A 119,567-nucleotide genomic window follows, 5' to 3' on the forward strand; every position below is an offset into this window, starting at 1 on the left:
CAATATAAGGAGATGTGTATGTTATATTTTCTGAATCCTGAGAGAATGGAAAAAACAGGTGGGTGTTTATGGTAGTAGTGTAAGCTGGCATAGGTCTGGGATGCTGTTGTTGATAACTTATAGGACAGCTTGACCCTGGTTAATTGGGGAGGCTATCCCAGGTTGTGTGAAGTTGAAAAAAGGATCTCCCTTAGGTGATTGGCCTGGTTCACTTTCTCAGCAATGACCGACAGACCCATAGTTTTAGAAACTATGGACAACTGAACTTGAGCAGTGTCGTCATCTCTGATTGTTGAGTCATCCCAGGAGCCATGTTCAGTAGCTTGGGACTGCCAGTGAGGTCTCATTGAGCAGGGGTTTCTGATTGGTACTTTCCAGATCACTGTATGCTTGAACCCCTTCCTTTGCTTGAGAGCAGGACTAAAGTTGATGATAATCATTGAGAACTAGGAAGCAGTCTCTAGTTCAAATGTCCTTTGAGGACTAAACCTCTATAAACATGTTTACTAAGCAGTTGTCGCATATGTATTTGGACATTTCTGGTGGTGGTGCAAACACTAGCTCCCAAACTAACATGTCCTCCTTTTGAAGAATTCCCAATCTGGTAACCCTTTAACTATTACTCTTGTGAATCCCTTTCCCCTATGTGTTGACTTCTTTAGGTATATTCCTATTTATTGCTATCTTTCTTAAAATTTGGTGGCAAAAGCAATTAATACAAGGTATGGAACTCCTTTTTCCTTAATTCTGAACACTGTACTTGTATTAATCTGTGTGTTCACACCAAAATGATGAAGAGATGAATATATATGTGTGGAATTTGCAATAAATAAGACACAGTCACACTGTGAGGGAGGGATATGTGAAAATATACATCACCAGAATATTAATTTATAAGCAAACCTAGGGCATTGGGTAAAAATTAATGATAGCTGTATGGAAAACCAAATCTCATCAATGTAACCTAATTTTTTCAAGAACATAGTAAGGATCTGGAGGAAACAGGGCACATATGTCTTGACTTTCTCATGCTGTTGATTTAATTATGAATAACATAATCAGCAACAACCCAGGGAAACATAGTTTAGCTTATATGGTACCACAGTCAGATGGTAGGAAGGTCAGAGACATCAAGGATATGGTGCTGGTGCAGGATAGCGCTCACCAGTTAACCCTTCAGAGGTCAGTCTGGGACCCAGTCCCATTAAATAAACTTTATGACTACTGATGTATTGTGTATATATTTGTGTGCCAGAATACTGGAGACAGAAGTCAAAATAACCTGGATAAATTAGGTACTTAACAAACTGGACAATGTCAAATGAAGGCTAATTTTGTAAGCAGGAAGTTCAGATTGGAGAATGATTGGCTTTGTGCCTAGTCTGGCAGAACAAGCCCCTGGGCTGTGATGAATCACAAGGTAGTTGAGCCATCAATGACTATAATACGAGTATGTGCACAGTACCGCATCTCGTAAGTCAGTGCTCTGGCTAAGGATACTTTTAGGAGGCTGAGAAGTAGGCAAAAGATACAGTGAAGGCTTACAGTGGATAAAAATTTTGAAATAGAAGCAGGAACATAAATGCAGCAAGATGGGAGGGATATGAAAAAGAAGCAATTAGAAGTATTTTGTATTAAGTAGGATAGGCTAAAATGCTGTAAAAATAGGTAAAAAATACAGTGGCTCAAATTCAGTACAAGTTTATTGCTCTCATATAACAGTCCTGGGTGGATATTTCAGGTCATTGGGGACCCGGCTGATGGTAGCCCAGCTGCCTTCACCATGTGTCCTGCAGAGTTGCTCTGGTTGCCCGTAGGAAGGCGGAATGAGCTTTGCCCAGAAAGGGCTACTATCATGTCTGCTCACATCCCATTGGCTAGAAGTCAGTCATGTGACCATACCTCACTGCAAGGGAGACTGGGAAATATAGGTCCCCTGTGGGCTTCAGGAAGAGAAGAGAGCACAGGTTTTGAAAACCACTAACCGTTTCTGCCATACCTCTAAGAAACAGCAGTTGACAACAGATTTCTCATTAACAATAACATTTAGAATACAAGAGTACATACCTTCAACTTAGAATTTAATACTAGTTAAACCATCATTCAAGAATGGTTAGCAGTCCCTATGGAGGAGAATTTGGCAATATATGGCTATGTAAAGATGGAGGCAGAGATAGGTGTTACGCTGTCACAAGCCAAGGAATGCCAGGAGCCTCCAGAAGCTGGAAAAAGCAAGGAAGGATGCTCCTCTAGAGCCTTCAAAGGGAGCATGGCTCTGTTGAGACCTTGATTTCAGATTTCTGGGCTCCAGAACTGTGAGAAAATTAATCTTTTCTTTTGACTGCCCGGTGGTAATTTGTTATGGCAGCCCTAGGGAACTAATACATCTACCTAGGACCACAACGATTTTCTCCTGTTTTCCTCTAAAAATTTGTTTCACTTTTACATTTAGCCTTATGATCCATTTTGAGTTTAGTTTGTGTATGATGTGAGGTAAGGGTTAAGGTTAATTTTTCCCATATGGATATATGGTTTCCAGCACCATTTTTAGAAAAGACTATCCTTTCGCCCATTAATTACCTTGTACTTTTGTTGAGAATCAATTGACCATAAATATGTGGGTCTACTTCTGGATTCTCTTCTGTTTGATTGATTTATAGGACTATCCTTATGCTAATACCCCCTCTTTATTTCTATACCTTTATAGCAAGTCTTAAAATCAGGTAGTGTAAGTTCACCAACTTTGTTGTTCTTAAAAATTATTTTGGCTCTGCTGGGTTCTTTACATTTCCATATAAATTGTACAATCAGCTTGCCAATTTCAACAAAAAAACTGGCTGAGTCTTAACAATCCATCATATATGTCTCCATGGATTTAGATCTTCTTAAATTTCTGTTTTATTAAATATTTTATTTATTTATTTGTAAGTGTAAAGGATTTTTTTTAATTGTATAAAACAGGCAAAATTATTTAGGTCAATACATTCTGAAGGAATTTCACATGTTCTGATTCCTTCCACTGCCAGTCACTTAGTTCCTCCAAGGTTTGAGTCATAATCTTCAAGATAAGATAGCCCTTTCAAAAAGAACTTTTGCTCAGTCCACAGTTGTCATGTCAGTCAGTCCACAGTTCTTCTAGGTCACCTTCTTTGATCTCCCATAGAATATGGACACACTTTAAAAATTCCCCATCTGTAATCTTTGGGGTCCAATTTCCTCAAGCAATTTACTTTAGGACCATGTTTAGGGTCAGAAGAGACGGCTCTGACTGGTTCTGAATTTTAGACACCCTCTAAACATGCATTAAGTTGAAATCAGATTACTCCTAAGCTATCACACCCTAGAACAGTACATATCATTGGGCTATGCCAGTACCTTTTTTTTTTTTTTAACATCTTTATTGGAGTATAATTGCTTTACAATGGTGTGTTAGTTTCTGCTGTATAACAAAGTGAATCAGCTATACATATACGTATATCCCCATTTCTCTTGCCTCTCCCTCCCACCCTCCCTATCCCACCCCTCTAGGTGGACACAAAGCACCGAGCTGATCTCCCTGTGCCATGCGGCTGCTTCCCACTAGCTATCTTACATTTAGTAGTGTATATATGTCCATGCCACTCTCACTTTGTCCCAGCTTACCCTTCCGCCTCTCCGTGTCCTCAAGTCCATTCTCTACATCTGTGTGTTTATTCCTGTCCTGCCCCTAGTTCTTCAGAACCTTTTTTTTTTTCTTTTTAGATTCCATATATATGTGTTAACATATGGTATTTGTTTTTCTCTTTCTGACTTACTTCACTCTGTATGACAGACTCTGGGTCCATCTACCTCACTACAAATAACTCAGTTTTGTTTCTCTTTATGGCTGAGTAATATTCCATTGTATATATGTGCCACATCTTCCTTATCCATTCATCTGTTGATGGACACTTAGGTTGCTTCCATGTCCTGGTTATTGTAAATAGTGCTGCAATGAACATTGTGGTACATGACTCTTTCTGAATTATGGTTTCTCAGGGTATATGCCTGGTAGTGGGATTGCTGGGTTGTATGGTAGTTCTATTTTTAGTTTTTAAGGAACCTCCATACTGTTCTCCATAGTGGCTGTGTCAATTTACATTCCCACCAACAGTGTAGGAGGGTTCCCTTTTCTCCACACCCCTTCCAGCATTTGTTGTTTGTAGATTTTCTGATGATGCCATTCTACCTGGTGTGAGGTGATACCTCATTGTAGTTTTGATTTGTGTTTCTCTAACAATTAGTGATGTTGAGCAGCTTTTCATGTGCTTCTTGGCCATCTGTATGTCTTCTTTGGAGAAATGTCTATTTAGGTCTTCTGCCCATTTTTGGATTGGGTTGTTTGCTTTTTTTTTTTTTTGTGGTACGCGGGCCTCTCACTGCTGTGGCCTCTCCCGTTGCGGAGCACAGGCTCCGGACGCGCAGGCTCAGCGGCCACGGCTCACGGGCCCAGCCGCTCCGCGGCATGTGGGATCTTCCTGGACCGGGGCACGAACCCGTGTCCCCTGCATCGGCAGGCGGACTCTCAACCACTGCGCCACCAGGGAAGCCCTTTTTTTTTTTTTTTTTTGTTTGCTTTTTTGATATTGAGCTGCATGAGCTGCTTGTATATTTTGGAGATTAATCCTTTCTCAGTTGCTTCGTTTGCAAATACTTTCTCCCATTCTGAGGGTTGTCTTTTCATCTTGTTTATGGTTTCCTTTGCTGTGCAAAAGCTTTTAAGTTTCATTAGGTCCCATTTGTTTATTTTTGTTTTTATTTCCATTACTCTAGGAGGTGGGTCAAAAAGGATCTTGCTGTGATTTATGTCATAGAGTGTTCTGCCTGTTTTCCTCTAAGTTTTATAGTGTATGGCCTTACATTTAGGTCTTTAATCCATTTTGAGTTTATTTTTGTGTATGGTGTTAGGGAGTTTTCCAATTTCATTCTTTTACATGTAGTTGTCCAGTTTTCCCAGCACCACTTATTGAAGAGGCTATCTTTTCTCCATTGTATATTCTTGCCTCCTTTATCAAAGATAAGGTGACCATAGGTGCGTGGGTTTAATCTCTGGGCTTTCTATCCTGTTCCATTGATCTATATTTCTGTTTTTGTGCCAGTACCATACTGTCTTGATTACTGTAGCTTTGTAGTATAGTCTGAAGTCAGGGAGCCTGATTCCTCCAGGTTTGTTTTTCTTTCTTAAGATTGCTTTGGCTATTCAGGGTCTTTTGTGTTTCCATACAAATTGTGAAATTTTTTGTTCTAGTTCTGGGAAAAATGCCATCGGTAGTTTGATAGGGATTGCATTGAATCTGTAGATTCCTCTGGGTAGTATAGTCGTTTTCACAATGTTGATTCTTCCAATCCAAGAACATGGTATATCTCTCTATCTGTTTGTATCATCTTTAATTTCTTTCATCAGTGTCTTATAGTTTTCTACATACAGGTCTTTTGTCTCCTTAGGTAGGTTTATTCCTAGGTATTTTATTCTTTTTGTTGCAATGGTAAATGGGAGTGTTTCCGTTATGCCAGTACCTTTTTAAAGTCCAGACACTGTTTTCTCAAGATACAAGCCTTAAAAAAGAAGCCTTCTTTGTTTCATGTCAACATTAAAATTAGAGTACTAAATCAGTATAGCTGATAATTTCCCTCATATCTTATGCTTTTAAATTATCAATTTTATAGTCCTGGAAGCAACCTTTATGTTTGTAAATACCCCCATCACTTGAACCTGTTTTAAGTATCATGTTCCTTCTTCTGTATCAAAACTCATACTGAAGAATGAGCTCTGGGTTACAAAGGAGGATTTATTTTTGCATCTGTCTGTAAGTCTTTGTCCACGAATTACACAAAAGCAAACACAAGTGCCATTTCTGCAGTGTTTAAAATATTCAGAATACTGTGCTTGCCTGTGCTTTGGCAGATTTATCCCTAAATGTTCCATAGTTTTGATGCTATGGCAAATGTTATTTCGTTTTCCAATTATTTATCACTGGTATATAGAAATACAATTTTAAAAAAATTAACCCGCAACCTTGCTAAATTCACTTGTTACCTTTTGTAGCTCTTGTTTCAGACTTTCTAAGTACATGATCATGTCACCCATGATTAAAGACAGCTTTACTTCTTTCTTTACAGTCTACATGCCTTTTATTTCTTGTTAATGACTTACCGCACTGGCTAGGACCTCTAATAAAATGTTGAGGAGGGTTGTAGGGTGGACATCCTTGCATTGTTCCTGATTTTAGGAGGAAAAAGCCCACTCTTTCAGCATTTGAGCTTAGATGTGGGTTTTTCATAGATGCTTTTTATCTGGTTGGGAAGTTCCCTTCTATTATTTGTTTTCATGAGAGTTTTTATCATGTTGGATTTTGTTAAATGCTTTTTCTACATCTGTTCAGATGATCATATAGTTTTTCTCCTTTATTCTGTTAACACGATGAAGTACATCGATTTTCTAATGTTAAACCAAGATTGCATAAACTGTGGTGTATTAGATTATATTATTTTTTTCATATATTAATGAATTTAATTTTTTCGTTAAGGATTTTTGCCTCTATATTCTTGAGGGATGATGCTTTGTAATTTAGTTTTCTTGAAATGTCTTTGGTTTTGTTATAAGGGTAATTCTGGTCTTGTAAAATGAGTTGGAATGTGTTTCTCTCTTCTGTTCTCTTTAAGCTTGGTATTTCTTCCTTAAATGTTTGGCAGAATACATCAGTGAAGACATCTGAGCCTAGAATTTTCTTTGTGGGAAGGTTTTTAAGTACAAAATCAATTTCTTTAATAGGGATTTTTAGGGATCTTTTTGAGTTTTGGTAGTCCATGTCTTTCCAGAAATTTGTGTGTCATCACAGTTGTCTCATCTATTGGAATAAAATTCTTCTTTTTAAAAAATATTTATTTTTGGCTGCATTGGGTCTTTGTTGCTGCGGGCGGTCTTTCTCTAGTTGGAGCGAGCGGGGGCTACTCTTCATTGCAGTGCATGGGCTTCTCATTGCAGTGGCTTCTCTTGTTAAAGAGCACGGGCTGTAACAGGTGCACGGGCTTCAGTAGTTGTGGCATGGGGGCTCAGTAGTTGTGGCTCGCGGGCTCTAGAGCGCAGGCTCAGTAGTTGTGGTGCACGGGCTTAGTTGCTCCACGGCATGTGGGATCTTCCCAGACCAGGGCTCGAACCCATGTCCCCTGCATTGGCAGGCAGATTCTTAACCACTGCACCACCAGGGAAGTCCCGGAATAAAATTATTCTTAATACTCCCCTATTATCTTTTTAATGTTTATAGGATCTGTGCTGAGGTCCTCTCTCTCCTAATTTTGGTAAGTTCTTTCTCAGTTTGGTTGGAGGTTTACAATTTTATCGGTTTTTAGAAAGAAGCAGCTTTTGGTTCATTGTTTTTTTTTGTTATTTTTTAAAATTTCATTGTTTTCTGTTCTTTAGCTTACTTCCTTTAGCTTACTTTAGGGTTTAATTTACTCTTCTTTTTCTTTTTCATTTTCATTTTGGCCGCACCACGCAGCTTGTGGGATCTTAGTTCCCTGACAGGTATTGAACCCGGGCCCTCAACAGTGAAAGCGTGGAGTCATAACCACTGGACTATGAGGGAATTCCCTTACTCTTCTTTTTCTTAAGGCGGAAATTCAGGTCACTGAATCAAGACCTTATTTTCCAATACAGGCAAATATAAGAATCTCAGAACGATACAGTCAAGAGCAATTAATGTAGTGGAAATTAAAACTGAATTTTGATATTGCTGGTTTTCTTATATTTGCTTTGCTGCTTTTCAAAGTTCTTTTTTCTACTGTAGATTTATAAATTCTGATAATATAAATAATACATGCTAATTCTTAAAGAAATGTTAAGGGTACAGAGAATTATAAGGAATTTTATGCATCAGGATAGGCCATAACATATAATCACAAAACCCTTCCAGCTTGATACAACAAACTTTATTTCTTGCTTACGCTGTACATCCATTCTGAATCACCTGGGGCTTTGCTCCACTGCCCCACACAGTCACTTGAGGACCCAGACTGACAGAGGTCCCACTGTCTTGAGCTGTACTACCTGGAACACATCCTGTTTATTCCGTGTGGCAGGGGAAGAGAACACTGAAGGGGCTCTCGTGGGATCCTTTGGGTGCCAGTAATCTACACAGTCACTCTTATTTGGAAAGGTCTTTCACATACATAAATTGGATCCCTTTCTACATTTCCAGTTGTGAGTTGAGCCATAATTGTGTCTTACTGAAGAGCTTTGAAATGAAACCTGAGGTTGAACTTCAAGCTTCAACACTTAGCAGTCACACATCCTAGGGAACGAGCTTGTTAACCCCCGAGCATTTCCTCATGCAAAAAAAATATCTACCCTTCATGATTGTTGTAAGCATTAGATAAAAGGTACGTAAAATCCCTGGACAAGGGAAATGAGCTTGTTAACCCCCGAGCATTTCCTCATGCAAAAAAGATAATATCTACCCTTCATGATTGTTGTAAGCATTAGATAAAAGGTACGTAAAATCCCTGGACAAGGCTCAATACATTATTTCTCCCAGAGGCTTTCTTCACTTGTGAGGCTCAGCAAATCCAGCTACAGTGCTAATCCCATTTTCTGTATAATAGTACACCAGAACGTTAACTGTGCTCATGTCCCCATCCTGTTGTTTAATGCAGATGGTTTTGTTAGGAAACTTTTCTATGCTTGCATAACACAACTATTTGATTGTAATTATGCTATGAAGTTATATACCTCGTTTTTACTCTCAAACTCTCATGAATGTACAGTGGATTTTCCAAAAGCTACATGTGTGATATCACTGCTGATTTTATAGATGAGAATCCAGCTGTCTGTCCAGCCAGATACTAAAGTAATTTGCGAAATGTGAAACAGTGCCACTCTGCTCACTCAATTTTTTTGTTTGGGAAAACACAGTAATTTTTCACTTAAAAAATGTTACTCACGTTAACATGCAACAAGTGTCAAAAGGTCCTGAAATGAAAGTTTGAGAGCTGCTAGTTTAGACTCTGAACCTGTGGGTGAAAACTGCAATGTAGGCAGCATTTCTATAAACAGATACCATGTTATCTGCACCCATATCTCAGGGTCTTTGGTGACTTTTAATCTAAGTATCCCTTTCCTTCCTTTTGCTGGAAAAAAGAAGTTACTTGCCATAATCCTACAAATAGTTACAGTTTCTCTAAGCAGAGATCTGGAGGCAGTTACAGTGAATTCCAGTTATTTAGATGGCTATTAATGACGGTTATTTTATTTTCTATCTTCCCCACAGAGCTTATTCACATGGCATTTTGGTATGCCAGGAACCAGAAGTGAGATACTTAAAGGCAGTAAAACTGAAGTAAAATAGGAAGATCAGCTAAGAAAGACCTACTGGAGAAAGCAAAGTAAGTGTGGTGTGTTGTTAAGAATTAATTGGGTTATAAGTGGAAAAGCAGACTGGGTCAGTGAAAAGAAGTTGTGGTTTGTTTCCCTCAGGTCCTACTAATACTTCTAAACTGGCCAGATCACATAGCAAGCCCAAAGATGCCCTGAAAAGGACCTGCACATTAACTTCTTGAATTGTATATGAAGTGTGACGTGATTCATAAGTAGTTTAAAACATCATGCAGGAAAAGGATCATATCTTCATAAATCTTTGCATCCCAGTAGCTAATGTGAACATTTTTCAAGGGAAAATTGGGGGACAGGTAGCCCATCGAAGGCTTTTTGTCTTCGACAGGGAGGTTTTTTGTAAGAACAAAATAATGGAATTTTGAATACTTTCAGTGGTTTATGGAGTAAGTAGGGTTTAACATTTTCATCTAAGAAAGTTTTCATTGGTTTCCATGATTATGGTGTTCAGGAACCACTGTAAAACGACCAAAACCTCATTTTCCAACATACATTTTTCCATACAGTCCCTTTGACTGCTTTTTATTGCCTCAAGTTGCATATCTTCCCTAGGCCTTATCTTTCTTGTCTCTAAATTTTCTTACAGCTTTATGTTTCTCTTACATATTCCATTTCAGATTTGTTGTCTTCTTTCTCCCCATCTTCTTCCGAAGAGGTTCTTGGTTAGTGCCTCGGTGGCTGTGGCTGACCCCCTGCCCCCGACCCGCTTCCTTGGCCCCTGGGAGACACTCAGGGTTGCTTCCCTCCTGCAAGGACAGGCCGGCTGTCCTGGCCTTCCAATCAGCTCCCCTGGGAGAGTCAGTGGTGAAATGGAAACTGAGGAAACATCCCTTGGATGTCGCCTACTTAAGTACGATTCCTTAGCTTTAATTTTGGATAGGACTGTAAAGGATACAGTCATTTTATACTGATAATTCTTTCTTTTATCCTAAACATGCTTTTTTTTTTTTTTCCGGTACGCGGGCCTCTCACTGCTGTGGCTCTGCCGTTGCGGAGCGCAGGCTCCGGACGCGCAGGCTCAGCGGCCATGGCTCACAGACCCAGCCGCTCCGGGCATGTGGGATCTTCCCGGACCGGGGCACGAACCCGTGTCCCCTGCATCGGCAGGCGGACTCTCAACCACTGCGCCACCAAGGAAGCCCTAAACATGCTTTTTTAATAAGTGGGTCTTTACAAATATGAACCCCACATCGTTTCCCTTCCCCACCCCCATTCTGAACCAACATTTGCTATTTAAAACTAAGCCTGTTTTTTTTCTTGGCACAAGGATTTCATATGGTCTTACCATTCCACCCAGGTTTCCTTATCCAAGGCCAGTAGTGTTTGTCAAGGTGGCAGCCATGATTCTGTGCCCCTGTATATCAAATCTGGAATGGAACTTTTTCTGAGAGGGAAAAGTTAAACCATATAGTATATTTGAGTATAGGAAAAAAATTGAGCGTACAAAAGAACTTGTTTCATTTGTTCTTTTATAACCTATAGTTATGAAAATAGGTATTGGATGATTTTTTATAACTGTCTTTACATATACATGTGTGTGTAAATAGATACATTATTTGTGTGTCTTAATAACTTAGCTAATGACAAGGTACATTGATGGCCATGAGAATATGTTAAAGAAAAAATTATTTATGATCCTTGTTAAAGAACAATGAGGCAGACTTTATTCAAGATGACTGCAATAGGTGTGGGGACCACAATAATGGGATTTTGCAGTTGGGGTTGGGGGGGTATAAAGACTGGACTCAACTCCAAGTACAACAAGGAAAAGGGGGAATTTATACCCAAGGAGGAAGGTGGGGGTCAGGTCAGTGAATGGACTGTTACCAAGGAAACATCAGGGGTTAAGAGGGCATTCTGGTGAAACTGACCTACCAGAATTCTTGCTGAAGGCAGGTCAACGTGATTAGACATCACCTAAACTAAAGGATGAGGAACCTGGTCAGATATTAAGAGAGATCAGATATTGAGAGTGAGAGATCCTGCCTAAACCGACTTAGCAATATTCTTGCTAAAACTGGACAATGAAAAGACAAATACAGAAGCTCAAAAGTTGGCCTAGTTGAAGAGAGTTGAATTCTCAACTAGGAGAGACTCTTTGTCAACTTAGGGTTCATTCTGTCAACAGAACTGGTGGCCCTCTCCCTCTCTTTTCTTTACCCTCAGACAGTATCCTCACTACTTCCTTGAAATTAATCATCAGTTATCTGTAGGCAAATTGTTTTTTTTACTTTTCAGACTTGATACTCCCTTACTTTTTTTCTGTAAAGTTTGAGAAAATCAGAAAAACCTCTAATACTACCTGATATGTATCTTTTCAGTCTCTTTCTATACATGTATTATATCTGTAAAAAATTAGATGACATGTTGCTGCATAATTTTTTATCCTGCATTTCACTTAAGTAAGCATACTGTGGAAATTTATCATGGTATTTTTTTTTTAACATGTAACAAAATCACAAGGCATAACAACATTTAACAAGTATAGAAAAGGTAGAGTGAAAACTAAGTCTTCCTATCCCGAGAAACTTTTTTTTTTTTTAAATTATTTATTTTTGGCTGTGTTGGGTCTTCGTTTCTGTGCGAGGGCTTTCTCTAGTTGTGGCAAGCGGGGGCCACTCTTCATCGCGGTGCACAGGCCTCTCACTGTTGCGGCCTCTCTTGTTGCGGAGCACAGGCTCCAGACGCGCAGGCTCAGTAGTTGTGGCTCATGGGCCCAGTTGCTCCGCGGCATGTGGGATCCTCCCAGACCAGGGCTCGAACCCGTATTCCCTGCATTGGCAGGCAGATTCTCAACCACTGTGCCACCAGGGAAGCCCCCGAGAAACATTTTTAATGGCTGCATAATAGTACATCGTAAGGATGTATCACTTTATTTTTAATTTTTAAAATTTTTGGCTGTGTTGGGTCTTTGTTGTTGTGTGCGGGCTCCTCACTGTGGTGGCTTCTCGTTGCGGAGCATCAGCTTCAGTAGTTGTGGCACATGGGCTCAGTAGTTGTGGCTCACGGGCTCTAGAGCACAGGCTCAGTAGCTGTGGCCCATGGGCTTAGTTGCTCTGCGGCATGTGGGATCTTCCCGGACCGGGGCAAGAACCCGTGTCCCCTGCATCAGCAGGCGGACTCTCAACCACTGCACCACCAGGGAAGCCCAGGATGTATCACTTTTAATGCATCCCTAATTGTTGACATTCATGGGTAGGTTTTTTGTTATTGTTTGGGTTTTGTTTTGCTGTTATAAACACTGGTTGAACAGTCTTGCAGAAACAACTTTGGGTCAACTGTGTTTTGTTTTGTTTTTTAAGGCTAAATTTGTGTGGGTTTTTCTTTTTTTTTAGGTTAAATTTCTTGAATTTCCTTCCTTTTCTTCCATCCTTTCCTGATTTCTTCCTCTTTGAACTTTCCCTTTCATTATCTTTTTCCTGCTTTGAATGCATTTATCACTCAAGCTCAGCTCCTGTTCCTTTGCCCTAACCTAGCAATTCTTAACGTTCTCAGGTATCCCTACTCCTTCCCTGTATTCTTTCATCTCTCCAGGTGCCACACCTGATGAATCTTTTTCCTTAACCAATATTTTCATGATTTTCAGCTGAACCGTCTGTTTTATATCTTTGAGCTTCAGAGATTTCTTTGAATGATGATCCTGCAGCTAAAAAGCTTTGAAACCAGCTATACTAAAGGGGCCTCATAAGCATTATCTAAATTTCACGGACAGAAAGACAAAAACGGGTCATGTTGTCTGGTGTCAGAGTGGGACTGAGTCAACAGCTATCAGTGGATTGTTCTGAGTATTCCTATCAGGCTGCTATTTGAAGCCTATGTGTGTGTATATATATATATATATATATATATATATATATATATGTATATATATTATAGATATATTATAGATATTATCTATAATATATATTATATATATTATCTATTAATATACTATCTATATATATATTTTTGTATTTTCTTGGAATGTATTTTATTTTTAGAAGTCAAACTTGCTAAATGTTTTTTTTCCAAAGGAGAAAATTCAAAGCATCAATGTGATATCTTATTCACAACATAGTTAATAGTAGAATGATCTCATGATTATGTCATGACTTAATGCAGGAACCTTCCAGTTTTTTGGAAAGAAGGATCTGTTTTTATTTCCAAGGAACTATTCTCTTTCTAGGAGAGTAAGGGAGTGAAAATTAGGTATCCTAGATCCTCTTTCTAGAGCTACACAGAGTTTCTATGCCTTTTTTCTGAATTATTCCCAGTTCTTCAGTTATAAAATTGGATGACATAAAACATGGCTTGTTTTTATAGTAGATGTATTTCTAAGAGTGTTTCAGTCATTTTTTTAAATTAATTTTTATTGGAGTATAGTTGCTTTATAATGTTGTGTTAGTTTCTGCTGTACAGCAAAGTGAATCAGCTATATGAAGCCTATATTTTGGCTCTGGTAGATAAAAGTGTTTTTCTACCTTTTTTCAACAAGTTATTAAAACCTGTGCTTCTGTAGAAGTTAGTAATTTATATAAAACAGTTTGGTTATAGGTCTGAGAGCTCTGGACCATCTGGGTCTCAAAGAATGACGAGAGTATACACATTAATTCTTCTTGATCATATTCTGTATTCTATAAGTATAAGAAATATGTTTATTTGGGGAAATGATTGGATTAAAATAGATTTTTGAGATGAGGTGCTTGCTTTGTAAAGTTTTAAAACAGTGATAGCATCAAGATAACATCAAGGTTTTCTTTTCACTTTTCTTTGCAGGGATGGTAAATAAAGTGAAGCACTGCTTTATTGTAGCAGCAGGCCTTTGAAATTGAACTGGAAAAAAAATGACTGCTCTTACTTCAGAGAACTGCTCTTTTCAGTACCAGCTACATCAAACAAATCAGCCCCTAGATGGTAACTGTCTGTTATTCTTGATTACACTTGGGAAAATATTATTAAATATCCTCACACTAGGAATGAGAAGAAAAAACACCCATCAAAATTTTATGGAATATTTTTGCATTTCACTAGCATTTACTGATCTTCTACTTTTGGTGAATACTTCCATTATATCCTATTTCAGGGATTTTGTACTTTTAGGCATTAGGTTTACTAAATACCACATCTGCCTATTTACTCAAATTATTTCTTTTACTTACGGCTTTTTGCATTATCCAGTTTTTCTGATAGCTTGTATAGATTATTACCTGAATTTCTGTAAAGCCACCAAGCTTCCATTTAAGTATCAAAAAGTACTTTATTTCTTTGCAGTTATTTTAATTTGGATTTCAGTCCTTACTTATGTTTTGGGAGATCCAGCTATCTACCAAAGCCTGAAGGTACAGAATGTTTATTCTTATCATCAGTGTCCTTTCTACATCAGCATTCAGAGTTACTGGCTGTCATTTTCCATGGTGATGATTTTATTTATGGCTTTTATAACCTCTTGGTCAGAAGTTATTACCTTGGTACAGGCTGTTAGGATAACTTCCTATATGAATGAGACTGTCCTATATTTTCCCTTTTCATCCCACTGTAGTTATACTGTGAGCTCTAAAAAAACACTCTTGCCCAAGTTGATTATCTGTTTTCTTGGTACCTGGTTACCATTTGTACTACTTCAAATAATTATCCTTTTACTTAAAGTACAGATTCCAGCGTACATCGAGATGAACATTCCGTGGTTGTACTTTGTCAATAGTTTTCTCATTGCTACAGTTTTTTGGTTTAATTGTCACAAACTTAATTTTAGAAACATGGCATTACCTGTGGATCCATTTGTCAACTGGAAATGCTGCTTCATTCCACTCACAATTCATAATCTTGAGCAGATTGAAAAGCCTATATCAGTAATAATTTGTTGACATGTTGCCATGTTCTAAAACTAACAGCTACAAGAATTATAATTTTACAAATGGGAAAGAATGATGACTTGGGACATATAAAGAATGAACTGAACTGAAAGCTCTCCCCCCGCATCCCAAATTTTCATACCTTTTCAGAATATGTCTTTTTGGGATTGTGATATTATTAGGTTTTTTTTTTTAACAGAATACTTCCAATAAGAAATATTTATACCTGTTGACCATACTGATATTTGTGTTACCCAGAAAACTACTGGATACAAACTGTTAGGTAAATCTGCGATTCACTGCCAACTTTTCAGATTTAAATAAACATTTTTATTACACTTAGAGCAAGAAAATCAAGATTGTTTTCTTTAAATAATTTGGTGTAAATATTCTTTAACATAAGGGGAAAGATTAGTGCAATTTAAATTTAGCTAATTTTAGGACTTCCCTGGTGGCACAGTGGTTAAGAATCCGCCTGCCAATGCAGGGGACACGGGTTCTGAGCCCTGGTCCGGCAAGATCCCACATGCTGCGGAGCAACTAAGCCAGTGCGCCACAACTCTACCGAGCCTGCGCTCAAGAGCCCGCGAGCCACAACTACCGAAGCCTGCGCACCCTAGAGCCTGTGGGCTGCAACTACTGCAGCCTGTGCACTCCAGGGCCCGCGTGCCTCAACTACTGAGCCCATGTGAGGCAGCTACTTAAGCCCGCGCGCCTAGAGCCCGTGCTCCGCAGCAAGAGAAGCCACCGCAATGAGAAGCCCGCGCACCGCAACGAAGAGTAGCCCCCCGCTTGCCGCAGCTAGAGAGAAAGCCCGCGTGCGGCAATGAAGACCCAACGCAGCCAATAAATAAATAAATTCGTTTTTAAAAATAAAGTGGTTAAAATGGTAAATGAAAAAAAAATAAATCCAGCTAATTAAAAAAAATATATCTCTGTTCTTAGTGCAAATATTCCTAAAAGAAAAGTTTTGGTTGCTCACCTTACAGAACTGGGAGTGGTGACTAGGTCTCTTCCCTAACAGATCCACCTTCAGTTGTAACTTATCATCTGTCATATATTTGCATGACAACCCGTAATCACATGGGCGACGTACCACGGTGTGAAGGTAGGGTTTCTCACCCTCAGCACTGCTGACGTTTTCTGTTGGATAACCCTTCGTTGGGGGAGCTGTGCTGTGTGCTGCAGCATGGTTGGCAGCATCTCTGCCTTCTATCCACTAGGTGCCAGTAGAACCTCCTTTCCCAGTCACTACAATCACAACGTCTCCGGAGACTGCCATACTCCCTTCAGTGGGCAAAACTGTTCCCGGTTGAGAACTACTGGAGTGAAGCAATCTAAACGGCAGAAAAATCTGAAATCACTCTGTGAGTTAAGCTACACAGATACGGTCTAATTTGTCAATGTACAAACCTACTCTACTTCTCTGTGTTACTTTCCTTTTGAATGTAGTGGCTTTCTAACTGGCCATATGTGGAACTGAGATACTTAAGAATGTATTTTACTTAATAAGTAAAGACTTACCCTCTCTGCAGATTTTAAACCTGGATAATGTATAACTACTTCAAGCCCCACTAAGCTGTTTGTTTACTTAGAAGATGCCCCGTGCCTCACAAGCTTAAAGGAAAAAAAGAAAGTATTCAGTTGACCAGCCAAATGGAAGAGGCTTTTATTTGTAAAGAAATGAACTTACAACTGGTCTACAATATATTATTGTAATATAAACAATATAAATAAATGATCCTGTAGGCCCACTAACCTTCCATCCAGACCCACATGAAGCAATGTTACAACGATATTCTATGTGAAAATGTGCAGGTAACAAAGGTGCAATTACAAGCAAGTTTAAGCAGCAGAGTATAAGGTGCTTTAATTTAACAGTTAATGTTGCCATCAACAAACATTTGAAATGTTCAATTTTACTTCACTGAATACAGACACAACAAATATGAAAATCTAAAATTCATACACATGCTACTGTTAATATGAAAGTGCTTTCTCTTTTTTAAAAAAATACACCAAATGGACAATCTTTTTACATAGATCATGGTGTGCTCTCATAATGCAAAATTAACTTCATTGTCAGGTTATACATTTTAAAACTGTAGCTATAGACACCAATCTAGGACCGCTAATGCTAAGAGTGCTAAAACTATTTCATTCCCTGCAAGGAGGACTCTAGTACAATATCCAACATAAAGAATACATCTATATATAATCTTAACATTTGTTTTTTGTAAAGATAAAAAAATGTTTTCTTTCCCCTTGGTGATTCTTTGTTCATCCTGGTTGGGTCAGTGTTTGAGGTTTTAATAATATGAAAGTCCTATTTAATTAGAACAATTGGAGGGAAGCAAAAGGAGGAATTAAAAAATCAGTTAACATGTGCATAAGGCATCAAAAACAAAAAGTTTATCACAATTTGCCTTTGTTAAGTCAACAGCAAAAAATGTTTTCAACAAGCAAGCAGACAAAAAGCACTAATTCAACAGAGAGCCTTGAAATGCCTGACACCAGTGTCGGTATCCATCCTGCACACTGCTGTCTACAACTCCAACCTACACCACAAGCTCACCCCTTGCTCTGAGGAGTTTTCTGGAGCTTACTTTGACTTTTTTTTTTTCTATGGAAAAAACAGAAAGACCAAGCTTTTGAATGAGGTGATTGGGAATCTAGTTAAATGTCTTAGAAATTAGATGTCCAAAATTATACCATCTTTGCACACTCCCACTGATTTTTTAAAAATTTAGAATACACATACAAAAAGTATTTATGTAATAGATATTTTAACAGCAAAAATATTTGAAAAATTACGTAAGTTAAAATATTTTAAAAGTTTTAACCAGTACCATGGAAAAATTTTTTTAAACCCAGACTATCTGGTCACTTGGATGTTAGTGTTCCTGTTTACAAACACTTTATTATAGATTCTAGTCTAACACGTATTTGGACATTTTCCTGCTTTAAAAAGCTGTGACTATGATACATAAAAGATCTTTTCAATATATTTTCATTTTGTATCTTTATGGAGAAGGTTAGTATCAAGTGATATTAATATGTAAAGTTGTGTCAATAGGAAATCACAATGTAATTCACAGAATCCTTGGGTGGTAAGGGAACTTCTTCCCAGTTAATCACTTCTCCCATTCTATATTTACTCCCCAAATACTTGTAAATTCAAGCTCCAAGCACAAAACTGTTTTACTGCTTACCGGTTCTGCATTTTAAAGGAAACCCTTTTACTATGCAATATATGAGCGCTTTCTAAAAAGTAGATATTTGTGATAACAGTAAAATTTTATGTAATCTTTCTTGCTTTAAAAAGAGAAAAACAAAATAAAAACCAAACCTGTTCAGCAAGCTCTTCTGAGATTTTTCAGTTTTCAAAAGTTACTGCACTGTCAATACTGGGTGTAGTTCAAAATGTATAGTAAATCAGCACCAGCTTCTTTGTATTGTTCTGTCACACACCCTGCGTATAGCAACACCTCTGGAATAGATTCAAGTGTCAAAATAATTCTGAGAAATATGGGCTGTCACAACAGTTTCAAAATATAAATCCTAATATTAGGTACCTTTAATTTTGTAACCTAATCAGATATATGGATTAGTATGCAAAATGTGTTACAGGAATTATGATGTGATTCACTCAGATAGATCCCTTAGATATCACCTAGCCTAATCCTTTACCCAATGCATAAAAATTCCCTCTCAGTTCCAACTTAACATTCAGTACATTAAGTAATAATAATTACATCCATGTTTGTTCAAGCCACAATCAAAAATGGGGGGAAGAGAGGATTTTGTTTACTTATTACTAGTTCCTTAAGTATACCACACACTGCACAGTAAATGTTCAAACGGTTTGCTAAATGAATGGATAAATGAATGAATGACAATGTTCTGATGTATTCATATGTTCAGTGGTTTAGCAAGAGGTGTTTAGAAAAACGTCCTCATTTGCTCATCTGTGTGAATTTTCTACCTTAATCCTTAGGAGAACAAAGACTGTGGGTGACCCAGGAAACAGATGCTTAATAAATAATTATCTTTTAGCAAAGGCTCTTAAGTGTGAAATGAACCATTAAGAAAGGAAATTAAGAGAATTAAGATAAAAGAGAATTAAGTAGGAGCAACTTTAAAAAATACCCCATTATGTGGCCTAGAATCGTAGTTTTATATAGCTTAAAGATGATTTTAAACAAAATCAACATTTTGAGTAGTACAGGCTCCATGCTGTATACTCAGAAGAGGAAACAGGTTAAAAGCTAAGTAATGGCCTAAGGTGTCACACAGCTAATTCACCAACTAGAAGTAAAACCCCAGTCTCCCAGCCAGTGTTTTATCTTCATTTACCCTTAATTTAATGATTATGTGCATCTCTTATTTACTATTGAAGTAATTATTTAGTACTACCTAAAACAAAATTATGGCTTTAACATAAGCATTCTAAAAGATTTTAAGCAATGGATACATCTGGTTTGCTTGAGGCAAGGCTAAAAAAGTTCCTTTTCCTAAAATATGTTGATGTTCATTTCACTACCATTCCCCACCGCTCTTATAAACCCCCAATTTTTCACCTCCATCAATTAAAGCTCCACAAAATCAAGGATTTAACACTGATAACAGTCCCTAAAGTGTAACTTTCAAGTCAATAAGACGGCTACTATCCATCCTTAAGATTACTGGAGTGAATTTAAATAGGTGGTCTAAAAGGACTTCCTTTTTTTACTCTTACATTTAAAACTATACCATGTTAGCATTATAGTGTTTTAAATTTATATAGATTTTTTTCCAAATTAAAATTCACTTATTACTTCTTTTAAACAATACATTTCAAGACCTTTACACACAGGTTTTCTTTTTCTATGGATTCATACTGACGCCACCAAAATCACTGAGAGCAGCTGTACTTTTCAAAGGCAGTAGAAAAACATACTTTTTAAATGTACCTCTTCTCTAATGTCGGAGGCTGAAATTGTCACCTTTAAGTAAAATTAAATGTTCACAAGCTATACAAAGGGAAAAAAATGAAACATTTGTGGAAAACATTTCCCAAAGCTCTCATGAACATGGCACTTCAGAGGTGTGTGTTCATGTGGTAGAGCAGAATGGGAGAGTTTTCATTAGAGAAGCTGAGCTTCGGATCTGAGAAGGAGGGCGGGTCTCCCTTCTCATGTACGTGTACTAAAGTGAAAGTTCAGGAAAAGCCAGACGTTTTGCTCTGGAATATGATGGTAAAAATTATATTTGTGTTAGTGCTTTACAACTTCCAAAAAAACACCTTTACCATAGTATTATTTTAAAGTAGATTAAATAAGCTCTGAAAAATAATATGTAAAACTTTATAATTTTTAAAAATTTAGGAAACTTTTTCCAAAGAAGATAATATAATTTTCAACATTTTTTTATTGAAGAAATGGCTTATATTAGTGCTATGAGGGAAACTATATAATGATACATTTTATGAACTTCTAACAAAAGAGGAATATCTTCCCAAAGAACTTTTTTAAGATGTACAGCTTATAATAGGTTGAAATTAAATTTTAATAAGATTGCATATTTACTTTCCCTAATATTGTATTTGTGCTTATTTAATTGAATCACAATTGTTAAGATGAAATCAAATGCTCTAAACAGATTCAGAAAATACCAATATTGATGAATGTAGATTAAACAGTTCATTTCATGATCCACACTATTGTGCATCAAAGAAACAGAGGTAGGCTTGTGTTTACTGAAATCCACGCTAATAAACAGAACCCTACAGCGCTTAGTCATCCAACTCTTAGACTGAGACACAACCTAACAAAACACTATCTTAAAAATCTTAAAAATGCCTTTGTAACAATCCACAAGGTTGATTCAACTGTAGTATCTGACAATGGATACTCTCTCCTCTATATAATTCTGATAACTCAATTATAACAATTAACCTTTGAATTCTTGACAAATATTCTCCAACTATAATAATTGTCACCCTTTTCATAAGTCAAAAATCACCAATTTATGTATCATTGGAACTATTAATATGCTCCTAAGGGCAGAATCTCTTGATAAAGAGAGTTAAAGAATGAGTGTGATTACAGGTAAATCTTGACATAAAAAAAACTATACTGTTTATTGCTATAACTGGGACCCAACCATTACAATTTATTATTCTGAACTACTGATGGCCATATCTATACTACACAACCTCACTCAGTTAACCATATTATCCTCTTGGGTCTGGAATGCTTTTCCCCCTGTTTGTCTCCTCCTCCACTTCCCTGTCCTTTCCCCTAGAAAACCTTCCCCAAGGCCCCGTTACAGTTACATGTCCTGCAAAGGAAACAGACTGAGCAAACATTGTACATAAATGGCCAGTTTCCACTGCCCAGAGGGTTTACGAAGACATGACTGTTAGGTATTAGAAATTCCTGCCCCAGTTACCTCCCTAAAATTAACCCTACTACAAAGTCCTCTGTAGGGATTTTCAGGCAAAGGTCTCTCTAAGAAGAAAGTTTTCACACTGTTTCCTTGGGGCTTGAGGAGGTAAGGGGAGTGAGGCTCTTTCATCTTATTAGGCAGTAATGCTCAATGCCCATTGCCCAGAGGCAGCATGAGTTCCTGCCATTCACTAAGGGTGAGGATCTTCAAACCACAAAATATAACCAGGCTGTTCTGGTGGAAAATATATCTTTGAAATGTTTTAACAGTGTGTCCAGCCAGGGATTTCTTCCACTCCATATGGCTATGAGGATAGCATCATTCCCATATATGTGCAATAGTTTATTCTTTCCAAGACTGTTTACACACATGCAAACATAGCCTAAGACTATACTCAATCTGTATATTGCCTCCTTACCATACTTGTGCCATGGTGGTACCAAAACCCTGCAAATGCAAATAATGGGACTTCATAACATTTAATTGAACAAGCCAGTGATATGGGGCGCTCGGACAGATTTCAATCCAAGACTGGTATTTGAATAAATGTCTGACTATAATATTACACTGGATATGGGAAGATAAACTATGTCAAAAATTAAAATAAAGTCGGCTACCTACAAAAAATAATTTCTATTTGGAACTAGGTAAAACATGACTATTAACTTCAAAAGTGCAGAAGTTTGTTCAGCGCTGAAGTGGGATAAACAAAGTGCCAGGTCTCTTGTCTGCCTCTCCACCATTCTCAAGCTCCTTCACTAATATTTCCTTCCTTCTATTCCACATTCTCTATTCTGAGGGGACGGCCCTTAAACTGGGACTTTAACAAATGTCTGTTTAGAGGATGTGCCAGCAAATTAAAAGTATCATCATGGAAAAATTACCAGCCACTTAAAAAGTGACAGCTTGTGGGACAGCACTCTTATACTGATTATATATCAAAGCTGCACAGCTGTGTCAGACACATGCCTACACAAGGCTTGATGAAAATGCACATCATGTAAGAAACAACTTTTATAAACCAGCTCTCTGTATACTTTCTTAGGAACACATGGCTTAAAGCAAATAAAATTTCAAACTTGTAGGGATTTTCTTCCTCGATGGGAAAAGTGCATCAGTATAAAGAAGTCAGAAAATGCAAACTTAGGTAGCAAAAGTAGGAAGAACTTCCCATGTACCCTTTCTGCTTGTCATTCCTTCTCCTCAATCAAAATCCTAAAACAACTAGTAATATGAAGGAAAACGAAAATGACAGCACTCTCCCCACCTATTTCATACTAAAACTGTGCTTTAAGCTCAGGAGAGAAGTGGACACCCAGTGTTATCGTCTATATCCATTATACGTAACTGAAATTTTGAAATTCAGATAGTTAAATCACCCAGAAAGAAACAGCTGCATCAATGGGAAAACTGCTAATTAAAAGCCAACGAGCCATTTCTAAATAAAATAACTTGAAAAAAGCAAGTATGTTTTCTGGGTATGTTTTGAGTAGGGACGACAGAAGATCTGGTCTGTTCTTAAGATTATTATAAGATTTAGGATTATAAGGTGCTCTCCAATGGAAACCCCTCTTGTAAGCTTTCTCGGATACTTAACACAGTGCTACGCACAGGGGCTTTCAGTAAGTACATAATGACTGATATCAGAAGAGGGACCACAGTTCCAAGTTAATACCTTAAAGGCTATATATAGATAATATAGTTATGGGAGTTAATCATTATCGCCAGGGGAGTCTATCCCCAAAGAATCAATTCTGTATGAATTGTTTGTGGATTATCTGTGACAAAGTTTTAATTCCAGGGGAGACTTCCCATTGTGCCCTTCAGCCCTCATACAGTGGACCATCTCCTACTAATGCTTAACCTATACTTGTGTTCTGAAATTACAAGATGAGGGGAAAAGTCAAAGCATTATGACAACTCTGTCATAATGATTAACTGCTAATAGATGAAAATTAACTGTAGAGTACCTACCTGTCCTTGAAACTGTAATCCAATAATTAAAAATGTGATATACAGAAATATGTGACATAGACTACAAGCTATTGTAGGTCTGGAACATGAGCCTTACACTATATTACATATTCTAATCCTACACATAACTATCAGTAAATGTCTTTTCTTTAAAACATTACTACACAAAAGAATCCCACAAAGCATACATTCAAACAAGAGGCATCTAAAGGTTAAAAAAATTACCCGCTGTATTTTTGTATAAAAATAATCAACATTCTCTAATGTACACAAAGCCAAAAGATAAATATCTGTGATGTCTTTAATGACATCTTTAGTCTTCTACTAGCGTAACACAATCTTTTTTAAAAGATCAGTGACAATGACTGAAACCCATGGACTCTTCCTCACTTACTGAACTTCTGCCAAATATCTGTGTATGTTCCTTCAATTATTAAAACATTTCCATTGTATGGTAAAGATAAGATAAAAAAAAGATTAAAACATTTTTGATGTCCAGGACTATAAAGTTCACAGGCCTGCCACAATTTTTAGTGCCATAATTCTAACAGAACACTAACTGTTCAATGAAAGGTTTTGCTTTAAAATCTTTTTTCCCTAAAACGTGTACATACAAAATTAGATCCAATTATCCAAGAGAGATCAGTTGGATAAGTGCTTTGCAGGAAGCATACAAGGATTTAGTCAAGGAAAAAGGAATGTGCATTCTAGCTAGATCCAGCTTGTTCAACACTAGAAAAATCCGAAGACCAACCACATAGCCACTACAAAGTATCGCCCTGCCAGCAAAGGCTGTGCACTGGTTCATAAGGCATAATCATATTATGCCTTCATCAGTGCAGAGAGATATGAAAGAGAATTGTTATTATGACTCAATACTGAGAGGCAAAATTCTAAGTGTGCTAGTTCTCATTTTACAGGCAGATTTCCCCCCTTTTTCTAGAATGCATAAAACTGGGAAAAATACTCTAGCAGAACATTGATGCTATCTGAAATACTTCCGTTGTACAATGTATTCCTTATTATATCCCTTTTTAAATTTTTTTTCTCAAAATATCCCTCTGGGTGAAAAAGAGCAACATTTATCCCTCCTATGTTACGGTTTCTCAACCTTGGCACTACCGACATTTTGGACCAGATAACTCTTTGTTGTAGAGGGCTGTCCTGTGCATTGTAGGATATTTAGCGACATCCCTGTCCATGCTTTAGATACCAACAGCAACCCCCCGTCCAACCCCTAAGCTATGACAACCAAAATGTCCCTTGACATTTTCAAATGTCCCCTGGGGAACAAAACTGACCTCTGTTGAGAACCACTGCTCTGAAAGAACAAAAACTAAGAGGAAAACTAACTTCCTCAGTCACACCAAATTCTTGGTCAAGTTTGGAAAAGAAACCAAATCTTCTAACTTCCAGATCAGTATTATTCATGCTAGAATGCAATCCTTTTTATAGACAAAGCAATTGTCTAAAAGACATGTTTTTTAAAACATACAGTGATATCTCACTGCATACAATTCCAGTCACTGGACTCCAAAATTATTCCTAAATCACTCCTAAATTATATCTCTCACGACAACCCATAGAAAAATTATAGGGTAGAAAAATGTGTAAGAAAACCGAATCAAAAGAGGAGAAATGTAAATCATTAAATTACTTTCAAAAGGATTTTTTATATTAATGATAAACATCACCTTTAAAAAAATTATCTAGTAAAACACTTTGAAAAATATCATGGCCCTCTATAACAAGTCTTTCAATGTTGTGTGTAACCTGTAAAATTAATTCACCAATGTTAGCTAATTATGAAAATGTATCAATATAATGAATTATTTTATCTGTAGAAGAAATGTCAGCCTTAATGCAGAGATCCCAATGTGCTTGGCTATCCATCACAGTAAGTGATAATATTGTAGGCCAATTTGAGCCTTTACCTTACAAGTTTGTTTAAGAATAAAACTGCTGTTATCTCAAAGCCTCATGATCCCATTAAGATTCCTTCAGAGAGTTGATGCGTGCACAGATCTTTAGGGCCGGGCCTAGCTTGATATTCATTGCACTCATAAGATGGTCTTCTTTTAGCAAGAGAAGAGCCTGTCCATCAATCTCCTGTGCTCTGAACTCATCTGCAATATCCTGGCAGCCTAGAATTTGATCAGAGGAAGGATGTTAGAATTAATACACAACAATCAGAGGTTACTCCTAACAGTCACAATTATGCTCTCAATGGGTCTGAGTATCTGAAATACAGGCTGAGAAACAAATGAAACTTATTGATGGTCGTCTTGGGTTCACTCTTGAAGAAGAGAGTATTTCCTGACATTCTAAAAAGTAAGAATTCGAAATCCAGGTAAAGCAATGTATTTGGAATTCTTGTTCTAAAAATAATATTGCAGAAAGAATTGTAAGTCAGGTAAAATGTACAGATTGTTCAGTCCAGATATAACATACCTTCATGAAAAGGGCAATGCTGTCACCTGAAAGCATGCCACACATACAGCAAGTTTGGATTAACCAGTCATTATACCTCAAGAACTTTACTTTGTATAACATATCCTTCACATACAGGTACAAAAGAATAAAATATAATGTTCTGCCATTTAAATAATAATTTAGAAATATTTTCTCAAGTACCACTTTCATTATCATTTGTATCTTTATTCTGATTTACAACCTTCAATGTGCCAGGCATATCCAAAACATTTTTCTTATTCACTCAGGACAGAACCAATCCATCAAAATCACAGTATCAATCTATTGCTGAAATGTATTACAATGATCAACTTGTAATTTCAACTTCAAATCTTAATATCACTGGACTAATCTCTACTTCTGATAAGAAAACATAAATTCTTATTGAAATTTTGAGCTTGCTGGCTAATCTCTTGACAAATAACCAATATTTTACCTCTCTGTATAAACCAAGTGCTTCAAAGCAAGTAACAACGTGAGCACTCTACTTGAACCTCAAACGTTTCTATTATCTACCAAATTTTGCACAGCCAGGCTAATAAACTTCCCCACTAAGGGTAAAGAAACCAGCAGGGAAGGTAATGAATTAACGAACCATGAGAGGAGACAATGCAAAAATGTGGAAGCTTCCTTATAAAAGACAAAATTATAAAAGTGAATTTAAGATTAAAAACTAACAGCTTAAAGTCTTTCTTTTCTATTCAAATCAGCATTCTAAGGGAGAACACAAAGAAAAAGATAATGGAAATGGTTACATTATACCTTTGGATACAACTTTGCTGGAATGATTATTCTTTCTACCGCAAATGTATCATCCTCTTGTTTATGTAAGAGGATGTCATCCTCTTATATAATGTCATCCCTATAACCCCAGCACCAAGCACAAAACATTGTAGGTGTTAAATACATATATTTTTGGATAAGGGAAGGACTAACTGAATGAATAATGAACAAAAACAGAATCTTCTAAAAAGGAGCCATCTGTAAGAGTAACACAAACTTTTTTTTCTGTATTCAGCTGTGTGGCCAGCATTTCTCTTGGCTATTTCTCTTCCATCTTCTCTGTTGGTTGTATCCTTCCTGTTTCCTATATAGCAATCAGCTTTTCAATTTCTCTATTTTAATAATTTCTCAAATTTTTAAAAACTGACATTTCAAAAGTACCCTATGCAAAATTTTTATGCTTTTGGCCACTTACCATATAAAAGAAACTATATAGTTAAAATGGGATTACTCACCATAGAAAAGCCCCTTTTCTTTTCCCAGAGGTAGCTCTCAAAACTGGGCAGACAAAACTGACTAATCTTGCATCTAGTTGTGACTTCATCCTTCTTTTTACGAAAGAACTAAATGTTCTTCTCTCTTCAGTCTTACTTACAAGAACACAGGAAAGAAAAGAAGAGAGAGAAAGATAGCGTAGGACTTACTTAGATTCAGAAAACAGAAGCAATGAGAAGTAATGAGGACCATAAGAGCTACATTTGGGAATAGAAACAAGGAGTTCTCCATGAAGAAATTCATAGCATGTGCTTGTTCCTCGGTATTATCAGAGCGCTCTTCAAATGTCTTCTTGTAGACAGACGGTAAATGTATTAGCAAAATAATACAGAACAAAAAGCTGGGAAACAGCATGATCAAACAGGAATGAATTATCTTCAGAATTTTAGATCACAACTTTCTTAAGCAAACCACAAAAAGGGTATTTATACCATACATTAGTATAGAAATGAAAAAATAAAGTGACTTAGAAAAGAAAAATGGAAAAGAAAGGCAGAAGCAAATATGCTTTCCTGAAACATATTAGAGAAAGATGAATTTTTTAAAAAAACCTAGATGCTCAAGGTATACTGAGCTATAGTTCTATGAATTTCTGACATATTTAGAATCTACTTCTGTAAAACAGCTGGAGCCCCAGGAACATTACAGAACATATCCCAACTGCAGCAACCAGTCAGCTCAGCTGGCTTTACATCACCACAAGCAGACATCAGAATGGGCATGGGTCTCAAATGAACCTTACAAATGTCCAGTCACTTTTCCAGCTAAACCTAAAACAAAACACCCCACCCCAAAACTAACATCAGTAAGGATGATGAAAAGATATTACCTGCATTCAATACTACAGAATTAATAAGTCCCAATATCAGTATTATGAAAACCAGTAAACCGTCCTATGTTTTTAGACAATACCTACTTTATATGCCTACAGGGAAACCAAATCTACTGCAGATTCACAGATCAACAAATACAGACTAAAGTGATCTTTGCAAAAGGCAGTTCACTGTATCAAGGAAGAGTTAAGGAAGATAACTGCAGTAAACTGAGAGTAAAAAGAACCGTTCCTATAGAGAACTTTTTAATGTACAAAAATTTTGAAGAAAATAATTTTTCACTCTGGTAACAGTTCTGAGACTGGTCTGCATACCAGCTCTAACATGGTCCCACCAAGATGGTTCACAAGATGACATTACACAATGAGAAGAGAAAACTTTAGGAATAAATATAGGTGCCCTGATGAAAGAGGGAAACCTAGCCTCAACTGGAAAGAAACAAAATACAAGAGATTACAAAATTTACAAGTTTGTTCACTCCATGAGAAAAGCTCAGGGAAAAAAAAAAAAATCCAGCCCTGAATGAGCTGAAAGCGGCTCAAAAGGAAGTTTACAAAGGCCAGAGGAACATAGAGAAATAAAGATAACGGCTTTCTGGCTGAGATTTACCTTAAGCTACAGGCATTATTCAGAGAAAAACTTTGAGAAAGAAAATGTTAACTGATCACACAAATAAGCTTGTTATTTAGCCTGTCAAAGCAGTTTAGAAATACTCCCATTTAATCAGGTAAAAGAAAAGCAGAGTTATATTCAGCAAACTCTTAAACAGTATCAAGCAATCCTAAATTATAAAGCAGTCTGCTTTATATGTAATGTTCTCTGAACAATTAGCAACAAAATTAAGTGTCTTGATGAACTCAATAAGACAAGCATCTCAAGTTATAAGAAATAATTTTTTTCAATTCAAATGAAGCAAGAGTAAGACAAAGGAGTTAGCCTTTGTTCTAATAAAGCAGCCAAGAGTAGTCTCATGGCAAATGGATGCTGGGGAAAATTAGAAAACTAGTCCTAAGAAAAAAAAAAAGCATATGAAGTCATAGAAGAATCAGCAGTATCTATTATTTGTTAATTATTTGGCCAACTACTTTCCTCCTCCCCAAAGGAAAAGAAATATTTTCCCCCTAATGAGAAATCAGGCTGACAGTTCATGTACTCCATTTGGAAGACTATGTCTGAAGATGACAGAATCAAAGTCCAGCCTCAGGAATTAGTGTCAATTCCAACGTTAATTCTCAAGATATCTAGACTGGTATAAAACTTAAAATTTTTTGCACTAAGTATTAAAACCACACCCAGTGAAGACTCACCATTCTCTAATATGTCAGCTTTTTAAAGCAGATTCTAAACCCACATGGTCAGCACTTAAATCACACCTAAGTTTTCTTAGATGCATGCTTAAAACTCTTTCCATGAAAAATGTATCCCTTCTTTAAACAATTTCATCTTTCTTTAAAAGTGACCATACCTTGTTTAAAAAAAAAAGAAAAACTTATTTAACATTTCTAAAACAAGCTATTGAAACAATAATTTAATAAAATTTCAGAGTTCTGTACATATATCTTCCTCAACTTACATCCTGACAAACCCATCGTAAGTTGAAAACATCAAGTCGAAAATGCATTTAATGCACCTAACCTTCTGAACATCATAGTTTAGCCTAGCCTACCTTAAACGTCCTCAGAACACTTACATTAGCCTACTGTAAGTTGGGCAAAATTTTCTAACACAAAGCCTATTTTATAATAAAGTGTTAAATGTCTCAAGTAATTTATTGACTACTGTGCTGAAAGTGAAAACCAGAGTTGCGTGGGTACAGAATGGTTCTATCAGCTATTTACCCTCGTGACAGCATGGCTGACTGGGAGCTGCCCTACCCAACCTGAGGAGACAGTACTGTGCTTCATATCACCAGCAAAAGATCAAAATTCAAAACTAAAGCACAGTTTCTATTGAATGTGTATCGTTTTTGTACCACCATAAAATCGAAAGTTCATTAAGTCAACCCATCACAAGCCAGGAATTTTTTAAAAAGCAGAGTACTTCTGAATATACTTTCTTCACTCATACAACACTTTATTTAATTAATTTAATTTTTATTATTATTATTTTTTGTATTTTGGCCGCACCACACGGCATGTGGGATGATTCCCCAACCAGGGATTGAACCTGGGCCACTGCAGTGAAAGCGATGAATCCTAACGTCAAGGTCACCAGGGAACTCCCAACACTTTAGCTGTAAGTTTGCTTCTGAGACAGTGGTCACCTTCATAGAAAGATTAATTAGCAAAAATAGCTGGATTAATTTTAATAAGTCTGTAGACAAGTTCAAAGGGGATGTATTTTTCTGGAAAGCTTGTGTCAAGAGATATGACAGATTCACTGAAAAACCAAAATGGAACAAATATTTTTAAAACCTTATTTTCTATATTCATAAGGTCAAAGTGAATGATAAAGGTTTGCTGATTAAAAAAATATATATTGTCTTAACATATATAGCAGTGTGGGTCTCATGATGAGAAAGGTGCAGCTGTCTTCAGTAGCCAGCCCCTTAGAGAAAGTGGAAATAAAAGATTATTGTTGTAGTAAAGAAAAAAGATAAAGAACATAATGACTTAAGCTGATGGAAAGAGTACCAAATGAGAGAGCAGAAAACATAAATAAGAAAGTAACCCTCAATACTGGAATGGAATATCATAACTGAATTTCAGTTGTCTACTTAATTTCAGAAGTATTCTTGATGTCTATTTACTGCAAAGAATCAAAGAATGCAGCCTCCTTTAAAAGAAACAGCTTGGTTTTTTTTTAAAAGAAGCCAAACTTTTATATTCTAAAAGGTGCTGATTAGCTTTCAAAAAAGTAAAAAAAAAAATTATAGTCTCTCTTACTTCATTTAAAAAAGGTTAAATTAGGAAATAAGGAGGAAATAGAATAGAAAACTGGAAGAGCAGAAGGGAAGAAGTGTCTGACTCAATCTCTCTACTGACCTCTCGAGAGAAATCAGACTGAAGAGAAGAGAGCACCTTTAATCTCTTCACCGGCTGAGGTGTCACAGCAGAAGCAGGACTAGTCAGTTTTTATCGACTTGGGGGGTATGAGAAAATACCCAGTTGTGCTGAGGGAATAAGCAAGAGGAGACAGATCACATTTCAATACCAAATGCCATTTAATGAGTACATATACATAGAACTTCTCTAACCCTTTTGTGCAATAGGTGTGGATGGATCTAACGTCATTCCTCTGTGTGTGCCCAAGACAAATATTAAGGCCAAAGTGGTGAATCACATACCAGGCAAAGAATGGATGAAGGCCCAGACGTCATCAACTGTCCATACAGATGGCTCCGTTTGTGCAACTGGTAGCAAGTCACTGTTCTCAGGCATTTTCCGCATCCTCACATCCCGAAGCTCACGCTCTCTTTCCCGCTCACTCTGCCTGCGCAGGCGTGTTGTCATAGCAGATGGCACAGAATCTTCATGAGAAGCCAAGTCTTCTTCTGCAGATGGATAAGTAATTGGAAGCTGGAAAATGTAGTACAGGTAAAATACAGCATTGCACTTTCCTTGTATTTCTGAAAAGGGTATTGTACATTGAATCAAAGTTTCTACAGACCTGCCTAAGGATATGTTCTCTTGCTGCCCCATCAGGGCCACTTGGACGACGGCCACGATGCCCGAGACTTTGATTATCAGGCTTACGATTCCAACGACTAAGTGCAAATTTTTTAGAACAGCTAACATTGTACCTAAGAAATTCAAGTAAGAAAAAAATTAAATGATGTATGGGACACTCCATTAAGTAACTAATTATGACCTTAAAGTGCAGTTGTGAATCAGTAAGTGCCATTTATTTCATTATGGTCTGTAATACCTCAGAAAGTAAACCATAATGTTCAATAGATTTACTTATGCTAACAGTAAAAAAAAAAAAAGTGGCCTCATTTTACATCATAATATAGCTCTCAATATAATACTAGACACCTATAACAAGGTATTGATATTTTCTCCTAATAACAGCATGATAGAAACTCTCTGCAAAATACAGAGGATAACTCATTTTTCTAGCTGCAAAATAATTCAAGGTTCCAGGAGAAAATAAATTATGATTTAATTATTTAAACGTTCAAATTGTTATTTTTCTAGGTAATCATTTCTGAAGAGATTAATAAAAAGAGGTTAATATAGTAGAGAGGGGGAAATCTCAAATGGCTAGTAAAATATTTTTCAAATATAACTAAAATCAAGGAATGAAAAGGTAAAGTTGAGATTTCAAAGTTCCACAAGGAATTCATGGGTCTCAGGAATTCAGGAAATTCAAATATATATAATTCTTTAAAATTGGCTGAAAGATTATTTTTATTTTATCAAAATAGACTGTCTAATATTTTTAAATATACATTTTTAACATATATATATTTAAAATATGGAACACTTTATGTATTTGCCTATCATCTTTGTGCAGGGGCCATGCTAATCTTCTCTGTAGCATTCCAATTTTAGAATATGTGCTATCGAAGTGAGCACTCTAAAATTTTTTAATGTAGACCTTTATAAGGCATGATGACAGCTTAAAAGAGTCCTATGCCATTTACTTAGTTCCAACACCCTAGAACAGGTGCTGGCAAACTTCTTCTATAAAGGGCCAGATATTAAATATTTTAGGCTTTGTAAGCCACACAAGTTTCTGGCACAACTACTCAACTCTGCAACTGTAACATGAAAGCAGCCAAAGACAATAATGAATGAGCATGGGGACTTCCCTGGTGGCGCAGTGGTTGAGAATCCGCCTGCCAATGCAGGGGACACAGGTTCAAGCCCTGGTCTGGGAAGATCCCACATGCCACAGAGCAACTAGGCCTATGCGCCACAACTGCTGAACCTGCACTCTAGAGCCCGCGAGCCACAATTACTGAGCCTGCACGCCACAACTACTGAAACCTGCATGCCTAGAGTCTGTGCTCTGCAACAAAGAGAAGCCACCGCAATGAGAAGCCCACGCACCGCAATGAAAAGCAGCCCCCGCTCTTGCAACTAGAGGAAGCCTGTGAGCAGCAACAAAGACCCAACGCAGCCAAAAATAAATAAATAAATATATTTTAAAATATAATGAATGAGCATGGATGTGTTCCAATAAAACTTTATTTAATAACATTTAAATTTGAATTTTATGTAATTTTCAGGTGTCACAAAATGTTATTCTTTTTCAACCACCTAAAAATTTAAATACTATCCTTAGTTCAGGGACCATATAAAAATAGGCTCCAGAAAGGACTCAGCCTGGGCAGTTTGCCAACCCCTTCCCTAGAAAGAAGAGTGAAAAGAGATGATCTAAGATACAAATTTCTGAAAAGCTACACAAAGGCTAAGAAAAATATACACAGTTCCTCTTTTTTTACACATAAAACTGCCATTGTAATTTCTTATTTTCAAAACTCTTTTGCTCTAAGATGATTTTTCAGGGAAATGACAAGAATTTCCTCACCTATGTTTTATGAAAATATCAGGAGGTAGAAGTAAGGAGTTCTATGAGAGTGAATAGGCTATTTTTCCACTAAAAATATAAAGAAGAAAAGTGTCCTGATGGTCACTTCATTCTACCCTAAAACAATTCAACAAGCTCCTCCTGTGTTCATTATGCTCATCTGTGGACTCAGCTCTAAAGGTTTCTGATTTCCATTCACATAACTGACAAAACTTCTTTCCTAGCTGACTACAGAACAGAGAAGAGAGACTAACTTTACACTTGCTATTTAGTCCCTAAATATTTAGATATCTTAGACAGATAGCTAGGCAGACATGTAAACTGCAGTTCTCAGGTGAGACCTAATTTATCCTCTCCTCCTTGCTCTTCTCTCGTCTGCATTTTCCTACGTTAGGACCCCTAAACCTCTAAAGAGCTTTGCCTAAAGGTATCATAACAGGACAACTAAGCAATCACCTCTGGGAGAAGAGTGATCGTAGTGTGTTAAGTGTCCTGAAATATTTCTAAATAGTCAAGAAGTTTAAAATATTCTGAAAGGCAATCCTTCTCCCTCAGTTTTTTTTTTTTTTTTTTTTTTTTGCGGTAAACGGGCCTCTCACTGTTGTGGCCTCTCCCGTTGTGGAGCACAGGCTCCAGACGCGCAGGCTCAGCGGCCATGGCTCACGGGCCCAGCCGCTCCGTGGCATGTGGGATCTTCCCGGACCGGGGCACGAACCCGTGTCCCCCGTATCAGCAGGCGGACTCTCAACCACTGCGCCACCAGGGAAGCCCTCCCTCAGTTTTTAATCCCTTAGAATCAGAGAGCCACTATTCTTTCTTGTAGTACATGCAAACTGGGAAAACTCCTAAGTTAAAATAGGAGTTACATAATTTGATTAGGACTATCAATAACATGAAAGAATATCTGAATAACAGATTGACAATTGAAAAACCAATAACTCATTTTTAGAGGAAAATACTTCTACTAGTTATTTAACTTAAGTTTTACTAAGTATATTTTTGGGGCACCATACTAAATAATGTATTCAAGCAAGAAATTCCCTTGATGAATCTTTAAGTTCTTAAATTCTTTGAGAGAATAATAACTTTTGGAATAGAAAACAAATTTCAAAATAATCAACCTGTGCATACACTTCACCTTTGGTGGGAAATACCTATAATTAGGATTTATAATCAGAATTAGAGGGGTGTTCTTTAATGTAAACTAAACTTGCGACTAGATCAATGAAGATACTAAAAATTTTGATAGTAATACTATTCACCTATAACATTACTATTGAAAATACAGGTTTAGAAGACAGGCCATTTTGTTGTCAGATAATATAACAATGTGGAGAACTTATGCTATAGCTGTCCCACTTAGAAACCTAAAATAAATAGGATATGGTTAAAAAAAATGAAACATTTAAAAATATAACAAAGTAAATCCAGGTATTTCAATATTGATAAAACAAATATTGTTTTGACACCTTAAGGACTAGTAGTCTCTTCACAGGAGGGGTTCTCCTAAGCATATTCTTGCCACCAGAAGATTGCCACTTCAATATTAGATTATGCTGTATGTGTTATGAATATGCAGTTTTCACGGAGCAAAAGTTAACAACTAAATAGCAAAGTTGCTCCAAATAATGCCTATTTGATATCATTCCTCTATAATATCTAGTTTTGACTAATGGTAAACTCTGCAAGTTTTTTGGTTTTGTTATAGCAGTTGTTGGCTTGTGCTCTAGGAAATTCAAGAGAACAGAAATACCTTTTGGCACACGACATAGTGCAGAATCGTTTTGACCGCAGAAATTCATTAGCATACCCCATCTTTCCACAGAATTCACACTTGAGCAACTCACTGTCCATTTCTTCTAATGCCTCTAAAAAGAAGAAAACAAAGAAAAAACTTCCAAAACTTTAATTGTGGCAAATTTTCTTTTAGCTTCTACATTGGTTGGATGCTGCTAGAGTTCAGACCCTCCAGGAAACTTACAAGGAATGGTCTTTTAACTTTTCAATCCATAGCCACTTTGGCAAGGCAAAGCCCCCCAAAACAACCACTTCCACCAATTCCCTCTTGCTCCTGCATAAAAATATTTTATGGAGTTTTCTCTATATAAATAAGCAATACATTTTTAAAGGTTCATTTTGCTAAGAATCCAACCTACCTAAAATGTGCAAAATAAAACAAAGTCACTACCTTTCAAAAAGCATCATGTAGTATATGAATTTTGATACACTGTGCTATGTACAATATATATAGCAAAGAACACACTTCTAACTGGAGAAAATGAGGATGAATCCAAAAAGAAGGTAAAATTTTGATGTCTGATTTCAGAGGAGCATTTAAAACAGTTAACACTCTCAAAGATCTGCAATGTACAACAGAATATATAAAGATGTATTTATCTAATTATAAAACAGTCCCTTTTAGTTTTATCATATTAAAACAAAGTAATTTACATTTACCTTCAAAATCACCATTGGTTTTGTAACTTCTAACCTCTGCTCCTTTTTGTCAGGGTGCTTCTCTGTTAAATGAGAATGTCCTTCCCTCCACCTCTATATCCATAACTTTCAAGTCATACCACAGGACCCAAAGAAACTTCCCACCTAAATCCTCAAGTATTCAGCAGCAGCAGTCACCTGTAAGTAAGCAACTTAATCTTCAGGACCCACAGTTTTCTCATCTGTAAAATGGAGTTTAAAATACCCTTCCCGAAGAATTGCAGTGAAGATTACATGAATGCCCAATAGGTAGCAGGCATAAAAAAGTGACAGTTCCATTTCCTATTTTCCACATAAGAACTAAGAGTACTAAGACCTGTAATAAGTGCTTAAGAAATACTTCAATGAAAACTGTTAAATTCTTAAATCCACCATATTTTGCCATTTTCATGCATCATCCTAATTCCTATGCCAAGTCGCATAAAATATACAAAAAAAGAACTCCACTAACTAAAGCTTTTAGCTATGAGCTCCATATGTGCTCTTCTATGTTATTCATTTAAGCAAGACTTGTTAAGATGAAGAAAGGGACTCTGAACTGTAGACATGGATGACATGTACTCAGCACATTCAAGCACCACATTATCCCAGTGTTACTGGAGAAGCAAACAGCAAAGTGCTAAATTAAGTGAAGGCAGCAAGAACTAAAAAACACACTGTGAAATATGTGAAGTTCCAAGGGACATCCAAATACACTGTCATGACCAATCAAATCATAAACTAGCAAGTGATCATCTCAAGGAAATTCTCAAGACTGTCTTCATAAACAAAACTCATCTATTTAGTAGCAATGAGGAACAAGAGACTCTCAAAGCAAGTAAAGTAAAAATTGCTCCTTCCAATGACCTAGAGATGGCTTTCACACAGTTGTGCCCCTCAACATATCCCTGGGACCTAGTGTCATACTTCCAGGAGTATTGCTTTTACACTGTCATGCTTGTAACCAGATCTGACCTTGATAAGCCTGTACCGGCGACAGAATCTCTCATTTGACCACCACTGCCACCAATCCAGCCCCAAAGAGCCCATTTGTCAACTAGTTCCGTTTTGACTATACTGAAAGCTTTATTTCAAAAGTTTGTATTAATTAACATAATAATATGCAACACTTGATTAACAGGTTAGAATACCTTATGAAGGAGAAGGAAATGTTTTTGCTGGTGAGAGAGGGGAGATCCCAAACAGGTATGGTCTAAGGGTTAACAACCTGACAAAAATAGAACATCAGTTTTATTTCTCATAAAGAAGAGAGGAATATCAACAGATTCAAAAAAGTCCAGTTCTAATATTTGGTCAAAATTTCAACAAATCTGGTAATGTTACCAAGGCTACTTTTTCACATTTGTAAATAAAAAATTACAGAGCCAAATAAGTTTAAAGAACTATTGCTTTGGCTAATAAAGATGGGATTCTATGGCAGAGACAGCTGGCACTTCCCTAATATCCATTCTTCACTTTTCTCCCACAGTAACAAAATCCTAATATTTAGCTAGGAATATGGCCACTGAGAATAAAAAGTACAGTTTCTGCCCCCTGTGTGGCCAGTTTCTGCCCAAATTCCAGGTAGTGCCCTTTCTCCCATCTTACAATTAGAATGTGATCATGAAGATTAGCTATCTTGGAAATGTGAGCAACGTTCTAGGGATGGCAGAGCCACTGACAGCTTAGCTGCCCAACACAATGGAGCCCTGCCCTGCTTACCTGTAGACTATGTCAGAGAAAATTAAACTTTATTTCATCAGGTATTATTCTGGGTCTCTAATGGAGTGGCCAAACACATATCCTACCTAGCAGAGATCCCCAATTTTTCTGTGCAAGGAGGAGTTACTTTTCAATTTTCCTGAAGACTTGAGATCATGTGATGATCAGCAGCAGAGAGAGAAACCATGATCAGTGTAACGATTTACCAGGGAAGACATCAGATATTTTGGTAAATCACATTTTGGTTGGAGATTCTGGTTATAGAACCAGTCCAAATAGAGACATAGTTTATCCTTTAAAAAAAGAATAATCCTTACATTGTTTTTCATACTGAATTAAACTGTATATACTACTACAACCAAAGCCACTAAATAAGTGACCTCACCATTTCACCCTGTAATACTTCCCATAAACACCGAAGTATACAGTAACAGAAACACTTTATAAAATTACCTTGGGAAATTATGAAGTATTTTAAAATTTGACACATTTTCAGTAAATATATCTCTACTATGAAATAGATTAATCTTTCTTTAACTGAATATAGTTAACATAAACAGTGTGTAAATTTAAGGTGTAAAATACATTAACTTGATACATTTATATATTATAATATGACTGCCTTTGTAGCAATATTGAGCACTTCTATCACATTACATTTTTATCCTTTCGTTTTAGTCACTGGGATAATTAAGTTTAAGTCTCTTAGCAAGGTTGATGATTATAGTATAATATTGTTGTCTATACTCATTATACCATGCATTAGATCTCTATGGTTTATTTATTATTCATTGCATAGATTAATCATCTTTAAATCGCCCTTTTCCTTACTCTGGTATCTTGTCCTTTAAAACTACCCTTTGCCTTGTCTTCCTCTTCCCACCATGACTACAGGTATCAATTACATGCCAAACCTCTACACTGCTCCTACATGTGACCAGCAGAGTTTCCAAAAACACTCTTTTTCGTGTCATCCGCCTAAAAAATCTTCAGTAACCATCCTCTTGACAGCAAGATAACTCCTAACTCCATAGTCGAATATCGAAGTATGCTAGAATCTGACTGCCTTACTACCCACTACTTCTCTAACCCAACTGTCTACTCTTCACTGCCCCCTCCTGAAGTTACCTAGCACTTGCACATCTTTTGTGCATTTATTCATGGTATGCTAACCTGAAAGGTTATTCCTGTTATCTTAAATCTATGCTTTACCAGCCAAGACCCAGGTCAAATCCCATCTCTACAGAAAACTCACCAAACTGGCAATAATCTCACCCAGTTTTAACGTGCCAAGTTCTTACTGTCTATAATAATTCATTTAATACCTACCATATGTTGCTCCTTAGTTATCTTTCTGTTGTGGAGATTGCTACTTCCTACTAGATCAAAAGCTCCTCTAGGTTCCAGCATAGGCCAGCATATGTTTTAATTGTATTATATTATAAACCATGAGCATCACAAAATATGCTATGAAGCTTCCTAAGCAGTTTTCCATTTCTCTCCAATATGTGCACACAAGAGAGCATATTATATATGCTTATTAGCCTAGAAAACTTTTGTTTATACACTTATTCTTATAGACAAGAAAAAAAAACCCTGCACATTCATCTCTACTACTCTTTATCTCAAATGAAAAATTTTCTCAGATAAACAGTATGCATAACTAAAAGCAAGTATTTAGGAATTAAATGAAATTAAGTTCATAACAACAAAAGGCAAAATGTAGACACTGTTTGGATCCTGACTTGAACAAAATAACTATAAAAGAACATTTATACAATTTAAGCAATTATACAATTGAGGAAATCTGAATATGGACCAGGTACTAGATGACACCAAACAGTTATTAATGTTGTTTTGTGTGACACAGCATTAAAATGTACACTTTTTATAGATGCACACTGAAGCATGTACTAGCAAAATACAATAAGAACCATGATCTTTTTTTAAACAGAGGAATAAAGGGAGAAAACGGAAAGAGAAAAAGCAACAGAGAAAGAGAGAAGGGGGGAACGTAGGGAGAAAAAAACAAAAGGGATGGATGAAGCTGGTGTGGCAAAATAATGTTTAAAATTGGGTAATGTTGCATCTGGGTGAGTTGGGATTCATTATACAGTTCTCTCTAATTGTATGTATGTTTGAAAATTTTCATGTTTAACATTCTTTTAAATAAAAAAAAATCAAATTGAACTCAACATAAGTTAGCAGTAAAAAAATTTTATACTACTATCATACTCTTTGCTATTCAAATAAGAAGTAAAACAGTGATAAATACTTTGCAACAGTTCATAAATTACCACAATGACAGAGGTGCCTTCCTCTTAAGAATTAGGAAAACTGCAAGCCAAGTCAGTATCTATTTTGCTTACCAGCATGCTATTTTACTTAATTTTAGCAAAGTACAGGCACATAATATATGCTAAATAAATATTTTAAAAATGAATAAATTAATTTTAGATGAAATATATTAATATATTGAGGATAATTACTTAGACACAGATATTAATTAATTCACTATTACAGAGCTCTGACTATATTAAATGCTATTTAATTAAACTGAACAGTATCAACTGCAGAGCCATGATCAGAATCAATAAAAAGTAAAATATATCATTTTTGCATTTATTTGTGTTTGTTTTCCTAAAGTCACTTTGCATTACCACTTTGACTTTTATGGAATATTCACTATTAGAATAAGGTCTATAAAAAAAATTCTTTGACACTGAGAAGATTTAGTGATATTTTCCTCTATGAACAAACTTAATCGCCTTTTGATTGAAGACTACGTCCTTAACACAACTGTAACAGCCACCTGATATCAAACATCTGAACACATAAAGTCTAAAACCAAACAACCCAGAAGCTCTAAATTTTTAAGCAAACTCAGTAAAATAGTCATTTACTTAAGTCTGTTTAAGAAAGAGAATTGGTTGTTTTGATCCTAAAATTCTGAATTAGTTTCATATATAATGGAGCTTTTCCCAACCACACTCCTTCAAATGTCAAACTGGTAGTATACAAATTAACACCAATCTTGCTATTTTAATTATATGACCATTAAGAGTCTGATTAGCTTTCCCACTATTTTAGTCAAATAATACATTATATGAGAAAAAAAGTAAATACTTCCAAGTGAAAATCTGTGTGGAATAAACAACCATGTCTTATTTCAAACAATCAAAGTCAAAGTTAAAGGGCATCTTAAAGAAAAATCCACAAACCTTCAGCAATCATGTCTTCCATCTCTGTGTCAGATGAATTATCTGCATGCTTTGCATTATTCTGTAGCTCTGGCTGAACACACACGGAATTTATCACCTGATTATCCAAAATAGGCCTTTTTTTCACAGGCTGTTCAATCAGCAGAGACGAACGACTCACCTTTAAAAGACAGAACAAAATAAAATAACCTTTTAAAAGATTTTCAAAAACAATTTAGGTTAAAAATCTCTTGAAACGAATGGTATCTGTGATAATTTACTTGTACGACTGATCAGATCCATTCATTAAGGGCTTTATTCCTTGAGAAAAGGTTAGGCAACCTGAACATAAATGCTTAAACTGCAGTTCATGAGCAGTATGGATGCTTCAAAGTCTCAGTCAAATGGAACCAAGGGTCCTAGTTTAGGCAGGTAGGCTAAAAAGTTTTTTTAAAAATCAGTAATAAATTTTGATGAGCCAGTACCTTTAATATAATTTTTTCCTGCAATAACTTTTAAGATTTATTTTTCATACACAAAGCTTTTTATTTGTAGGATTATCTCCTCAGGATAGATCATTATCATATGCATTTTAAAGATAAGGGAACTCGACTCCCCTGGTGGCACAGTGGTTAAGAACCCACCTGCCAATGCAGGGGACATGGGTTCAAGCCCTGGTCCAGGAAGATCCCACATGCCACAGAGCAACTAAGCCCACGAGCCTGTGCTCCAGAGCTTGCAAGTCACAACTACTGAGCCCATGTGCCACAACTACTGAAGCCTGTGCGCCGAGAGCCTGGGCTCTGCAACAAGAGAAGCCACCGCAATGAGAAGCCCACGCACCACAAAGAAGAGTAGCTCCAGCTTGCCGCAACCAGAGAAAGCCCGCGCACAGCAATGAACATCCAATGCAGCCAAAAATAAATACATACATACATTAAAAAAAAATAAAGGGAACTAATGTTAAAAGTATGCAGGTGGAGGAGGAGACCTTCAAGATGGCAGAAGAGTAAGACGTGGAGATCACCTTCCTCCCCACAGATACACCAGAAATACATCTACACATGGAACAACTCCTACAGAACACCTACTGAACGCTGGCAGATCTCAGACCTCCCAAAAGGCAAGAAACTCCCCACATACCTGGGTAGGGCAAAAATAAATAAATAAATAAACAGAGACAAAAGAATAGGGATGGGACCTGCACCCCCGGAAGGGAGCTGTGAAGGAGGAAAAGTTTCCACACACTAACACAGAATTAGGGGCAAAGGGCAAAGCAGAGACATTCCCGCACAAAGGATCAGTGCCGACCAGCACTCACCAGCCCGAGAGGCTTGTCTACTCACCCACCGGGGCAGGTAGGGGCTGGGAGCTGAGGCACTGGCTCCGGAGGTCAGATCCCAGGGAGAGGACTGGTGTTGGCTGAGTGAACACAGCCTGAAGGGAGTTAGTGCACCACAGCTAGCCAGGAGGGAGTCCGGGAAAAACTCTAAACGTGCCTAAGAGGCAAGAGACCATTGTTTCAGGGTGCACGAAGAGAGGGGATTCAGAGCACTACCTAAACGAACTCCGGAGACGGGCGCGAGCTGCAGCTATAAGGATGGACCCCACAGTCGGGCATGAGACGCTAAGGCTGTTGCTGCCGCCATCAAGAAGCCTGTATGCAAGCACAGGTCACTATCCACACCTCCCCTCCCGGGAGCCTGTGCAGCCCGCCACTGCCAGGGTCCTGTGATCCAGGGACAACTTCCCCAGGAGAATGCACGGCGCGCCTCAGGCTGTTGTAACGTCACGCCGTCCTCTGCCGCCGCAGGCTCGCCCCGCACTCCGTGCCCCTCCTCCCCCCGGGCCTGAGTGAGCCAGAGCCCCCTAATCAGCTGCTCCTTTAACCCCGTCCTGTCTGAGCGGGAACAGACGCCCTCTGGCGACCTACATGCAGAGGCGGGGCCAAATCCAAAGCTGAGTCCCGGGATCTGTGCGAACAAAGAAGACAAAGGGAAATTTCTCCCAGCAGCCTCAGAAGCAGCAGATTAAAGCTCCACAATCAACTTGATGTACCCTGCATCTGTGGAACACCTGAATAGACAACGAATCATGCCAAAATTGAGGCGGCAGACTTTGGCAGCAGCTGTAGACTTAGGGTTTGCTTTCTGCATCTAATTTGTTTCTGATTTTATGTTTACCTTAGTTTACTATTCAGAGTTTATTATCATTGGTAGATTTGTTTATTGATTTGGCTGCTCGCTTCCTTTTTAAAAAAAATACATATATATATATTTTTTCCCTTTTTCTCTTTTTGTGAGTGTGTATGTGTATGCTTCTTTGTGTGATTTTGTCTGTATAGCTTTGCTTTTAACGTGTCCTAGGGTTCTGTCTGTCCGTTATTTCTTTTTTTTTTCTTTAGTATAGTTTTTAGTGCTTGTTATCATTGGTGGATTTGTTTTTTGGTTTCGTTGCTCTCTTCTTTCTTTCTTTCTATTATTTTTAAATTTTTAATAATTTTTAAAAGATTTTTATTTTAATACCTTTATTTTATTTTATTTTTTCCTCCCTCCCTCCCTCTCTCCCTTTCTTTCTTTCTCTTTCTTTCTTTCTTTCTCCTTTTTCTCCTGAGCCAGGCAGCTGACAGGGTCTTGGTGCTCCAGCTGGGGGTCAGGTCTGTGCCTCTGAGGTGGGAGAGCTGAGTTCAGGACACTGGTCCACCAGAGACCTCCCGGCTCCACGTAATATCACACAGTGAAAGTTCTCCCAGAGATCTCCATCTCAATGCTAAGACCCAGCTAAATTCAACGACCAGCAAGCTACACGGCTTGATACCCTATGCCAAACAACTAGCAAGACAGGAATACAGCCCCACCCATTAGCAGAGAGGCTGCCTAAAATCATAATAAGGTCACAGACACCCCAAAACACATCACCAGATGCAGTGCTGCCCAACAGAAAGACAATATCCAGCCTCATCCACGAGAACACAGGCACCAGTCCTCTCCATCAGGAAGCCTACACAACCCACTAAACCAATCTAAGCCACTGAGGGCAGACACCAAAAACAACGGGAACTATGAACATGTAGTCTGTGAAAAGGAGACCCCAAACACAGTAAGTTAAGCAAAATGAGAAGACAGAGAAACACACAGCAGATGGAGGAGCAAGGAAAAAACCCACCAGACCAAAAAGATGAACAGGAAATAGGCAGTCTACCTGAAAGAGAATTCAGAGTAATGATAGTAAAGGTGATCCAAAATCTTTGAAATAGAATGGAGAAAATACAAGAAACGTTTAACAAGGACTTACAAGAACTAAAGAGCAAAGAAACAATGACGAACAACACAATGAATGAAATGAAAAATTCTCTAGAAGGAAATAAATGGCAGAATAACTGAGGCAGAAGAACGGATAAGTAACCTGGAAGATAAAACAGTGGAAATAACTACTGCAGAGCAGAATAAAGAAAAAAGAATGAAAAGAATTGAGGACAGTCTTAAGAGACCTCTGCGACAACATTAAATGCACCAACATTCGAATTATAGGGGGGCCCAGAAGAAGAAGAGAAAAAGAAAGGGACTGAGAAAATATGTGATGAGATTATAGTTGAAAACTTCCCTATTATGGGGAAGGAAATAGCCAATCAAGCCCAGGAAGCGCAGAGAATCCCATACAGGATAAACCCAAGGAGAAACACGCCAAGACACATATTAATCAAAAATTAATTATAAAGAAAAAATATTAAAAGCAGCAAGGGAAAAACAACAAATAACATACAAGGGAATCCCCATAAGGTTAACAGCTGATCTTTCAGCAGAAACTCTGACAGCCAGAAGGGAGTGGCAGGACACATTTAAAGCGATGAAAGGGAAAAACCTACAACCAAGAATACTCTATCCAGCAAGGATCTTATTCAGATTCGACAGAGAAATTAAAACCTGTACAGACAAGCAAAAGCTAAGAGAATTCAGCACCACCAAACCAGCTTTAAAACAAATGCTAAAGGAACTTCTCTAGGCAGGAAACACAAGAGAAGGTAAAGACCTATAATAACAAACCCAAAACAATTAAGAAAACAGTAATAGGAACATACATATCGATAACTGCCTTAAATGTAAATGGATTAAATGCTCCAACCAAAAGACACAGACTGGCTGAATGGATACCAAAACAAGACCCATATATATGCTGTCTACAAAAGAGCCACATCAGACCTAGGGACACATACAGACTGAAAGAAAGGGGATGGAAAAAGATATACCATGCAAATGGAAATCAAAAGAAAGCTGGAGCAGCAATTCTCGTATCAGATAAAATAGACGTTAAAATAAAGACTACTACAAGAGACAAAGGAGGACGCTACATAATGATCAAGGGATCAATCCAAGAAGAAGATATAACAATTGTAAATATTTATGCACCCAACGTAAGAGCACCTCAATACATAAGGCAAATGCTAACAGCCATAAAAGGGGAAATTGACAGTAACACAATCATAGTAGGGGACTTTAACACCCCACTTTCACAAATGGACAGATCATCCAAAATAAAAATGAATGTAAGGATACACAAGCTTTAAATGATACATTAAACAAGATGGACTTAATTGATATTTATAGGACATTCCATCCAAAAACAACAGAATACATTTTCTTCTTAAGTACTCATGGAACATTTTCCAGGATAGATCATATCCTGGGACACAAACCAAGCTGTGGTAAATTTAAGAAAACTGAAATTGTATCAAGTATCTTTTCTGACCACAACGGTATGAGACTAGATGTCAATTACAGGAAAAAATCTGTAAAAAATACAAACACATGGAGGCTAAACCATACCCTACTAAATACACTACTAAATCTCTTGGTTAAGAGATCACTGAAGAAATCAAAGAGGAAATCAAAAAATACCTAGAAACAAATGACAATGAAAACACGACAACCCAAAACTTATGGGATCCAGCAAAAGCAGCTCTAAGAGGGAAGTTAGTAGCAATACAATCCTACCTCAGGAAACATCTCAAATAAACAACCTAACCATACACATAAAGCAATTAGAGAAACAAGAACAAAAAACCCCCAAAATTAGCAGAAGGAAAGAAATCATAAAGATCAGATCAGAAATAAATGAAAAAGAAATGAAGGAAACAATAGCAAAGGTCAATAAAACATAAAGCTGGTTCTTGAGAAGATAAACGAAAATGATAAACCATTAGCCAGACTCATCAAAAAAAAAAGGGAGAAGACTCAAATCAATATAATTGAAATGAGATGAAAAAGGAGAAGTAACAACTGATACCGCAGAAATACAAAGGATCATGAGAGATTACTACAAGCAACTATATGCCAAGAAAATGGACAATGTGCAAGAAATGGACAAATTCTTAAAAAGCACAACCTTCCGAGACTGAACCAGGAAGAAATAGAAAATATAAACAGACCAATCACAAGCAATGAAATTGAGACTGTGATTAAAAATCTTCCAACAAACAAAAGCCTAGGACCAGATGGCTTCACAGGTGAATTCTATCAAACATTCAGGGAAGAGCTAACACCTATCCTTCTCAAACTCTTCCAATATATAGCAGAGGGAGGAACACTCCCAAACTCATTCTATGAGGCCACCATCACCCTAATACCGAAACCAGACAAGGATGTCACAAAGAAAGAAAACTACAGGCCAATATCACTGATGAACATAGATGCAAAAATCCTCAACAAAATACTAGCAAACAGAATCCAACAAAACATTAAAAGGATCATACACCATGATCAAGTGGGGTTTATCCCAGGAATGCAAGGATTCTTCAATATACACAAATCAATCAATGTGATACACCACATTAACAAATTGAAGGAGAAAAACCATATGATCATCTCAATAGATACAGAAAAAGCTTTCTATAAAATTCAACACCTGTTTATGATAAAAGCCATCCAGAAAGTAGGCACAGAGGGAACTTACCTCAACATAATAAAGGCCATATATGACAAACCCACAGCCAACATTGCTCTCAATGGGGAAAAACTGAAACCATTTCCTCTAAGATCAGGAACAAGACAAGGTTGTCCACTCTAACCACTATTATTCAACAGTTTTGGAAGTTTTAGCCAAAGCAATCAGAGAAGAAAAAGAAATAAAAGGAATACAAATCGGAAAAGAAGTAAAGCTGTCACTGTTTGCAGATGACATGATACTATACACAGAGAATCGAAAAGATGCTACCAGAAAACTACTAGAGCTAATCAATGAATTTGGTAAAGTAGCAGGATACAATATTAATGCACAGAAATCTCTTGCATTCCCAAACTCTAATGATGAAAAATGTGAAAGAGAAATTAAGTAAACACTCTCATTTACCACTGCAACAAAAAGAATAAAATACCCAGGAATAAGCCTACCTAAAGAGACAAAAGACCTGTATGCAGAAAACTATAAGACACTGATGAAAGAAATTAAAGATGATACAAACAGATGGAGACATGTACCATGTTCTTGGATGGGAAGATTCAACAATGTGAAAATGACTATACTACCCAAAGCAATCTACAGATTCAATGCAATCCCTATCAAACTACCGATGGCATTTTTCACAGAACTAGAACAAAAAATTTCACAATTTGTATGGAAACACAAAAGACCCCGAATAGCCAAAGCAATCTTGAGAAACAAAAACGGAGCTGGAGGAATCAGGCTCCTGGACTTCAGACTATACTACAAAGCTACAGTAATCAAGACAGTATGGTACTGGCACAAAAACAGAAATATAGATCAATGGAACAGGATAGAAAGCCCAGAGATAAACCCACGCACATATGGTCACCTTATTTTTGATAAAGGAGGCAAGAATATACAATGAAGAAAAGACAGCCTCTTCAGTAAGTGGTGCTGGGAAAACTGGACAGCTACATGTAAAAGAAAGAAATTAGAACACTCCCTAACACCATGCACAAAAATAAACTCAAAATAGATTAAAGACCTAAATGTAAGGTCAGACCCTATAAAACTCTTAGAGGAAAACACAGGCAGAACACTCTATGACATAAAGTACAAAAGTATCCTTTTTGACCCACCTCCTTGAGGAATGGAAATAAAAACAAAAACAAATGGGACCTAATGAAACTTAAAAGCTTTTGCACAGCAAAGGAAACCACATCAAGATGGAAGACAACCCTCAGAACGGGAGAAAATATATGCAAATGAAGCAACTCACAAAGGATTAATCTCCAAAATTTATAAGCAGCTCAATATCAAAAAAACAAACAACCCAATCCAAAAATGGGCAGCAGACCTAAATAGACATTTCTCCAAAGAAGATATACAGACTGCCAACAAACACATGAAAGAATGCTCAACATCATTAATCATTAGAGAAATGCAAATCAAAACTACAATGAGGTATCACCTCACACCAATTAGGATGGCCATCATCAAAAAATCTACAAACAGGGCTTCCCTGGTGGCTCAGTGGTTGAGAGTCCTCCTGCCGATGCAGGGGACACGGGTTCGTGCCCTGGTCCGGGAAGATCCCACATGCCGCGGAGCAGCTAGGCCCGTGGGCCATGGCCGCTGAGTCTGCACATCCGGAGCCTGTGCTCCGCAACGGGAGAGGCCACAGCAGTGAGAGGCCCGCGTACCGAAAAAAAAAAAAAAAAAACTACAAACAATAAATGCTGGAGAGGGTGTGGAGAAAAGGGAATCCTCTTGCACTGTTGGTAGGAATGTAAATTGATACAGCCACTATGGAGAATAGTATGGAGGATCCTTAAGAAACTAAAAATAGAACTACCATACGACCCAGCAATCCCACTACTAGGCATATACCCTGAGAAAACCACAATTCAAAAAGAGTCATGTACCACAATGTTCATTGCAGCACTTTTTACAATAGCCAGGACATGGAAGCACCTCAGTGTCCATCGACAGATGAATGGATAAAGAATATGTGGCACATATATACAATGGAATATTACTGAGCCATAAAAAGAAACAAAGTTGAGTTATTTGTAGAAGGTGGATGGACCTAGAGTCTGTCATACAGAGTGAAGTAAGTCAGAAAGAGAAAAATACCATATGCTAACACATATATTTGGAATCTAAAAAAAAAAAAGGTTCTGAAGAACCTAGGGGCAGGACAGGAATAAAGACGCAGATGTAGAGAATGCACTTGAGGACACGGAGAGGGGGAAAGGTAAGTTGGGACGAAGTGAGAGAGTGGCATGGACTTATATACACTACCAATGTAAAATAGCTAGTGGGAAGCAGCCACATAGCACAGGGAGATCAGCTTGGTGCTCTGTGACCACCTAGAGGGGTGGGATAGGGAGGGTGGGAGTGAGATGCAAGAGGGAGGAGATATGGGGATATATGTATATGTATAGCTGATTCACTTTGTTATAAAGCAGAAACTAATATACCACTGTAAAGCAATTATACTCCAATAAAGGTGTTAAAAAAATAAAACAAAGGAATGCCTATCCAAAAAAAAAAAACCAAACAAAAATATGCAGGTGATTTCTTTACAAAAGCAGAATCAGGAACTCAAGTCTCCTGACTCCCTAGTTCAGCAACCTATTATAATCAAAAAAAGAAAAAAATGGAAAACTCATTGCTGAAAAAACTGTAATATTCAGTGCTGCTAAGAGTATACACTTTTGGTATATGAATAAATTTAAATAATCTTCCAGAAGATAATTTGGCAATATATATCAGGAGTCTTATGAATACATACGTTGAATACATATGTAATGTGATCCAATACCTATACTTCTAGGAATTTATGCTAAAGAAATTATTTAAAATGTGGATTTCAAATGTGGATAATTTACATACAAAGATATTCCTTTCAGGGCTATCTGAACAGCAAAAAAATGGAAACCTGAATGTCCAACAACATAGTTGTCCCTCAGTACTTGCAGGGGATTGGTTCCAAGACTCCAGAGGATACAAATTCCGCAGATGCTCAAGTCCCTTATGTAAAATGGAGTATTATTTGCATATAACCTATGCACATTCTCCCATGTACTTTGGCATACGGGATCTTAGTTCCCTGACCAGGGATTGAACCCAATGCATTGGGAGCACAGAGTCTTAACCACTGGACCGCCAGGGAAGTCCCATCCCATATACTTTAAATCATCTCTAGATTACTTATAATATTGAATACAATGTAAATGCAAAGTAAATAGTTGCCCGTGCATGGCAAATTCAAGGTTTGCTTTCTGGAACTTTGTAGACTGTTTTTTTTTTTAAATTCTTGATCTATGATTAGGTTGACTCCCTGCTGTGAAACCTGTGGATATGGGGGGCCAACTGTAATGGAAGGATTATATAAATTACAGTTGTCCAGAAAGTGAAATACTATGTAACCTTTCAAAATGTTTCCTAAGTACTATTAATCAAACTAGAAAATAAATGCTCAAGATATACTAAGTGGAAGAAGCTGAACTGTATATATAATAATAACCTTGATCATATGAAAAATATATATATTAAAATATACTCTGTGGTATTGCTGAGGATTATTTGTTCTCTACATTTTCCATTAAAAAAATAATACATATTACTTTTGTAATCTGAAAAAAGAAGTTGTAACTGTCACTAGTAATAATTGATAATCATAGCTATGGCCATTAAGTGCCAGGCACTACACAGCAATTTATGCACATTTAGTCCTCACAATAACCCTAAGAGCAAAGTATCACCTCCATTTGCTGGATGAACAAATGAATTTCAAAAAGGCTGAATGACTTGACAAAGGTTACACAGTCTATATGTGGCAGAGCCAGATCCTATCACTGAGGAATAGGGAGAAAAAAACCCGTTCCTCCACTCACTATATATCAGAGATTCTTAGATCCAAGCTTAATATACACACAGTAAACTGAAAGCAAAGGCAACTGATTAGACAGTCAACTATCACAGTGCAATCACAATGCACTACCTGTGAATCTGAAAAATCAGTTCAAAGTCCTCCAAAATACATAATTTTGTTTTCTTGTCTTTGATTTGGGCTTTGATTTTGGCCACTTGTCTTGGTATATTTTCTAAGGGAAAATGTTCATCTCTGGATATTAGTATGTAATGTATCTAGTATAGCTGTAATGTACAGCTAGTCTCAAATCACAATACTCTTAGTGACAGATATAGCACCTCAATTTTGAGGTGAACATTTTGAAGCATTTTTGAAATCAGACTGAAGGCTGAGATTTAAGAATAATGAAAAGATCTATTTGCTAATTTTAAAGCATCAACTGGGTAACATCAGAAGTATGAGATCACTGGGAAGTCATTATTTTCTGTATTCAAGTTAAAGTTCACAAAGTATCGTATTATACAAGAAACACCATTAAAAAGAAACTAATGAACTTTAGGTATCATTTCAAGCCCCTTAAAAAAAAATAGAAAGTTTATTTCATTGGAGTAAACATATAATTGCCTTCTCTAAAAATTATAAAACTGATATCCTTATATCCTGAAAGTTTTCTTCTTAGTTTATACATTTAAATAGCTAGCGTAAAATTCTAGAAGTATGTCTGGAAATATATAAATGATATATATAAAGAAATTCTAGATAAAAGATTAACAAGTTTTGAGATAAAATTATAAGCATTTTATTAGATAACAACGGATTATACATTTTAAGATAATGCTACATGAATAATTGTAAAAATACAAATTTGCTTGCTACTTACAGGAAATGGCTCCAATCCCTCCTGAATTACAAAGCCTTCAATAACATGGGTCAAGATCTGTGGCTTAACAATAGCCTGTGGAGGTTTGTTTTCTACACTGGGTATGCTACTAGGCATAGATGTACTATTACTCCTTGTGGTAGCAGCTGGAAGTAAGAGTGGAGGTGGAGGAACAGACACATGTGAAGGATCTGATGGAGATTTAATTACTGAAGCACTGACTGATGCCACAACAGGTAATTCTACTTGCTCTGTGGAACAAAAAAAAAAAGTCATTTTTTTAATCTTTAGCATTCTGCCCAGGCAAATATGAAAGAAAATTCAAGAATAAATATTAGTAACAATAACAGTTAATATCTGGTGCTTTAAAAAAACATTCTAAGCAGTAATAGTTAATATCTGGTGCTTTAAAAAAAATTCTAAGACCTTTATATTTATTATCTCATTTAATCTCCACAATAACCTTATGAGATACATACTACTATTCTCACTTACAGAGGAAGGGGGTGACTTGCTCAAAGTTGTCATTCCAACTTTGGTTACAAAGAACTGTCCCATAAGACATGAAAATGTTTTAGAATGTCAATTTAAGAATAATTACTAAAAAAACTTTAAAATTTTAAGCTATACAGATATTAAATTCCCTATGTTTCTGTTTATATATTCCAAATGATATGGGGGGGAAAAAGTACTTTGAAAACATGCTTAAGAAAAAAAAGAATCATGAAATCCACAGAATAAGTAGAAATTTTAACGAATTATACAGGGCATTACCTTTATTTCAAGCTAATTCACATCCATGCACAAATGTTCTTTGTTGTTGTTGTTATCTTTAACAACTCTTCATTGACACCGTACATGTCAATTTGGGGGAACACTGTATACCAGGCAATTGCAAAATGTTGGGCTGGATCACTGTGATTCCTCCCCTTCAAACTCTGAGGACCACAATAAGACAGACCCACAGCCTACAATGGAGACTTTACCTCCCCATTCGGTAGCAATAAACCTTTATTAAGCTGCACCAAAGTGGAGAGGCGGAACCAGCTGGTAGCTAGGAATACCAGTGAGTACAAGATGTCTGAGAAAAATAACAAAAAAAGAACATGTGGTAAAGATAATATTACTACTTACTGAGCACTTTTGTGCCAGGTACTGTATAAATGTCTTACATGTTATAACACATTTAGCCCTCAAAACTAGCCTCTGGGTAGGTACTGTTATTATCTCCATTTTATAGATGTGGAAACCAAAACACAGAAAGATAAAGCAACTTGCCTAGAGGCACACAGCTAATAAGCAGTGCAGCTGGGATACTAACCCAGGCAGTGGAGTTCTGGGTTCTGGAGACAATGCTTTTTTCATTGCTACGGTAACTCCTCTCCACCATCAGTATGAAAAGGATTGATATCACTATCAAAAATGCTCAAAATATAGCGCAGTTAGGTAGAGAAGAAAGAAAAGAAATCCCTATCGAATAAAAATTTCAGCTAACAAAATAGTGTAGTGATAATCGGTGTAGTGTCAGAAATGGAAAAGCTAACAGTTCAGACACAGTAACTCTGACGTAATTAATAACACTATGTAGCTTATCACAGCAAGATTACAGCCATAACTTAACCTGGTTCCACCAAATAATCCACCAGGATAAACTGTACTGGAAAAGCTATTTAAAGTCACACAATCCCTCATTAAGAACTACAAAAGAAAGTCAGCAGAGGACTTCCCTGGTGGCGCAGTGGTTAAGAATCTGCCTGCCAATTCAGGGAACACGGGTTCGATCCCTAGTCCGGGAAGATCCCACAAGCCGCAGAGCATGTGCACCACAACTACTGAGCCTGCGTGCCACAACTACTGAAGCCTGCCCACCTAGAGCCCATGCTCCGCAACAAGAGAAGCCACTGCAATGAGAAGCTCATGCACAGCACAAAGAGTAGCCCCCGCTCGCTGCAATTAGAGAAAGCCCACGCAGCAACGAAGACCCAACACAGCCCCCCCCCCCAAAAAAAAAACAAGAAAAGAAAAGAAAAAGTCAGCAGGAAATACTGGTTTGCTGATTTCCAGGAACAAATACACAATTGTACACATGCATTACCAGACTGAAGAACTCCATAAAAATCCTACCCCACATACCCAATTTTCACATATACTCCTAGAGGAAAAGGATAAAAGATATAATGCTGAACTGGGACTAAAAAGCAATTTTTCTGTTAGAAGGAAAATATAAATCTATGGAGAAGTGAAAAATAAGATAAATTTTAATATCCCTTATAGATTTATAAATATTTGGTTACTTTAGAAATATAAAGCTGCATTAAGTATATTGTGGCTTATTCAGAAAATACTGCTTAGTATATGTTCTAACTAATTTTTGGATCATACATACAAATAGATCTAAATTTTGTTGAAAACAAAGTTGTAAGTTACTGACTTCTTAAAAAAGTTATTAATAGCTATGACTTGCCAGTTTATAATCAGCTGTTAAAATCAAAAACACAAGAAACATTGACATATTATAGCAGAACAAACACATAATTATTGGGGACTTCCCTGGTGGCGCAGTGGTTAAGAATCTGCCTGCCAATGCAGGGGACGTGGGTTCGATCCCCAATCTGGGAAGATCCCACATGCTGCTGAGCAACTAAGCCCATGCGCCACAACTACTGAGCCTACACTCTAGAGCCCGTGAGCCACAACTACTGAGCTCACGTGCCACAACTACTGAAGCCCACGTGCCTAGAGCCCGTGCTCCGCAACAAGAGAAGCCACCGCAATGGGAAGCCCACGCACCTCAACAAAGAGCAGCCCCCGCTTGCCACAACTAGAGAAAGCCCGCGAGCAGCAACGAAGACCCAACGCAGGCAAAATTTAATTAATTAGTTTTTAAAAAAACACAATTACTACACTCTCTAGATTTAAGACAACTGTGAGACAGAAACCCCAAGTTAACTGATAAGACTTTGCCACAGGTTACTCTGCCTATTCACAGTCTCATTTTCTGAGCAAGATCTATGAGCTTTTTCTACTCTTTTTTATGGATGCTTTTTTAAGAATTCTTATAGATTTATGAAGACCGAATCCTGGGTGGAAACAAGTCCCTCTATTTTTATAGGTTACTTTATTACATGATTTGATGAGCAACGTGTGCTTGCTTTTCCCCCCTCATATACTACAGAAACTAGTTAAGTATGAAGTAAATTAAAGGAAGATTCAAAAATCTACATTGTACTTAGACAATTTAGCCAGAGGGATGGATATGCCTGCCAGGATCTCAGACTACATTCCTGAGGAAATAATGTGAAGATATTCTTGAGTTTCAATATATCAAAAATGTTTAAATTTTCTTGAGTATCATTAGTAATGCTTATTAGGTAATTAAATCACAGTCACAATGCAAGGTTAGTATCCAATTAAACACATATTTCTGCCTTTAAATCAAAACTCCAAGAAATCTGCAGCAACATAAATCCATTTTCAGTGTATACAAACTACAAAGATTTAATACTATAGTTAGATTTTCTTAAATCTATCTTTTGAGGTATTATTTTGAATAAGCAAAGGCAATAATATTGAACTTGTCTTAAATATTTTATATAATTTTATTGACTAAATGTTTTCTATTTTTCAGGAAGGGAAAAAAGTTGGAGGAAAATTGGTTTTCCCCCTCCATGCTTTCCAGAGATTCATATTGGTATAGTAAGGGATAAAAGCTAGAAAGAAGAGAAGGGATAGAAATGTGGCATGCTGAAGAAAAGAGAGGACAAGGGCTGCTTTGGTAGCAAAATTCAGCGCCCCATTACAGTCTGTTTCCATGCCTGCTGCAGTGGTTCTTCTTAACTGAAAGTGATCATGAAGGCCATGAGATATTCAATAGAATAAAATACTTACTACAAAGCCTGAACCAAGATTAGTATTATCTGGATAAGTGGTCAGTAAACTTTCTATAAAGGACATATGGTCTCTGCAATGACTCATCTTTGCTGCAGTAATGCAAAAGTAGCCATAGATAATATCTGAACAAATGAACGTGGCTGTGTTGCATAGAACTCTATTCATGGACAATGAAATTTGAATTTCACATAATCTTCACATGACATGAAACATTACTCTTCTTTTGATTTTTTTTCAAACATTAAAAAATTTTAAAACCATACTTAGCTCATGGGCCATACAAAAACATGCAGCAGGAAGGATCTGAAGTGTGAGCTATCATTTGCCAACCCCTGATCTAAATAAAATACTAAAAAAAACCCAAAACCCTAACACAGAATATATCTTTTTTAGGACTTAGACACCGGGCTATAGATTATAATATTTTAGTAAAATACCTAGGATTCACAGTCACTTTGATATTACAAGGAGGAGTATAGAGAAGATTTACTTGAACTCGTAAGTAGTTCTGAAGTAGTGAATAAGAATTTGAATGCTTAAACTCAAGAATTTTTTAATCCATGTCCCTAGTAAGAATTAGTGAGGCTTAATTTAAATACTGTCTGGGAAAGAACACTTTTAAAAGCATTTACTCAGTCTGGATCACAAGCAATTATGACGAATGTCTGATATGACTTCAAATGCTTTGTGATTTTTTTTTTTTTTTGCGGTACGCGGGCCTCTCACTGTTGTGGCCTCTCCCGTTGTGGAGCACAGGCTCCAGATGCGCAGGCTCAGCGGCCACGGCTCACGGGCCCAGCAGCTCTGCGGCATGTGGGACCCTCCCGGACCGGGGCACGAACCTGTGTCCCCTGCATCGGCAGGCAGACTCTCAGCCACTGTGCCACCAGGGAAGCCCATGTTTTGTGATTTTTGGAAAGTATAATTGAAATCTTCTGATAGAACTTTGATTTATTCTAGTTTTTAAGCTAGAAATAGCTTGACACATAAATCTGAATGGTCATATGAAACACATCTGTACAAACTATTAGAAATTCAAAGGCTGAAATACGTTTTTGATTTGGGTAGTTCCTCAACAACTGTTCTAATTATTCCTCATCAAAAAAAAAAAATTCTTGGGACTTCCCTGGTGGCGCAGTGGTTAAGAATCTGCCTGCTAATGCAGGGGACACGGGTTCGAGCCCTGGTCCAGGAAGATCCCACATGCCGCGGAGCAACTAAGCCTGTGCGCCACAACTACTGAGCCTGTGCTGTAGAGCCTGCGAGCCACAACTACTGAGCCTGCATGCCACAACTACTGCAGATTGCGTGCCTAGAGCCCATGTTCTGCAACAAGAGAAGCCACCGCAATGAGAAGCCCGCACACCACAAAGAAGAGTAGCCCCCACTCATTGCAACTAGAGGAAGCCCGCGCACCGCAATGAAGACCCAATGCGTCCGTAAATTAATTAATTAATTTTTAAAAAGTCTTGAATTCTAATCTATGTTTTGCAGCAATTAATTACACAGCAAATTAGTTTAATACCACCTCTATTGAAAAAAACCTTTTTCCGTTACTAACATTTCTCTAATAGAAAATTTCCCCAAATTCAGGCGTTTTCTCACCTAATAAAGGATGCTCAGAAGTCAAATCTTCTCCTCTCCCCACAGTTATAGCTGCTGGAGACAATGTGGGTGGTGGTGGAGTTCTATCCATTCGGACACATTCTTCTGACTCCTCTGGCATTTCTTCTTCACATACATCTTCTACTTGATAAACCTGCAATGACAAACCACGTTGCCTAAAAATGTTTCTAAAATACATTTGATAAGGTGTTCTTAATTTAATTAACAAAATAAATTCCGAGTGTTTTAAAAATTAAAAGGCAAAATGACTATTTGACAGATTGAAAGGAAAACTTTAAAATCATTCAAATGAAGTTTTTCATAATCCTTGACGATTCATGATACTTGATATTTCACTGAAAGCAAGCTGTGGATCAGTACCTAGGCTATAAATCACTAAGGTTTCCCAGAAGTGATAGTCAAGTCAGGACACATTTTTAATTTTGTTAATTTTTTAAAATGTTTTGATTTTATACACTCAAACAACTATTTGGGGAATTTACTATAGTTTCTGTTAACTTCCACTGTCATAAATCAAAATAGATACTAATATTTTTCACAAGCATGTTAAGTAAATCTCCAAAATGACACCTATTATATAAGGAAATGCACTGTTTAAAGGACTACATCCCAGGTTCTGCTTTATTATATTTATGTGAATTAAAGATTAAATTTTGAAAAGTAATGTCTGAGTACCCACAAAAAAGGTATGTGATTACATGTTTAATCTTCTGATCTACTCAAGAATCTAATGAATTTTTATAAGCTAGTATCAGTTAAACAGAAAACATCTGTCCTTGAAATAACACACACACACACCCCCATCCTAAACCATTTGACATATTACTTTTAGTTCTTTAATATTGTTCCATACTTATAGAAGAAAGTTACATCTTTAACTACCTTGTTATCCAATGGTAAAGATAATACTTAAGAAGCAAACATGGACTCAAAAGTACTCTGAGAAGGAACTTTAAAAACGTCTACCCTATTTGATTTTTTATTAAACTTAAGGCTGAATTTTCAAAGTCCACTTGTAGAGACTGACACAGGTATTTATTTTAATTTGTCATCGTTTTTTATTTAACCATTATGTTTGAAAGATGACAGGTCACTAAAAACAAAGCCACAAAGCAATTTACCCCCTTCTTATATGTACAAAGTTTATTACTTACATTTATAAAAGTTGTGAGTTTCTAAGATAACCTACCCAAACTGATTAATATTTCTAATAAATATCAAAACAAATAATGTTTCTTCAACATTCACAAAAAACTTTTAAATGATCTAATATTGTATATATTTTTAATCAAACTATTGAAAAAGTTTGATTTGAAATTAAATATAAAAACAATCAATATTTCTGAAACCAGCATAAACAATGTGTGATAAAAAGGACTTGAAGTTTTACCTACAAAGGCATATCTAACAACAGCAATAGAATTTAAAAATCAAAACAAACAAAAAAAAACCCCCTAATTTTTCAAGATAATCTATTCAGAAAAAAATAGCTTTCTTTTTTTTTAAATTAAAAAATTCCTTTGTTACTGATAATTTTATATCAAATATAATATCCAGAGCTGTGATTCGAATCAGCTACTAAGTAGGCAACATTTTTAAAAGTTATTTGCTCACAACCCTGAATCTGGAAACCTGTTTCACTAAGAGAGAGTCCTTGCCTCATGTCTGGATCCTCAGGAGTGAAAGCAGTCGTTCATTACTGTACAGCGCAACAATGATAGCTGCTAGTATCTGTTCATGATAATTTTTTTTAAATGATGATAATGTCCAATACAGGGAAAGTCATCCAAAAAAAAGTCCTGGGGGTTAAAGGAAAAACAAAAAACAAAACACTTCTAGTGAGGGGCACCTGCTGTAGTAGTGATTACCTTAATTTGGCAGAGTGGTGGGGATGTTGATTCAGAGGTAATTAGGCAAGTAATGGTTGTATCAACCAGCTCAACTGTATCTATGTAGCATTCCTTTATTAGATATTACTTTTCTTCCAAAGATCATCTTTTCATAAAATGCTGAAACTCTCTCTTTAATATTAATGCTGTCACAAGTTTTTCAAACACCTACTACAGTACCTTTTAAGGAATCAAAGATCATGCATGATCATGCATAGTATTCTCATTTTTAAAATATAATGAAAGAGTTTTAAAGGATTAAAAGAGGCAAACACAAATAACATATTCTGAAATAATCCAACAAAGAATACTGTAAAATATTTTTCGTTCTTTACAGGTAAGCCTAACTGTACATACTTTCTTCCATATCTCCCATGTAAAGGCAAAGTAAGTTAAAGAATAAAAGAAGTAGGCAAAAGCAAATCTGTCACAGACATCTGGCACCATCAGCATAAAAAAAATCTAAGTGCGACAACTAAAAGACTGAATAAAGCAAAGGAGTGAAGGTTTTGCTCACAAGATCATTTGGAAACTGTACATCACAATTTCTCTTTAGTTCATAACTATGACTACTCTAAAACTAACACTGGCTGCCAAACTTACCTCAATAAAGTACATTAGTCCCATCTGTCTCCTTTCCCTAAATAAACTGTGGAAAACATTTATTAGTTCTAAATTATCTACACTTACCATATCTTACTTATCATACCTAAATGTCAATGAAAAATCTTTTAAAGAAACATACTGATGTTACTTTGAAAATTCACTTATCTTTGAAAATTTCACATCTCTTAGAAGTATCTCTCTACCTTTGAATATTTGAAACAACCAGGAAATTGTGAACGAATGTGTACTTCATGAAGAAATGGGATGGTTAAAAAAATTGATTTGATAAAGGTAATAACAGAAAAATACAGCAATTTAATAAATAGGCTATGGTACTCAAAGAAAGGTAAAAGATAAGAACGATAACATGGAAACATCTGCAGCAAATATGACCATACCAGTGATAGCAGAGAAAGTTATTCTTCTCATGAAAAAAAAATTCCAAAAATGAGGTAACATAAATTTAAAAAAATCCAAAATTAACAGAGGGCAGAAAATAGTAAGATCCTAGGTATTTTTAACTTTAATCCAAGTGTTGTTATGTTTTTGATATTTCTATCCCAAACATGTTCCTCCAAGGTCTGCCCTAACAAAAATAATTAGAAAAATATAAGGCATATAGAGAAACTTTATTTTTTTACTTGTTAAAAACCAATTAATTGAACTAAAAAGTGAGAATATAAATTCAAATTAAATTTGATTTCTTTGAAGGTACTGTACACTTTTAAGCCTGTGTTTTTATATTACAATATCCATTGTAAACTCTTCAAAAATACATTAAAAGAAAATATAGAGACATAATAATTGAAATACAAACTTATTTCTAGATGCCCATTGTTGTCTTTGTCAAATTCTGTTCTTAATAAAAGTGAGTAGGAAGTGGAATTCAATCTCTTCATGCCTATTAAGATCAGTCAGAATGACAAGAATAAAGAATCTATAAATTTGCATCCTGAGCACCAAAATGTTTCCCATTAAGGAACAGACTTTGAAACCCCTTTCCTTTCTGAGTTTATGGTTACTAGCCTTTAAGTGATAAAATCTCTTTAGTGAGGTTTGATATAAAACCTCCTTTGGGGGGCGGGTGGTGTGATGAACTGGGAGATCGAGATTGACATGTATACACTAATATGTATAAAACAGATAACTAATAAGAACCCGCTGTGTAAAAATAAATAAAATTCAAAAAAAGTAAAAATAAAAAAATAAAACCTCTTTTGAGAATATTGTTTTCCTCAGTTATAAATTAATTATGAATTTGATCATTCTAACGTTTAGAGACCTTATTTCAATTTTTATTATAAATTATTTTATAAATTTTTAAAGTCCTTTATAGAATGTTTAAAAGAAAAACATTTTTCAGGATAATTTTCCTCTGTAGGCAGTATGTACCATTTCTAGAGGTTTATTTTGATAAATTTCACCACAATCTCAGTTACTCAAAACTTTTACTCCTCCCAGTGGATTTTTTCATCCTCAGTATTCAACTCATCCACTGAGATTTTCTTAGCTTTTTAAATGAGAAATATTTTAAGTATATATTCTCCCTTAGTAGAAATTTAAAAATCAGTTTAATAATTCTAAAAGATGGCCTACAGTTAATGTTTTTTTTGCAAAGTTGGATTCTTTCCTAGAATAACTGGTTTTTACAAAGTTTTAATTACAAAATACAAGTTTACCAAAAAATTACATCATACAATCATACCTCCACCTTGAAGCAAAAGCCCCATAAAGGCCTAGTACTTCAGAATGCATACAACCAAAAAGGTTAGCTAGATAAACCATACGTTTAAGAACATACAAGCCAACAGAAGGGATCTATGAAGGATAATCACCTTAAGAGAAAAAACTTTGTGCAGATGACACTGGTTCAAATGCATTCCCTTGGGGAAAAAAAATCAACTCTGTAAAGATAGCAGATGGATTTGTTTAAATAGTAATAAAATTAACGAGGGACTTTAATAACCATTACAAATTATCAAGCATGCAACCATACTACAACAAAAGGTTTTTTTTTTTTTTTTTTTTGCCCATACAGCATGTATGTCAGATACTGACAGATGGAAATTTCAAGCTTTTTAAATTCATTGGCATTTAGATCTAATGATATAACATAGCGTGGGAGAAAACTGTTTATACTTTCAGGTCGGCAAGAAAGTCAAAGAGCTTCCAAGGGCTTACCACTGGTGGATCAACGGATGCTGGTGGTTGTACTTGTAGGTTTACCGCAACAGTCTGTGGAGGAGGAAGAGTCTGAAATGGCAACTGGACCAAAGCTTCTGCAGCTGGAAGCTCCTCTTCTGACACCAAAGCATTCTGCACCAAAACCTGGCCCTGGGACAGAATTTCAGGCTGCACTTGTAAAGATTGCATAGACTGCAAGGGCAGTGGTGGAATCTGAGCTGGAGGAGATGTCGACATCTGCGGAGGGGTTGCAATTGGGATTGGAGAGGACTGCAGGGTTGAATATTGCTGGTGTGATGCTGGAGACACAATCTGCTGACCTGGGGACACCAAGGTGGACTGCTGAACTGGGCCAATGTGTACAACAGGGGAAGCTGGAAGTGGAAGATGGGATGGAAGATTCAGCTGTGCTGTAGGTTGCACCTGATTAGCAGTGGACTGCTGCAAGTTTGACCCTGGCTGGAGAGCTGATGACACAAGTGGGTGTGGCTGAATAAGTGCTTGTGGATGAATAATTATAGTAGGAGACTGACTTGGTGAATGAGGTGGTGGAGGAGACACCACTACAGACTGCTGTGCTGACTGTGACTGGCTAGGAGACACTGGTAAAGGAGGGGGATGACTCTGAATTGGGGAACAATGCTGTGACTGGGCACTACTGGGAGCTGGAGGCAGGCCGTGGTTTTGGAGTGGTAAACAGTGCTGGGATGGTGGTGGGTCTTGAGTTGGACTCTGAAGTGTGATTGGCTGAATTTGTTGTTGCTGCTGCTGTAGCATCAGCTGATGGTGGGAAACTTTGGGAGGTGGTGAATGAAGAGGAATCTGCTGATGTTTTATTAGAGGATGAGGCTGAATTGGAGGATATGAAGCTGTGAGAGAAAAAAATGACAATTAGTATTTATTTCAAAAGTAATCACATAAATTTTAAAATAAATCTAAATGAGGAACGTTTTCGCATCAGAAGGTCATAATCATCAGAAATCTATTACAAGTCTTCCCAACAAGAATGGCTCAAAAATGTAATGACAAACAACTTTTCCTTGGAAAACTACATAATTTCATAAAACAAACTGTACTGTGATAAGTTCCAAAAGAAAACTGCCTAAAACAATTGATTCATAAATCTGAATCTACACGATTTATTCTTATTAAATTTTATATGTCACCAGAATATTTCCATTAACTTTTAACAAAGTTTATCCACTTGAATTCCTTCTCTGGGAAGAAGAGGAGTGTAACTGAACAAGTGTAATATAAATAAAGATAACTTCAAAATCATAAAATAAAGGTCTCATCCTTTCTAATCCATGTCTAAACATTCTTCCAACTAACCGTCAATGTAATTACCTATAAAGCTTCCCAAATAAGTTCCCCAATTTGAACCAAGATGAATAGTTGGTACTATTTGACCCAGGAAAATATTTTGTATAAAAAGTTAATTTACTTAAGCAAAACACATGTGTGAATCCTACAGCATGGTTAAATAATCACAGTAACTAAGAAATGAAATTTCAGGGGCCATTCCAAATCCAGGAGAGCAATAGTTTTGCTTGCAGAAAAAATGACGCAATCAGCCATGCTGTCTAGACAAATGATCTTGTTTTACTTCTCTCTCCCACATACACTAAAAAAAAACCTACAGTAATCTATAAGTGATAATACCAGTTTTCTCCACAAGGGAGCCACTCATAACAGGAAATATATATGTAAGAATTAGCAAAATCAAGTAGAAAGTAGTTTCCACATCATTATGCCTCTTCTGCATACTGACTGGTGCATATGTTCACACAGAGGGAGATGCTGGTGAAATCCTCTCTATCTAAATAAGAATGGAAACTGGGTTCACTAGAAGATAAACTGAAGATTACTTAATATTAATATCATGTAACATTATAACATTTAAAATATACCTAAAGACAGGCAAAAGTTTTTTCTTAATCTCAGACTGTAATGCCTTGTATCTATTTTTACATTCAACCATTATTTGTGACAAAGACCTTATAAAAAATTCTAACAACTTTTTTCAACCTTTCTGTATTTGGTTCGTTATTATCTGAAATTCTGGAGATTCTTTAAGGAAATTAACATCTGATTAACATCTCAAGAAAGAAGCATTTAGAAGGTTCAACAAATACCCACGAATTGTTAAAACAAAATGGAAATTAGATCTAAAATTTCATCTAACAAAGTAATTTTCATATAACTAGACTAGCATTTCAAACCAAGACTGAAAATTTTATGTCAGCACTTTATAAATGTGTTGATAAAGACTCTCTATTATAGAGTATTCCAAAAAATCTTGGACTTTTATAGAGTACCTTTCCACCAAGGGGCTTAAGATGCTTTCACATCTCTCTCCTTTGCACTCACAAAATGCCTGTTGAGTAGGTACCCTTTTACAGATAAGGAAATAGAGGTTTAGCAAAGGCCCACTTTAATTCAATTTTTAAGTTATAATTAAAATTTACCATATTCTTGAAGTACAATGGAGATTATATTCATGGGAATAAAAAGTCTTTCTGCGCTCTAGCAAGTAAGCAATCTTTGCCTTCTAGAGCTGGTAATTCAATACAGTAAGTTATCCTTTCACCTAAATAAAATTTTTCTTTGATCAGAAATCAAAATGAGTCTATATATTTTATATTAGTCCATTAAGTCCAACTGACAAGCACATATACTACAGAATAACTGAGGATATCTTAAACAATACTTCCATATAAGAAAAGTCCTAGTGTTCTGGAGAATCATGACGTGTGTTAATTTCTCTGATTTTAATAAACACTTTAGTATTGTCAGGGTGGCCTTATAACTGGAGAATTAATGATTGGCATCATCTCTCACATATGCAGCAGAACCTTTTATTATTGCAAATAATTAAATATATTATTGTAAATTATTAAATATATTATTTCATTCAGTAGTTACTACAACCCCATGAGGTACACAAGGTACTATACTAATCCAGTATATTGCAAGTGAAGAAACTTTCAGTAGTGAAGTGACTTGCCTAAAATCACCTGGCTATTAAGGGGCAGCGCTGGGTATAAAAGAATCCACAGTCTTAGCTGAGTCTAGGTTCCTATTATGCTCTGAATGTATGTGTCCCCCAAAATTCACGTTGAAGCCCTAACCCTTAATGTGACTGTGTTTGGTAAGGGGACCTCTAAGGAAGTAATTATGGTTAAATGAGGTCAAAAGGGTGAGGCCCTGACCCAACAGGATGAGACAGAAGAGAACTCGGTATCTTCTCTTCTTGCACTCAGATGAAAGACTGTATGAGGACACAGTAGAAGGCAGCCATCTGCAAGCCTGAAAGAGAGCACTCACCAAAAACCAAACACTGCCAGTTCTTGATCTTGAGCTTCCCAGCCTCCAGAACTGTGAGAAGATAAATTTCTGTTGTTTAAGCCAGTGGTCCCCAACCATTTTGGCACCAGGGACCACTTTCATGGAAGACAATTTTTCCAGGGACGGGGAGGGGGGCAGATATGGTGGTTCAGGCCGTAACGTGAGCAATGAGGAATGGGGAGCGGGAGATGAAGCTTCACTACTCACTCGCCTGCTGGTCACCTCCTGCTGTGTGGGCTGATTTCTAACAGGTCGAGGACTGCTACTGGTCCGTGGACTGGGGGTTGGGGACCCCTGGTTTAAGCTATCTAGGCCATGGTATTTTTTTTATGATAGCCTAAGCAGACTAATTAGTCTTTTCACTACATAGTCTTTTCACTACACTACTTATTTCATAAAAGCTCTAAAGACTGAGCTCTAATATAGTTCATGATAATTTCCAGACATTTAGTTAAAGTCTGCCTTTATTTTATATATTAAAAAAAGGATTAATAAATATCAAGTGGGAATTCCACCCTCAAGAAGAAATGATGAAGAAAACTAAATGATGTTAGCACCCTAGAAATACATGTAATGAAATAATAACCATGTCTGTTATATGTCTATTATAATAATTACTAGACTATACTATGTTAGAATACAAGCAGATTTTTTAATACTTGAAAGTGACCTGCAGGAGAAAGCATTTTTCTAATTGAAGAAAAGGACAAATTACCAATTCAAGAATCTCAAAAAAAAAAAAAAAATCTTAGCTTCAGACTAACTCCATACCAACAAGAGCAGAAAAACTAAAAGGGTAGAAAAATTATAACTGCTGCCTTGCCAGAAGATACAAATTGCTTTGAATAACTGCATTTTTAAGTTAAAATTGAATTTTTAAGTTTGGAAGCTGCAAAGGTTTATGTGGCTTAGGGTGTTCCATTTGGTTTTATTTCTAAAAAGTAACACCACAAAAAACTGGAGTTTGGTTAATACACATAAGCTCTAAATCTGGAATTGCAATTTTCCTGAAGTCTCAGGATGGTGTAAGGCCCTCTTACTCTTAGATGGTTTTAGCTTACTGGTCTCCTCCATACTTACATAAAATATTGGCCATCAGAGGAAGGCAACTAGAAAGATATTATCACACTATCAATGAAAAGGGGAAGAATAAGTGTTAACTTAGAACCAGATATCGTGAGTTCAGGGGGAATGAAAATCCAAAAGCAGATCTCTTTGCTTGAACTAACCCTGAAAGAGTTCCTACCTTTCTCTTTGAAAGGAAATTAACCTACCCTCCATTATAATCTATCAAAACTATAGAAATCAATATAAATTGTCCCCTGAGCAGTCATTCCAAGCACAGTGGGTCACTGCCTCTCCACACTAACTCCTTCCATCAACACTGGCCAGGGAATTCCCTGGAGTTCCAGTGGTTAGGACTCTGCGCTTTCACTGCCGAGGGCATGGGTTCAACCTCTGGTTGGGTAACTAAGATCCCACAAGCCATGGAGCGCAGCCAAACAGAAAACAAAACAAAGAAAAACACTGGCCAGAGGCTGGTTTGAGGCTAAGAATACTCTGGACAATACAGTACAAAAATCCTGTTATCATGCCATACAGATAGCAGGACCTTGCACACAGATGTTTATAAAAAAGAATTCACATCTAACCATACTATGAGTAGATTTATTATTTATACATTCTAACAAACCCTTCACTTATCTAAGATTCAGACTGAAGAATTCTAAGCAGTGATACCTAGTTAGTACAAATGGAAAAAACTGTGCTATAACTTCCAAATCCAAATGGAAAAAAAAAAATCAACTATTAATCCAACAAATATTTACTATTGTCCACCTATTATAGATATAAGTACATATAAGGCATAACTTGGTGCTGTCAAGATAAAAGAATGAAAAGGTTAATCTGAAAAAGGATTAAAAGATGTAATAAATGTAAAGTACCTGACACACAGGTGCTTGATATTAGTTCCCTACCCTCAAAGAGCTTACTTACTGTCTAGTAGAAAAGCTAAGATCAATAAGTATATAAATAACTATAAAAGAAAAAGTACCACAAAGAAATATAAAAATGCTATACAAGGGACTTCCCTGGTGGTCCAGTTAAGACTCCACACTCCCAATGCAGGGGGCCCAGGTTCGATCCCTGGTCAGGGAACTAGATCCCACATGACACAACCAAGAGTTCACATGCCGCACCTAAAGATCCCACACGCTGCAACTAAAAGATCCCCGCATGCTGCAACTAAGACCCAGTGCAGACAATTAAATAAATATATATTTTTTAAATGCTATACAAGTTCAGAAGGAGAGATTTCTAACTAGGGGAATCAAACAATTCCAAGATCTTGAGATTGCGTGATACAGAGAATGTTGGCAATATCAGCAGAGAAGAAACATAAAAAGAGAAAAGGCAACCTTCAGCAGTGTAAAATGAATCTTTAAAAAGTAATGCAGGGCTTCCCTGGTGGCGCAGTGATTGAGAGTCTGCCTGCCGATGCAGGAGATACGGGTTCGTGCCCCGGTCCAGGAAGATCCCACATGCCGCGGAGCGGCTGGGCCCATGAGCCATAGCCGCTGAACCTGCGCGTCCGGAGCCTGTGCTCCGCAACAGGAAAGGCCACAACAGTGAGAAGCCTGCGTACCGCCAAAAAAAAAAAAAAAAAAAAAAGTAATGCAAAAAAAAAGAAAAAAAGTAATGCATAATTATAAAAGGACAGAAAGAAGATGCTTACCTGATGAGGCTGGATCAAAGGAAGATTTTTTTTTTTAATGTAACATATGTGAGGTATCTAGCCCAGTGCGTCTCACACACACACACACACACACACACACACACACACACACACACACTTTCAATAAACAATAGTTAAACTGGTATAAAAACATATGTAGAGGGCTTCCCTGGTGGCACAGTGGTTGAGTGTCCACCTGCCGATGCAGGGGACACGGGTTCGTGCCCCGGTCCGGGAGGATCCCACATGCCGCAGAGCGGCTGGGCCCATGAGCCATGGCCGCTGAGCCTGCGCGTCCGGAGTCTGTGCTCCGCAATGGGAGAGGCCACAATAGTGAGAGGCCCACGTACCAAAAAAAAACAAAAACAAAACAAACAAACAAACAAAAACCATATGTAGATATATTAAGAATAGGAGAGATCTAAGTATGCTTAAGAAGCAAAAGAAAGGATCCAGCATGAGGGAGACAAAAGATGCTATAATAACTGTGAAAGAAGGTCAGGAGTCAGTAAAAAAGATGCAATCAATGACACAAGGAAATAGTGCTAACTTTAAAGAAGCAAGCAGATAATTCCTTATCCTATTAGAAGTGAAGAAAGCTCAACACTGAGAAATTCTGAGATGAACAGAAGACACGATAAGGAAACTCAGTCTGCACGGCCCCAGAATTTCCAGCATGAGAACTATGAAGCAACATTATCTGTAGATGGCAGAGGGAGCACACATGGGATTCAAAGGCTGATGAAAATGAAAACGACTTAGTTGATTCCCTGATATTTGCCTCTCAGAGATGAAATCAAAGATGGAAAAATAGCAACATGGTGAGGAAAATAATTATGCATAATCCTTATTTTTGGAAACTGATAAATTCCTTCCACTAATGACAATGTTAAAGAAAAATACATACTTGCTTTTTTTAAAAAGCTTTTAATTTTGTTCCACTAAAGTACATTAAACAAACCACAGGCAAATTATTTTAAAGCTAAAAGGTTTTATCGACATAACAGCAGACCAGCACACGATGAAGATGTTAATCAAATGTCAACTGACCCAAAAAATCTATTTTATTATTATAATTTGTTTTAGCTGTTGGGCTCTTTTGATTTCTCTTTTTTCAAGCTACACTACTGTTCTTTTGTTAACTTATAAAATTCACATTTTAAAATGTTTTAAAAGTATTGTCGTTCAAGTAATGGACATCTTTTGTTTTGCTCTGCCTGCTAAGAAATGAATAATGCAACTATTTTCAACAAAAGCTTTATCCCACCTGGTGCTATCAACTGGTGAATACTTGATGTCCGGGTGACAGCTGTGCTTCGTGATTCCAGACTTGGACTTTCTCCTTTCTTATTACTTTCTGGAGAAGGATCTCGTTGGCTGATTTTAGAACTGGTCACTGTTGTTTTGTTATGACAAATTGTCAATGACTGAGTTTGACTAGTACTTTTTGGCGGACCATTTTGTGAGCTAGATAATACACCCAACTTCTGGCTGCGTAATGTTAAATTCTGAACCTAAGAACCACATAACAAAAAATAAGGATGAAACAGATGGTATTAATTGATGTGGTAATCATTACCATTATAACAACAATGACAACACATTTATATTATGCTTTTTATATTATGCATAAAGCTACAAGCACTTGAAACAACTAATTAACCCTGAAGGAAAGGGGAGCTATTATTCTAAGTAAGCATATCTTAAACATTAAGTGGCAATTTTTTAAAAAAGACATTAAGGAAAAGAATCATTAAGAACTAAATGAAAATAGAATATATATATATGTGTGTATATATATATATACACACATATATATATATTGCAAATGAACTATCAATATGAAGAAATTACTCTGCAACATACTGCATTTTAAAGTTACCAGGTCAGAGACAGTCAAAAGGAAGGAGAACGAGGAAGAACATTCCAGGCAAAAAGGAAAACTTGAGCAAAGCTGCAGAGAGGGGAGAGCCCAGGGTGTGGAGGGAAGAATGAGCAATTCCTTCTCCTTCACTGAGTTCTCCATGACAGGACTGTGAAACATTTTAAGGCTACAAGTCCCTCATAAACTTGTGAGAAATTACTACGCACAATTAGGATAGTGTGGATATAATATTGCTATCTTAATAAAGATCAGAAAGATAACAAAAAAAGCAAGTTAATAGGTCTATAGAGATTGTAAGAGAACATTAATCTTCTAAGTAAGAAGACAAATTCATGAAATCATCTACCCCATTGTGATAATTATGAAAAGCATTTCCTATTAACTAACTTTAAAGAGTTAGTGAGATTTTGTTGTGGTGGTTATGAAACACTCATTTGCCTTTGAGAACTAGATCCCATGAACTAAAGACATCGTGCATGGCCTTGAAATGGTTTACGTGATGACTCCTATCTACACCGGGGCTATTCTAAACACACTGCCAGTCTGGATGGTGGCAAGGATTATCCCAATTACTCTCACCTGAGGTCTATAACATTTTCAAACAGCAAGGCAAAAATGCCTCTCCAATAGCTTCCTAACCTTTTGCCTCAGAAATGAATGCACCTAATACATTTATGCTAGCACTGACCCTGGGAGGGAAATTGAAGTAAAAGAGATTCTAAAGTAACAAATATATTGCTGCTTTATGAATGTTCTTCAGTTTCATGTGTGTTCTGTCTCTACAACTGTATCATTAACTGATGCTCTATACCTTCTCTTTCCAAGTGCCAATGCAGTGTTCAGCCAACAGCAGATGCTAAATAAATGTTTACTTCAGGGCAGCTGAAGTTTTAATCAGTTCTATTCTAAGCTACTGAAAGAATTTTCTAAGTGAGATCATACGGAGCATCTTCTCTGATTTTTGTCAAATATTTCACAGCATTGTAAATGGACTAATTACTGCTGTATTACTGAAATTTAATGCAAAAATAAAATATGCTAAAATCCAGATTTCTCAGCTTGCCACTCAAAGCCCTCCACAGTCTGGGCCCAAACTGCTTTGAGCCCCTTTTTCCACTATTTATTTCACAATCCTCACACTCTAGCCAAACTGTTCTGCTCACCCTTCTCCAAACATACCTTGCACTGTCTTCATTTAGAGCCCTTGCTCAAATTCCTCTTTCCTCAACGCTGTCTCTTGAAGCCCAACACAGTGCTCAAGACCATTAAAATTCCTACCCATTCTCCCAAAGAAAGCTCTAGAAGTCCCTGGTTAGAAATAATTTCTCCTCCCCTCTATGCTTTTCCCATAGAATTTGGATCATAGTGGCCTATACCAATGACAAACATCTAGCTTGGTTTAGAATTACTAATGTCTGTGCCTGTGAAATACTGAGACTCTGACTGGCAGGCTCTCATCTCTGACATTCATTTTTGTACTCCCCGCAATTCCGGCTCTAGACATAACAGAAACTACACAAGTCTGAGGTATTCTCCTATATCTGATTCTGAAAAATGTATTGCATGGATTTTGTTGCTCTTGTTGTTGTTAAGTATCTTGTTTTATTTATGGTTTTCTTAAGCTAACATTAAAATCTGTTCATGTTTTACCAAAAGAAATCTTAACAAATGTCTCGCAGAGGAATATTAAAATCTCTCAGGAAGCAAGGGAAAAACAGCAAGAAATTTAACATCTGCCATAAATAATGTATAAGGTGGACCACAGAATGATGGTAATCAAGGTCTGAACTATAACCTGAAAAACAAAAGCTTTCCTTCAAAGGAAAAGCATATTCAAAGTAAATGAAGATCTGACACAGTGAACCCTTAAGCTGTAGCAGTCCATTTCTATAGAATAATATATTTTTCTTCTAATTTTCCTTTTGTTTTCTGGAATTCTGAAAGAAAACGTATGCATGTGCATATTATATACTATATGTTATTTATATGAATAGATAAATTTTAGAATATGGCTTTACTATCTATGGTCATCTTGGCTTAAATATTTACAATAAATTTCAAACATGTAAACTATACTCCTAAAGCATATACAGAGCTAACTGAGCTGTTAATAGAGCACATATTCAGATTTCCTTGACAGAGCTTCACTTTTAAAAAGAACCCACCCTTTCTAAGATAAAGAATATTATGGCATCTAATGCCCAACTTTAATTTCATCTGAACTTTTCCTGTGATCAGTCTGGGGAAACTTTCTGACTTTTGAAAAAGTCTAGATTTCCCACAAAGTATTTTTGCTAATTTCACACCTTACATTTTTATAGTGGATTATCCAAATACCCTCACTTCAGTTTTTAAATTTGGATCTAACAAATAATGTGTGAATTATTGTAGGATCTCTTCTTTGTACATAAGGAAATTAAGAGTTCATGTCACACTGCCAGCAGTAGAACTGTTTCTAGCTTTTAAATCTAAAAGGCTGTTTTCTCCTCAATTCTTACAGAATTGCCCAGAGAGCCTTGGTAAGATTTCTTACTTTTCTATAACATACTTTTAGTCTTATGATATCTTTCTGAAAGTCACATTTTTTTTTCATGATAAGGAGAAGAGATGGAGCATTTAAAATGGTAAGATATTCCAAATTTCTCATTTTTTTTTACAGTATGCTATAAATTTTAATACTGAGGAAAAGTTAACTGTTATACTGACTTTTGTCAGTTAAAGAGTATTAAAATAAAACTTCAAATTTGGTATTTCTCAATTACAAACAAATTAAATGTTTTAAAAACTGCAAATATATGTTTAAAAATTAACAAAGTAGAGCACAAATTTTTCAAAACTAACAGCCCTGAACTTGAGGAAAGTTACCACTGGAATATTCAAAATATTAGCATCACCTACCACTGTCAGCCTCATTCACTGCCACTTCTAAAGCACAGCAAAGAAAAACATTAGTAGAGAAGTTCCTAAAGGTCAATCCATCCCTCTAGTTCCTCAGTCTATCCTTGAAATGAGTCAGATTATTAGAAAGCCACATACCTATACACATCAAACTGGACCCCAAAGAGCTAATTCTACAAATTACTTTGACTATGAGAACCCACAAAACAGACTGTGCTCTAGAGAGTTTGTCAGTTGTATTTTCCTAATAACTGGTTTATTTTACCTTGGAAACTGCAAATCCTTTAAATGGTTGAGCTTCTCTCTTCACTATTAGCTACATGAAAGCTAAGAACCAAATTCATGACTCATCTTTAGACAGTGCATAACAAAAACAGTAATTAGTAGCATGTGATATCTTATGTGCCAGGCACTATGCTGAGTGCTTTATTTATGATTACTGTCTCATTTATTCCTTGTAACAACTCTGAGCTATTACTTCCAGTTCACAGTGAAGAAACTGAGGCTTAGCATAAGTAATAACAGCTAACATTTAGTGAGTGCTCACTAGGTAACAGACACTGTTCTGTTTTTCATTTATTAACCTATTTAATCCTCATTACAACCCTACGAAGCAATACATTTATTTTATTTTATATTGTTGAAACTGAGGTTTAAGGATATACAATGAGAAGGTGGTAGAACATGTATTTGAATCCAGAGAATCTGGCTCCAGAGTCCAAACTTATAAACACCATGCTATACTATGACCTATCCAAAATCAATCACCTGGCAAGTGACAAAGCAACTGTTGCTGAAGTCAGAATATAAACCCAGGTCTTCCTATTCTCCCCTCTGCAGAAAAAGTACTAATGAGTACCTACAATATTCTAGACACTAAACATATATTACTCACTCTTCAACTTACCCTACAAGTATGTATGACTATTAGAGATGTTTGGTAACTTATCTCAAGTCATACAACTAATAAATGATTGCAGTGGGAGTTGAACTTAAGCCCATGCAGGACTTCATGCATGTAATTTCAATGGCAACCACACGCCTAGCTCCATGCCACTTTATCATTCTGGAAGTTGACAGGTTTTATAAAACCAAACCAAACCAAACCAAAACAAACAGGAAGATAATATCTTCAACAAATTCACTCCACAAAGAGACATTTAAAGTTTAGAGCTGAAAAAACCTTAAAGTTAACAAAAGTCTCATTTTGTAAATATGGAAACTGAAGTCTAAGTAAGTTAAGGAACTACAGAGGGTCACAGAGCACATTATGAGAAACTGGAGTTTAACTGATCACCATTTTTATATGCTGATGTATGAAAATTGGACTTTGTTATTAAATAAAATAGAGATTCTATGAAAAATACCAAAGAATATTATGGCTATCTCATTTTTTACTTTTTACCAGATGACTGAGATTATTAAATTAAAAATTCGAAGCCAAGGATGACCTTGAGATATACCAATTTCTGCCATATGCAATCCAAAACATTATCTATGGAAAAATATCAAAATGGTATCATACAATATAAAAGTCTACTCAACTGTTTTAATTTAAAATTTACTCAATTTCATTCATTTTTATTAACTTTACTGAGGTGTGACTTACATAAAATAAAATGAATGAACCAGTTCAATAAGTTTTGACATTATGTATATACCATGTTACCACCACCCCAATCAAGATATAGAACATTTCCATCACTCATACCCCTTCCCAGTCAATCGCCCCCACCTTCTGCCCCAGGTAGCACAAATCCATTTTTTTCACTATAGATTAGTTCTGCCTGTTCAGAAATTTCATATAAAGAGAGTCGCAGAGTATTGCACTCTGTGATGTCTGGCATCATTTACTAATTATAATGTTTCTGAGATGTACCAGTAGTTTCTTCCTTTTTATTTCTGAGTAATATTCCACAATATGTTTATCCATTCACCAGTTAAAAGACAGTGGTTACTTCCAGTTTGGGGCTATTCTGAATAGAGCTGCTACGAACGTTCATTTAAACATCTTCATGTGGATATATGTTTTCAAATCTCTCAGGGTAAACATCTAGAAGTGGAATTGCTGGGTAACATGTTAACCATATGTTTAACTTTATAAGAAAACTTTTTCAAAGTGGTTGTACTCTTTTACACTTTCACCAGCCACATATGATAGTATGGTTCCTCCACATTCTCGCCAAAATGTGGCATTTTCAGTCTCCTTCATTTCAGACATTCTAATGAGTGTGTAGTGATATTCACTGTGGTTTTGATTTATATTTCTAGGAAGATTAATCATGTTGAGCATTTTTTCATGTGCTTCTTGGCCTTTCGCATATCTTTTGTGAAGTGTTCAAATTTCTGCCCATTTTTAACTGAACTGTTCATGATCTTATTACTGAGTTGTAAACCCACTTTATACACTCTGAATACAAGTCCTTTGTCAGATATATGTATTGTGAACATTTTCCCTCAGTCTGTGGCTTTGCCTCTTTGTTTTTGTAGCAATGTCTTTTGAAGAACAGTTTTTAAATTTTGATAAAGTCCAATTTATCATTATTTTCTTTTACAGTTAATGCTTTTTGTGTCCTATCTGAGAAAGCTTTGCCTACCCTAGAGTTGTAGAGATATCCCCTATGTTTTATTCTAGAGGTTTTATAGTTTTGTCTTTTGTCTTTAGGTCTACATTACTTCTGGTTTATTTTTGTGAATGGTGTAAGGAGAAAATTAAAGTTAATTTTTTCCATAGTACCAAACAAAGTATAAACAAAAAACTGAGTAACATTCTGCTCAATTTTTTAAGTTTAAAGTTTACCCAGCTCATTTTTAAATTTAAAAGCCATCGTGACACGGTTATTACCTAACTGCTTACAAAGGAATCTAAAGAAAAGAATACATCTCACATGATAAATCTGCTTTACAATAAAACTAAACATACAATGTCATAGCAAAACGTATTAACTTTCACTAATGTCAAATAACCTAAATATCCCTGTTTAATGGCATTATAATTTCTATAAAACCAAAAAATTTTCTTGAAGTTCTCACTGGATTAAATGTTGATCTGAAATGTGTGACAAAGAGCACTGAAACTATCAGTAACTTAAACACAAATGTATGTTTACCTTTAGCCTGAAGACCCAGACCTTAAGTACCACATTATGAAGCTAGACAAGCTCACCTGAGTAGCTGCAGACTGACAGGAAGATGACGATGACGACGAGACAACAGGAATGTCAGACTGTACAGCAGCCACAGTGGTAGCGGGTGTGAAAATCAGCTGTACAGACAGAAAAACCAAAAAAATACCCTAAGACAAAAGAACATGTCCCACACACAATGTATAGCAGGCAAGAGAGACTGAAATTTGTGACAGAAAGACAATGCAGTTTAGGATTGTCTCCTAAGCAGAAGGTCTTACGTGACAAGGAGAACTTTTTGATAATAGAGAACTCAAAAGGAAAAAAAAAAACCAGAAACATTTTTGAAACAGCTCATGATTCTGATGAGTAGAAAATAAATCAGTGCTCAAAAAAGAAAATGTATTTTGGCAATATGAAATCCTCATACCAAATTTTTCCCCAAATAAGCTATTATACTTAAACTCTTCCCAGCTCAAAACTATTGTGGCAGGATTCCTAAAATGGAAGTTAGAATAGGCAACCATAGTCACTGCTCTTGAATGCAAACTAAATTTCAGTGAGAAACATGAAAAGAAACACCAAAAAGTCTTTTCAGTCCTCTTTACCCCAAAGGGTAACTATGCCACATGCTACGTTACAATATTTCACTCAGCTACACAGGATCTGTGTAGTACAAACCTAGGTTGCTCTTGATTTTAAAACTATTTGTAAAGAAATAGTCATTCTACATGTAAATGCCACAACATGTTAAAAGTCAACAACAAAGCAGCCTGCAAAAAAAAACTTCACATCAAAAAAAAAAGATAAGAAAAAGAAAGGAAAGAGATACTTGATTTATTTAATTATCACCATCTCTTTTCAAATACTTTTTTTCAATACTGAAACAGAATGCCATTAATTAAAAAGGCAATATAATCCACTCAGAGATTATCCAATCCAATTTAGTAAATTATGACAGTTGTTTCAAAGAACCTGTGAATACTCTATCTCAAAATTGCATCAAGTTATACAGTTCCTCAAAAGCCATTTCTGTTTAAATTAAAATTACCAATTAAAGGATCATTTAAACTTCAGTTCTTTACATACTAAATTTAAGTGAATTAAATAACAAGTATAACTTTCACAAGAAGGTAATTTCCAGTACAAACAGCTAAAAGCACTATACCTAAAAAGATGTTCTATCTAGCGTGAACCATATGAAACTGTCAGTTTTAGAAGTCAAAAACGGTCCAGTAGCAACCATTTCAAATGGTTCTCCCTAATTCTGAAGTATATTACTGATTAAATAAGATCTCATGGGGAAAAAACCCAGAAATATGGTAATGTCTATTGAATAGTCTGTAAATAAAAAGAGGGTCATATCATTGTTTCCTGTTAGAAATATGATGGAAACCTTCTTTGCAATTTTAGTGTAGAACTGGGGATCCAGATATATATTCAGTTCACTGGATAAAAAAGAATATAAATAAATACATATCAGGGACAAAGTTCTTCTCTAGCTACCTGTAAAGACATCAGATAAAGTAAATGTCAACCAATTTTTACATTCCTTAAAGAAGGCTCAACAAGTAAATTAGGAAATCAGTAGATAACACAATAGCCAAATTAACATTCCTGTATTAACAAAAGATCAAAGTGAGCATAGGAACACAAATCACCTTGCAGATTTTAAGACGGGAATAACCAAAGCTAAGACTCATCTGGTAAATTATCACGAACTCCAATCCAGATTTCAGAAGATCCCACAATATAAATTCTAACTTATAGTTAACAACCAAGTTTTTTATGTTTCTAACAATTTCATCAAATCTAAGATGTCAAAGATATACGGTGATTTTATGTATCACTACAAGCACCAACTACAACCATAAGATGCCATCAATTATAAAATGCATCTCAGTTTCAGAGATGTTAAAATATGAAAAAGGGTTTGAAATCAAAGAAATTTGATATTAAAAATTAATCACTCCTATGTTACAGAATCTGTTAGCTCCCTAATGCTGCTAGTTACTATTTGATACACCAAGAAGGCCTACCAATTAAAGGTAGAATTTTTCATGACATAAATGTATAAGAGCTAGGCACATACACAAAAATTTTGTTAAACATTTCTTAAATATTAAAAATGCCTCCTATTGCATCAAATCAAGAAACATTTTGATCTCTCTCACGTCTTTAAACACTGAAAAAATCTGGTAGCTCATATCTTACCATTTGAGCTCGGAGATACATTTGAGCTTGGCTTGCCGTTAGGGTAGGGGAGGTACTCCCTAGTAACATAGTCTGTTGGGTAATACTGCCACTGGTAGAACTGGAAGCCTGGGAACGGCTTATTAACTGTGCAGGTGTAGGAGAAGTAGAGAGGTTGATCTAAGGAAGAAAACATATCAGGTCATAGGCTTCCATTTCTTGCTTCCATGTCACTGAATTTCACCAAGCTGCAGTTAGGCAATCAATGGTATATATTGTGGCTGAGGAACCTAAGAGAGGGCTTCATCTTTGACAGACCCATCATTTCTATAGGAGATTATTTGCGCATATGCAAACAATAGCATGTATTGGTTAGTAATTAGGACAATTTTTAAGGATATCCTCATTGTGTTTCATAAGATTCCAACATCTTAAAATATCATTTCTACTATCTCCCAAATATTAGGGCTATTGTTCCATTATTTTAATATTCCATGTAGTGACTTAAAACATTTGAATCAACAGTCTACATTATTTTGTCATTTTCTGTCACATTTCGAGGGATTTCTGAAATGAACAAAAGTTAAAACACAGATAATCCATGCACATGTATATAAACATACACGTAACATATAACTAGTATAAAATTCTCCTTCAAAAGTTCTCAGAAAAGAAGAAAATAGAATTGTTACTGGTCAAACAGATGGAAAACTCCTGAATATTGGTTACAAGATTAAATTATAAACACTAAAGCTGCTGTTAAAGAATAAACTAGTGCATGGTCTATCTCTAGGATATATAAGAGACTGGTAACTGGTTGTACCTGTGAAGGCAAACTGGGTGGGAATAGGACAAAGGGACACATGTAGACTACCACATGCATGTATTATCCATTTTAAAAATAAATAATATTTTTAACGAGAATAACATAATCCAACCTCAAATCCTTTTTATGGACAATGTAGAGAATAAAATTAAGAAATTAAGAAATAGTTTATTAGATTTCTGATTCAAGGAACAAGGCAGACTGAAATAATACATCCACGTGCCCATATGCACTCACTGAAATGCAAGATCAACATGAAAAATTATAAAAATATATAACTGAACTCAGAACAGGGGAAGGGAGGGGGAATTCCCAGGTGCCGGAAAGGAAGAAACTCAAAGATGTAAGCTCCAGCTGACACCAAGGCAATCTAGGGAGATATTGGCCCACAGAGATAGAAGACCTGATTTTGAGCCTATTTCAGGGGGGACCTAGAAGTAAAACCTGTTTTGAGCCAAGATCCTCAAAAGGGTTCCTCAATATGTGAAAAGGAGCTGGAAAACCTCCACCTATGCATCCTGAGAAGCAGCAAGAAAGGTTGCTATCTGCCCTGCCCCAGGTGGAAGGAGAGGCTCTTATGAGAATCAAAACTCCAGGTTTGTACCACATAGGGGTACAGAATCCATATTCACACTACCTGCACAGCTCCATAATATATCCCAAAACATTAGCATTTGTACCAGTCCAGGACATTTGTTAAACTGAACAAGTGACTGGAGGAGGCTGAGTGAAGGCTATACAGAAGGACCTCTCTATACCGTTTTCGTAACTTCCTGAGTCGATAATTATTTAAAAATAAAAAGTTAAATAAACTGCATAGTGGGTACACAAGTTGGCTAACTAATTATATTTATCTGTATCTTTTAAGTATTTCTTAATTTTAATAAAATACTTAAATCTGTATTTGGGTGCGTTGGGTCTTCATTGCTGCACACAGGCTTTCTCTAGTTGCAGCGAGTGGGGGCTACTCTTCGTTGCAGTGCACCGGCTTCTCAATGCAGTGGCTTCTCTTGTTGCGGAGCATGGGCTAGGCACGTGGGCTTCATTGGCTGTGGCGCGTGGGCTCAGTCGTTGTGGCATGCAGGCTCTAGAGCGCAGGCTCAGCAGTTGTGGCGCACGGGCTTAGTTGTTCCACGGCATGTGGGATCTTCCCGGACCAGGGCTCAAACCCATGTCCCCTGCATTGGCAGGCGGATTCTTGACCACTGCAACACCAGGAAAGCCCTATCATTCCTTCCTAAACCAGCTTCTCCTCAAATGGCCACTGGCATCTTCTAAAAATCCCCCAAGACAGACTAATCTGGAAATCATCCTAACTCCTCCCTCTCATATAACTCACACACAAAATCAGTCACATGTCTTACTGTTTCTACACCTTTATCTTCCTCAATTTCATTTTAATTTTGAATCACGTAGTTTGAGATTCTGAGCCCATAGCACTTCCATCTACATTGCTTTAACAGCTGTAAACTGATCTCTCTGCTTGGAATATTGTCTCCTCTGACTTGCCAGACAATCTTTCCCTAATTTTAATTAATAAATATTAATTAGCCATTTAAAAATCTTCTAGATAACATTCAAACTCCCCTAACTACCTCTGCAGTATCATCTCCTTCCACTCCTCCATACATACCCTTCATATTAGCCATATGAAGCTATTTGCAGTGTCATCATGTCTCAGGCCTCTATGGCTCTGGTAACAACTCTGGACTGAACTGAGCGTCACCTACCCCCATACCCCACCTCTTCCCCCTCTATGTAGCGTACAACTCTCTCTCAAAAATTACCTGCTAAGCTTTTTCAGGCATCCCAACCCCGCAGTAGAACTGACTACTCCTCTTTTGCCTGTTATCTTCCATAATTTCCATATTCTTCTAGCATAAACTTCTGTCTCACTCATCTAAACAATAATTTCTTTAAGGGTGGGGACCATGTGTTATTTATCTTCATATAACCAATATCTATGAGAGTGCCTTCATTCAATACGTTTATTAACTTAATGAATGCCATGTTATTTTAAGGCATACTTCATACTTTAAATGTAGTATATAAGCCTATCACAAAGAGTGAGCGTGTGTGTGTGTGTGTGTACAACAGCAAGAAGAGAAAACAATTCTGGTCTAGCCCCTAACAAAGCAGAGTAAAAATGCAGATCGTGTGGTGATACTAGTTCAACTCTACTTTTGATGTGCTATACAATAAATTATTAATAAGCACCCCCCAAACATATTCTTTTTCTACACCACTCCACAAATGGGTATCTTGGATAAAGCCTTGCTCCAAAGGTTAAATCACTTAGCAGGGTAAAATTGGACCAGGTTTTCTGACTCATATTTTGGCATGCAGGGTACTTTCCTATACCGTGAGAGTTTGTTAATTTGGGTCACTCTACAGTAATAATGCCTTGGCAGTTTTTCCAGTCAGTGATTCTTAAAAATAAAGGGAGGGAAGAAAGAAAGAACGATACTCTAGTAAAGGATAGACCACACACTCTTTAAACAAAAACATACAAGTTTTTAAAAAAACTGACTGGCTGATAGCCAAGTGCCTGAGAGTGCTCTGTAAGGAATAAGGAAGTAGAACAAAAATTACAAATAGAATGCTTTTTTTCTTAAAAAGGAAGTAAGAAAACGAAATAGTAGCCTCCTAGCCACCTGCATTTCACTTCGTCTAAGTTGTGAGATCAAAGAACAAATATCATGTTTATTTTTAAGTTCCAAATGGCAAGTGCCATTTCAGACAGTGTCTACTAATGAATGCCAAACCCACGAGGGCAAGGCTATCAGTAGCCAACTCTGCAAGAAGTCCCTTCCTTTCCACAACTGATATGTCTCTCCTCTATTTTCTGCTTTGCTCTGCTGACCTGAACCAGATGCCCTCAACTGTTTCCATTACGTTCTCTGTCAATCCCATCTCAACATGCGTAATTCCCTTTCATTTTAAAGCCTCGGCCAATCCTGTTGTCTCACACCTCAAGCCCCACACTCCATAAAGGAACTTACTCCTTTAGCCCTATTGTTGGAAGCTCTCTCCTTACTGACACTAAGAGTCACCAAAGAAAACCACGTCTGCCAAGAAAAGCCATTTAACTCTCAACCACTCCTTAGTGCCCCCACTAGGAGGCTACACAGGGTCTCTGGCCCAGAGTACTCCCTAGAGCCAAAGCCCATTTGAGACCCACTGCTGCCATGTAACTGATCAGAATCAATCAGGTATATCTACAGAGAGACATGGTACACAGACATTAAAAGGCTGATTATATCTGTATTCAATGGCATGAAAATACCTTTATGACCCACTGCTGAGTGAAAAAACTGTAGAATAACATGTAGAACATAATCCACTTATACAATTACATACAAATATCTGCATGTATGTATATATACATTCCACACATGTGAAAAACATGTTGAGAGAAAGATGTCTGCACTGTATACACACACAATAATGCATACTCATAAATTTGTACCTGATTAGATCTGATATAGAAATATACACATACACACACACACCCGGAAGAACAGTCACCAAAATGCTAAAGGTGAATAATGCCTACTAGGGGTAAAACCTGGGAATGATTTATATTTTCTTTTCCAAAGTTTTTGTCTTTTCTATGTAGGTATTAACTTTAGAATCAGAGAGGAAATGATATTTTCCTTTTTTTATATTTACTTCAGTATATTGTTTTGTTTTTATCACATTAAAGCAGCATATAAATTTTCTTGCCTCATTATTCAGTGGGAATTTATGCAATTCAAATATCTAGAAGTGTTAAATATTATATAGAAATTTCAAATAATAATATCTACCCATGAAGGATGTCCTTTTTAAGAGACCACATATTTTTAACAATGAAATGAAATAAAATGCCTACCTATTTATTACAGAAAATCATTATTTCTACTTTCTGCAATACAAGCTGTAAAAACAACAGCAAAACAAACAAAAAACAACTTCACAACCTCCCAATTGTGTTCAGATTTTGACACCCTAAAAAGAAAAGTTGCAATGCAGAAACAATTAAAATATTGGAAATAACTGTCCAGCAACAAAGATAGTTATATAAGACAAACTGCAGCCACGCTGTGCACAGTAGCTCAAGTGAGTGAGACAGAAAGCTCTGAAGACACACTGTTAAGTGTAAAAACAAAATGCAGAATACCTACGTGTGTTTACAGTGTATTAAAAAAAATTGTGTACTAAACACATAGGCACACATTTCTTTATACTATATATGTCCTTAATGCATAGGTGAAGATCTGACGGGATATCCAGCAAACTGAGAAGACAGAAGGACTGAAGGGGAAAGGAGGCTGAAGGTGACAACACTTTTTTACTTTACCTGTACTATGGGAATATTTTATAAGAATGCAGTAAAACTGCTCATGACCGGACAAATACGCAGGCTACAGTGTTATCTTAAACTGCTATTAAGCTTTGAAATAGGTTTCTAACAATCCTTGAAAACAATAAGTTTTAAAACTTAAAATACCTTCTAATATTAATAATAGAGGATAAGTACCTTGGTTTTAAGCAAGTAATTTTCCCCGAGATAAATTCATAATGAATCCATTTGATATGTAGTTGATCTGATTTAGACATTTTTAGAGAAAACTGATCATTTATAAGGCTCTTGATCGAAAAACAATCTCATTGACCTAATATACTAATATTCCTAATATTCCTAAGAGTATACTCTTAGGAAATTTTTTTAAAGAGAATTACTAGATATAAAGATACATAACATTCAATGCAGGTTTACTTATAATAGCAAAAATAGGGAAAAATTAAAACTGCCAGCAAGAGGAAAATGGGTTTTTTTTAAAAAGGTAGAATATTATGTAGCCATTAAAAATCATGTTTATAAAACAATAAATACTGAAGATAATGGTCTGAGCACACCCATTTGCTTCTCCCTCCTACTAAAACCCACTGAAATAGCAGTTAATACAATAACAAAAAAGACTGGGGGAAAAAAAAGCAATTATACTCCAATAAAGATGTTTAAAAAACAAAAAAAAAGACTGGGGGTAACAAACATACAAATTTAGACTGTGGGACATTCCGTAAGATAAGTGACCTGAGCTCTTTAAAAAAAAAAAAAGGTGGGGGAGGAGATTTTTTTTTTTTTTTTTTTTTTTGCGGTATGCAGGCCTCTCACTGTTGTGGCCTCTCCCATTGCAGAGCACAGGCTCCGGATGCGCAGGCTCAGCGGCCATGGCTCACGGGCCCAGCCGCTCCACAGCATGTGGGATCCTCCCGGACCGGGTCACGAACCCGTGTCCCCTGCATCGGCAGGCGGACTCTCAACCACTGCGCCACCAGGGAAGCCCAGATCTTTTTATATTAAAGGAAAATAGGGCATCCACATGCATGTGTGACTCTTAATTAAATCCTGGGAAAAGGTATTTTGGAGACTACTGAGGGAATCCAAATATGGGGCACATAGGTCAGAAAAACCATGTGAATAGAGAGGAACTTAACAATTGTTATGGATAGCTACATGAAGGGTACACAAGGGTCAATGCTTACTCTTTCCATTTTTCTGTGGGTTTAAATGTTTTTTCCAAAAAACTTGGGGGATTAAAAGAACAACATTAAACAAAAAGAAAACACACATACAGCAAAGCAAGAGAGATAAGGGTACCATCTGCATTTCTGTAAGACTTAAAGATGAGATCATACTGAAGGAGAAAACAGAGAGAAGGAAGCTCTCTGTAGTCCAGAATACAGGAAGAGACAGACCAGAGTGGATTTAGTTAGACTCAGAATTTAGAGGTATGAAAGCAGAAGTAAGAAGTGGGGCTAAAAATTGAAGGATTATCTACAGGTCTGTCTAGAAAACAGTCTCACCAGTCACAACCCCACCCCTCTCCCATACAGAAGGGGTATCGAGACCTAGAAAGAAAGGACACTTCTCTTTAAAAGTCTAAAAACTGCCACGGAAAAGCTAGGCTTCTAGAGTGGGTACTGGTACCTTGAAGTAAAACCCTCCTTATTCCGAAACTGCTGGCTCACCAGCCTAATGGCCAGCTTCTAACCTGCACACCTTCAATTCTAAACCTGCCAAAGATATATCCTTACCACTGTCATCACCACTGCTATTCCCACATGCAAATACAGAAATCTTAATCGGCCTTTCCACTAAGGAAAGAGGTCTGCTAAGGAACAACCTATCTTCAAAGCAGTGGAAGAAACCCATGTTGATTAATTTATATAATCATTTACTCTTAAATATAAGCAGAAAACCAAGCATTTTAAGGGAAAACTTTTTTCTTATCAGAGAAAAACCAGCAGCATAAAAAAAAGACAAAGATAATTTCTAAGGAACATAATTTATTTAGGAAACAAAAAAAAAAAGTTTTAAAATCTGGTAAGTATCACAACAGAGATCTAAAATATTTCAGCCATAACAGAGAAATAGGATTCCAAGGGAAAAGAATAAGAAAATTCTCTTAGAAATTGGAAATACAAAGGCTGAACTAAAATTTTCTTTTAAATGTAAAACGAAAGGGTTAAAAAAAAAAGGGTAAGGAAATATGTCACAGCAGAATAAAAAGATAAGACAGAAAATGAGTAAAAAGCTAAAAGAAGTAAAGGATCAATCCAGAAAGACCAACATCCAACTAAGGAGCTCCAGAAAAAGAGAACAGAGAAAAACAGAAGGAAATAAATTTTTGTTAAAACTTTTTTAGTTTCATACACATGAACATTAAGTTTCGCACTAAGAGAGTCCAAAAAGTGTCTGGACTCAATGACGTCTAGAGAGCCTCATGAAACTCCAGAAAAGCTAAAGAAAACAGGCAAACCCAAAAGACTGAAGAGAAAAAGTACCAATTAGTGATAATAAGACAAAATCAGCCTTTTCTTTGGTAATACTAAAAATTTGAAAACAATGGTTTCAAGTTTCCTAAGAAAAATCATTTTCAATATAGAATTTACATACAAATAATCATTAAAAAGATATGGGGAGGGAATTTTTAGGACTACAAAGATTCCAAATTTATTTTCCACGTACCCTTTACAAGCAAGTTATTAGAAGATAACTCCAGTAAAACAAAACTATCACAGTGTTCTTTGACTATTTACATGTCTGTAGACTATATCCACTGTACTCTAAGACGTTTGTTCACTTTGGATTCTTGACACCTAACACCACGCCTGGCACCAAGTAGGCATTCAATAAGGAAATATTGGCACAGATTATCCTCAGGAGTGTGGGAGACTAGCAAAGAATCCCATTCAGGAATGAATCCCTGAAACTAAGCTCTGCTATTTCAGGAACATGAGCTCAGGATGAGTCCTCTTCTCTGCAAACTCCACGTATTTTTTAAAGCTCAGCTTAAGTCCCGTACAAAAAGCCTTCTTCAACTACTCCATTCCCCAAAGATCTCTTTTCTGTTAACTCCCATGGAATTTATCACTTGATTATATACTGTTATGTTGGTTACTGTTTGATATGTCTAGGCACAGTTCTTCAAATGTCTATTACTGTCTCTGAGGGAAGGGACTCTGACTCATGTGTACCCCCAGGGCAACTAGCACAGTGTGGGACAATAGGTAAACCTGATTAACTGGCTGCCTGCTCATAACTAACAACAAAAGAATCTCATCACTGAGGTCAGGACTTAGACTCTCTTCTATAATGCAATTTCAGGCAATCAGAATATATCCTAAAATGATTCTTTGCACTGAAGATAAACCACTTGCGGTACCAAGATAACCAAGAATTAAAATTAATACGATGTATTACATATTCTAGTTGATGATTATAGTTAAACTTCATCTTTCAACAAATATTTATTACACACCTACTATGTGATAGGCTAAGTCCCTGACAGAATCTTAGATTAACATCTAAACCACTGGTTCTCAAATTTTTTTTTTTAATAGAACCCTTTCTTCACACACCGTCTTATTCAGAACTCCCAGATTCAAACAGATCACAGAACTGTTCTGTCTAAAGTTTAAGGTAAGGGGGCTTCCCTGGTGGTGCAGTGGTTAAGAATCCACCTGCCAATGCAGGGGACACAGGTTCCATCCCTGGTCCGGAAGGATGCCACATGCCGTGGAGCAGCTAAGCCCATGCACCACAACTACTGAAGCCCCCGCGCCTAAAGCCCATGCTCCACAACAAGAGAAACTACCGCAATGAGAAGCCCGAGCACCGCAACGAAGCGAAGCCCCCACTCACCACAACTAGAGAAAGCCCAAGCGCAGCAACGAAGACCCAATGCAGCCAATAATAAAAAATTTTTTTAATAAATAAATAAAGTTTAAGGTAAGGCTCAGAGCCCTATCTATCTTAGTCTGCTCAAGCTGCCATAACAAGGTGCCTGCCACAGACTGGGTAGCTCAAACAACAGAAATTTATTTACCACAGTTCTAGAGGCTAGGAAGTCCAGGACCAAGGTGCCAGCCAATTCAGTTTCTGGTGCAAGCTCTATGCTGGCTTGCAGATGGCCACCTTCTTACCTCTCAGCAGATAGAGGGGAGATCTCTGGTGTCTCTCCTCTGATAAAGCCACCAGGTCTACTGGATCAGAGCTCCACACTTAGGACCTCTTTTAACCTTAACCACCTCCTTAAAGGCCCAGTTTCTAATATAGTCACATGCGAGTTTAAGGCTTCAACATACGAATTTGGGAGGGATGCAATTTAGTGCATAGCACCATCTACTGAACCTTCTCCTTGATCTAGGCCCAGGGACACATGGATGAAAAGACTAAAAACCATCTAATTAGACAACTTAATTTTACATAAAAGAAAACAGGGGTGTAAGGAGGTTAAATGACTTGCCCTAAGTCACACCACCAGTCAGTCACAGAATTAAGACCACAAGCCAGGTCCCTTATGTCCTCCTTTCTACCAAACTTTCTCTCATAATATTCTACAATTGGTAGTAAAGTCACCATGTACTCTTCTGACTTGAATCGTCAATGAGATGCACAAGACATCACTAATCACCAGACCTGCCACATGAACTCCAAACTAATATATCCAACGTCTACTCAACATCTATAGGTGGGTGTCTAACATATATCGTGTTGAAAACCAAACTCCCTATTTTCTTCTCCAACACCTGCTTTAGCAGATTCTTCCAGGTGTTCAGACCAAAATACTACAGTTATCGGTGACTCTACCTTTCCTCACATCTTTTATTCAATCCCTCAGCACATACTGTTAGGTCTATTTTCAAAACATCCGAATTTCTTTTTTTGGCCACACCATGAGGCATGTAGGAATCTTAGTTTCCCAACCAGCGATCGAACCCATGCACCCTGCATTGGGAGCACAGAGTCTTAACCACTGGACCGCCAGGGAAGTCCCAAAACATCCAAATTTCTATAATAAAATATTGGAGAAAAAAAAATTCAGAATCTGGCTAAACCACTTTTTACCACATCTACTGTCACCATCATGGTCCAAGCCCCCAATATCTCTCTCTTGGATTATTACAGGAACCACTTAACTGGTCTCCCTGCTTCTATCACTGGCTCCTAGAACTTACTCTCAACATTGTAGCTAAGTTATAGCCTGTGTGAGATCATGTCACATCCCTACTAAAACAGCTTTCCAGTAGCTTCCCAACTCATGCAGAGTAAAACCCAAGGGTTTAATAATCTCCTCGTGATTACATTACAATTACCTCTCTAAAGGCATCTCTAAACATACTCCCACTCTCTCATTCCACTCCAGCCACACTACCCTCCTTTCTGTTCCTTATGCATGTTTGCCTCCCTCACCCTCCTTCAAATGCCATTTTTATTAGCAATGCTTTCCCTTACCACCCTAATTAAAAGAGCAAATTCCCTCATCCCATTCCCCTTCCTTGCTTTATTTTTCTCTATAGAACTTACCACCATCTGACATATTATATACTAGCTTACCTGTTATCTATCTATCCCTAGCTCCATAAAGACAAGAGGTTTTATCTGCTGTGTTGCTGTATTCCCAGCACCTAGAACAGTGTTTAAATGCTCAATAAATATTTGTCGAATAAATGAGTGAATGTATGAATGAATAAAGTCATAAAACTAACTGGGCTTCAAAAGCTCATCTTGGGACTTTCCTGGTGGTCCAGTGTTTAAGAGTCTGCACTCCCAAGCAGCGGGAATAGGTTCAACCCCTGGTGGGGGAACTTAGTTCCCACATGCCGTGGCACACAACCCCCCCCCCAAAAAAAAAAAAAGAAAGAAAGCTCATTTTGTCTGACACCAGAGCCAGAAAGCTATCAAAAATAAGGTTTTTCCTTCTTGACAGAATAGTACAGTGAATTAAAGTCAAAACATCTGGGATTAATGTAGATTCTAGGGCCAAAAAACAGCAAAGAAAGGGAAAGGGAATGAGATCCAAACAGCCTTTGAGTCATTTATAGACCTATGACTGCAATTTCTAGCCACATAATCCTTTCCAGCTGAAAATGCCCAAAGACTTAGAAAAGAAAGATACAGAATGATCGCTTACATTAAAACAAACAAATAAAATTAACCATAGGCCTATCTATTTACATTTATGTATAGAAATGTACAGTAGTAAGATAGGAAAGCTTCACATAAAACTGTGTCAGGGCAAAAGGGACTACTGAAATGGGATGTCACTTTTACTCTATATTGTCTGTACTGTCAGTATCTTAGACAACAAGAGTATATTCATGTTTTATTTAGACAAAATGAAGCTCTTCAACCTACTTTCTCAAAGATAACCACTGATTAAATTTGTTGTGTATTAGATTTTCTTCCTACATAACCAGACAGACATATAGATATAAATTTTAAAAAGTAAGTTAAATGATAGGAATTCTGTTTCCAGGAAAGTGGAATAGACATGCTTCTCCCTACTCCTCCCCCTAAGTATAACTAAAAATCCCAAATGTTACATACAAAATAAATGTAAGAGGATCCTAAAAGGTGGAGAAAAGCAGACTCCAGGACCCAGTGAGTGATGTGCTTGCAAGCTCCCTGGGTTTCCTTTTTAAATCTCATATAACCCAAACATAAAGGTGAACAAGTCAGTAACCCAGAAACAGCAGTGGGTACAGACCAAAAAAAAAAAGCTCCAATGGGCTGCTCTTTCTAGCCAAGGATCAGAAAAGGGACAGCCTAGCAACACAGAAAACTTTTAGGCAATAATTGCTCTACTCCAGCCAAACGCCACAGAAAACACTATGGCCCCATCCACATCCACATTAGCAAAGACCTAGGCTTCTACCCTCGCCAGGCTGTAATGAGGCACCCGGATCCCACAAATCCTTCCAACAGGTTAGTGCCAGAGAAGGCCAGGTAGAGAGCCAAGACTTTCATACCAGCCAAGCAGTAAAAGATCACGAACAACAAACCACCCCATCCCTGTAGTATCAGTGGAGACCACGTGGGGAGCAGTAACGCAGCATTCCTATCCCTCCTAGCCAGAGATATCTCAGTAGAGGCCTAGTGAGCCAGAATTCATGCTCACTTAGCAATTACAAGGAGCATCCCTCAGGTATCAATGGAAACCAAATGGGGAACCTGGACTTCTACCCCCAAATGGCAGTAAGGATGTGGCAAACGCTCTTTCAGAAGCCAGCCAAAACAGAAAATTTAAATAAGATTCACAATCTCGTAACATAATACTCAATATGTCCAGGTTTCAATCAAAAATCACTCATTGTACCAAGAACCAGAAAGACCTCAAGCTGAATGAAAAAGACAATCAATAAACAGATGCCAACACCAAGATGAAAGAAGTATTTTAATTATCTGACAAAGATGTTAAAGCAGTGGTCATAAAAATGCTTTGAACAAGCAATTATGAGCCCACTTGAAACAAATGAAAACATAAACTCTCAGCAAAAGAAACAGAAGATACAAAGAAAAAGCAAATGGCAATTTTAGAACTGAAAAATAGAATAACCTATTAAATAAGTTAAATGAGATGATATATTCTTGCTTTTTTCACCTAATAACTAATGAAAACCTAAGTCTCTTTATATACACACACATAACATTTTTAAGCAGCTATAGTATTCCACTGTATGAATTAACTATCTTTTAACTAATCCTCAATTACTGAACATTGGTATTGTTTATAATTTTCCACCATTACAAACCATGCATATTTGCATAATTATCTATGTCATAATTATCTCTCATATTTAGTCAATGACATCACTAAAAATCAGACTGCTATGTGAAAAGGCACGCATAGTTTAAATTTTCATACACACTGCCAAATAATCCTCCAGAAAAGTTGTACCAATTATTATACATTCCCACCAATAGTGTATGAGTGTACCATACTTGCCAACAACTGTTACTGTCTCAATGTTTTTCCCTGTTTTCTAATTTGACACGTGAAAATAGAACATTATTGCTATTTTTACATACATTTCTTTATTACTAATATGGTTAATATATTTTCATGTGTTTAAAAGCCAAAAGTAGTCTTTCTTTTGAAAATTACCAATGCAGGTCTTTTATGTATTCTCATTGTTTATCTTACTAATATAACAGAGCCCTTGGTATTTTACAAATATAAGCTGGGTGACATATATGGTGCAAATACATTTTCAACCATTTTGCTGGTTTTTAACTTTGCTGATTTTTTTTTTGCATAAGAGTTTTTAACTGGCTTAGATTTCATTTTAGCAAATCAAATTTAAAGGCTAAATCTTAGTCCCACTAAATTGAAGTACAAAGACATCAACCTGAAGACTTGGTCCCAACTAGTTTTAGAGACAATCAATCATACACACATACACACATATGCACACACACACACACACACACACACACACACACCAAAAACAAAAAAACCCACCACTCTCACTACTGGTTAGAGTCTAGAATTAGTCTTTCTGTTCTCATGACAGTAAAGAAGAGGATGCTGGCACCACTAAATATCTATACATTCAATTAACAATGGTCTCCTCCACATACACAGCTTCCCCAGGTGTATGACTGGACTTCTTACTTCGTTTTTTTAAAATACAATATTCCATTTCTCCATTGGCATTCCACTCCTACTCTGAACCCCAACCTATCTGGCTGGTGACTTGACAACCTACCTTGTAGCCCTCTTATCTACTGGAGGCTGGACCCTTCCCTCATGTCATTCACTGTTATCGGAAACCTATTTCAAAATAACCAAAACTCTGAAAACCAGCAGACTGCCACCTGACAGCTCATTATTATCACTACCTAGAGATTTCTGCTACCATGCTCTGCCCCTCTTTTGGAGACTGACCTAAATTTACTAAGCTACCTTGAGTATCATAATTTGGACTGCAAGTCCACTCAATTGATCTACTGCTCAGCTGGGACGGAAAACAGAACAAACGCTATGTATTATTCCCGTGTTTTTTCTAGACATCTATTCTCCCTACTTCTTTTCCCCCACCAGCCAGGCACAGGTTCTGGCATTCTTCATCATACAAGGCTACCTGGTTTATGACAAGCAGCACTGGCAATTTCATAAAAAATAAGCACAATCACTGAAACTGTGATTGTAAAAGTCACAAACATAAAATCATAATGAAACAAAAATGGTTTAAAAGGATACCTTTTAATGATGTGAAGGGAAAAAAATTCAGACCACATATCTCTATACATATATACCCTAATGCCATTCCAGTACTTCACAGAATAAAGAATTTATAATTTTTTTAGCCAGTTTACCAGTCCTTTCCATAACTACCAATGTATTAGTCAACGATATCATCTGACATCAATATCCGTAACTATAGCATTAATGCTTAGGGCTAAATTACATTACTTAAATTTTTCATTTTCTTCAGTCTAACATTTTCAAGTCGTTAAGTAATTTCTTTCTTAACTAATTTTATTCACATTCCAGGATACTTCCATGCTAAAATGTAATTTTTTAATTAAAAATATCAGCTCAATAGCCCAAAAATAACTGTATGCTCATCATACACGTACTTAGTCAAGATCACAACCTTAGCTAAAGAAATACAGCACAAGTTCATCTTCAATTCCTCAGCAATCTATAAACTATACTCCATTGGATTCAATTTTACAAAGCTTCAAAGTATGACCATCCTGAATCAGGAAAAAAACAGCTGAAGAGGATGTTATTAGGTTAACTCAATGGTTCTCAACAAGGGGCAATTTGGCCCCTCAGGAAACATCTGGCAGTGCCTCCAGACATTTTTGGCTGTCACACTGGGGAAAAGAGGAGGGCATAGCCTACTGGTATCTAAGCTAGGCATGCTGCTTAATGTCCTATAACGCACAGGATAGCCCCCTACAAGAATTATCTGGTCCATAATGTCTGTAGTGATGAGGCTGAGAAATACGGGACAACTGATGAAATCTGTATATGAACGGCACTGTACCAATGCTAAATTTCCTGAATCCGATCCACTTCATGTGGCTTCATAAAAGAATGACTTTGTTCCCAGGAAGCACATATCAAAGTTATTTAGGAGTAAAGGAACATGTCTCAACTTACCCACAAATGGTTCAGAAAAAGGTAACTGTATATATGTAGATAGAAAGAATGCATGATAAAGCTATGAGCCAAAATGCTAACAACTGGTGAATCTGAGTAAAGGGTATACAGAAATTTATTTTATTATTCTTGCAATTTGACATTATATCAAAATAAAAAGTTAAACAAGTATTACCACACCTGTAAATTTCTTTTAACTGGGATGCTCTGCACAATTTCCCAGTATATATGTGCAATATAACAAATCACCTTTCTTTTACTCCTTTCCCAAAATAAATAAAACTATCTTGAATGGATACTTGTAAATCTGACCCACATAACTCAAGTAAGCATAAACTGAAAAGTAAAATTTCTAAAACGTGAATTGCACAGAAAGAGCTAGAAACATTTAGATGTCTACCAAGGACATGACATTCTTTAGTATATCACAGTAAAAGTATGACTTAATTCCCTGAATTATATGTTTCATGCTTTCAATGCACACTGAAAACTGCAATCATTCAGAATCACAGAAGATGTGAACACAGTCAGTGGGAAAACATACATAAGAAATAATACAAAAACATTTTTAAGACTCAGATTTTCAGAAGTTTGACATTAGTTCCAAATTCCTGAAATGTATCATTCTTGTTTCTAGACACTTGTTATTTCAATAATATTCAACAGATAAACAATAACAGTTTTGTAAATATTAACAGTTCACTTCTGGAAAGCAATAATTTAAAATTTTAAAACCAGGAAAAAAGTTCGGGCACTTACAGATGTCTGGGACATACTTGACTGCTGTGTGACACTTCCTGTGGGGGATGTAGGTGGTCTTCCACTGGACAAACTTGCCTAAAATAATAAAATCTTTATAATATGTCTATAAAGGCCTGAAGTTAAAAACTTTCTGGTACCAGGATACCATAAAACCACAATAAAAGTCAAAACATCTATTTTACAGTTATTTTACAGTCAACATGGATTAAGCTTTAGCCAAACAGATTAAGAAAAAAAGAAAACACTGAACAGTAAAAACAGAAGACCCAAAGGCTAATCTTGTTTTAATAGCCACAGTCATTGTCAGTTTTACTCTACAGGTCTCAGTCTTCTTTGAAGTGAAATCACTACTCTAATGTTATGAAAACGAAATTGGAGCTATATCAAGTACCAGTGGGTTTCGGTTTCCTTACTCGTATCATGTACACGACGTTATTTAAAATTACACTACCGAGAAGAAGTAACAGCTGGGGATGTGTTTATAACAGAAATAAACCTTTTTTCAGGTTCAGTCAACTGAGATTCTCCTTTGGTGAGGACATTTAAGATTAAATCTCACATACAGTTTAATTTAAATAAACAGTGCAATAATACTGAAGATCTTTTTAAAAACGTAAGCATTTAATCATAAAATCATCCTGTTAGCAGTAGGAATCATATGAGTGGATTTTAGAAAAGTGTACATACATATTTTTATACAGAACATTCCTGGAGGGATACATATTAAACTTTTAGTGGCCACCTCTGAAGAGTGGAAAATAGCAGGGGATATGGAAAAGGAATACCTCTATACTTTACCTCTTATGGTCAATTTTATACTGTTTGTTTTTTTTTTAATGAGTGTAAATTACTTATGTAATTTAAAAAACCTTTTTTGTTAAAATGTAGATAAGATTCATGTAACCCTAACTATTCACTGTTGTACCTAAAATTTTACACACAAAACCATAACATTAGTATAGCATTTCTGCAATGTAGATAAAAAAGCAGAGGGACAAAAGTTAGCAATAGAGTAACACATAAAACACATTCATTTGTTTTTAAACTAACCTCAATCTGGCAGCCTATTATATTTCCTTAAGAAAAAATAATCACAGGACACCTGAAAACTCTAAAATAATACCAACATATTTATTTTCAGGAATTATCTGCAGGTCATGTCAACTTTGGCCTCATAAGTTCTTAATTCAGTTCTGTCTCACCTGAACAGCAGCAAGGCTCTGAAGCTGGGAGCTGCTTAAGTGCTGCTGCTGGAGAGCTGCTGTGTGCAGCATTAAGTGCTGTTGCTGAGCGGCATACATTTGCTGTAGATACTGAGCAGCTGAGCTGGGAGGGCGGTGCAATGCCTGTTGAATTACCTGTGATAAGTCAATTGAACCAATGTCAAACCATAATCTTAACCATAAAATAAAGTACTAAAAAAGCAGCAGTTTAAAATTTCACTACTTTAAGAGAATGGACTTGAGGACATGGGGAGGGCGAAGGGTAAGCTGGGACCAAGTGAGAGAATAACACTGACATATATACACTACCAAATGTAAAACAGATAGCTAGTGGGAAGCAGCCGCATAGCACAGGGAGATCACCTCGATGCTTTGTGACCACCTAGAGGGGTGGGATAGGGAGGGTGGGAGGGAGACGCAAGAGGGAGCGGATGTGGGAATATATGTATACATATAGCCGATTCACTTTGTTACACAGCAGAAACTAACACAACATTGTGAAGCAATTACACTCCAATAAAGATGTTAAAAAGGTCTTCCCTGGTGGCGCAGTGGTTGAGAATCTGCCTGCCAATGCAGGGGACACGGATTCGAGCCCTGGTCTGGGAAGATCCCACATGCCGTGGAGCAACTAGGCCCGTGAGCCGCAACTACTGAGCCTGCGCATCTGGAGCCTGTGCCCCACAACAAGAGAGGCCACGACAGTGAAAGGCCCTTGCACCGCGATGAAGAGTGGCCCCCGCTTGCCGCAACTAGGGAAAGCCCTCGCACAGAAACGAAGACCCAACACAGCCAAATATAAAAATAAGTAAAAAAAAAAAAAAAAAAAAAAAGTATAGTATTGTCTAGAGTCTGTGCATGTACTTTAAAAAAAAGTTAAAAAATAAACTAAAATAAAATTTCACTACTTTAATGTTCAATGTCATCAAACTTATTAACATAGTTCTCTCCTAGTTACATATCACTAGGATTCACTAATCTGTACAAATTAAAGTTACCCAGTAGAGGCAATTCACAAAAGGAAAAAGTGCTAAGTAAGCATGTAAAAAGATCTTCAATCTCACTAGTAGTCAAAACTTACAAATTAAGACACTATTTCCCAACTTTCCAATGGATAAAGATTTAAAAGAATACTACTACTACTGGAGAAACAGATACTCTCATACACTGTTAGTAAGAATGTAAACTGGTATAACCATTTTGGATAAAACTTGATAGGATTTGCAGCTTGTGTAGCGAGGATATGTATACCCTGCAAGCATTACGAATATCAATGTAGATCAGTGCCATCCAATACAGCAGCCACGAATCTACTGAGTACTTGCAAGGTGGCTAGTGCAACTAAGGAACTAAGTTTTTAATTTTACTGAATTTTAATTATAATTTAAATAATTAAATTATTTAATTATTTAAATAATTTTAATAATTATAATAATGCCGCTAGTAGCTACTATATTGAACAGAGCAGATATATCTATTAACAAAAAAATTCCCAAATATATCATTAGGTGAAAAAGCAGGTTATAAATAGTGTATAGAGTAAGATACAATTTATATTAAAATATTTTAAAGAATATTCAGGAAAACATTAAAAGACTACTGACGGGTAGCTAGGTTAGAAGTGATTTTTACCTTCTCATTTGTATTTTTCTTTAAATGTCTGAAAATACTTAGCTTCATTATATTAATAACCACTTAAAATTATAAAGCTATTTTTTTAGAAAATTACTAAATAATCACTTTTTAAAATGTTTTTAAATGTCAGATTCAACTGTTTCAAAACAGAATAAAACTGTTCTTCCTAAAAAAAAATTCCTGGTAAAGTGTTAATGACTGTGACTATTGAAAACTATGAACCTGAACTTCATAAATCGATAAGTATAGAAAAGCAAGTATTCTAATAAGAGGAAAATCCTTTATCTGTCCAAATGGTAAGTCAGACTTACCAGTACTCTGCAAACACATCCTAAAGTCACATCATGCCCATGATGACTCTGAAACAGCACCCTAAATCTCAGCATCAAACCAGAGTTTTCAAAGAGCTAAGGGAGTAATAGAGCCATAATCCTACAGCTTGAGCTTCTGAGTCAGGACACCTTTACCACAAACCTATGAATCTCTTTATCCAAATTCCAAGAAAGCATATTTCCTTGTGTTTTTTACCTTTGTGTGTTCATATCTCAATTCCCCAACAAAAGACTGCTATACCGGGCTTCCCTGGTGGCGCAGTGGTTAAGAGTCTGCCTGCCAACGCACGGGACGTGGGTTCATGCTCCGGTCCGGGAGGATCCCTCATGCCGCGGAGCAGCTGGGCCCGTGAGCCATGGCCGCTGAGCCTGCGCGTCCGGAGCCTGTGCTCCGCAACGGGAGAGGCCACAACAGTGAGAGGCCCGCGTACCGCAAAAAAAAAAAAAAAAGACTGCTATACCTACTGCAGACTCCTGTCACAAAACCAATGTAGGCTTTTGACACCTAGTTGCAGGGGACTATAGATCTGCATTGTGATTTAGAATCACAACAATATGTCTTTTTCATCAGGTAAATCTATACATGTTCTTCTAATTCCATAACAAAATTCTAAAATCAAACTGAAATAAAAAATGAATAACCTATTTGGCACATATTTCTGTCAGAGTATAGTAATTTTTTTCTATTGTCAGCACAGTCTTTCATTACGATTCAACACTATACTCATGGGAGAGAGACTCTTTAAATGCAAGTTAAAGATACAGCATATTGTTCTTATTTTGTTCCTATGAAGGAGCAAAGAAGGGGAAGAGGATTCTCAGGACTGAAAAAGAAAGCTGAAAGGTATTAAAGAACTACTTAGGTAGTTCAGTAAATATTGATTTGATTACATTTAAAGGGAAGCAATTCTATGATCTCATAAGAATTAGAGTTAGTGCTATTTGTGAGATATATCTGTATCTACACATCTTCAATAACTTTTTTTTATTAACACATCCAGCTTAGGTAAAGCTAGAGAACAAAATGGCATTTAAAATGTCACATCATCTGTATGCTCAAGCTCTAGATACTCTTCCCTATATCCCTTGCCTCAGAGAAAGGTGAAAAACATTAAAAACACACTCTCCATTCCAGTTTGAATTCTTACTGAACTGACTAGGTCTCCAACAATTCTGATTCTACTCCACAGCAGCTTCAGAATCCTAAGCCACAGAACAGCTAAATAGCCAGTATACTGGGATCTCCACTCTAGAAAAATGTATCAGGGAGATGACTACATCACAAACAAGTAAGTTAGCCATGGCATGCAGGATCTTCACTGCAGCATGCGGACCCCTTAGTCGCGGCGTGCATGTGGGATCTAGTTCCCCGACCAGGGGTCGAACCTGGGCCCCCTGCATTGGGAGCTCGGAGTCTTACCCACTGGACACCAGCAAAGTCCCAAGGGCACAACTCTAAAGCTACAGTATCAACTAGTTATGTGAGTTTAGGAAAGTTATTTAGCCAATTTACAACATCAGTTTTCCCATTTGTTAAATGGAGAAAATCCATATAAAGAACTTATCAAATGCTTGGCACATAGCAAGTATTCAATATATATTAGCTATTACTGTTTACTGAGTATATATAATGTGCCCCACACAATTCTAGATGCTTCCTTTAATCCTCATAACTAACTAAGCAGGTGGTCTCATCCTCATTTTTCAGTTTCCTGAGGCTCAAGGAGATTATGCCTCTCACCCAAGGCTACATACCACTAATGATAAAGAAAATGGAATTCAAAGAGCACATCAGATTGCAATGCCCATGCCCTTTTCATGCTATACCATATTGCCTCAACCTCCATTATTATACAGGTTAACGACGTAAACTTTATTTTCCCAACTAAGTGAAGAGCCTAAGACTTTTCCTAATTAAATATTCCCTTCCTCCTCTGCCCCTCAGAGCTCTTGAATGGATCCTCCTGTTTAGGGTTCTTAGGCCACTTGGGTTTAAAATGAACCTCTTAACGTATCTACAGAGCTGAACAGATCTAAATAGATCCTAAGTCCATATTTTGGGTTCAACTGTAAAACAATCAGAAAAACCTAGAGCCATTCTTCATGTTGGGGCTCTTGGTTGAGTTTGTCAATGTTGTAGCAGTACCTAGAGACCTTCCAGTTATAATTTTCCCAACATATTGTTTTATAAGCTACACGCTGACAAATGTAGGCCCTCTCAATAGAATGATTATTCAATAACTCTGTTGGTTGTTCCAAACATGAGCAATTCTAACTGTACTCATTTAGAGGGCATCATGTAACCCATTTGAGGACATGAAACAACAGATTCATCTGGCTTAAGCAAAAAGTAATGACATCCTCAGTCTTAGCCTACGCATCATGGTAACTGAAATACCTGTACAGCATGTCGGTCTGAGCCACTATAGACAGAGATCTGTGGTTGCTGCATTCGAGAGGAGGAAGTGGTGATGGTGGTCGTGGTAGTGCTACTGGTTGTTGTCGATACCGAAGATGTTCCAGGGTTTGGTTCACTATCCATAGCTGTACTGTGGTCCTTAAACCTAGCAGATAACACAAAGGATTTATATTGGCAAAAGCATTATCTTACAGTGTTTAAAGAATAATTATTCCAAGAAATCATCAGCAACAGTCTAAATTTCTAAGGCGGCCCTCATTAAATACAAAGAGCACACAGTCACCATAAATACGTGCCCGGGAAAAATACTTCACAAATATATAGCATATTTAATGGTTCATACCTACTAAATTTGAATTCAAATGACTCAGGATATGTAATTCAGATAAAGCCTGGCCTAAAGTTACCTTTTTATTTTTGAAGGAAGATGAGTGTTTTGAAACCAAAACAGGTGATGACGGAATACTTAACTACCTAGGAAAATTAAAACTGAAGCAATGTCAGAGTATTAAAATATTTCTTTATATTCTTGTGACCATACTAATTACATATTAAAGTCATTCTTATCTAGACATTAAAATAGGATGCCTATGGACTTGTGTTAGCTTAGTTTAGTAGTTTAGCTTAGTTTAGTCAATTAGCTTAGTTTTTGGTTACTATACTTTATTTAAAAATAAGCTCTCTTAGAAAATAATTTTTAAAATAATTTATTAACTCACACTGCTTTCCCTCTAATTATTCTACAACATTACCCTCACTACATGTAATAACTGAGTAATACTCATAAGCACCTTACTCTGACTGGGTAAATAAGAGAAGCAGCTGAAAACAATTTCCCCACTTCCTTACAAAAATCTCTTTTTCACAAATAATAGCTCCAAATTTTGAAAACAGCATAATTATGTCACTTTCCTCATGTACGGACAGTAAAGTGCAGTTTTGTACCACACTGATTCTTTTCCCTACAATATTACAAACTCATTTCACTGCTGTGGTACAAAATTCCACTAAATACAGAACCTGTATTTTAACAAATTCAAACAACATATTAAGTCAATTCTGAGGGGCTTAATATTGTTAGAAACGAGAACTACAGTATTTTTTTGAAGGGTCAGAAATGCACCACAATGGTGAAAAGCACACTTGAGAATACACTGGCTTTATCTGCTTTTCTTACCAGTCTTTTCTTCTGAGAGACAAAACCTGACCCACCTCATAGAAGCAGCATTGACAAGAATGTAACAAGAACACTTTCTACTTCATGAAAAGACAAAGGAATTTGGCACTAACTGTGTATGCACGCACTATTCCCATACGGTGCCCTTTTATGTACAAATTTTCTTTGTTCTTTATATCATGTATGTAAATAGTATTTATGTGCTCTTTCAGGAATCAAGTGGTTAAAAAAATCCCGATTTAATAAGAGGAAAAGTGAAAGGAAAAAAGTGGGGGGGGGGGGAGCTGACTCTTACTAATTATTTTGATTAGTAAATGACACATCTTTATGCTTCGCTGGGGGTTTTTTTGGGGGGCGGGGAGGGCGGTTTGTAGTTTTGCAAACTGCCTTCCAATCATCAAATCACAGCATCATATGGTAACTGTTCAACAGCATACAGACATAGCGGTAGATAAACTTTTTACCAAATTACTACCTGTCATAGCACTTCTGAACCACGTACCAAAGATATGCAAAAAGCCAGCTTAAATTCTGGTCCTTTTACAGTGCTATTCTGCTCAGCCATGTGCCCAACCTCAAACCCTACGGTAAGCAGTTCAGTAACTAACTAAATACGGTCACAGAGAATCCAAATGCGAGACACAGGTCTAAACATCGGTGGGTAGAACTGGCCAAACCAGTGCACTGCATTTGGAAACCTGGCACAAAAGAACAATTTTGGTAACTCCGCCGTCTACGCACAGTTTTGCCTGCAAAATACAAACGGCAGTTCTGCTGCACCAGCGGCCTACCCAGGAAACACTAAGTTTGAGTCGCTAACTAAGCATACCATCACACCGCCACACAGGAATGTGGCCCTCTAGGGCGGCATCAACACTGCTGCCAGAGACCCGAAGGAAAGGAAGATCTTTCCTTGCAGGGTGTTTTCAGCCTCGTCAGACTCGCAACAGACCCCGCCGCTGCAAGGCCGGCGCTGCGACACCTCCTCCAAGCCTCCCGGGGGAGGGCGGTGAGCAGCCCCACGTCTCGCGTTCTCCCACTGAGAAGCAGTGGGGTGGCGCTGGGCGGGGTGGCGGGGTGGCGGGGTGGGGGGGGGGGAAGGAGGCGAGCGCGAAGGAGGCCTGGCAGTGCCCGCCCAGCCCTACCCAGCCTCCGCGGGCCCCCGGCTCGGCAGCCGTCACAAGGCTGCCCGCGGGGCCCACTTGCAGGGATGACAGCGCCTGAGGGGTCCAGTCGGGCTCATCTTCCGGAAGATTCCTACGGTCGGGGTCCGAGGGACAACCCTGCGCACAGGGCCCCGCAAATCCGGGGACAGACGGCGGAAGGGGCGCTCCCGCCTGGAGGTAACTGGACCCTTACAGTTCTCCTCCGTCTCCCCACAAGGGCCAAGCGGGGTCCTCCACGATAAGAAAGCTCTCACGTCCCCCTTTCCCCGCACTGCCCGCGAAAGAGCCCTGAGCTCAAGGGGACGTGTCGCTGCCCCCCACTCGCCCCCCGGTTACGACATTAGTCACCAACAAGTAACTCACTCCGCTTCCGCCATCTTCTCTCCTCCATCACTACCATGGGCTGCGCATGCGCCCCCCGGCGGCCACGGCGGCGGCGAGGGAGGGGGCGGGGTCGGCTAGCCTCGGGCCCCCGAGGTCACGTGGGGTCCTCGTCTTCCAATCCCCCCTCCCAGTACAAGCCTTGCTTGCTGTGGAAAGTGACCAGGTTTCCAGTTTAGATACCAGTGTCTCACCTTCCCCAGTGCTCGCTTTCTTTTGCCTAGGGTCTTTTTCCTCTTGGGGAGGGTGTCTGTAACTAAGATATGAAAAGTTCTGATTAGACTGTTAAAATTTTTAAGAACATCTAAAATATATCAAAGCCTATGTGAACTGCAAAGAGTGAGATGGAAGAGAATACCACGAGGATTGGATGATGAGGTGTCAGAGTGAAAGGAAATGCCATGGTAGCTGCAGGGATTGTTACCTGGGGCGCATGGCAGTTTGGGGATGGAACCGGCAATTCCTCTCTTGGGCTCAAAGACAGTGTTCTAGATCCCCATAAGGTGGACGGTTAAGGAATCGTCATGATTACCCTATGAATATCATTCATGTGTTTGACGTGAATTTACAGAGTGGTCAGTGGAGATTGCAAACTTGCATACCGCAGGGAACAAGCAGGAATGGCCACCAGTTTGCTAATGTAATTTACTATATTCTACGCATATGGCAACTAATCTGAAGCAGGATGAGACAAACATGCAAATTTGAGTGAAACAAGTCCCTATCTTCCAACAAATCTTAATCTGGAGAGTGAAGTGGGTTTTACAGAGATAGCCACACATTCTAAGTGATCTGACACATCCATCAAGCGCTTTGGCAACCTTAAGTTCAAGGAATAATAAATCTTTACTGTCCTTCACCAAAAACAGCATACTGATCACAAACAGTGCCTTCTTTTTCCACGTTTTAAGATGGTGGAGTCTCATTTCAAGAACTGAGAAATGAATTAGTGATATAAATTCATCGCAAAGTGTAATATGGTCTAATGAAAAGTATACTTAATCTTATAAATCCTGTGATCAGGATGTCCCTAGGGAAGGTAAGAGACCACTGCCTATGTAAGGTAAATTGTCCTTTACCACTTCCGCCTGTATGTTAACATTGTTTCTTTACCTTATTTTCTTATCTAAAGCAGTGACCTTCCTCCTACTCCTAGGAGAACTCACTGAGAAAGTCCCCTTTGAAAAGTCCTTGTAGATGCTTAAAAATAAGATATTACTACTTTTTCTTTCTTTTCTGAGCTGCTCATATGATGCCATTGTCATTTAACTCTCAAGAATCAACTGTTGGGACTTCCTTGGTGGTCCAGTGGTTAAGAGTCTACTCTTCCAATGCAAGGCGTGTGGGTTTGATCCCCGGTTGGGGAACTAAGATCCTGCATGCTGCGTGGCCAAAAAAAAAAAAAAAATCAACTGTCTATTGGTATTGCTGACATTTTTGCTTAGTAAAACAAAACTGAAGAAAGCAGTCTTAGACCGAAAAATGCGTAATCCAAAGGAATGTTTGGAATAAATGGGCCAAAATTATGCCTTTTCATCCCTCTTTCCTTTGAACATCTAAGGCCTATATCTGTATTGTCATCTCATGCAGATTGGCTTTAAAAGTCAGAACATATATTAGGTAAAATCAGGCCAGTACTTCTTTTTATTTATTTTATTCTATTTTATTTTTTATTTTTTTTGGCAGTGGCTTGCAGGAACTTAGTTCCCGGACCAGGGATGGAACCCAGTGCCGGCAGTGAGAGTGCCAAGTCCTAACCACTGGACCTCCAGAGAATCCCCAGTACTGCTTTTTAGAAACATTTCAAAACCCAATATTTATTATAACAACAACTAGCATTTGTATAGCCTTTTACTAAAAGCAGAGGATTTCCACAAACTCATTTGATCATCACAACAATCCTAGTTATCATTTTCATTTAGCACAGAAATATAATGAGGCTTGGGCTTCCCTGGTGGTGCAGTGGTTGAGAATCCGCCTGCCAATGCAGGGGACGTGGGTTCGAGCCCCGGTCTGGGAAGATCCCACATGCCTCAGAGCAACTAAGCCCATGCACCACAACTACTGAGCCTGTGCTCTAGAGCCCGCAAGCCACAACTACTGAGCCCGCATGCTGCAACTACTGAAGCCCGCGTGCCTAGAGCCCATGTTCCGCAACAAGAAAAGCCACCACAATGAGAAGCCCGTGCACCACAATGAAGAGTAACCCCCGCTCGCTGCAATTAGAGAAAGCCCGTGCACAGCAACAAAGACCCAACACAGCCAAAAATAAATAAATAAATTTATTTTAAAAAAAAGAAATATAATGAGGCTCAAGGTGATTAAATGCCTGTGGTGACTCTGCTAGACTGTACCAGAAATGGGGTTCTAACTTAAGCTTTCCATGGGCAAAATCAAGTTTTCGTTCCTGCATCATTCAGCAAGCCACTGTGTGAAATGTTAGTGGAGACAAAGTATGATAAAGGACTACCCTCAAGAAATTTATCATCACTTATCTGATGAAACAGAGGAAGGTGTTTTACCTCTTTGTGATTTCCTAATGAAGAGATTTATGTGTCATGCTAACAGGCTGAACTTCTTTCTAAAGTTTCCAGGAAACGTTGCTTTGGAGAAGTGCCAGCATCGTATATTTTAGAAAAATCCCTCTAGCAAGGATGGATTGGAGGAAAGTAAAACTGGAGACAGGGAAACTGGTTGGGAAACTGTATTAATCCTTAAAGAAGTGGTAAAAGGCTCCAGGAATGAAAAAGAAGGATAGATTAAAATTTTTGCTCCTTTGTTGCACTAGTCACACTTCAAGCGCTCAATAGCCATATGTGGCTAGTGGCAGCTATATTGTACAGTGTAGATATAGAACATTTCCATTATTACAGAAAGTTCTATTGGACGGTGCTCATCTGAATGCTAGGTCAGGGATTGGCAAACTACTATTTCTGTCTTAGTTTGGGCGGCTATGACAGAGGCCGTGGACTGGGCAGCTTAAGCAAACATTTATTTCTCACAGTTCTGGAGGCTGGGAAGTCCAGGGTCACGGTGCAGGCAGATTCAGTGTCCAGTGAGGGCCCTCCTCCTGGTTTGCAGACAGCCACCTTCTCACTGAATCCTCACATGGTGGAGAGAGAAGACAGTATAGCAGGAATGGGGACCATGGGCATTTGGGCCACTTCTTCATGTAACTCACTTGTGCCCCAAGGCCTGCTCAGCCCTATCATGTATAGTCCACTTCCATTTGATGGTGGAATGCTGCTATGCACACCCAACTTTACGGTCTGGTGGACCAGATGACACTCGGGTCACAATGAGCAGCTTGCATGGTAACTTGGTGACCCATAGTTAAGCATTCAGTGTCTTCTAAGGTCCAGTAGCAGGCCAAGAGCTGTTTCTCAAAAGGAGAGTAGTTATCTGCAGAGGGTGAAAGGGCTTTGTTCCAAAATCCTGAGGACCTGTGCTGTGATTTCCCTGTAGGGCCCTGCCGAAGGCTCCAAACAGCATTCCTATCTGCCGCTACCACTTGGGATGGAGTAACACACCCAAATGAGGAATATGTTGCCTCCAAAATCCAAAGGGGCCCTCTAGGTGTTAGACTTCTTTTTTTGTTTGTTGGAGGGGCCAGATGCAACAATTTATCCTTCACCTTACAAGGGATATTTCAGCATGCCCCACACCTCTGGACCTCCTAGAAATTTCACTGACATGGAAGAAGAAATGTCGCTGAATTTTTCTCAGACTTATTTCCCACCTTCTGACACACAAATGTCTTACCAATAAGTTGAGTAGTTGCTACTTTTTGCACACTACGTCCGATCAGGATAATGTCTTCAATGTAATGGACCAGTGGACCAGTGTGATATGATGTGAAAGAAAAAGGTGATCAAAATTCTTGCAAACTAGTTATGACATAGGGTGGCAGGGTTGATTTAGCCCTGATGTAGGATTGTGAAGGTGTATTGCTGGCCTTTCCAGCTGAAAACAAACTGCTTCTGGTGGTCTTTACTAACAGGTATCAAGAAAAAAGCATTTGTCAGATCAATAGTTGCATACTAGGTACCAGAGGATATATTAATTTGCCCAACCAATAAAAACCACATCTGGTACAGCAGCTGCAACTGAAGTCACCAACTGGTCAAGCTTAGAGTAATCCACTGTCATTCTCCAAAATCTGTCTGCCTTCTGCACAGGCCAACGGGCAAGTTGAGTGGGGATGTGGTGGTGCTATTCTCTGCAATCCCTCCAGGAATACGGTATTGCTTTTGGTTTACTATTTTCCTAGGTAGAGGCAGTTCTACTGGCTTCCACTTGACCTTTACCACCATACTAGTCCTCACTCCACAGGTCAAGGAACCAAGGTGGTGATTCTGCCAGGTGCTCAGTGTATCTATTTTTTTTTAGGGGGGGCTGTATCGGGTCTTAGTTGCGGCATGTGGGATCTTTCGTTGAGGCGTGTGGGTTTCTCTCTAGTTGTGGCGTGTGGGCTTCAGGACGCATGGGTTCTGTGTTTGTGGCACCGTGGGCTTAGTTGCCCCACGGCATGTGGGATCTTAGTTCCCCCACCGGGGATCGAACCTGTGTCCCCTGCATTGGAAGCGGATTCTTTACCACTGGACCACCAGGGAAAACCAGTGTCCTTTCTGTCGGGGATGTAGCTTCTTCTTTATTTAAGGGGTACTGAGGTCTGTAAACCAGCTCAAGTCTGGGAATTGATTGAAGGGATATGACTCCCTTTTTATGATTCAGGTTAGACTTTTGTTTACTTGACCTAGAACTTTTCTACTGATACTGTTCAAGTAAGAATTTAGGGCTTCCCTGGTGGCGCAGTGGTTGAGAGTCTGCCTGCCGATGCAGGGGACACAGGTTTGTGCCCCAGTCTGGGAGGATCCCACATGCCGCGGAGCAACTGGGCCCGTGAGCCATGGCCGCTGAGCCTGCGCGTCCGGAGCCTGTGCTCCGCAATGGGAGAGCCACAACAGTGAGAGGCTTGCGTACAGCAAAAAAAAAGAATTTCATAGGTTTCCTATCTGTTTCATTTCTAGGAATACCATGATCAACTAGCCAATGACATAGGTCTGCACAAGTCAGACTATCCGGATTGCTGCTCTGACTCTGTTGTCCACCAGTGCCGCCACTTGGTCCCTGCAACCCTAGGATCCAATTACTCCTGTTGCATTTAGGTTCCCCAATTCAGTGGCTACAGTTCCCACTGTAAGGTCTGGCCTACAGAGAAGAGCGATCACAGAGCCCTTCACGGATGCTGGAGCTCCCCTCACAAACTGCTATGGAGTGAGTATTTGTGCCCCCCCCCCAAATGTTGAAGCCCTAATCCCCAATGTGATGGTATTTGGAAACTTTGGGAGGTAATTAGGTCATCAGAGTTGAACCTTTATAAATGGGATCAGTGCTCTTAGAAGAGGAAAGATGAGAGAGATGATTTCTCTCCACCATGTGAGGATACAGCAACAAGGTGGCCATTGTCTGCAAATTGGGAAGAAGTTTCTCACCAGACACCACATTTGCCAGCACCTTGATCCTGGACTTCCCACTCTCTAGAACTGTGAGAAATAATTGTTGTTTAAACCACCCAGTCTGTGGTATTTATTATAGCAGCCCAAACTGACTAGCACAAGCCCACAGGCCAAATCCAGCCTGTCGCTTGTTTTTATACAGCCCTCAAGCTAAGAATGGTTTCTACATTTTCTAATGATTGAAAAAAATATCCAAGGGAGAATATTTTGTGACGAGTGAGAATTATGTGAAATTTATATTTCAGTGTCCATAAATTAGGTCTTATTGGAACACAGCAATACTCACGCGTTTATGTATTGCCTGCAGCTACTTTTGTGCTTCAAGGGCAGAGTTGAGTAGTTGCAACAGACACTGTAATGGTCCACTTGACAGAAAAAGTATGCTGACCTGTGTTCTAAATCACTGATCACCTCGTGCTGGACACTTGCAGGGCAGTTAATATAGTGCCTACACTGTCCTACGCCCCATCTAGACTTGATTGCTGTCCTAATATCCTACATGGTGAGACAGAAGGTCAAGTGACCCAGATTTGAATTCTGGTAAAGTACTGACCCTCCTTGGGAAACTGCTTTACGTTTTAGTTTTTTTTGTTGTTTTGTTATTTATTTATTTATTTGGTTGTGCTGGGTCTTAGTTGTTTTTTTTTTTTTTTTTTTGAGGTCTTAGTTTTATAATGTGAAAAAAAGAGGGGCAACACCTTACAAGACTGTTGTACGGCCTTAAAAAACCATATGTAAAGTCTAAAAAAGTTTTCTTTTTTTACCTTTTTATCAAAGTCTTCCTTCACTTGAATTTGTTCAATAAGTGTTACTGAGTATGCCTACTACTCAATAGGTTTTAAATGCTTGCTGAGGGAATGAGTGCTTGAATATTTGGATGAATGAGGACTAAAATTCTAGTATATCCTATAGGTTGGAATGACATCCAAAAATAATCATTAATGGCTTATTTTATATTCTTTTTGATTTTCTATGTACTAACATACATATAAGTATATGTATCTCTTTATCAAAAATGGTATTGGACTATATACACTCTTTTGCAACCATTTTCACTTAATAGTATATCCTTCCATGTCAGTGTATGTGGTTTTCTTCCAGTTCTTCAAAGATGCCACTTTGCTTACCTCATGGCCTTCCATACAATCCTGGAATATTCTCTCCCATACTTTGCAAATCTAGCTCCTTGTTTCCCTTTAATTATCTGCATAAATGTCATTTCTTTAGATAGGTTTTTCCAGATCAATTTATAGAGTTCTCCCCACCATTATTCTCTGTCACTGCACAATATTTATTTCCCTTGGAGCAGGTACCACAGTTTGTAATTGTGGGTTTGTTCACTTATTTTCTTGCCTATTTTTTCTCTCTAAACTGTGAATCTCACAAGGACAGGGAATAAACCTGTTTTCTTCATGACTGTATATTCAGTGCCTTGCACAGTGCCAGGCACCATAGTAAGCTCTAAATAAATGTGTTGAAATAAATAAGTGTGTAAGTAACACACTGAAAAAAGGGTATTTGTTCTTTCACTCCCTGTCCATGATGGATAGAGCATTGCTTTCTTTTTTCTTCAGTTCTTTACTTATTCTTAGTTAAGAAACAATACTGTACAGTTGACCTTTGAACATCATGAGTTTGAACTGTGCAGGTCCACTTTTACATGGATTTTTTTTCAGTAAATGCATACTACAGTACTTACATGATATGTGATTGGTTGAATCTGTGGTTGTGGAACTGTGGATACAGAAGGTCAACTGTAAAGTTACACACAAATTTTTGACAGCACAGAAGTTAGTGCCCCTAACTTCCTACATTGTTCAACTGTACTTATCTGGATTCACACCTGGGATGTGTTTTAATCAGGTATGGTAAGGTGAAAGACACAAGGACAACTGCTTTTGAAATAAGAGTTTATTATTTACAGTTCCCAAAGAAAGGGAGCATGCCACACCATGCAGGGCCACATGGGGAAGCACCAGGGTCAGTCTGGAGGCAGAAGGAGTGAAAGAGAAAGCATGGCCCAGAGCCTTTATTGTAGTTTCTGCAGAAAGGAATGGAAGAGGCAGCATATGAAAGTTTAAGTAAATTTGGGATTGGATAGTTTGAATATTTTTAGTAGGCTCTGGTCTATAGCAGTGGTCTCTAGTTGTCCAGTACCTGGCCCTGGGTGGGGAGGGGTGATTTAGAACAGGGGAAATACTGGCTTGGTGTATGAGAATTAAATAAAGGAGGAAGTCGGGGATATGGGCTTTGGATTGGTTGGTTTGCATATGAAAGCCACATTCACAGAGGAGAAGTCATTTGCTATCTCTAGGATAATTTTTAGAGATAAAAGCCCTGGGAGGGGCAGCCTCTCCTCTGTCAGTAAGGCCACCAAGATATCAAAGCATCATAAAATATACAAAATAAAAAGCATGATTAATACATTTCCAACCTAATTTAGGTATCATGAATGCTCATTCCCCAGTTAAATTTTTCAGATGAAAGATATAAACCACATCTGTGTATATAAATCTTTGTCTCGTTTAATGCAGGAAGATGGGCAGGGCCTGAAATTTGGAGTTAAGAACCTGAATTTAAGCACTGATCCTTCCCATTTCCAGCTGGGTGCTCTTAGCCAATCCAATTAACCTCTCTGAACACCAAGTTCCTCATAACTAAAGCAGGGATAACAGTAATTTTTACCAGAAATGTGATTGTATTTGTCAAAATGTTTTGTTAACTACAATGCACCATGTACACATTTAAAGTTTTACTGCAGTATACTGCAGGGACTTTTTCTCAGAATAAGAATTTAGAAGGTGTTTTTGTTGTTGTTGTAATTGTAGACATGTTCAAGGGCAAGACTGGAGGGGGAACACTAAAAATTTATTCAGGAAAAGAATAAGATTTCACTGTCTAGTTACATAGTGCAATTTTGGATTAAAGGGTACTTTCCATCAATGGACTTCAAAGAGCTTTGAAACGTTTATTTATTTTCATAATATTTTGAAGTCAGTTAGGTTAAAGTTGTCGTCATTTACTCTCTGAAGGGAAATAAATACACAGCAAGTTACATAACCTGCTTGAGTCAAAATTAAAACCAAGGCTTTCAGTTTTGCCAATGCCACATAGTGCTCAGACTGGAGCTGCACTGCTCCCCAGAATAAGCAAGCACCTTCTTTTGCTGGAATCATCTAAGGTTTGGTTTTATCACAATGCTTGCTGGATCAAGCAATTTAAGAAAAATTAGAAAATCTGTCATCAAATAATCACTAGCAATTCATTACCAGCAAATAAGCCTCATCAAGTGCCTCTAAGATGTAGGCATTGGTTTTACTTAATGAAGTTAAGAATCTGTGTCTTCTCCTGAGGTCGTAGAATTTTTTTCTCTTCTGGGTCATTCTTCCCTCTGCTCTCATCTAAAGAACCAATGCTTTTACATTCCTCTTCTCCCTAAAATTTCAGGTGATTTAGGACTAAATCCAAAGCTCCTTCTGTGGCTTACAGAGTCTTTATTTTCTGACTCTAAAACACCTTCTTCCTCTGCTTCCAACTGCCTTTATACTTAATCCTCATTAAATTTCTCATCAGGCAGACAAAAGCTAGGCCTTTTCACTGCCCTGCCTTTACACCCAACTTTAATTCATCTAAAATAGCAATAAGGGGAGGCTGAGAGGAGAAAGAGAAGGCTACACTTGTTAAATACAGTTGTCGCTCGGTAGCCACCGTGAATTGGTTCCAGGACCCCCTCGGATACCAAAATCCATGGGTTCTCACTTCTTCTCTATAAAATGGTGTAGTATTTCCATATAACCTATGTGCATTCTTCTGTATACTCTAAATCATCTCCAGATTACGTATAATACCTAATGCAATGTAAATACTATGTAAATATTTGTAAATACAGTGTAAATGCTATGAAATAGTTGCCAGAGCATGGCAAATTCAAATTTTGCTTTTTGAAACTTTCTGAAATTTTTTTTTTTTTTTAATATTTTCGATCTACAGTTGGTTGAATCTGTGGATGCAGAACCCGAGGATATGGAGGGCCAACTGTCCTTGCTGAGTGCTCTACATACAGTATCCTATCTAATTTGCACAGCAAACCCATGAAGCTGATGAGGGTACTCATTTTAGTGGGATTAAGTAACCTGTCCAAGGTCATACTGCTAGTAAGTGGCAGGATTAGCTTTGGAACCGAAGTCCACCTGCAAAATACATGCCCTGGCCTCTTCCATATGCTGACCCTCTCCACCCACTATTGTCATCTGGCATTATTCTTCAGATTCTGCTCAACCTTTTCATCCTCTGGGCTTCACAGCCTCACCCAGATGGAGTTAGCGCTCTCATAGTACTCTGTTTATACTCCTCTAATAATACTTACCAGGTATTTACTTTTAATTGAGATATAATTCACATAAAATTCATGTTTAAAGCATATAACTCAATGTATATTGACAATGTCACGTAACCATCACTATTATCTAATTGCAGAATATTTTCATCGCCCCAGAAGAAACTCCAAGACCTTTAAGCAATCACTCCCCGTTCTCCCTTTCCTGAAACCTCTGGCAACCACTAATCTGCTTTCTGTCTCTATAGATTTGTCTGTTATGGACATTTAATATGAATGGAATTATACAATATGTAGCCTTTTGTGTCTGTCTTCTCTTGCTTAGTGTTTTCAAGGTTTATCCACATTGTCATGTGTTTCGGGACTTCATTCCTTTTTACAGATGAATACTATTTCACTTTAGGGATATACCACATTTTGTTTATCCATTCTTCAATTAATGGACATTTGGTTTGATCTCACTTTTTAGTTACTGTGAATAATGCTTACATGAACATTTGTGTACTGCTTTTTGTGCAGACATATGTTTTTAATTCTCTTGGTTATATAACTAGGAAAGGAATTGCTGAGTCATATGGTAACTCAATATTTAACATCTTGAGAAACTGTCAAACTGTTTTCCAAAGTAGCTGCACTTCTTCACATTCCCACCTGCAATGTATGAGGGTTCCAATTTCTGCACACCCTTGCCAACGCTTGTTATCATCCATCTTTTGATTATAGTCAACCTAGTAGGTATGAAGTGATTGAGTTGCATTTCCCTAATGACTAATAATGAATATTTTTCATGCTTTTATGGCCATTTGTATGTCTTCTTTGGAGAAATGTCTATTCAAATTCTTTGCCCACAAAGAGAAATTAAGTTATTTGTCTTTTGTAAGAGTTACTTGTATATCTGAATACTAGTCCCTTATCAGACATATGATTTGCAAATGTTTTCTCCCATTCTGAGGGTAGACTTTTCTCTTTCTTGATTGTGTCCTTTGAAATACCAGCATTTTACATTTTGATGAAGTTCAATTTATCTTTTTCTTTTGTTACTTGTGCTTTTGGTGGCAATCTAAGAATCCATTGTCTAATCTAAGATCACAAAGATTTCCTGCTGTGTTTTTTTCTAAGAGTTTTATAATTTTAGCTCTTATACTTAAATCTTTGATCCATCTTGAGCTAAATTTTGTAAATGGTTTAGGTAGAAGTCCAACTTCATTCTTCTGTATATGGATATTCAATTGTTCCAGCATCATTTGTTAAAACAAATTAACCCTCCTCCAAGAAAAAGACCTATTTTTTCCCCCACTGAATTGTCTTGGCCCTTTACACTGACACATGTCTGCTAGTGTGAGCTCCTTGAGGGCAAGGTTTTTTATATTACTACCTGCATGTCTAGCATGGGACTATGATGTAGTAAACCCTCAAAAAACGTGTTCAATAAATGAAAAGCTGATTTGAGAATCCTAGTGTCAACCTACACGTACCAAGTGCCATAGACTTTGCTAGATGCTGGGGAAGTTTTATACATGAACTCACAGTCTAGTAAAGTTTTCAAACCAAAAGTTTCCAAGGGGTCCGAGAATCTTACAATCCTACACTGGAATGGGTCTTGGAGGTCGCGATTGCGGTAAGGAAAAGCAAACCTGACAAGGCTAAATAGCAGCCTGTGGCCTTATCTCATGTTAATTTGCCAGAGATCCCAGGTCTCTTTGAAATTACATTATGACTTTACAACTTAACAGAGGATTTTTTTTCAGTTAGGCCTCCATAAAGCATTTTTTCAGTTAGGTAGGCCTTGAGAAAGTCCTCTCCAGATGAAAGACAGCTGCTTCTGTTTCATATCACTCTTACCTTCTGAGATAACTGCTATCAGAGATTAAAAAAATTTTTTTCTCCACCCTAGCTGGACATAATCACTCCTTTCTCTGAACTTCTATAGCTCTTACTTGCTCTTCCAGAAAATTAGCAATTTGTTTTGTACTGCCCTAGTGCTTTGGATTTTTATGTAATCTTGAATTATTTATCACCAGTTTATGTGTGAACTTCCTAAGTAGACTGCCCCAACTAGACTCAAGGGCAAAAGTTGCATTTTACATTTATTGTATGAAATATAGGGCTTTGTACCTAGTGGACGTGCAACAGGTATTTCTTGACATTATTTGTGTTTTTATAGAATTTATTTTTAAAATAAGAAGCTATTAGGCTTAAGTTTCATTCTGTTTTTCCCTAGAGGCTAAGGGTGTGAGGCTCAAAGGGAGAAGCACCTTCTCTCCTTTGGACAATTACTAGTGACCCTCTACTTGCTTTCCTAGAGGAATGGAGACACCAGAGAACTAATAATTAGTACATGTACATATTTAAATATTTCTTAATATTACTATTAAAGGTTTTAAAATTCTATGAAAAGGATAAAAGAGATTGGCAGAATTCCCCCCAGAACCCAGTAAATTAAACTAACTCTCAAGGAAACTCTGAGTTGTAGTTTTTAAATTACTGAATCAGAAAGTAGAGAAACAGGGACTTCCCTGGTGGTCCAGTGGTTAAGACTCCATGCTTCCACTGCAGGGGGCACGGGTTCGATCCTTGGTCGGTGGAACTAAGGTCCTACATGGCTTGTGGCGTGGCAAAAAAAAAAAAAAAAAAGTAGAGAAAAGACATCCTGTTTCTCTTCTTTTTTGTGGTACGCGGGCCTCTCACTATTGTGGCCTCTCCCGTTGCGGAGCACAGGCTCCGGACGCGCAGGCTCAGCGGCCATGGCTCACAGGCCCACCCGCTCCGCGGCATATGGAATCTTCCCGGACCGGGGCACGAACCCGTGTTCTCTGCATCGGCAGGCGGACTCTCAACCACTGCGCCACCAGGGAAGCCCCTGTTTCTCTTCTTATCTCAAGCTTGCTTTCTAGTTAAGACGTGGAAGAAGGAGATGGAATAATCTAGCCTCATATTGAACAGTGCCCTGCAGAACATAACCAGAATCTTTGGAACTGTTTAACTAAGGTAAAATAGAAAAGGTGGCGGAATGGAAGAGTGAGTATATCATGACATGATACTCAGTACACTGTCATGCACCTGTGGGAACACAGTGAACCTGTTAATGGATTATGATAAGAACAGGTTATGTGTGGATTAAAATGATTCTTTAATAACAATGAATCTCCACAGCATTTTAGCATGTGGTTAGATCATGGAAAACAAAAACCAAATCAAAACTAAGAATTTTGTGAAGTTAATATTTTTTCCTCATCTGCCAGAAATCACTCAGTCCTCGTTTCAAATTCATGGTATTTTAAAATTAGTCTAAATAGTGGAAAACATTGGAACAATGATAAAGTGACTGTCATTTCAGTTCTTTGGACTTCATTTGTAAAATGAGGCATAGATTTTTTGTTCTTCAAACTGTCATTGGGGGACCAGCAGCATCAGACCTTTAAATCAGAATATGCATTTTAACAAAATCCCTGCCTAATTTGTATGGTTATCAAAGTTTGAGAAGACTGACCTGGATGACACAAAGTAACTTCCAGTTAGTAAATTCAACCATTCCGTGATTCTAGTTGGAAGAGTCCACCTTAGGTAAAAGGAGAGTCACTTTCTTAGGAGTTGTGTTTGACTTGAGTAAACAGATTGCTCAGCGAGTTGAACTAATTTTTCAGGTCATAGCTTTAACAAAGCAAACAGAAAATGAAGACTTGTTCTGCTTATATGGTGCTGTCAGCTTCCTTCCTATGACAGTAAGATTAATTTTAGTATTTAAGTGGACATAAACCAACAGAAAATTATTTCAATATTAAATTAAATAATTTAATATTTGTTGAATACCAACAATTTTCTAAGTGCCAAAAAGAACTTAGAAGGTAAGATTCCTGCTCTTGAGGCACCTAATAATGCTTTGCTTTAAAAGTCTCAGTGTCTGGAGTCCTTATTAATTTAATTATAGGCTGATTCATAATTTGTTAGTTTCCAGGATGGGAAGCTATACCAATTCAGTAGAATATCTCATGCCTAAGTCGCAGGGTGATAAGCACGGTATACAGGTGAACTAACAGGCAGCTTTATCTTTGGAATGCTGTTCGCCTTGATGTTGTACATGTGATTAAGCAGCCAAAAAATCATTACAGACTATAAGCTCTGCTTTTCCCCCTTGATTTTTCTGTGGCCCCAAACAGGATGTGGTTTAATTCAAGGTCAGCAGAAATTCAATATGAAAAGATTTGAGTCCAGTAGGAAGTAGGTGGAGGTGGTAGAGAAAATGAGCTAGTCCTCTGTGAGAGGGGTGAAGACGGGTTGACAACCTTGTGTGGGAGAGGAGTGTACGCCAGAGGCTGTGAGAGAGAACTAGGTTATTATTTTCTTTTAATATTTATTTATTTATCTTGGCTGCGCTGGGTCTTAGTTGCGGGCTGAGAAGCACGGCATGTGGGCTTCCGAGTTGCAGCGTGTGAACTGTAAGTTGCGGCATGCCTGTGGGATGTAGTTCCCCCACAAGGGATCGAAACCGCGCCCCCTGCATCGGGAGCGTGGAGTCTCACACACTGGACACCAGGGAAGTCCCCGAGAACTAGGGTATTAAAGGAGGCCAATGCTGGGGTGGGTGAGCTGCTGGAGTTGGAAGAATTTATTAGATAAGGTTTACATTTTCAATTGGATACGCCATCCTCAAGAACAGGTTTGCCTCTTCAAATTGGAGGGTAGCTTACATTTAATGCTTGACTGCTGTTAGGGACAGCATACTTGGTGCACCAACATCATTAAACAAATGATACTTCTAAAAGAAGTTTGTGTGTTTTAATGGAGGCTTTTTCAACCTGACATTTTACTAGTCAACTCTGTGCCTTTCAGTTAAGCCAGACACAAGTGGGTTCTTCTGGTTCCTAAAGAAGATGAGGTAGCACTCGGGAGCTGTTGCAATTATTCTTTGTCACTTACTGGCGCACAGTTTCCCATTTTGCATTTTTTCTCTTTATTGGTACATGTCCTGACATCCTATCTGGATTGTAACTTTCTTGAAAAGAAGGGGAGAGCATAATGCCTGCACCAACTAACCCCATAGGGGTTAATTATGTTGAGGTTTCTCAGACATCTTTTTTTTTTTTTTTTTTTTTTTTGCGGTACGCGGGCCCCTCACTGCTGTGGCCTCTCCCGTTGCAGAGCACAGGCTCCGGACGCACAGGCTCAGCGGCCATGGCTCACGGGCCCAGCCGCTCCGCGGCACGTGGGATCTTCCTGGACCGGGGCACGAACCCGTGTCCCCTGCATCGGCAGGCGGACTCTCAACCACTGCGTCACCAGGAAGCCCACTCAGACATCTTTGACTATTCAGTGACTTTCATTAAGTAAATGTTTTATATTATTTTATTTTATTTTATTTATTCATTTTGCTGTCTCTTCAGCTTAATGGAACTCTCCACTGACAGTTCATTAAAACAAAGACATTTTATTTCAAAGGCAAAATAAGTTAAGGCTCAAACTGGCGTATGTCATTATCTGTACTGTGGGAGTGAGATTGGGGAACTGCAATGGAAATGAGTGTATGTGGCTGGAGTGAAGGGAGTACCCAGATAAAGCTGGCGGTGTCAATGGGGCAGTGAGAGGGCACAGGAGAAAGAAGGGGGAAAGGGAGTCATGGGGGTATTGTTTGCTATCTGTGCTAGCTCAGTAAGGTTAATTAACAGAATAAAAACTAAACTCTTACTAACAGCTGTCAGGATTCCAATCAGGAGTTTGGGTCACAACTTTCGCTCTTGAAGGTTAAGTAAAACAATTAATGTAATACTATTAGGACATGATTACACAGGACATGTGTCTACTATTTATTATCTCATTCCATTCACCAAGCAGTTTATTTCTTTGATGCACATTGGGACAAGCACTCTGATAATGACAAAATGAGAGAATGCTGGCCAAAAATATTTTAAATCCCTTAAGCCGGTGGATTTGAGCATTAATTAATTTTTTTTCTATTCAAGTCATCACAGTGAGCCAAAAGTAAGTATAATTTAGCTCAGAGCCCAATATTTATCTCTACAGGTCACAGAGTCGCTCCAAATGATCAGGACTTGCAGTTGAAACACTTTTCTCTCTTTTTAGTGACATGATCAAATGCTTAATGAAACCACAGAAGAATGCTAGGTGAAAGGAGGCAGGCTTACCCAAAGTTGAAGGTACTAGTAAGCACCATTTTAAGTACAACAGAAAGAAAATGGGCTGTGGGAGGCTTTTTCACAATGTTTACCATTGACTTCCCATTTTGTATCATGTGATTCTCAGTTGAGAAACAGGCATCAAAGATCCAGCAGCAGGATTTATTAGATGGCATAAAGAACATGAAAAACAAATTTTCATATTTGATCTATATACAGCAGGACACACTGGTGAGGCTAGTTAATATTGAATATAAAGGCCTACCTATTCTGAGTAGATATTTTCTTGTTAGAGCAGCTCAATCTGTAGAAAGGAAGCCATATTTTCCTAAAGATATGATTAATATGATGCCAGGTTCCTTTTAAACCCTTTAACAGAGTCCTGTTTTCTTTAAACTAAAGAGATGGCTCAATAGTTTCTCATATTTTGTTACTAAAAATGACATAATTTCTGTGCCCTGATTATCCTATATGCTTAACTGTCTGTGCCTTGTATCTATTTTATTTGTTTATATTTTAAATTTTTATTTATTTTATTTTTTGCTGTGTTGGGTCTTTGTTGCTGCACGCACGCTTTTCTCTAGTTGCGGCGAGTGGGGACTACTCTTCGTTGCGGTGCGCGGGCTTCTCATTGCAGTGGTTTCTCTTGTTGCAGAGCACGGACTCTAGGTGCGTGGGCTTCAGTAGTTGTGGCACGTGGGCTCAGTAGTTGTGGCTCGCGGGCTCTAGAGTGCATGCTCAGTAGTTGTGGTGCACGGGCTTAGTTGCTCTGCAGCATGTGGGATCTTCCCCAACCAGGGCTCGAACCCGTGTCCCCTGCATTGGCAGGTGGATTCTTAACCACTGCGCCACCAGGGAAGCCCCTGTATCTATTTTAATTGCATCACACTGACTTTAAAAATTAATGTCAGAGCACTTCCAGAATGGAAACATGAGGAGCTCCCTGTACACTCGCCCCAATGAAACCACCATAACTGGTGAAAATTATAAATAAAAAAGGACCATTGGATCAGACTGTGGAACAATTTTATGCCCCAGGGCACTGTCAAAA

At 37.5% G+C, this 119,567-nt stretch overlaps 2 protein-coding genes and 2 non-coding genes across 4 annotated transcripts; 1 reads left to right on the forward strand and 3 right to left on the reverse strand.

Moving 5' to 3' along the window:
• Window positions 1–5,744: 5,744 nt before the first annotated feature.
• On the reverse strand, window positions 5,745–5,869 carry LOC136122978 (small nucleolar RNA SNORA40). Its single transcript, XR_010655867.1, has one exon. It is a non-coding gene; the product is annotated as a small nucleolar RNA SNORA40 (small nucleolar RNA).
• An 8,360-nt stretch (window positions 5,870–14,229) lies between these two features.
• Window positions 14,230–15,249, forward strand: GPR160 (G protein-coupled receptor 160). The gene has a single exon (XM_065877011.1). The coding sequence runs from the start codon at window positions 14,230–14,232 to the stop codon at window positions 15,247–15,249; it is 1,020 nt and encodes a 339-aa protein (XP_065733083.1).
• A 10,380-nt stretch (window positions 15,250–25,629) lies between these two features.
• On the reverse strand, window positions 25,630–102,526 carry PHC3 (polyhomeotic homolog 3). Its single transcript, XM_065876313.1, has 15 exons — window positions 102,513–102,526; window positions 99,786–99,951; window positions 95,400–95,555; window positions 94,195–94,272; window positions 78,181–78,339; window positions 76,008–76,106; window positions 69,326–69,572; window positions 61,971–62,842; window positions 57,274–57,427; window positions 51,778–52,028; window positions 41,120–41,279; window positions 35,455–35,569; window positions 31,833–31,965; window positions 31,510–31,741; window positions 25,630–25,784 (listed from the first exon to the last, which is right to left on the reverse strand). Exons 1-15 carry the CDS (start codon window positions 102,524–102,526, stop codon window positions 25,630–25,632), a joined length of 2,991 nt encoding a protein of 996 aa, XP_065732385.1.
• Window positions 32,637–32,743, reverse strand: LOC136123007 (U6 spliceosomal RNA). Its single transcript, XR_010655889.1, has one exon. It is a non-coding gene; the product is annotated as a U6 spliceosomal RNA (small nuclear RNA).
• Window positions 102,527–119,567: the final 17,041 nt, after the last annotated feature.

This window comes from Phocoena phocoena, chromosome 4 (assembly GCF_963924675.1).
Source record: "Phocoena phocoena chromosome 4, mPhoPho1.1, whole genome shotgun sequence".
Classification (NCBI taxonomy): Eukaryota; Metazoa; Chordata; class Mammalia; order Artiodactyla; family Phocoenidae; genus Phocoena; species Phocoena phocoena.

What these genes read in the sequence shown, in the direction of transcription:
- GPR160 (XM_065877011.1), top strand. Translation starts at nt 14,230, where the DNA reads ATGACTGCTCTTACTTCAGAGAACTGCTCTTTTCAGTACCAGCTACAT.
- PHC3 (XM_065876313.1), bottom strand. An exon ending in TCACCAGTTGATAGCACCAG is followed by an intron (nt 62,843 to 69,325) that starts GTGGGATAAAGC and finishes TTTCTCTCACAG; the next exon opens with CTTCATATCCTCCAATTCAG. An exon ending in ACTATGTCGTGTGCCAAAAG is followed by an intron (nt 31,966 to 35,454) that starts GTATTTCTGTTC and finishes TGAATTTCTTAG; the next exon opens with GTACAATGTTAGCTGTTCTA.